The sequence below is a fragment of the Bos taurus genome, chromosome 20 (genome assembly GCF_002263795.3).
Source record: "Bos taurus isolate L1 Dominette 01449 registration number 42190680 breed Hereford chromosome 20, ARS-UCD2.0, whole genome shotgun sequence".
NCBI classification, from domain to species: domain Eukaryota; kingdom Metazoa; phylum Chordata; class Mammalia; order Artiodactyla; family Bovidae; genus Bos; species Bos taurus.
Window position 1 is genome coordinate 22,198,419 of NC_037347.1, and position 115,192 is coordinate 22,313,610.

Here is a 115,192-nt window from a genome sequence, read left to right on the forward strand (position 1 = left end):
TTGAAAGACTTACTTTTAGAAAATAGTCAGAGAAAGAATGGCCTCCAAGAGGGAGAGAGTTACAGTGAGAGTCAAGACTTGAAGAGCAAGCAGGGACCACATTAGAAAGGGCCTTATAAGCCATGTTAAGGTGTTTGAACTTTATCCCCCAAACAAAGGGTGTTACAGAGGTGTTGTCAGTAGGGGAGGTGGGGAAAGAATGATGATGAGATTTGCATTTTTAGCAAGATTCTCCTGGCTGACTTTGTGGAGGAGGGAGTTGGGAGAAGCCGGAGTGTTAGAGGCTGATGCAGTCTTCTAGGTGAGGGGTGATGAGAGCCTGAATTAGGGAGACTGGCAGTGGGGATAAAGAGGTGTGGGCCAATTCAAGAGATATTTAAGTGGGAGCTTTCAAGACTTGGTGATTTATAAGGTGTGAGGGATAGGGAGAGGAAAAGCTGAGAATGATAAGCTGGGAAGTTGGGTAGATGACAGTGCCACTCACCAAGATGGAAAACACAGCAGGAGAGAGTCTGTCAGGCAGGGCGGGCTTCAGGGGCACATGAACTGCAGGGTCAAACAGGGCTCTGCTCAGAGGGGACGCGCGACTGGCTCAATGATCTGCTGCTGCTGCTCTAAGTAATATTGAATAAGGAATTTGGCACTTTGGATTTGCGCTAGGCCCAGGGAAGAATCCAGTGAAAAAAGAGGCAAATTCACACGAGAGGCCATAATGGATGGGGCCAAGTTTGGAGGGCAAGAAACAATTCAAACCAAGGACACAATTGAAAGACTTACTTTTAGAAAATAGGCAGGGTGTTTCTTTGGGACAATAGAAAATAATAATTTATTACATAAAGACATTTGGAGGTGACAGAGAAAACTTGATGGAATCTTCAGATGGTTTCCACATTCACAGTAAATCATGAAGTGAGGTGATTCAAAGAGAGTGAAAACTTGACTATTTCGTTTAGCTCCGAATAATACTTTTTAATGAGTTCAGAAGTTTTAGTGGAATATCAGTTCAGTTCAGTTCAGTTCAATCGCTCAATCACGTCCGACTCTTTGCAACCCCATGAATCGCAGCACGCCAGGCCTCCCTGTCCATCACCAACTCTCGGAGTTCACTCAGACTCACATCCATCGAGTCAGTGATGCCATCCAGCCATCTCATCCTCTGTCGTCCCCTTCTCCTCCTGCCCCCAATCCCTCCCAGCATCAGAGTCTTTTCCAATGAGTCAACTCTTCACATCAGGTGGCCAAAGTACTGGAGTTTCAGCTTTAGCATCATTCCTTCCAAAGAAATCCCAGGGCTGATCTCCTTCAGAATGGACTGGTTGGATCTCCTTGCAGTCTATATGGAATTATTTTTTCACTTTTCTTTACAAGGAAAAAGTTATATAACCTCTTTATAGAAAAAGTTTTTCTATAAAGCAAAAAAAGAAATTAAAGAAGAAAAATTATACTTATGATCTTGTGACCCTATTATAACCAAGATCAACATTTTGATGAATTTCCTTCTGGCCTTTTAAATGCATTTTTAAAAATCTTAATATACTCAAAGTGTATGAATAATTAATATCTGGCATTTTTTTTAACCTTTTTTACACTTATGAGTCTTTTCACCCCTTCCTCCTGCCCTGTTACCCATGATGGCATATAAACTTAATATAGCAGCCATGGGAAGGGGGCAGCATAAAGTCGATAAATAAATTTATTATAATTAGACAATAAGTCTCCACTCATTCAACATTGGTTCCAGTTTTCCAATGATATAATAACTCCAGGAAAAAAGTACTTTCATACCTATCTTCTGCTTTAAGTATAGTTCTTCAGTTCTTCTGAGTATGGACCATTTGTCCAAAATAAATTTAATGAGTAGAATTGCTTGGTCATAAACTATAAATGGTTTCATGCTTTAGTAATATATAGCGTTAATTCAAATACAAATTATTTCTGTTCACCAATAATTAAAATAAAAACAACATATCTTTTTTGGCTTACCATCAGTTTGGCTTACCAAATTAGTCAAAAAATAATGATAATAAATGAAAATATTTACATTAGTCAGTTGTTATAAAGTTTCTTGTGAAGCAATGTGACAGAAAATAGCAGTGACCATAAACATTTTTCTATCCTGGTTGCAGTATATTTCAAAGTGAAAGTTAGTTGCTAAGGTAGTGTCTGATTCTTTGCGAGCCCAGGGACTATAGCCCCCCAGGCTCCTCTGTCCATGGAATTCTCCAGACAAGAATACTGGAGTAGGTAGCCATTCCCTTTTTCAGGGAATCTTCCCGACCAGGGATTTAATCTAGGTCTTCTGCATTGCAGGCAATTCTTTACAGTCTGAGCCACCAGGAACGCTCAATATATATTTCAAATATATTTCAAGGACATTGCCAAATCCAAGCATGTTTAGCACAGGTATTCAGGATTTTCCCTTCTGGAAAGAGGTGGTCTACGTAAATGTTCCAAACTTGAAAACAGTGGAAATGAGCAGCCTGCACCTGGCTATGATCATACTAAGTTAGCAAACAGGACATTATATTGGAAATTCTATGTTTAGAATTAACATAACAAAGATTTAGTTATTCATCAAATATAATGAAAAAGCAAGAAAATTTTTCTTTTCAGACATACAACTTGAGCAAATTAGATGAAATTTCTGCAACTTCAAAATTTTTTTTCCCCTGGGCTCTACGTTTGTCTTTTTCATTTCTAAATCAAACATAAAGTATTCAGGGTATACAAACATTAAATATATTTACAAAAATTTAAATAAATGTTATAAAATAAAAACATTTATGTATTTTACAGGTATTATATAAAATTATTTTATATTTTTCATATGTAGAAATGATGGTTTTATGTATCAGCTTGGCTCAGTTATTGTAGACAGTTATTCAACCACACTAATCTAGGTATTGCCATGGAGGTATTTTGTAGATGTGGTTAACACCTACAATTAGTTGGCTTTAAGATTACCTTCAACAGTGTAAGTGGGTCTCATTGAATTAATTGAAAGGCCTTAAGAGGAAAACCTGAGGTTTCACAGTTAAGAAGAAATTCTGCCTCAAGTCTGTAGCTTCATTTCTGCCCCCAGAGTTCTAGCCTTGGTGGCCGGCCCTTTGGATTTCAGACTTGACAGCCTTGACAATCACATGAATCCATTCCTTGAAATAAGTCTCTCTGTCACTTGGACCTTGACTAATACATCATGTTTTTAATGTAAGATATTTTTTCTTCTAAAGTATTCAAGATTACTTATTAAAAGTACAAAGCCCAGTACAAATAATTCTAAATATAAAAAATTTAAACTCAAAGTATTTACATAAGATTGTATTTTATTTGTTCAACATTTAATTAAGTCTTATTAAGTATATTTATAAAAATAAAGCCATTCACAATTCCAGAACTCAGTGTCTGTCTAATTGCACTGTGAAGAATTATTGTTATTCTTCATGCTTACTACATTCAGATCTATTGCATCAGTAAGGTTCAGTTAGGAAAACAGAAATTACAGCAAGAACTTAGGAATTGGTAAACAGGTATCCTCGCACTAAAATACTGAAAAAGAGTCATGAAAGTAACATCGGCGCTAGTGGTAAACACCCCGCTTGCCAGTGCAGGAGACGTAAAGAGACGGGGGTTCAATCCCTGGGTCAGGAAGATCTCCTTGAGAAGGGCATGGCAACCCACTCCAGTATTCTTGCCTGGAGAATTCCTTGGACAGAGGAGCCTGGTAGGCTATAGTCCATGGGGTCTCAAAGAGTTGGACACAACTGAAGCTACTCAGCACACACAAAATAACATGAAGATAGTAGCTGCAGAAGCCACCAGCCTGGGGCTCGGAGAACAGAGGAGAAGCTAAAGCTCGGAGGAGGCACTGGATAGCTGAAGTGCAGACTTGGAACAGGGAGTCTTGTCTGGCCGGTAGATGCTGCGATGCTTGGTCTGGGACTGCCACCACAAGCAGGACATGAACCAGCTGTCGCTGCCACACTGAAGGGCTGTCGTGGAGATGCTGCTGCTAGAAATACCCAACAGACACAAAAAGGAGCACGTCTCTGCCTTCTCTGGCCTTGCCGTCTAGCTGCAGTCTTGCCTATTGGCAGAAACTAGGAGTATCACTTGCAGAGTCCCAGGAAGGGCCTCACACGGCAAAAGCTAAGAGGTGGTTTGGGATCTGAGAGATGGCATAAATCAAAAAGTGAAACAAACTTGTTTAGTGTTACAAAAATTTCCTCTGCCATTATACGTGACTGTTGTGAATATAATATTGTTAGTTCTCCTAGCGCAATGAACTGGAACACAAAAACAGGAAGGTGTGGCACTATTGGGAAATACTTCACGGTGTGGCACTATTGGGAAATACTTCACGGTGGAAGAATTTATTGCCTTCAAGCTGAGACAGATTTGACAAGGTAACAAATTTGTCTTTTTTCTAACCTAAGAACTTGGGCTGCTCAGATCTGCCCTGAATTCCAGAGATACTGGCCTTCGGTGTCAGCAGTGGAGCAGCCCGCAAATCTTCATGGCATTTTGACACAGCTGCCTTTTGTTTTGAGGAGAGAGGGTTAGCCAGGGGAAGCAATATTCCTCTGGGGTCTGGACAGGAGCCCATGTTTAGGGTTAGAGGTTGTGCTGGGCCAGTGCTAACGGTCAGATGACAAGTGGCAGGCCTGTGCTCTGATATTCGCGTATGTGTTTATGGTATGCAGGGTTCGTGGTGCGCAGAGCAAGGCTAAAGCATGAAGCCCAGGGCAGAGGTACTTCTTGTCCAGATCTGAGAGTACTATTGCTCAAGTGTGCCCTGGACCTAGAGATGACCATACTAAGTGAAGTAAATCAGAGAAAGACGAATATCATATGATGTAACATATGTGGAAACTAAAATATAATGCAAATGAATTTATAAAACTGAAGTAGTCTCACAGATATAGAAAACAAATTTATAGTTGCAAAGGGGAGAATTGGTGGAGTTAAATTAGGAGTTTGGGATTAGCAGATACAAACTACTATATATAAAATAAAAAAGCAAGGTACTACTGTATAGAACAAGAAACTATATTCAATACCTGTAATATAAAAGAATATGAAAAAAATTAAAAATTATTAATGCTGTGTCCACCTTAATGTTGTGATATATCAATACCATAATTTATTTAAGTAATTCTCCATTGGTAGACACATTTTTGTATTATAAAAGCCCTAATTAACACCTGTACTTCCATCTTTGTAAATTTGTACTATTATTTCCTTGGATTAAATTTTTTAGAAATAGACCTGTTAAGTAAAAGACCATGTATGTATTTAAGAATATAAATACATGTTGCTGAGCTGCCCTTAAAAAAGGTGATGCCACATGGTCAATTCTGCTCTGTACTGTCTCATTTACGGGTTTTAATCCCATTGTCTCAGACTCATCTCAACTACCTTCATTTTTCTGAATCTGTTTTAAAGAGGCCAGTTACTCTGCATTCTTCTGAGGAGGCAAGCTTTCCAAAACTTTGTTTTCTGATTCCTGCAGGAAATCTTTTCAGGGGCCTGTGAGTTGTCTGAGTCTGACGCCCCTTCTCTTGTTTTGGTCTCTTTCCACAGGCTGGGCTTTATTATTTGTGACTTATTCTCCATATCCTCTGGAGAAGTGAGATCTATCAGAGATTACACTTGAGTATGCCTTTTGCCCCCAGCACTGCTCTCTCTCCTCTAGGGTGCTGGTAGAATCAACAGATCAAATCTACAAAGAGTGGCTGGTGGATGACCCTGCTCCTGGCCCAGTTCAATAGACTTCGATCACATGTCTCCTGGAATGGGAGGGAATCTGCTGTGCCAGTTCAGTGATGCTCTCACGCTCTGAACAGGTGTAGTTCATAAAAGGGTACACTCTCCAGCATGCACATCTCAAGGGCCCTTGCTTTCTCTATAGGACTCTACCTGAGGGGCAGTCACATCACAACGTAGCTGAGTGCTTGGTATCTTCTGGCTCTCTAGTTATTATTATGATCCAAATGTAAAGACATTTGCATTAACAAATGCCATAAATGGCATGTCTCTGTCGATATAAGGAAGGAGCTAGGGTTCACAATGTCCACTGTGACTTGGCATTCCATTTGTCTGAATTCTAGTATCTTCTGGAGTTCTCAACACTTGGCCAGCATTGCCTGCATTCCTCGGAACAAGCTCCCAAGGCAAGTAGGAGGTAGGTGGTGTTGTCCGTGAACTTCACAGGTTAACAAAGGCACCGAGGGACCCAGTGACTCATCTGCCCAGTTGGTGGGCATCTGTGGTTCCCTTGCTTCCTCTCCAGTGTGTTTCCCTGTGGCAGTTTGCTGCCAGCCCGCCCATCCCCTGAGGTTAGTTGGGCTGTGGTGGAAGGTCAGTTTGGATGAGTCATTCAAACATTTGAAGTGCCTTGCTGCTGCTTGGAAAGTACCCTTAAAGCAGGCTGCCCTGCTGAGCATTTGAGGTGTGGTGCTGAATAAAACTGCATGCCACCCAGCCCGCCCGAAAGCCCTGTGTCATGTGTTTATCACAAAGACTTCATAAGTCTTAATCCACTTCATCCTCAACAACAGCTTAGTATGAAGGGCTTCTAATAATAGCAGCAGCAGATGAGCAGACACAATACCTGTCGTCCTGAAGGTGCTTTGGGAGACTGTGCACAGCTATTTCTGTGTCTGTCTGGTCATCACTTTAACCATGTATCTGGAAGCAGATGCTCATGGTGCAGCAGACAGAAGCATTTGGTATCCGGGAAGTCTTGCAGCTATACCTAAGGGCTTCAGTAGAGAATATAACTAGGTTCAGCTGATCCCATTATGCATGTCACCTGTCATGAACTTGCATTCCTGGGAGAATGGAAACCAGCATTTACTAAGCAAGTTTTAAGAATCTTTTGGTTTCCATGGAATGTAGAACTATAATGGGTCCAGCAGGTGCAACGGAGAGCCAGCTGTGAAAGGGCAAATAGGTCAGGTAGCCTAAGGGCTAAGTTTAGTAACTCCCCAAACCGTCATTTGTTGAATCTATAGAAATGGAAGCTGGTGGGGGAGAGATAAAGAGGAAGGGAGGGAGGGAGAGAGAGAGAATCTCCTTATTTCTGTTTCAGAGAAGGGGGGATTTAAATTATTGATTGGAGAGATCATGAGGCTGGTGGGTTCACACAATTCACTGGCAAATAAAAATGAGGCTGAACTGACATGGAATCCAGGACAGTTGTGAGGTACATTAGTTCAGTTCAGTTCAGTCGCTCAGTCGTGTCCGACTCTTTGCGACCCCATGAATCGCAGCACGCCAGGCCTCCCTGTCCATCACCAACTCCTAGAGGTCACTCAGACTCACGTCCATCGAGTCAGTGATGCCATCCAGCCATCTCATCCTCTGTCGTCCCCTTCTCCTCCTGCCCCCAGTTCCTCCCAGCATCAGAGTCTTTTCCAGTGAGTCAACTTTTCACATGAGGTGGCCAAAGTACTGGAGATTCAGCTTTAGCATCATTCCTTCCAAAGAAATCCCAGGGCTGATCTCCTTCAGAATGGACTGGTTGGATCTCCTTGCAGTCCAAGGGACTCTCAAGAGTCTTCCCCAACACCACAGTTCAAAAGCATCAATTCTTCTGCGTTCAGCCTTCTTCATAGTCCAACTCTCACATCCATACATGACCACTGGAAAAACCATAGCCTTGACTAGATGAACCTTAGTTGGCAAAGTAATGTCTCTGCTTTTGAATATGCTATCTAGGTTGGTCATAACTTTCCTTCCAAGGAGTAAGCATCTTTTCATTTCATGGCTACAGTCACCATCTGTAGTGATTTGGAGCCCCCAAAAATAAAGTCTGACACTGTTTCCACTGTTTCCCCATCTATTTCCCATGAAGTGATGGGACCAGATGCCATGATCTTTGTTTTCTGAATGTTGAGCTTTAAGCCAACTTTGTCACTCTCCACTTTCACTTTCTTTTTTTTTTAATTATAATTTTTTTAATTTAATTTTATTTTTAAACTTTACAATATTGTATTACTTGTGCCAAATATCGAAATGAATCTGCCACAGGTATACATGTGTTCCCCATCCTGAACCCTCCTCCCTCCTCCCTCCCCATACCATCCCTCTGGGTCATCCCAGTGCACCAGCCCCAAGCATCCAGTGTTGTGCATCGAACCTAGACTGGCAACTCGTTTCATACATGATATTATACATGTTTCAATGCCATTCTCCCAAATCTTCCCACCCTCTCCCTCTCCCACAGAGTCCATAAGACTGTTCTATACATCAGTGTCTCTTTTGCTGTCTCGTACACAGGGTTATTGTTACCATCTTTCTAAATTCCATATTTATGCGTTAGTATACTGTATTGGTGTTTTTCTTTCTGGCTTACTTCACTCTGTATGATAGGCTCCAGTTTCATCCACCTCATTAGAACTGATTCAAATGTATTCTTTTTAATGGCTGAGTAATACTCCATTGTGTATATGTACCACAGCTTTCTTATCCATTCATCTGCTGATGGACATCTAGGTTGTTTCCATGTCCTGGCTATTATAAACAGTGCTGCGATGAACATTGGGGTACACGTGTCTCTTTCCCTTCTGGTTTCCTCAGTGTGTATGCCCAGCAGTGGGATTGCTGGATCATAAGGCAGCACAGAGGGCAACATAATAGGGAGGAAAAATAAATAAACAATTAAAACCCGCAGATTTCGAGCCCTACGGTAACTTCCACTTTCACTTTCATCAAGAGGCTTTTTAGTTCCTCTTCACTTTCTGCCATAAGGGTGGTGTCATATGCATATCTCAGGTTATTGATATTTCTCCCGGCAATCTTGATTCCAGCTTGTGCTTCTTCCAGTCCGGCGTTTCTCATGATGTACTCTGCATATAAGTTAAATAAGCAGGGTGACAATATACAGCCTTGACGTACTCCTTTTCCTATTTGGAACCAGTCTGTTGTTCCATGTCCAGTTCTAACTGTTACTTCCTGACCTGCATACAGATTTCTCAAGAAGCAGATCAGGTGGTCTGATATTCCCATCTCTTTCAGAATTTTCCACAGTTTATTGTGATCCACGCAGTCTAAGGTTTTGGCATAGTCAATAAAGCAGAAATAGATGTTTTTCTGGAACTCTCTTGCTTTTTCCATGATCCAGCGGATGTTGGCAATTTGATCTCTGGTTCCTCTGCCTTTTCTAAAACCAGCTTGAACATCAGGAAGTTCACGGTTCACATATTGCTGAAGCCTGGCTTGGAGAATTTTGAGCATTACTTTACTAGTGTGTGAGATGAGTGCAATTGTGCGGTAGTTTGAGCATTCATTGCCTTTCTTAGGGATTGGAATGAAAACTGACCTTTTCCAGTCCTGTGGCCACTGCTGAGTTTTCCAAATTTGCTGGCATATTGAGTTGGAGCACTTTCACAGCATCATCTTTCAGGATTTGAAATAGCTCAACTGGAATTCCATCACCTCCACTAGCTTTGTTTGTAGTGGTGCTTTCTAAGGCCCACTTGACTTCACATTCCAGGATGTCTGGCTCTAGGTCAGTGATCACACCATCGTGATTATCTGGGTCGTGAAGATCTTTTTTGTACAGTTCTTCTGTGTATTCTTGCCATCTCTTCCTAGTATCTTCTGCTTTTGTTAGGTCCATACCATTTATGTCCTTTATTGAGCCTTCTTATTCTGGGGATGAGATAGGGTCTTTTGCCCAGGACTGCACTTTAAGTAGAAGAGTCTGAGATTAAAGTAATGGGGGCCAGAGAAGAAAGATGATGACAAGGAAGAAGAAGAGAAAATGTGAGATGAACTAGTTGCTTCAAGTTTCTGAAATGGAAACATATATAACATATAGAAACAAATGTAAACATATATAACAGGAAAACATCTATGACTCTTCCAGGAAAAAATATTTTTTAAAAAAAATTTATTTATTTTGGGTGCATTGGGTCTTCCTTAGGGCTTCCTTGATGGCTCAGTGGTAAAGAATCCACCTGCAATGCAGGAGATGCGCGTTTGATCCCTGGGTCAGGAAGAAATCTTGGAGGAGGAAATTGGCAACCCACTCCGGTATCCTTGCCTGGCAGTTCCTTGGACAGGGGAGCTTCGTGGGCTACAGTCCATGGGGTTGCAGAGTTGGACACGACTGAGCAGGAGAAGCAGAGGCAGCAGGGTCTTTGCTGCTGCGAGCAGGCTTTCTCTAGTCATGATGAGTGAGGGACTACTCTGTAGTTGCGATACGTGGACTTCTCATTTCGACGACTGCTCTTGTTACTGAGCCTGGGCTCTAGGGCATATGGGCTTCAGTACTTGTGGCCCAGAAGAAAGTCTCAATTCCATGATTTCACGCCATGAATAAATCCACCTTGTCATTCATTTTGATACATGAAATTTCATTCATGGATCCAAGTCTATAAACCTTTTCCTGGTTTGAAACTATTTGGTTCGAAGATTTAATGTAAAACCTGTTCTTTGCAGAGACTCATTTTGATCTTTATACTATGACAACTCAGTTTTTAGTCAACCACAGAAAGAGGAATAATCTTTTAAGAATGGGCCTGAAGGTAGAAAACCGCTGTAGCATTTACTGTGCAAGTCATACTTCTGGCGGGAAATATACTCAATATCAAGAGAATTACAGTGGGTAGGGAAGTATTGAGTTTCACTTCCTTCTTCTTCAGTCATAATTTTAGAGGAGTACTATGCCAAGCCATAAAACCAGAATTACACATCAAATCATGCTCCCAGGCTTGGGTATGATTTCAGGGGTTTCTGGAGTGATAGTGAATATTTTCATTGACCTTAAGCAGCACTGTGCATTCCTTTTTTTCCCTCCAAATTTATACTGTGAAAAATCTCCCCCGTTCAGAAAAGTTGATGGAATAGTTGAGTGAACACGCATCTAACTCTCTTAGAGTCATCAGTGGTTAACACTTTACCATATTTGTTTTTTCTTTCTCTGAACATTTATTAAAAATAAGTTGTAGATATGGCATTTTACTCTAAAAATATAAACATTACACTTGTTATGCCATCAGAAAGTGAGAATACTTGAACAAATAAAGTCAAGTCTTATTTAGAAAAGGGTGGGCAAGATGAATCGTTAGTATAACTTCTTAGAATGGAGGTTTCTAGCCCTTAGCTAATTCTCACACTAATTCTCTGATACCTGGGGCCATTTTACTCAGCATGCATAATAAATTTCATCTTGGGAGTTCTTGTTTCAACAATTTTAAAACAGACAAAGCAAATCCATTTTAATTCTGTACTTTCATGTCCATTTCCTTCATTGTTTACTTCAAAAGCATCTCTTTGTTACAATGTCCTCTTACACACACTAGAAGATAGAACTTGCTTTTTCTCCTCTCTGCATGCTAAGTACTGGAGTTATTTTGCAATATGTATTCGGAGCTATTAAGGAGAAAGTTAAGATCTTTCATTATTTTACCTGTGACTTGAATCATAATAAAATACTCACTTTTCAAGGTGAAAGATGTTAAACATTACATTAACACTTGCTGATGATTACAAAGCACTACTGTATGGCACATTATAATAATGGCTATCTTCTCCATAAAAATAATTATATTCCTTTAATGCACTCATAATATCTCTGCAGTTTTTAGCTGGTATTTTGTTCCCAACCCATCTTGTACACAAATACAGGACTTAGTGCCTGTTCATCAGTGGCTAGATTATAGAAGAGAGAAATTATTCATTAGGAAGCTACAGATGTCCTGTCTTTGTTTCAGAACACACCAGAGAATTTAATTCAAAGTTCTAAAAAATTTGACAGACAGATGGGATATGAACTTAATGAACCACCTACAGAACAACACTCTCTTAATATGCCAGGCCCCTTTCTGGCACTTTCCTTTCTTTTTTTCAACCCCCAATTCCTCACACAGGTCAATGTGTTGTATCCATGGCATATCTCAACAATAATGGTCTAAAATTGGACGTAAGACATTGGAGTTGGATGGTAATGATATGAAACAGAATAAAAGCCAGCTGTTCTAGATAAAAGGTAGTTTGACTATATATTAAGCACCTGGGAACCTGGTTCTGCATTGTGTCTTGTTTAGCCAGGCATGCTAGTCCAGTGGTTCCCAAAGCTTAGGGTGTCTAAGGACCACTGAGTGTCAAAATGCTGATTCCTTAGTTCTTAGTCCTGGAGGTTCTGATTTGGCAGATCTGGAGTGAGGTCCAGGAATCTTCTTTCTATTCAATTTTCTGGGTGATTGTGATGCGGGAACATGCTTTGACCTATACTGTTTCCAGCACCTAAGATGACAAAAGAGTGGGTCATTGCTAACCTGAACCATTGTATGTAAACTGATTTAATGCTTGTCTTTGCTGGTGGCCATCCCCCCCAAGATTCAGAAAGTCAGAAGGAACAAGGGACCCATATCCTGCAACTAAGAACCACTGTCTAGATGGCCTCTGAAATGGATACTTTATTCTTCTGTCAACCCTGAAAAAAACTGACATGACAGGGCACCTGCCTGGTGGAATAGTTGACTCTTGAACAACACAGATTTGAACTGCATGGGTCCACTTATACACAGATTTTTTTCCAAGAGTAATACTACAGTGGTGGTTGAGTTGCTAAGTCGTGTCCGACTCTTGTGGCCCCATGGACTGTAGCCTGCCAGGCTCCTCTGTCCATGGGATTTTCCAGGCAAGAATACTGGAGTGGGTTGCCATTTCCTTCTCCAGGGGATCATCCTGATCCATAAATCGAACCCGGGTCTCCTGCATTGCAAGGGAGAGCTACAAGGGAAGCCCAGTACTACAGTATTAGTATTGACTGGTTGAATCCATGGATATAGAACAGTGGATATAGAGGAACTGCCAATAAGAGGGGCCAGCTATAAATTATACTTAGATTTTTTTTTAACTGTGCAGGTCAGCACCCCAACCCCTGCAATGTTCAACCCCTGCATTGTCAACTGTATTTAAACAAGCTTGTGTGTATAAATGTGTGTACCCAAAGCTCTTGTACCCAAGATTAGTCTTTTAAGGGTGTACCCCACACTCTTAATACACTTCTGCTATAATGTGATAATTGCTTTCATAAAAATCACCATGCTATGCACAGTAGTGCAATAAAGTCCATAGGGCTTATGGGGAAAGATGATCTTAGGGAGACAGCACTCCAAAACTTCACCAGTGACACATTAAAAAGATAAGAACCTAATAAAAATGCTAGCACAATTTTGTACATGTTAAATGGCTAAGAAATGTATGAGTAACCTCTTTTCTGGCTGAAATCATGGAGGATATAGAAGAGAAGACTGCAGCCATGAAGTTAAAAGATGCTTGCTCCTTGGAAGAAAAGCTATGACAAACCTAGCCAGCGATTAAAAAGCAGAGACAGTACTTTGCAGGCAAAGGTGTGTCTAGTCAAAGCTATGGTTCTTCCAGTAGTCATGTATGGATGTGAGAGTTGGATCATAGTGAAGGCTGAGCACCAAAGAATTGATGTTTTTGAACTGTGGTGCTGAAGAAGACTCTTGAAAGTTTCTTGGACAGCAAGGAGATCAAACCCATCAATCCTAAGGAAATCAACCCTGAATATTCATTGGAAGGACTGATGCTGAAGCTGAAACTCCAATACTTTGGCCACCTGATATGAAGCGCCAACTCGTTGGAAAAGACCCTGATGCTGGGAAAGATTGAAGGCAGGAGGAGAAGGGGATGACAGAGGATGAGATGGTTGGATGGCATCTCTGACTTGATGGACATAAGATTGAGCAATCTCTGGGAGATAGTGAAGGACAGGGAAGCTTGGAGTGCTGCAGTCCATAGGGTCACAAAGAGTCAGACATGACTGAGCGACTGAACAACAGCAATCAAAGAGAAGGGAAAAAGGGTTCCCACTATGCCAGGTACCATTAAGAAAAAGCAAAGGAATTTTGCAGAGCTGATAATCATGCACCTGAGAAATAAGTTTGCCCAAAAGATGCTTCAAAAGTCAAAGAGGAATCTTATCTATGAAAAAGCTAAACCTCATAATAAGGAAAATACGTAGATGTACAGAAGAAGATTTGACTGGCCAAGATGACAAGAAAAGTGGGCAACTTTTATGTATTAATAACTCTAGAACCTGAATGAGCATTTGTCTTTAGGATTAAGGTATCAACAGTGTGAGCCCAAAGATCTGAGAGGTGAACTTTGTCAGTTCATCAATGGCATTTTGTTAAGCTCAACAAGGCTCAATTTACATGCTGAGGATTGAAGAGCCATATACTGTATGGCAGGGGTCCCCAAGCTCCAGAATCTAATACCTGATGGTCTGAGGTGGAGCTGATGTAATAATAATAGAAATAAAGTACACAATAAATGTAATGCACTTGAATCATCCTGAAACTATCCCCTCACCTCCCCAGTCAGTGGAAAATTGTCTTCCAAGAAACCAGTCCCTAGTATCAAAAAAGGTTGGGGACCGCTGCTGTATGGAATACCTGAAATAGAAATTAGTAAAAGAATTGATCTATAAGCATGATATAGCAAGATCAACAAGAAGCTAACTGTCCCAATAGACAGCACTTTGATTGCTTGATCTCTTGGTAAATAGGGCATCATCTGCCATGGAGGATCTGATTTATGAGACCCATACTGTTGGAAAATGCAAACGTCTTCCTGTGGTTTTCCGGTTATCTTCTTCATAAGATAGAATGAAGAGAAAGCCCATGCATGGTGTAGGAGGTGGAGATGCTGGCAACAGGGGAGACTAGATCAACAGGCTTCTTTAGAAGGCTGAACTATGGTGTCTGTCATGATTATTTTTGTAATCTCGTCAGTTAGTAAACAATGACCACTTTCAAGTTGAAAAAAAAAGGAAATCCATAAATAATACAATAAATACAGCACTTTCTCTTAAAAAAAAAGATTTGAAATTTGTTTGAGGAAGCAGACACTGGAAGGGTTGCAGCTTGTAATTCATTGTACTGTGCTTGGAAGGTAAATTACCTGAAATCAGAGAAAGATTCTAACAGCAGATGCGGATGGGCATAACTCCACATACACAGTAACCCGAGGTAGCTGGTAGCTATCTGAGGGGTATGGGTGTGCGTTTTGTGTATTCCCAGGTGCCTCAGTTTAGCTGGATGGTTTTCTGCTTTCACCAAGTGTTTCTCGCTGGAAGATCTTGCATAGGCCAAGGCAGATTTGCATTATACTCATTCATATATTGTTTCCTAATATATCAATCACATTGGAACCAATCTGTGCTTTCAAGATAGCATTATAGCAGATCTGACTGTACCTGTAAGGAAGTCACATCAAAAGTAACAGTTTCAAGCTGCCTAGACCCTGAGGGTAACCAGGAAAGCATTAGTGCCTTACAAGGAGCGTTGTCTGTCTAAGAGGGTTTGGGGACTGCAAATGTGAAGGTAAAGGAAGTGGTATTCTCTGCCATCCATATGGCCATGAAGGAACTCAGCATCTCATAGGTGGTATCTTATTCGAATTATTATAGACTAACCTAGATTAATAATTACCCAGGGGTAATTAGGATAGCTAGATAAAGAAGGCAATGGCACCCCACTCCAGTACTCTTGCCTGGAGAATCCCATGGACGGAGGAGCCTGGTGGGCTGCTGTCCATGGGGTCACTAAAAGTCGGACACGACTGAGCGACTTCACTTTCACTTTTCACTTTCATGCATTGGAGAAGGAAATGGCAACCCACTGCAGTGTTCTTGCCTGGAGAATTCCAGGGACAGGGGAGCCTGGTGGGCTGCGGTCTATGGGGTCGCATAGAGTCGGACACTACTGAAGCGACTTAGCAGCAGCAGCAGATAAAGAAAAATCAGCATTAGAGTAATCTTCAGAGAACTCACATTTTATTTTTAGCTCTGTAAGTGTGTGCCCTAAGGCAAGTCCCTTTCTTTCTCCTGGATTCATTTCCTCATTTGTAAAATAAAGAAATTGGACTACATTTCATCTCTCTAAGATTTCTCTTGGATCCTTTATCATGTGACTCTGAGGCTTTCTATGTTGATTAAATGCAAAGAAAATGAACACTTTCTGACCTCTTCAAAACTCTCCTTGTGGCTCAGCAATTTTTTTTTTTCATCCCAGGTTGTCTTCTTTGGTTATTTCCCAAAGTGAAAATTCCAAATTGTTATTATTCTCAATCTCTGTTTCCACCAACAGATGGAATTTATTGAGGCAGATCAAGTCTGAGCTCATAAAGCTCTTTTATTTATTTTGTTAACAGCTTTATTGAAGTAAAATCGACATATACTAAGCTGTACATATTTAAATAATACAATTTGATAAGTTTTGACATGCGTATACAGTCATGACACCATCATCACCACCAGAATAATGAACATATCCGACACCCCCAAAGGTTTGCTTGTGCCCCTTGTAATCTGTACCTCCCTTCTCTTCCTCCCCATGCCCTCCCCATGCCCAAACAACCACTGACCTGCTGTCTTTCATTATGGGGTAGTCCATATTTTCTATAATGTTACATAAATGGAATCATCAGTATGTATTGTTTTGTCTGACTCCTTTCACTCATTATAATTATTCTGAGATCCATCCACATTCCTTTTGTTAATAGAAAGGAGTTAAAAAAAAGAAGAAGGAGCTGGGTGACCATCTATCATATGGATATGCCACAATTTGTTTATCTATTCACTTGTTAATGGGCATTTGGGTGTTTATAAGTTTTTAGCTATTATATATAAAACTGCTATAAATATTTTCTTAAAAGTCTTTGTATGGACATATGCTTTCATTTCTTTTGGGCAAATACTTAGGGGTTGAAAGGGTGGATCACATATGGTAATTGTATGTTTCACATTTTATAAACCACCCAACTGTTTTCCAAAGTGGTTATGCCACTTTACATTCTTATTCACATTATATGAAACTTCCAATTCTCCCATATCCGTGTCAAAGCTTAGTATGATCAGTCGCTCAGTCATGTCCAGCTCTTTGCAACCCCGTGTACTGTAGCCCACCGGGCTCCTCTGCCCACGGACCGGTTGCCATTTCCTACTTTAGGGGATCTTCCTGACCCAGGAATCAAACATGTGTCTCTTGTATCTCCTGCATTTCGAGGCAGATTCTTTACCACTGAATCTACCTGGGAAGCCCAAATATCCAATATTCACTATTAAATATAGTGTTAGTCATTAGTTGTTTGTAAAGGCACTTTCTCTTTACCTCCTAAAGACCCAGATCGCCAGATACAGTCACATTGGAGTTTAGGGCCACAGTATATGAATTTGGGGATGACAAAATTCAGTCAATTACAAAACTGATGAGCCTTGATACCCCACCAGCTCTGTCTTTGAATCAGGGTGTTTAAACTATTTACAGGTGTGATTATTAATATAGTTAGATTTAAATTTATCATCCTGCTATTTTCCATTTTCCCATGTGTTCTTTGTTTTATCTGAATAAGGCTTCTATTATCTAAATAAGTCTCCTTTCTCTGAATATGCCTTTATTTTATTTTCTGAGTTACAACCAACTCCTTTATTTTTACTTAATTTATTTTAAAATTTTTATAGGAGTATATAGTTGGTTTACAATGTTGTGGTAGTTTCTGCTGTATGGTTATATATATACATATATCTACTCTTTTTTAGACTCTTCCTTCCGCCCATATAGGTCATTACAGAGTATTGAGTAGAGTTCTCTGTGCTATACAGTAGGTCCTTATTATTTATTTTATATTTAGTTGTGTGTGTATGTCAGTCCCAGTCTCCCAAGTTATCCCTCCCCTTCCCCTTCTCCCAGGTAACCATAAGTTTTTTCTTTAAAATAACTCACTGGTTTTTGTCCTGCTTTCAGCTATTAGGCTGAGGCTGGATTATTACTCTCTGGCCACAACCCATTCTTCATCTCAATGACCTACTCATCTCCCACTAGGTCATGAGACTGATGGGCCAACATGCTTTACCTCTAAAACTGACAGAAATCAGACAAGGATAATACTCAAACATGTTGGAATATCATTTTAAGATTTTATAGAATTTGGTTATATTCGCTTATCCACCTGAATTTCCCACATCCTCCTTCAGACACTCTCCACATTTTCTCCTCAGCCATATACCTGCTGCTGCTGCTGCTAAGTCGCTTCAGTCGTGTCCGACTCTGTGCGACCCCATAGAGGGCAGCCCACCCAAGCTCCTCTGTCCCTGGAATCCTCCAAGCAAGAATACTGGAGTGGGTTGCCATTTCCTTCTCCAATGCATGAAAGCCAAAAGTGAAAATGAAGTCGCTCAGTCGTGTCCGACTCCTAGCGACCCCATGGACTGCAGCCCACCAGGCTCCTCTGTCCATGGGGTTTGCCAGGCAAGAGTACTGGAGTGGGGTGCCATTGCCTTCTCCCAGCCATATACCTAATTGTGCTCATATCCTTAATTACTTTATCCTCAGGATCTCTTCCCTCCTGCTTTACATTTGATCATGCTTTTCACTTTAAATACAGGTCTTCTTTCTCAGCTCTTTGTATGATGAAATCTTATGGACACTTAAAGACTCAGTTCTTGCTACTTTCTTATCAAATCTGACCTGGCCTTCTATCCCACTTCACCCACAAAGAAAAAGATTCCCTTCATTGGGTTCTCAGAATGCTTTGTAGGTGTGTCTGTTACAACAAAAACAAGCACTTTTCATATTATATATAGTAAGTTCTCGCTTGTCTGTTTTCCCCATGAAGTGTCAAAATCTTGAGGCTACAAAAGTCCATATATATATTTTTAAAGTCTCTTTCAGATTGTTCTTATATAAGTCAAAATTCTTAGTTGTGAGCAACAGAAATAGAATTTCAGTTTTGTTTCCTGTTTTTGCTTCCCCACTAGCTTTACTGAAGTGTAATTGATGAACAAAATTGTTGTTATGTTTAAGGTATACAATGTGATATTTTGATATATGTATACATTGTGAAATGAGTCCCACAATCAAATTATTTAACACATCCAGCACATCACATAGTTACCTTTTTTTGTGTGGGTGAGAATGCTTAAGGTCTTTTGTGGTTCCATTCTTCACACTTAGGTTTCAGGAGTGGCCCCACTAGTTTCAGAATTGATCAAAGTGGCTCGCTCTGCTTACATCGTACAAACAACTTGGCTTATGGTGAACACACTCTTTCCTATTGGGAGTCTGAGATTTGGGTATGAGCTAGGCAGAGGAAGCCTTATATTACCAAGCCCCCAATTAACATCCTAGGCGCTGAGTCTTTAATGAGCTTCTCTGGTGAACAACGTATCACATGTGCTGTAACGAATCCTTGCTGAGGGGATTAAGTGTGTCCTGTGTGACTTCACTGGGAAGGGACTCTTCGAAAATTTTAACTAGTTTCTGCCTAACTTCACCCATGTGCTTTTTTCTCTTTACTGATTATGCTTTGTATCCTTTCAGAGTAATAAATCCTAGCCATGAGGAAAACTATATGCAAAGTTCTGTGAGTCCTCCTAGCAAAACATTGAAACTCAATGTGGTCTTGGGGACCCTTGGCATGGGAGACATCTCTTCAAGATAGTTTTATAATGCCTTTGCTAGAGCCCTAAAGATTTCATTGGTTCTGGAAAGTTTCTAGGTTAATCTTTTGGTTTGGCGTTCCCTCTTCCACAGGATTGTATGAATTTGTAACCTTGCACGCTTGTGGCACAGATTTGGGGTTCTGATTTCTGATGGATGGCTCTTTCCCTTGGTAGAAAGGGAAGCTTCATTGACACTTCCCTGGATTGTGGGAAGCCCAAATCTCACCTCTCATCCCCACGAAACCACCAGTGCCCCAGCTGTTGGCCTCTGAGACTTATATTGATACACTAATCTTCTCTTGAGGGGTTTGGCTCAAAGTCCTGTTTTGTTTCTCTAGTACCTGGGAGTTACTGTTTGTTGCTTTCAGGCTTAGAATGTATTAATTTTTATTTTTTTGGCCACACCCATGGTATGTGGGATCTTAGTTCCCCAACCACAGATCAAACTTGGACCCCCTCCATTGGAATCATAGAGTCTTAACCACTGGGTCCTGTATTAAATTTTTTGTTAGACTTTTTTTTTTTACCAGCAATATTAATGCTTATGTGTTAGTTGCTTAGTCATGTACAACTCTTTGCAACCCCATAGACCATAGCCCACCAGGCCCCTCCATCCATGGGATTCTCCAGGCAAGAACACTGGAGTGGGTTGCCATTTCCTCCTCCAAAAGGAACTATAGAAAGAAAGAAAGTGAATTCCCTCAGTCGTGTCGAACATTTGCGACCCATGGACTGTAGCCTACTAGGCTCCTCCGTCCATGGAATTTTCCAGGCAAGAGTACTGGAGTGGGTTGCCATTTCCTTCTCCAATTAATGCTTAAGGGTGATCCTATTATATCAGTCTTGTGCAACTTATTGCCTAGAAATTGGAACTGTATCTTTCTCATCTTGAGTCCTCTGTAGCATGGAACCAGACAAGGTATGCAGAAGGGATGAATAGATTGAATGTATGAATATATGGGTCATATACAATGTTGCTGATCTTCCTCACCCCTAGATTTGTTTCTCTATAGATTTATATCCACAGAAATGAAGTCTTTGGTCATAGCAAGTATGCTTGTTTATGATCTAAAACAAAATGAGGAAACTAATGTGAAAAATCAAGAACTTTCCTAGTTTGTGCACATTGCCCTTCCCAGTCAAGATTATAAAAATTGACCTGAGTATGTAAGTCTAAGCAGTAGTAATGCTCCCAACCCTTGGAATACAGCAGAAATAAACTCTGGCTCTTGGCATTCCACTGAGGCATCACCTCAGAGGGACTATGGTGAGTCTCCCTATTTCACTTAAGGGAGCAGAGAAGGTTCTTGGACCCTTGGAGGGATGGGTCATGGAATTCTGTCATTTAATAGAGGTCTCTCACACTACATTATGTGGACAATGCAGAGTCACTTGTGGAATGATAGGAATCAGAAGAATCTTGTCTGGGATCATCCACAGTCATAATTCTTCTAATTAGCTCTATCCAGGCTACCCTAGACACTATGCAAAAACGGGTTCTTAGTTTTCCCAGTTCTGGATTCATGAAAGTGACACTGGCCTAATGACTTGCTGGGACTCTGGAGACAAGGGTGGGCTAGAATAGACAAGACTGATATAGTGGGTAAAGACACAAAGGGAAGAGCTAAACAAATTTGGGATAAATAGTAGAGGTAAATACTAAACTTCTGGAGCCCAAGAGGTGAGTGAGGGCTGGGACTTCTGTTATACAATCTCAGACCACACTATATACATGTCCATCATAGTAATTGTTGTCACCACAGCAGGATAATCATTTGTATAGTCATTTGTTAATTATGTCCTTCACATAACAGTAATTCCAATGAGGAGAAGGACTATGTCTGTCTTACTCATCCCAGGATCTATACTGTCAGACACGGACTAAATATTTGTTGAATAAATGGAGTCATGAAATCAACCTATGTTGGGCCTTTCCCCCCAGTCTTTTCCTGAATCAGATTGAATTTTGTATGGAACCTCCAAACTCACTGACCACCCACAGTCCCATTAATAAGCCCACTCCCCACGTCCCACCCCCAGTTTCACCACTATTTATACAGCTCTGATCAGCTGCCTGGTCAAAGCAAAGGAGTTAAGCTCTTTGTTTCGTTCCATTTCCTTTTTTATTTTCATTTTGGTTTCACTTGGTTTTATAACTTCCAAATAAAGTTAGTGAAAACATCCAAGATGCAGAAAAAATAAAAACAAACACCATTATACCTATAGTTCTGTAGTGGTATCTCTGACACGCAGTAACCACAGAAAAGAAATCCGAAACTTTCTTTCTCTCTCTCTCTTTTTAACCACGCACCATTGTGCCAGTCAGTCCCCTCAGGCCTTTAAAATTTGACCCAAGTGGCAAATGAACAACCTTTCCTTTGTGGTTAACCTCATTAAAAAATGGGGCTTTCCAGGTGGTGCTAGTGGTAAAGAACCCACCTGCTAATGCAGGAGACTTAACAGACATGGGTTTGATCCCTGGGTCGGGAAGATCCACTGGAAGAGGAAATAGCAACCCATCCATGGACAGAAGAAACCCGTAAATGGATTAAAGATCTAAACGTAAGACCAGAAACTATAAAACTCCTAGAGGAGAACATAGGCAAAACACTCTCTGACATACATCACAGCAGGATCTTCTATGACCCACCTCCCAGAATATTGGAAATAAAAGCAAAAATAAACAAATGGGACCTAATTAACCTTAAAAGCTTCTGCACATCAAAGGAAACTATTAGCAAGGTGAAAAGACAGCCTTCAGAATTGGAGAAAATAATAGCAAATGAAGCAACTGACAAACAACTAATCTCAAAAATATGCAAGCAACTTCTACAGCTCAACTCCAGAAAAATAAATGACCCAATCAAAAAATGGGCCAAAGAACTAAATAGACATTTCTCCAAAGAAGACATACAGGTGGCTAACAAACACATGAAAAGATGCTCAACATCACTCATTATCAGAGAAATGCAAATCAAAACCACTATGAGGTACCATTTCACACCAGTCAGAATGGCTGTGATCCAAAAGTCTACAAATAACAAATGCTGGAGAGGGTGTGGAGAAAAGGGAACCCTCTTACACTGTTGGTGGGAATGCAAACTAGTACAGCCACTATGGAGAACAGTGTGAAGATTCCTTAAAAAACTGGAAATAGAACTGCCTTATGATCCAGCAATCCCACTGCTGGGCATACACACTGAGGAAACCAGAAGGGAAAGAGACACGTGTACCCCAGTGTTCATCGCAGCACTGTTTATAATAGCCAGGACATGGAAGCAACCTAGATGCCCATCAGCAGATGAATGGATAAGAAAGCTGTGGTACATATACACAATGGAGTATTACTCAGCCATTAAAAAGAATACATTTGAATCAATTCTAATGAGGTGGATGAAACTGGAGCCTATTATACAGAGTGAAGTAAGCCAGAAAGAAAAACACCAATACAATATACTAACGCATATATATGGAATTTAGAAAGATGGTAACAATAACCCTGTGTATGAGACAGCAAAAGAGACACTGATGTATAGAACAGTCTTATGGACTCTGTGGGAGAGGGAGAGGGTGGGAAGATTTGGAAATATGGCATTGAAACATGTAAAATATCATGTATGAAACGAGATGCCAGTCCAGGTTCGATACACGATACTGGATGCTTGGGGCTAGTGCACTGGGATGACCCAGAGGGATGATATGGGGAGGGAGGAGGGAGGAGGGTTCAGGATGGGGAACATATGTATACCTGTGATGGATTCATTTTGATATTTGGCAAAACTAATACAATTATGTAAAGTTTAAAAATAAAATAAAATTAAAAAAAAAAGAAACCCGTGGGCTAAAAATCTTAAAAACATAAGTACTGAGGTATATGAGTTTTTGAATTTTCTATTTAAAATTCACTGCTACCTATTTACAATGAAGTATATAACTCCAGGCCACCACTGACAGAAGTCATATTTGAGTACAGGTGGTGCAGTGGTAAAGAATCCACCTGCTAATGCTGGAGACGTAGGTTTGATCCCTGGGTCAAGGAGATCCCCTGGAAGAGGGAAACAGCAACCCACTCCAGTATTCTTGCCTGGAAAATCCCATGAACAGAGGAGCCTGGCGGGGTATAGTCCATGGGGCTGCAAAGTGTCAGATACAACTGAGCACGCACACACAAGTAATATTTGCTGTAAGTTGATAGACATTCTTAATTTTAATGTTTGAGGGCAAGAGTGTGATTTAACTCTGTAAGACATAGTCATAGTGACAGGGTAAATAACATTTGTATTTAAGGGAATTTAGGAGAAGGCAATGGTACCCCACTCTTGCCTAGAAAATCCCATGACTGGAGGAGCCTGGTAGGCTGCAGTCCATGGGATCGTGAAGAGTCAGACACGACTGAGCAACTTCACTTTCACTTTTCACTTTCATGCATTGGAGAAGGAATGGCAACCCACTCCAGTGTTCTTGCCTGGAGAATCTCAGGGACGGCGGAGTCTGGTGGGCTGCCATCTATGGGGTCGAAGTGACTTAGCAGCAGCAGCAGCAGCAGTGCGACCATTCAATCCTGTTAAAGAATCACTGTCTATAACTTTGAAAAATGGTGTTGTTTGGAATACCAGAATTTGTGGCCACCTCTGCCTGTAATTGGGAACATTTATCAGGGCTGATGTACTTTATAAATCTGACTGGAGAAATTCGCAAGATGGCTTTTGTTTATACATTTATTGAATATCTACTGTGTGTCAGGTACTACTTTCTATACAATATGTGACTCAAAGATTCTTATCTATTGCTATAAATAATATATATATATATTTATATATATACACACACATACAAAATCTATAGCATAAGCCATAATATGATGTATCAAAAGAGAGGTAAAGTGCTAAAGAGAGTTCAGAGGAACCTGGGAAATAATTAAGGAGAGCTTGCAGTAAAGGTGGCCTGAAAAATGAAGAGTATTTCAGCAGATAAAGAGGAGCATCAGCATAGCCTGAGGAAGATGAAGAAGGTTCACTGGGGCTGGTGTGATAGGTCCACAGAGGGGAGAGGAGGATGTACATCTGGAAAAATGGGGTAGGGCCAGAACACGTAGGGTATTGAATACTAGTCTAAGGAATTTGAATGTAATTTCCCATTGATAGTAATAAGCCACCGAATAATTCTGAACAGAAAACAAACAGGAAGGCTTTGATTAGGGCAATAGCGTGATTGATATTCTACATTTAAGTTATTGCTTTTCAAATCAGGTGGATCTCTAAAATCACGTTAGGGAATTTACTTTTTGTTGTGTTTAATTTTTATTTTTATTGGAGTGCAGTTGATTAACAATGTTGTGTTATTTTAGTGGTGCCGTTATACATACATATATCTATTCTTTTTTGAAGTTCCTTTCTTGGGGATTTTATTTTAAAATGAAAATTTATAAGACATTTTGCAAGTCCTGATTCATTAGAGTCTCCTGGATATCCTGATTTTTCATTCAAAGTTAACTTGTTCCCAAGACAGGCAGCTCTTCTAGTGATGGTGACAACTGTGGAGTCCCTCAGCATCCAGGGACAGCAGAGCCTTTGGCCATGTTCAGTTTACAGCAGCTGCAGCAGTGGCCCCCATCCAGGACGATATGATCATAGAAGTGAGCCCACCTGTTTGACCCCCCTTGGTTCATATTCCTTTCCTGAGCTAGGTTCTTCAGATCTCCTGATAATGAATTCCTATTCTATTTAGTTACCCATGATCTTTGTCTACTGTTTGCTCTCAAGTCCTGTGGCCAGTACAAAAAACAACTGGAGTTTTCAGGAGTGTTCAGCCGCTGTTCATTCCCTCCCATTTCTCCTCTAAGAGAGAAGAAAATACATAGATGATGCCTTTGTCCTCTGGGAGGAAGCCTAAGTGCTTGGTAGCAGTCTGTCCTTGGCCATGAAGTACACTGGGAAAGGTCTTCAAGTGCTAGGATGGGAAAGTGAGATTTAGGTCAAGTATATCCATCACCCTTCCCAAACCCCATTGCATTGCTGCCCTACTTGAAATAGATTCATTTAGTGTGGATTACTTGCCTCAGATCAGATCAGATCAGTCGCTCAGTCATATCCGACTCTTTGCAACCCCATGAATCGCAGCATGCCAGGCCTCCCTGTCCATCACCAACTCCCGGAGTTCACTCAGACTCACGTCCAAGGAGTCAGTGATGCCATCCAGCCATCTCATCCTCTGTTGTCCCCTTCTCCTCCTGCCCCCAATCCCTCCCAGCATCAGAGTCTTTTCCAATGAGTCAACTCTTCGCATGAGGTGGCCAAAGGACTGGAGTTTCAGCTTCAGCATCATTCCTTCCAAGGAAATCCCAGGGCTGATCTCCTTCAGAATGGACTGGTTGGATCTCCTTGCAGTCCAAGGGACTCTCAAGAGTCTTCTCCAACACCACAGTTCAAAAGCATCAACTCTTCGGCACTCAGCCTTCTTCACAGTCCAACTCTCACATCCATACATGACCACTGGAAAAACCATAGCCTTGACTCAACGGACCTTTGTTGGCAAAGTAATGTCTCTGCTTTTGAATATGCTATGTAGGTTGGTCATAACTTTCCTTCCAAGGAGTAAGCGGCTTTTAATTTCATGGCTGCAGTCACCATCTGTAGTGATTTTGGAGCCCCCAAAAATAAAGTCTGACACTGTTTCCACTGTTTCCCCATCTATTTGCCATGAAGTGATGGGACCAGATGCCATGATCTTTGTTTTCTGAATGTTGAGCTTTAATTAAGCCAACTTTTTCACTGTCCTCTTTCACTTTCATCAAGAGCCTCTTTAGTTCTTTACTTTCTGCCATAAGGGTGGTGTCATCTGCATATCTGAGGTTATTGATATTTCTCCTGGCAATCTTGATTCCAGCTTGTGTTTCTTCCAGTCCAGCGTTTCTCATGATATACTCAGCATATAAGTTAAATAAACAGGGTGACAATATACAGCCTTGACGAGCTCCTTTTCCTATTTGGAACCAGTCTGTTGTTCCATGTCCAGTTCTAACTGCATGCTTCCTGACCTGCATACAAATTTCTCAAGAGGCAGATCAGGTGGTCTGGTATTCCCATCTCTTTCAGAGTTTTCCACAGTTTATTGTGAGATTACTTGCCTAGTCAATCAGTATTCCTCTCAACCTTCTAATGCTTTGGTATTCTAGTCTTGATGCTCTAGCCTACAACTTCTTCTCCTAAAGTTAATTCCTCAGGTTTCAGGAAAGTTGCAGCTGTGAGGCTGCCAAGACATTTCGGGAAGCAAGCAGCTGTCTACTACAGGTTTTAATTCTTTCTACTTGGTATCAAAGGTAACTTGTGTCTTTTTAAAATCTCTGTTCCCCTTAAATAGATTTTAGGAGGAGATGCCATCCCTTAGCTTAGCTGTGGACCTTCACTCCAAGACAAGAATGTGTGGTGTGAGTGTGTTGCAGAAGTCCGTCTGTCAAGAAACCAAGCCCCACACTTGGAGAGTTGGCAAACTCAGGTTTATTACACCAGCGGCACCTCAGGTCCCAGAGCAGTTAACACTTCCAGCTCTGAGCCCTGAACAAAGGAGTTACAGAGTTTTTATAGACAGTGCATAACACCAGACTTTAGTGGGCAGTGCTGACTGTTAATAGGTTAGTTCAAACGAGGGGTCTCCAAAGCGTGAACAGCCCTTAGGACACAGCAGTGGGGGATGCCTGACCTTTACACAAACATGGTTATGTAGGATTACAGGGGTTGGGTAATTGACAAGGGTGAGTGGCGTAAGTTTCAACTCCTAGCATTGTTGCAAGTTTCTGTCTTTCTGAAACTGTAAACCTATCTGACTTTGCAAGGAGCTAGCTGAGTAGCAGAAGCAGAATGACGCATGAGGTTATTTCTAGCTGGGTGCAAGTTTTTAAATGTTCCACTTCATGAGAACATGGAGTCCAGAGCTTTTGTTTTGAAAATGGGCTTTCTTCTCATTCTTACCATTTGCTAGATGTCAGGAACTCTCCGAATATACATTTTATTTTCAAATCAGCTCATTTATACTTTTTGGAAGATCTTCATTTTGACCCTAAAACTCTGTATGTTATGTTTTTCCTCCTGGTGAAACTAAATGGGTTACCAAGCACAGCCTGGAGAGGTAAGCAAAGAATGTGTTACACACACAGAAAGTGAGAGGCTATGGTCTATTTCAGTAGGAAGCATGTTCTACAGAACCACAGGAGTCAGATTTTATTGGAAGATGATTGTGTAGCAAAGTTCAAGGACTTCTGTATCCTACGCTTGACACCACATGGTCATGGCATTGGAACCTTATGTACAACGATGGGGAATGATACCAGATTTCACCTGAAGCAGTGTTTTCATGTTTCAAAATTATCTGATTGCTAGTAATGTAGATTTCTAGGCATCACACCAGGACAGCAGATGAGTAGTATCTAATTCTAGGTAAATTGTGTACACGTGTGTATGTGTGTGTGTGTTGGGGGTAAGGTACTTGGTCATTTTTTTAATCAGAAAAATGACTTTAATAAAGACATAACAGGTAAATCCAAAGCAACTAATAATTAGTATTGGTAAGTGGTATCAACATTAACATTTTTCTTTATTAAATTAAACTTTTAAGTTTTAGGTAATTATAGATTCTCATGTAGTTTTAAGAAATAATAGAGAGATCACATATTCCTTTTACTCAGTTACCTCTAAATGGTAAAATCTTACAAATCTATGGTGCAGTATCACAACCAGGATACAGATGAGATACAGAACCAAACATTTCCATTGCTACAAATATCTCCTGTTGGCCTTCTGTAGACACAGTTACACTCTACACCCCTACCGGGGCCCTTAACTCCTGGCTACCACTGTTTTCAATTTCTCTAAATTGACATCCCATAAACATTATAATAGAATCATAAAATATTTTTTAGGATTGGCTTTTTTCACTCAGCATAATTTTCTGGTGATTTTTCCAAGTTATATTAATAGTTCTTTTTTTTTTTTCCTTTTTGTTGCTGTAGAGTATTATATGATATGGATGAACCACAGCTCATTCAGCCATTCATCCATTATGGAATATCTGATTCTTTCCAGTTTTGGACTATTATGAATAATAACTACTATAAATAATTGTGCACAGGTTTTGTGTGAACATAGTTTTTCATTTCTCTGGGATAAATACCTAGGAATGCAACTGCTGAATGGTATGGTAATTGCAGGTTAGTTTCTAAAGAAATTACCAAACAAGTTTCCAGAATGGTTGTATCATTTTACATTCCCAGCAGCAATGTGTGAGTGATCAGATTTCTCCACGTCTTTGACAGCATTGAGTGTTGTTAGCATTTTGGATTTTAGCCATAGTGATATCTCACTGTGTTTTGATTTGCATTTCTCTAGTGGCTAATGGTTGTTGAACATCTTTTCATGTGTGTATCTGCCATCTGTGTATCTTCGTCAGTGAAATGTCTCTTCCTGTCTTTTGACTACTTTCTAGTTGGATTGTTTAGGGTTTTATTTTTTACTGTTGAGTTTTTAGAGTTCTCTGTATATTCTAAATACTAGTCATGTTACCAGAAGTGGGGTCTGATAGCTTGCCACTTAGAAGTCAATGAAGAGGCAAGGTTGGTGGAAAGGAAAGTTTAGTTTATTTCAGAGGTTGGCAGTGGCGTTGAGGGGAAGGGACTTGTGTCCAAAGGCCAACTCCCCCCACTAACAATCAGTGGGCAAGAGGCAGAGGGAGGTGGCAACATGCAGAAACAGCACAGTCAGCTCAGACAGTCATTTTGAAATCAGTCATTCGATGGTCTGATTAGCATCATCTTGATTAATTGGGGTACAGTTAGTCTTCAGTTTCCAGGATTGGTTTGTTCCCATTTTTTGAGGCCAATTCTCAGAATTGTGGCAGCTTTTTTCATGGTTCTGCTCTTGTTGTTATATAGATAACTTCTCCCACCTGGTGGGGGTTTGAGTATCTACAAAACAGTTCAAAGGATATGGTTCAGAATATTATCTATAGCCCTGGAAGAGGAACTAAAAGTCCTTGACTAAACTATTATTATTTGATCTCTTTTGACTGTTTTCCTTTGTTTCTGCATGTTATCACTTATCTGATTAAATTTATTCTTTGAGTAAAGTTTTTCTACAGATGAAAGGCAGGCAGAGGACATGAAGGGGAAAGACCATAGATGGGGTCCTGCTCTGTTTCGGTCATTGGTCAGGTATGCAAATGTTTTCTGCTGAGCTATTTCTTATCTTTCCATCACCTTAACAGGATCTTTCACAGAGCAAAAGTTTTTAATTTTGATGAGGTTTATCAATTTTCCTTTGATGGATCATGCTTTTGGTGTCAAATCTAAGAATTCTTTGCCTAGCCATAGATTGTGAAGATTGTCTCTTTTTCTTTCTAAAGGTCTTATGCTTCACATTTAAGTCAGTGACCCAATTTGAGTTAATTTTTTGTAAAAGATATGAGGTTGGAGTTGAGGTGGTTTCATCTATCGATGTCAGTTGGTCTAACACTGTTGAAAAATCTGTCCTCCTCCCTTGAATTGCTCCTGCACGTTTGCTGATCATGCTTGTGTGGGTTCTTTTCTGGATTCTCTATGCGGATCACACATTGATCTATGTATTTGTTCTCTCACCTGTACCATGCTGTTTTGATTACTGTTGCCATATAGTAAATCTGGAAATCAGATCAGATCAGATCAGTTGCTCAGTCGTTTCCGACTCTGTGACCACATGAATCTGGAAATAGAGTATACTGAATCCTCCTATACATTTGATTTTTCTGGCTGCACTACATGGCTTGTGGGATCTCAGTTCGCCAACCCGGCATTGAACCCAGGCCACAGCAGTAAAAGTCCCAATTCCTGGGGATCTCCCACTCCTATTATTCTTCTAAAAAAAGGTTTTAGCTATACTATTACCTCTATATATAAATTTTAGAATAATCTTTTCTGTATTTACAAAAATGTTGCTGGGCTTTTGAATGAAATTATGTTAAACATTCATATCAACTTGGAGATAATTGACATAGTAACTACGTTGAATCTTTCAATCCATGAACATAGTGTGTCTTTCCGTTAAATTAGATTTTCTTTGAATTCTTTAATCAGCCTTTTGTAGTTTTCAGCATGTGAACCCTATGCATGTTTTGTTAGATTTATATTTAAGTATTTCATTGGTTTTAGAAAAATTGTTCAGATCTGTTCAGTTCAGTCGCTCAGTCATGTCCGACTCTTTGAGACCCCATGAATTGCAGCATGCTGGGCCTCCCTGTACATCACCATCTCCCGGAGTTTGCCCAACTCACAACCATTGAGTCGGTGATGCCATCCAGCCATCTCATCCTCTGTTGTCCCCTTCTCCTCCTGCCCCCAATCCCTCCCAGCATCAGAGTCTTTTCCAATGAGTCAACTCTTTGCATGAGGTGGCCAAAGTACTGGAGTTTCAGCTTCAGCATCATTCCTTCCAAAGAACACCCAGGGCTGATCTCCTCTAGAATGGACTGGTTGGATCTCCTTGCAAATGACATTATATTTTTAATTTCAGTATCCATGTGTTTATTGTTACTGTATAGAAATACTATTGATTTTTGTGTGACTTTCTTCTATCCTGAGATCTTGATGACCTCACTTGTTAATTCTAGGAGGTTGATTCCCCCCTCTCTTGGGATTTTCTTTGTAGACAATCATGTAAATTGAGATAGTCTTATTTATTCCTTTCCAATTTGGATGCTTTTTATTTTCTTGCCTTGCCTTATTGCACTAGCTAAAATTTCCAGTTTTATGTTGAATAAGAGGGGTGAGAGCCAACATCTTTGCCTTATTCTCAATCTTAGTGTGAAGGCACTCAGTCTTTCACTATTCAGTATAATTTTAGCTATAGGTGTTTTTATAAATTCTTTTTATGAGGTTGAGAAATTGTCCTTTATTCCAAATATGCTGCTGCTGCTGCTAAGTTGCTTCAGTCATGTCCAACTCTGTGCGACCCCATAGACACCAGCATGAATCAGTTTAATTTCACCAAATTTTTTCTATGTCAATCGATATGATCATAATCATATTTTTTTTCCTTAGCATGTTGGTATGGTGGATTACATTGATTAATTTTTGAATCTTGAATCTACCTTACATAGCTTAAATAAATCCCACTTGGTCCTGGTGTATTATTATTTTAATACATTGATGGATATGATTTGCTAAATTTTTGTACCTAATATCTAGACATGTGTTTGTTAGGTGAGGGACGTGGTCATTCATAACACACATGCTAAGTGGCTCTGATGACTATGGCCTCCAGACCATACTTTGAGAGACACTGAGTTGAATTACAGACAGAACCAGCTGTAACAACCAGCTAATGATTTAGGTCAGACAAGAATAACAGGACTAAGAGAAATAGATCATTAAATAAGACAGGCCTAGATCATGAATTTAGGCCCACATAATGTCCAGAAGATGAAATCAAAAGAGACTGAGTAGAGTACAGTTCTCCTCCAGACAACAGAATGGGCTGGGAGCTCACACAGAGAAAGAAGATTAAAAGAATCTAAAAAAGATATATAAAACCACCCTGTATTAGCACAGTGGCACCCCCAAATTGTCCTAAGATCAAAGGTCTACCAGCCAAGTGAAATAGCACCAAAGAGAAAGGTCAGTGTCCTATACACTCTAGTTCAGTTCAGTTCAGTTCAGTTCAGTTACTCAGTCGAGTCCGACTCTTTGTGACCCCATGAATCGCAGCACACCAGGCTTCCCTGTCCATCACCAACTCCCGGAGTTCACCCAAACTCATGTCCATCAAGTCACTGATACCATCCAGCCATCTCATCCTCTGTCGTCCCCTTCTCCTCCTGCCCCCAATCCCTCCCAGCATCAGTGTCTTTACCAATGAGTCAACTTTTCGCATGAGGTGGCCAAAGTATTGGAGTTTCAGCCTCAGCATCAGTCCTTCAAATGAACACCCGGGACTGATCTCCTTTAGGATAGACTGGTTGGATCTCCTTGCAGTCCAAGGGACTCTCAAGAGTCTTCTCCAACACCATAGTTCAAAAGCATCAATTCTTCGGCACTCAGCTGTCTTCACAGACCAACTCTCACATCCATACATGACCACTGGAAAAACCATAGCCTTGACTCGACGGACCTTTGTTGGCAAAGTAATGTCTCTGCTTTTGAATATGCTATCTAGGTTGGTCATAGCTTTTCTTCCAAGGAGCAAGCATCTTTTAATTTCATGGCTTCAGTCACCATCTGCAGTAATTTTGGAGCACAAGAAAATAAAGTCTGTGTCTGTTTCCACTGTTTCCCCATCTATTTCCCATGAAGTGATGGGACCGGATACCATGATCTTCGTTTTTTGAATGCTGAGTTTTAACCCAGCTTTTTCACTCTCCTCTTTCTCTTTCATCAAGAGACTCTTTAGTTCCTCTTTGCTTTCTGCATATGTGTGGTGTCATCTGCATATCTTAGGTTATTGATATTTCTCCCTGCAATCTTGATTCCAGCTTGTGTTTCATCCAGTCCAGCATTTCACATGATGTACTCTGCATATAAGTTGAATAATCAAGATGATAATGTACCGCCTTAATGTACCCCTTTCCCAATCTGGAACCAGTCCCTTGTTCCATCAAGTTACCTTAGAGTCAATAACATGTTTTGTGTGGAAGGGCCCATTCCTATGATCTCTACCTGACCACTTCCAGCTCTGGTGACTAGAGAGACCAGAGTGCCCCTAGAGGTCAAGACTGGTAGTGCGGACAACTCTCACACCTGCAAATGTTTTCCTTCCCACTGGACCCGAGAGAGTGGTACAAATGAGAGCTTTGCAAGGCTGGAATCAGGGACAGCTGTGGTACCTGCGCCTTCCTACTTGAGATATGATTCCCAAAGCAGAGCAAAAGGGTATTGGGAAACAGAAAAGTCAACAGTTGTGCTTGTCATGTGATAACAGGACTGAGATAACTCTATCACAGTTCTACACAGAACACAGATGCAGGGTTAAAAACCATGAAAAAAAATGTCAAAAAGAAGAAAGGCTGGAGTTTGTTGGGCGTTTGGCGGGAGCGATTGTTAGTGGGTGTCGCTGTCATGTCTGGTCGTGGCAAGCAAGGCGGCAAGGCCCTCGCCAAGGCCAAGTAAAAAAAAAAAAAGAAGAAGAAGAAAGGCTATGCAAGTGGATCCGTAGTCACCTGGATACAATAGAAAGAGCTCTTCAGAATCACTGCCTAAGAATTAATAATAACCAAATCACTGCATCATCTCTAACTTACAAAATAATCATTGGTACTATATAGTAATCACTTACTTTCCCTGGTGGCTCAGATGGTAAAGAATCTGCCTGCAATGTGGGAGATCTGGATTTGATCCCTGGGCCAGAAAGACCCCCTGGAAAAGGGAACAGAAACCCACCCCAGTATTCTTGCCTTGAGAATTCCATGGACAGAGGAGTCTGGCGGGTTACAGACTATGGGGTTGCAAAGAGTCGGACACAATGGAGTGACTAACACTTTTATTTTTTCACTTTCACGTGTCCAAGAATTTGTAGTGTATTATATATGCAGATGACACCACCCTTATGACAGAAAGTGAAGAGGAACTAAAAAGCCTCTTGATGAAAGTGAAAGAGGAGAGTGAAAAAGTTGGCTTAAAGCTCAAGATTCAGAAAACTAAGATCATGGCATCTGGTCCCATCACTTCATGGGAAATAGATGGGGAAACAGTGGAAACAGACACAGACTTTATTTTCTTAGGCTCCGAAATCACTGCAGATGGTGACTGCAGCCATGAAATTAAAAGCCGCTTACTCCTTGGAAGGAAAGTTATGACCAACCTAGATAGCATATTCAAAAGCAGAGACATTACTTTGCCAACAAAGGTCCGTCGAGTCAAGGCTATGGTTTTTCCAGTGGTCATGTATGGATGTGAGAGTTGGACTGTGAAGACAGCTGAGCGCCAAAGAATTGATGCTTTTGAACTGTGGTGTTGGAGAAGACTCTTGAGAGTCCCTTGGACTGCAAGGAGATCCAACCAGTCCATCCTAAAGGAGATCAGTCCTGGGTGTTCTTTGGAAGGAATGATGCTAAAGCTGAAACTCCAGTACTTTGAGCACCTCATGTGAAGATTTGATTCATTGGAAAAGACTGATGCTGGGAGGGATTGGGGGCAGGAGGAGAAGGGGACGACAGAGGATGAGATGGCTGGATGGCATCACCGACTCGATGGTTGTGAGTTTGGGTGAACTCTGGGAGTTGGTGATGGACAAGGAGGCCTGGCGTGCTGCAATTCATGGGGTCACAAAGAGTCGGACACAACTGAGCACTGAACTGACTGACTGATATATACATTATTTCAAATCTTTGTGTAATAGATAAAATATCATGAGCACATTAAGCAGATATATTTTGGCCTTGGTAATCCCTGGAGCCAAGTCATCTTACTGTCTCATTTCCAGAAGTAGTCTTGACACATTGAGGATGTAGAGGTTGATATGGCATAAAGCAAATATTCCATCAAATGGTCAGACCATGCAGCCATCTGCCCCAACAAACAGGGAGGACATAACATAGAGAAAATGAAGAAATGATCCACAATGAGATATTATCTCATGCTTGTCTGAATGGTTATTATCAAAAAGATAAAAAAATAACTAGGGTTGCTGAGGATATAGAGAAAAGGGAACCTTCCCACATTGTTGATGGGAATGCAATTTGCTACAGCTACTGTGGAAAACAGTATAGAAGTTCCTCAAATAATTAAAAATAGAACTACCATGTGATCCAACTATTCCATATATGGGTATTTTTCTGAAGAAAATGAAAACACTAATTTGGAAAGATATATGCACCCCTATGTTCATTGCAGCATTATTTACAGTAGCCAAGACTTGGGAACAACTTAAGCATGTTCCCAAGCAACAGTCCATTGGTAGATGGATAGGTAAACAAGATGTGGTATACATACATAAAATAATACTATACAACCATCAAAAAGAAGGAAATCTTGCCATTTCCTTGTTAGGAAAGCTACGACAAACCTGGAAGTGAAAGTGTTAGTCACTCAGTTGTATCTGACTCTTTGCGACCCCATGGACTGTAGCCTGCCAGACTCCTCTGACTATGGAATTCTCTAGTCTAGAGTACTAGAGTGGGTAACCATTCCTTTCTCCAGGGGACCTTCCTGACTCAGGGATTGAGCCCAGGTCTCCTGTACTGCAGTCAGGTTCTTTCCCATCTGAGCCACTGAGAACAGTGTATTAAAAAACAGAGATATCACTTTGCCAACAAAGGTCTGTATAGTCAAAGTTGTGGTTTTTCCAGTAGTCATTACGGATGTGAGAGTTGGACCATAAAGAAGGCTGAGTGCTGAAGAATTGATGCTTTCGAACTGCGGTGCATGTATCCTTTTTGACATATCTTTCTCTGGATATATGCCTAGAAGTGGAATTGCTGGATCATATGATAGTTCTAAGTTTTTAAAGGAACACCCATACCGTTCTCCATAGTGGCTGTGCCAATTTACAGTCCCACCAACAAGGTCGGAAGGTTCTCTTTTCTCCTCACCCTTTCCAGCGTTTATTGTTTGTAGATTTTTAATGATGGCCATTCTGACTGATGTGATATTTCACTTAATTTTGATTTGCATGTCTCTAAAGATTAGTGATATTGAACATCTTTTCATGTACCTCTTGGCCATCTGTATGTCTTCTTTGAAAAAATGTCTATTTAGGTCTTCTGGTCATTTTTTGATAGGTTTTTTTTTTTTTTATTGAGTTGTATGAGCTGTTTGTATAGTTTGAAAATTAACACTTGTGGGTCACACCAATTTGCAAATATTTTCCCCCAGTTTGTAGGTTGTATTTTTGTTTTGTTTACTGAAATACACACTTTTTGACCCTAGGAGATTTTTATTTATTTATTTTTTTTCCTAGGAGATTTTTAAAAATAGAAGGGATGTACAGAGAATTTCCTGGCAGTCCAGCAGTTAGGACTCTACACTTCCACTGCAGGGGCACAGGTCGACTCCTGGTTGAGTAATTAAGACCCTGCAAGCAATGTGGCAAGACCAGGGAAAAAAAAAGAAGAAAGTGTACAAAGTGAAAGATAGAGACATTTCTTTTCTTTGCTCTCAGGTCTGACACTTGGAATAGGTTGGGAAATACCCAGTGGACGTTAGAAATATTTAGGAATCTAAAGACTAGTAGGCTCATGACCTCCTTCTCCAAGTGTTTCCTGGGCTGGGATTCTCTCCTCATGCTAGGGGGCAGTTGTTGGGTGACAAGGCTGGTTGAAAGAAGCTGTGGCTCACTGGGACCCTAGAGGAAGGGAGCCAAGGGAGTAACATCCCACCCTCACTCTCCTCTTTCTGTCCGATGGTCTTTCAGAGCTTCTCACTGGCCAAACACAACTGGAAACCAGTAAGCAGCAGAGCCACAGGGATGGTCCATAGAAATGAGCCTCAGGGCAAAAAGCAGGGTAGATAAGGGGACAATGTGAAGGGCATGTGGAAGACATGTGGCACCCCTGCTTATTTTATCATGTCTCTTTCTAGCCTCCTATTTCCAACACACACACACACAATAATCCAACAACTCTCAACTAATGCTCTTCTATCTTGTATCGTAGTCACTGGGGCTGACTGTTTTTGCTGTCTAAAGTACTCTTTCCTTCACCTCACACATCTTTCTAGTCTCAGATTAGGCATTATTTCCTCAAGGAAGCCCTTCTTGGTCTCCAAGCCTGGGGTGCATGCCCTCCTATGTATTTCCACGATAATTGTGGTAAATGTATTTAAGTACATTCTATGGCAAGCACTGTTCTAAGTAACACCTAACATGTATTAACTCGTTAATTCCTTATAAACTTATCAGGAAGGTACTACCATTGTCTTCAATTTACAGATAAGAAAATTGAGACCCAGAGCAGTTAAATGATCAGGGTCACACAAGTCATGAGTGATGGAGTCTACATTTGAGTTTGTGCAGACATGACCTGGAGCCAAGCTGTTAACTACTGTGCTAAACGGCTTCTAGTTCCAAACTGTACTTATGCCCAGACCTGGCACAGTGCTTGGTGCACACAAGACATTAAGTAAATACTGGAAAATTTAGTTAGCTAGTTAATTAATCTATGTAGGACAGGAGTCCTAAGTCAGCTTTTTCTTTTAGAACATCTGGGTGAGAAGGATTTATTACATAGCTTTTGTTTTGTCCCTATCAGATACTTACGTGAGATTGTATTTTAATGCCCATGTTCTAGCTAAGAACTTATGATACATAAGAATTTATTTTCCCGGTTGCTCTTGGGAATTTGAGTGTCCATATGATGAAGGATCTGACAGTACAGTTTCTGCAAAAACCATTAATGGCATCCACTTCAGCAATTATATTTATCATTTCCCACCTGGGAATTCAAGCCCTATCTTTTGTTCACATGGATGTGCAGTAACTTATGGATCTGCTGCTGTGTCTGACGCCACAGTTTCTGCAAAAACCATTAGTGGTGTCTGCCTCAGCAATGAGGTACAGGAATCAGCTCTTGGAAGAAATCAAAGAAAAGAGGAAAGTGGCAGCTATGCAGATGAGTTGTGGGAAGATGGTCTAATATACAGGAAGGAAGCAACTCTAAGGGGAAAAGAAAAAATAAGTTGGATTTGACTGGATGAAGAGTGAAACTGAGATATTGTAAAAGTGAGGAGAGTCAAGAAACTAGAATTTTCGAGTGTATCTTCCATATGACAGGCACCATGTTTTAAATAACAATTCATTTAATCATTATAGCAATCCAGAGGGAAAGTTTTCAGTTTACAGATGAGAAAACTGAAAGTCAAAGGGGTTAAGTAGTTGCCCAAGTTTATGCAGAAAGAGTCCATGGTGGAATTCAAAGCCTGTGCTCTTTCTACTGCTCATAGCCCTCATGGCACATTGCCTAGAACTTCAGTGTCTAGTAGAGAGGCCAAACATCACTCACTCACTCCTTAGTTTAAACATGAATATTTACTGAGTGTTGTGCTAATTGCTGGGGATATTATAGTGAAGAAAGCACATCATAGCTTCAAGGATCCCATCCATCATTGTGAACCATGCAATTATAGGATACTTTGGGGGGAGAGCAAGGACATCTAACCCAGTCTTGGTGGAGTTAGAAAGTGACATTGGTCTTAAGGAAGGCTTACAAAAAGAAGAGAATTCAAATGGAGCCTTCAGAGACTGGTTGAAAAACTAGGGATTATCAAGGTAAGGAGTGGGCAGTATATTCCAGGAAGAGGTTATAGCTGCTCCAAAGGCCTAGATATTCCCAGAACTGCAAGTAGCTCAACTGCAAGGAGTAGGATGACTGCAGGGGATAAAACAGGACAAATGTGTAGAGCCTTGTGTAATGTATAAAGGATCCTTGACCTTGTCTTGAGAGCCATGAGGAGACAACGGAGTGACATTATCAGATGTGTGTTGCGGAGGGGTAACCTGGCTGTGTGAAGAATGAGTTAGCAAGGATAAGAATGGAGGCAAGAGGAGAGCTTGAACTAATAGAGTGGCACTCGGGAATAGAGAGATTCAGAAAATATCAAGAAGGCAGAATCAACAGACTTGGTGGCTAAGTGGCTTTGAGAAATGAGGGAGAGGGAATTCCCTGAGGATGCCACAGTTTCTGGTTTGGACCACTAAGAGGTGAAAGGTGTTGGCAGTCACTGAAATAGGAACTATAGGAGAAGGAACAGAATTTGGGCAGATTATGTTAATCTTAATATGGGACATCTGAATGGAAAGACCCAGTAGGCAATTGATTGCATGTGTCTAGACCTCAGGATGGAGCTCTAGACTGAATAGAACAATTTGATTAATTGATGTTCCCAAACTTGGCTAGAAATTAGAATTCTAGAAGGCTTTTTACAAATAAAAAATACTAAAAAAATCAAATACTAAATCAAAATTTTCACAAGGTAGGATCTAAATGCATATGTTTTTAAGAGCTCCATCAGGATTCTCACACCCTGCCAAGGCTGAAATTTATTGATATGTATGCTAGTGCCTTGAAAGTGCATTATTCAGACCTTCTTCAAGAGAAACCACTATGAGAAGCATAGTTGAGTGACAGACCCAGCCAATCCTGCTTTGGATCCTGCACGGTGTTCACATCAAGGCCATACTTTACAGTCAGCTACAGGGCTTAACAGGCAACTTTGATTCCAGGATTCTCTGTAGAACTGGTTGGAACTTTCTTAGAACTTGTTGGCAGCCTGAGACTCTTCCTACCCAGTCTTCCCTCCTTCCTTCTCTTTTTTCCAAGGTATCAGAATGACATCATGATCTAAATATTTTCCAGCTTATTTCTGCTCCCTCCCCTGTATCCTTTACCTATGTTTACCCCAATAGATCATTTGAACATTTTATCACATCTTGGTCAATGGTTTTTGGAAAACCTGAACTGACACAATATGGATGATAATTGAAGGCACAGAAGTGATGAAGATCACCCAGCAGAGAAGCGAAGAGAGCCAAAACAGAACCTGAGGTTCAGCTGCATTCAAGGATGAGCAGAGGAAAAGCTGGCTAGAGAAGACTGAGAATTGGTCAAATAAGGAGGCTGGAAACCAAGAGAACATGACTTCATAGAAAAGAAGAGAAAGAGAGCTTCTAAAAGGGTGACACAGTTAAGATGGTTAGATGCTACAGAAGTCAAATATTTAACAATAGGGGTTGGAGATCTCAGTGAGAGTCACTTCAGTGGCATGAGATGCCAAGATTGCAGTCGCCATGGGATATCATTGGAAAAGACCCTGATGCTAGGAAAGATTGAGGCCATGAGGAGAAGGGGGTTACAGAGGACGAGATGGTTGGATGGCATCATAGACTCAATGGACATGAATTTGAGCAAACTCTAGAGAGCAAACTCTCCTAGAGTTTGTGATTGACAGGGGAGCCTGTGATTGACAGGGGAGCCTGGAGTGCATGGGGTTGCAAAGAGTCGGACATGACTGAGTGGCTGAACAACAAAAGGAGGAAGAAATATTGAGTACAGACATCTCTTTTGTAGAGTCTTGTCCATGAAAGGGAGAGAGTAAGTCTGGGTATATATGTAGTTGTAGTTCAGAATGGGTCCTTTTTTTTAAAGTTGGGAAACAATTTTTTTGGATTGTATCCCGCTAATGGTGCCCATGGATTAGATATGGCACACAGAAGGTAGGTGGTTGCGTTCTCCAGGTTTGGCATTTGCTGGGCATATGTGGTGGAAGGACAAAAGAAGAAGCCGATGGAGGAAACTGGATTAGACAGTGGTAGAAGTAATGGACTATGGGGTCTAGAGTGGAAAAGGAAATGGCAACCCACTCTAGTATTCTTGCCTGGAAAATCCTGCTGACAGAGGGCCTGGCAGGCTACAATCCATGGGGTGGCAAAGAGCTGGACATGACTTATCAACTGAGCATGCGGTCTAGATTAGATAGAAAAGGAAATGCAGAGAAGATGAAACAAGAAAGACGAGGACAGTGGGACAAAGTGGGAGAAATGTAAGGGTAGGAGATTATGATACAGTTAATAGGAATGTTTGAAAATTTTAGAGGTGGAATCGTTTTAAGGGGTGGTGAGGTCTAAGATGTATCAACTGAAGTAACTGAAGGTGATGGTACGTGGAATTGAGTAGGTAAAGAAACAAGACACCGAAGTGCTGAATGGGTCTTTCATGTGGAACATTGAAGCAACCATTGGTGGTGATAAATGGGGAAAGAGGGAGTGAAAAGTCAGGGGAGAGTAAAACCAGGTTATGGGCCTTAAAGGAAAAGAGGATGGAGAAATAATGGCCTGAATGCATCATTGTTTATGGAGGATGCTGGCAAGCTAACCTCTTGACCTCAGGGTACATCATGCATGGAAGAGTAAGAGCAAATATTCAGAGGGTGGCAGGGCAAGCAGTTTCCTTTGGGAAAGTCTGGGTTTCAGTTTAGGCAAGGAGATCTAGAGAATACTTTGTGATGTTGAGTACAGTCCATGTATAGGAAATAGGGTTTCCCAAGAGCATGATGGGTAGATTTAGGAGAGGAAGGAAAAGCAGTGGTTGAGGCAAGAGAAAGGGAAAACAAAATACTCTGGGGCAGAGAGTTTAAGAGTTGAGAGATGACAAAGCAGTTTCATCGGGAGTGGTGTCCAGTGTTGACATTATGCACTAAAAGTAGGGTATCTGGAAACCTTAGTTCCCACAGTAACTTTATGAATAGGAAAGACTTGGGTTTCTATAAAATGTCAGGCATGGTCCAGATAGATTACATATTTCCAAGGAAGCTCTGGTCTACATGAACCCATGAGCAATGATATTATCATGGCTTCTGTCTAAGACATTATGGACTGTGAGATTATGCATTAATAATAGCTTTTTTTCTTTAGGGAGGAGAAGGAAAGACTATATTAATCATACATCTTGATTTGAGAAACATGACAATAGGAACTGTATGCCTTCGAGTTAAGAAAGTTTGAAAGAAAGGTGGTTCTGAATAACTTCATCATATCCCTGGTTGGTAGAGGGAGAGATCAAGTCTCATCAGAACTTACTGTATTTCTTAAATGAATAAATGAGGAAGGTTTGAAAGATGACTATTCAAAGAGAATAAAAGGAAGTGAGATGGCAGTGCACTCTGAATGATGTCACTAAGAATTTCCTAACACTGATCATTCTAGTTTGGGCTAATTTTTGTTAATCATCAAGCTGGATTTATACAAAAATTTGGTGCCTGCTCCTGAAGGAATCTCATAAAACATTGTGGATTTTCATTCCTTTGAAATGGGTTTCCTGGCTGTAAGCCAAAGTCTTGCTAACCTCTCGAATTCTCTACCAGAGTGACTATTCTTTCATATTTCTCCTATAATTCTTGTTTTTTATTTACCCAAAGACCTTGTTTATGCTTAGAGCAAGTTTCATTTAGTCTCTATTTAGTCCCTCTCTGAGGCTTACTTTTTTAAATCCTCAAATAAGAAATTAACCTAAGAAATTTCCTAAGTTTTCCTCCATTCTATTTACATATCAGAATAAGCATAATCTTGAAGTGTTTTGTATGCTCTGAGAGGCAAAACCAAACCCCTAGTTGGTGTAATTTACTCAAATGCCAGATTCTCCTGGGGAAACCAAGCTCTCTTTATAACTTGATTCAAATAACTACTTTGATTCTCAATGGCTTTTTATGAAATTACCATGTGCAACCTAAATTGGTGCAGCTGAATTAAATAAATATCAGAGCTTAACATTCTTAATCGCAAACCTTCAATTTAACCAACCATTTATTATCATCAAAAAGCAATCAATATGTTGATTATGGTGACATGCAAATGGAAATAGAATTATTAGTAATTACCCTATATTTGTGGTTCAGTGTGATGGAGAAATAACTGGAAAGAAATTGTAAAGCACACTCCAGTTAAAGGACTGGTTGCTATGTTTTAGAGCAGCATGCTATATTGATTGTAGTCTTTAAATAAATTGAATAACATAGGTTGCTGTCAAACATGTGAATTATTCATGAAGCAGAGTTTGGGAACACTAAAACAGACCCTGTTTATGAATATTCAGATGTGTTAATGTCTAAATGACTGACCCAGCACTCACCAATTCTTACATGAAGAAAAGGTCTCAGAGACAAAAAAAAATCTATTAGGCAAACTCACTCACTTGGATCACTCACTTGAAACATACCAGTGTGACAGATGAGGAGTGAAGTCTGAACCCCACATTAGAGAGGCATTCAGTCAACGAGGGAGGCACTGGGGGTCTTCTTTAATTGAGAACACTTGGTGACCTCTAAGTTTTTTTCCGCAGATTCCAGAGACCTTCAGAGAAGGCAATGGCAGGCCACTCCAGTACTCTTGCCTGGAAAAATCCCATGGATGGAGGAGCCTGGTAGGCTGCAGTCCATGGGGTCGCTAGGAGTCGGACACGACTGAGCAACTTCCCTTTCACTTTTCACTTCATGCATTGGAGAAGGAAATGGCAACCCAAGCTCCAGTGTTCTTGCCTGGAGAATTTCAGGGACAGGGGAGCCTGGTGGGCTGCCATCTCTGGGGTCACACAGAGTCGGACACGACTGAAGCGACTTAGCAGCAGCAGCAGCAGCCAGATACCTTGGAGTTTCTGTGATCACATTACCTGGTGTGACCCTTTAAATTCTTCCCATTGATATTTGTGTCATTGCAACACACCTTTGTTTGCTTTTTCAATCCTGGTTATGAAAGAATGTGAAGAAATTACAGAACATTCCATCTTTGGAAAATCCTAAATGATGGTTTTCTTTTCTCTGAATAAGTTCCCAGTGTAGCCTCTCAGCTGTATGTTTTAACTTATGAGGCCTCCATAGGAATAAAATCTTCATTTCCTGAATACTTTAGAATCATTGAGTCCTTGGGGAATGGGATACTTTAGTAAGAGATAAAATAGAGAATTTGTGTGAGTTTATCAGAGTATGCATGGCTTCCCAGGTGGCTCAGTGATAAAGAATCTGCCTGCCAGTGCAGGAGATTCAGAAGACTCAGGTTCGATCCCCGAGTTGGGAAGATCTCCTGGAGGAGGAAATGGCAACCCACCCCAATATTCTTGCCTGGAAAATCCTATGGACGGAGAAGCCTGGCAGGCTACAGTCCCTGGGGTCACAAAGGGTCCGACATGACTTAGCACACAAAGCACAGTGGCGGGGGCAGAGGAATCAGACTATGCAGAGGGAGTCTTATAGGGAGGCACTGATTTGTGACTAAGTAGGGGTGACCAGCCAGTGCAGTTTGCCTGGGACTCAAGTGGTTTCCGGGACACGGGACCTTCAATTTTAAAGCATGGGGTGGTCGCAGGCAAAGTGGGATGCATTGGTCGCCCTACCAGTTGTACCAGTTTGACCAGAGAAATCTGCGAAGTGAGACTTTCAGTGTGAAAACTAGAAGCGCTCCGGGCAAACCAGGACTCTTTTTCACCCAACAGAACCACAGCATGAAATGAAGAGATTTGGGGTGGGGGTGGGGAGGGGGAGGAATCTAGTTGTGTTGATCAAGTTCCTAAAAGACTAAGCTACAAAACTGAAAACTGTGTGTGTTAGTTGCTCAGTCGTATCTGATTCTTTATGACCCCGTGGACTGTAGCCCACCAGGCTCCCCTGTCCATGGAATTCTCCAGGCAATAATACTGGAGTGGGTTGCCATGCCCTTCTCCAGGGGGTCTTTCCTACCCATGGATCGAACCCAGGTCTTCCTCATAGTAGTCAGGTTCTTTACCATTTAAGCTACTTGGGAAACCCAAGTAATTTACACAATAATATAAATGTTCCTGTAAGTGGAATTTTATGCATACCATCTAGGATACACTGTCCCATTGTCAACATGGCTGAATTTTTAAATAGAATCTTTCAGTTGTGTGAGTCAGAGGGAGGCGAGGGAAATTCTGGAGTACTAATTCCCAAATGTGATTGCATTCTCAATCACTTTAGGAGCTTTTTAAGAGTATGAGCCCTACTTAATAGAGATTTTCATTTTAGACATGGCTGGGATAGGGCTTGGGGACTGTATAAGTTCCCAGTGACACCAGCCAAGTTTAGAAGCAATTGGTTGGGGAAGTATTTCATCCAGGCCATGGTGGAACATGATGAATTACTCTTGCTCTGCCATAGGGTACACTTCTTAGATGAGCATGATTTTCATGTTCCATGTGATGTTATGAGTAAACTGCCTCTCAGCTCCTGGTATCAAAAACCTTCAGTTCACTCATGAATCTGACACAAACTGAAAACTTCAACAAGTCACTTAGACGTCCCGACCATCTGTTTCTTCCTCTGTTGAAAGAATATAATGACAGAAGGTATTTCATAAGACTTGTTACACAATTAGGTGATATAATGTGTGTGATAAATTTACAAGCCTCTGAGCCACAGAGTTCAATGAATATTTGCTAAAATTATGATTTAATGTCTCTCCCTGAATGGTGATGAATAAACTGCCAAATTCTTACTTTTAGCTCTTTCTTTTACTGAAGTCTCTGAAAGTAATATCTTTCTATTAATACATTCTTTCTTTATATGAGTGCTTAATATTGTTAGATTTTGGGTTAAAATATTTGACTCTGTTAATGTTTAAGAGACTTCCCAGGTGGCACAGTTTTAAAGAATCTGCCTGCCAATGCAGGAGATGCAGGTTCAATCCCTGGATTGGGAAAATCCCCTGGAGCAGGAAATGGCAAACCACTCCAGTATTCTTGCCTGGAAAATCCCATGGACAGAAGAGCCTGGAGGAATATAGTCCATGGGATCACAAAACGTCAGATATGACTGAGTTACTGAGCATATTAATATTTGTGCTAAAATTTAAGATCTTATGGTACAGTCATGTTTCTTAAGACCCAATGCATTCTTATGAGCCCAATGCATTCTGGGTGCTATCTTTAGCCTATCTGCCATGTACTGGATTGAAGTCATGGATAGCATTAAGCCATTCTGTTCTGGCAACATGGTCATGAGTTGGTGGTTGAAAAACTAAGTCCTAGAGTATAGAGCATAACTGAGAATGTCCTCTTTTGCAATATCCATTTGATTCTCTCCTGTTCATTGCTCAAAAGGTAGGAATTGGATATAATTTATTTACTGCGGTTGGCTTTGCGTGCATGCTCAATCGCTAAGTCGTGTCCAACCCTTTGCAACCCCATGGACTGTAGCCTGCCAGGCTCCTCTGTCCATGGACTTTTCCAGGCAAGACTACTGGAGTTGGTCACCATCTCCTTCTCCAGGGGATCTTCCTGACTCAGGGATTGAACCCTTGTCTCCTGCATTGGCAAGTGGATTCTTTTACCACAGCGCCACCTGGAAAGCCCTGCTGGGGCTTGGGCTTGACTTCAGCTAGGTTAGTTTCATTTCCTCATTTTCTAGTTCTTAGAAGAATACTTCACTCACACCTCTATATAACAAGTAGGTAATAATTTGATTACCAAATTATTTCCTTTTTCCCCTAGCCATGTAACTAAGGGCTTCCCTGGTAGCTCAGCTGGTAAAGAATCTGCCCGCAACGTGAGAGACCTGGGTTTGATCCCTGGGTAGGGAAGATCCCCTGGAGAAGGAATAGGCTACCCACTCCAGTATTCTGGTCTGGAGAATTCCACGGACTCTATAGTCCACGGGGTCACAAAGAGTCGGACACAACTGAGTGACTTTCACTTTCAGGTAACTAACTGTTTCTCAGTTTTTAGACCTGGCATTATGAATAAGATCTGGCCAGTAGCACTGTTGTGAGTTACATGGGGACTTGTTGAAGAAAACCTGTGCGACCCTACAAATTCTCTCTTCCTTCACCTGCTGACCTAATGCAAAGGATCTAGGAAGGCTGTAGATTGAAAGTGCCTTATCACTGCTCAGAGAAGAGCTGCCTAAGAAAGCTGCCAAGATGTAGGGTTTATCTGTTTCATCAGTTAGCCTGTTCTGACTTTTCAGGTAGAAAGGAGGGGCTGCAGATATTTATGACAAACATTTGGCAAGTAGCATTTTTGGTTTCTGATACTTTTATTCTTTTTAAAATGAAATGTTTTAAAAAATAAAGTTATGCAAGTCCTCATATATTTATCCTAGAAAATTTAGAAAGCAGGAAGAAAGTTAAAATAAGCCATAGTTATATTGCATATTCTCTTGGACTAGTTGTGTATATAGATAAATATTCCCATAAAAATAGCTTATCTGTCTTTAGTGTTTTATAACTTCCCTATTATTTAACATTTAAAGTAAATACTGTTACATTTGGATCATCATTTTTAATGACTGTACCATCATTTATTTAGTGCCCTCTTATTGAGCATTAAAATTGTTCTCAATTTTTCCTATAATACAAATACTGTTTTGAATATCTTTGTATGTTAATCTTTGCTCACATCTTTATTTTCTTAAGTTAATTGAAGTGGAATTGTTCTTATAACTAGTTCAGAATTGCCAAATTTCACTGGCCTTGATCAAAACCACACCCATATTTTAATTTCATAGATTGTAAGTATGATCAAGGACTTGCTGACTTTAAATCATCATACCATGGGCAACAGAAGAAGGAAATGCTGAGTCTCATTACTTAAAATTACCATCTCTTGTCATACAATAATTTGGGGGAAAATTTATTGCACCTGAAATTCCTTGGAAAGTTAAATGTAAGCCTATCCTAGGGTAGGTAGACTCTTTGCCATTCTTCCATACTTTCCTCTGTCAGAGGTCTGCCTGGAAAGATGCAGTTAAATACTGAGATATACATTAATGGAAGTGCTACATTTAACATTCTATAGAAATCATTCTGATAAAGGAGGCTTTTACTCTCAAATTTGTCTGGGAAATTACTTGGTTAGAAAAAAAATTGTTAAAATTTGATTATTTTAACTACTAACACCAGAGTTAGATGAAAATATGAGGGCTTGGGTATGATTTTTTTTATCTTAGGATAAGCTCATAGAATGTTGTATAAACTGCAAGTCATTCCATTGGAAGATTTTAAAATCTCATTTGACTGATGGATTTCACAAATCAGTTATCTCAGGGCAAGAAAGGCAATGGTATTCATTTTTTAACTTCAGAAAGGAGTGCTTGCTCTCCTGGTAACACCTCTCTCATCTCACTGACGTTGTGCAACCACTCAGGCCACACACAGTTGCAAAGGCTCTTATCTTCTACCTGCGGATGACTGTGTGCCATTGTCAAGTGATCCTCTTTGGAGGCTGAGTGACCTTGCAGTGAAAGCCCTTCAACAGCTGGCTTCAAAGACGAAGAACAGTGCAAGAGGTTGAAGGCACAGATAACATAGATTGTGTGCTCACTTGTTGGCATAGGCAAGAGATATTTTTGGAAATACAGTGGCCAAGAACGGGCTTCTCTAAACATTTTTTTTTTATCAGGACTAGGCATATTTTTAAAAACGTATTTCCTATGGCAGCACTAGATATCGGTTTAAATCATTTGGATGGATGGATAAAATCCTAAGACACAATGTATGTGCTTCACAGAGCCCAGTTTCATAAAGTGCCCTTACTGTCCAAAGGGTAACAAAAGGGACTGGGCCATTTGCTTGACAAAGTCACACAGCCTCCACATCCGTGTTCCCTGTGCTGCTCAGGCACCAAATCACAGTTGGTAAGATGACTGCACCTCATCAATATCTTCTCTAGGTGGAATGTTAATGGCCACGTAGAAAGTGTCACTCGTGGTGGTATGTTTGTTTAAATAACAACCTGCTTTTCAACAATTCAAAGACAAACAGATTTATGTTTTAAATCCTTGGAGTGTGAAATATTGAAAAGAAATTAACCTAAAAGCACAACCTAAAAAGCTGTGCTTTTTGTGTTGGCATTGGCCCATTGAAAAAGAAGTAACTGTTTCTGGTTTCTTGGCTCTTGACTGTAGAAGTAAGTAGCCTTCCCCATGAAGTTGATAGCCATGTTCATTTTGCTGTTGCTTCAGGAAAAGTTGTTTTAACTGTGGTGAGAGTTTTCATAATAGAGATTACGTGTCTTGAAATGGAAGTCATCTAAATTGTTCCTGATTAATGAATATCTCTCTCAGGATCTTCTTTGAAGCACTGAAATTGGCATTTGACACTGGTTCCTTTTCTCCTGCGGTCTGAGATAAACCATGCCCACATGCTCTACTTTGTAGGCTTAGGACTGTACAGCAAGGCTTGGTTGGCATTAGGATAGAGAAGCCAGGAACCTGAACATAGGGCAGACCCATGGCCCATACCCCCCACATTTGACATGGGCGCCTAGTATGTCTTTTCTTTCCTGCAGTCAGACCATCTGACTAATTTCCTAAAACTGGTGGTTTGCCCTTTGCAGAAAATAATTATGTTCACTGATTAATTTACATTTTTATATTAACTATTTTGAATTCTGGAATTTCAGTTACCATGCTGAGCCATAAGATGTATGATATTGGACAAGTCATATTGCCACTTGGGACCTAATTTCTGCCACTAAATAAGATCACTGGTTGAACTCTAAGGTCTTTTCAAGCAAAGAAGGGCCCAAATCCCTCCAAACTCTATGATCATAATCAAATTATCTGATTATAAAAATATATATTCAGCCTACACAGCAAGGTAGGTATTCTATTGGATGCAGGTAACTTCAGATTTAATTCCTTATCTTCTAGGAGCTTATGTCTCAGGCAGGAAATACCAGAATTGGGGCTAAGATATCTGGGGCATATGAGGCTTGACAGATCTTCCCAGGTGATCTTGGTACTCACTCCCTCTATCAATTGAGAACTTGATGTTCATTCTGCAAGGTCATCCATGACAGGCCACTGGGACACATTATTCTCCTATACTGGCTGGATAAAATCTCGTGGGAAGTCACCCCCTCTGCATAGCTGCAGTTGCATCACTTCTACAGACTGTGTAGTACACGCGTAGGTACTGTATTAGCCAGTGCTGGGGTCGCTGGTCTTTCAGGAGCACAGGATTTCATTTGCATCCAAGCATTAGTTATAAACTCTGTGAGTGATTCCATTTCTTTTGTAGTGTTTGGGAGTAAGCACGAGGGAGTTGTCAGAGAAAGGGCTGGCTGAATGAAGCATCTTTTTTTTTTTTAATTAATTTATCTTTTATTGAAGGATAATTACTTCATAGAATTTTGTTTTCTGTCAAACCTCAACATGAATCAGCCACAAGTATACATACATCCCTTCCCTTTTGAACCTCCCTCCCATCTCCCTCCCCATCCCACCCCTCTAGGTTGATACAGAGTCCCTGTTTGAGTTTCCTGAGCCATACAGCAAATTCCCATTGGCTATTTATTTTACATATGGTAATGTACATTTCCATGTTACTCTTTCCACACATCTCACCCTCTCCTCCCCTCTCCCCATGTCCATAAGTCTATTCTTATGTCTGTTTCTCCATTGGTGCCCTGTAAATAAATTCTTCAGTACCATTTTTCTAGATTCCATATATATGCATTAGAAAATTATATTTATCTTTCTCTTTCTGACTTCACTCTATATCATAGGTTCTAGGTTCATCCACCTCATTAGAACTGACTCAAATATGTTCCTTTTATGGCTAAGTAATATTCCATTGTGTATATGTGCCACAACTTCTTTATCCATTCATCTGTTGATGGACATGTAGGTTGCTTCCATGTTCTAGCTATTGTAAATAGTGCTGCAATGAACAGTGGGTACATGTGTCTTTTTCAGTTTTGGTTTCCTCAGGGTATATGCCTAGGAGTGGAATTTCTGGGTCATATGGTGGTTTTATTCTTAGTTTTTAAAGGAACCTCATACCATTTTCCATAGAGGCTGTATCAGCTTATATTCCCACCAACAGTGCAAGAGCATTCCCTTTTCTCCACACCCTCTCCAGCATTTATTGTTTGTAGACTTTTTGATGATGGCCATTCTGACCGGTGTGAGGTGGTATCTCATTGTAGTCTTGATTTGCATTTCTCTAGTGATGTTGAGCATCTTTTCATGTGTTCGTTAGCCATCTGTATGTCTTCTTTGGAGAAATGTCTGTTTAGGTCTTTTTCCCACTTTTTGATTGGGTTGTTTGTTTTTCTGGTATTGAGATGTGTGGGTTGCTTGTATATTTTGGAAATTAATCCTCTGTCAGTTGTTTCATTTGTTATCATTTTCTCCCATTCTGAGGGCTGTCTTTTCATCTTATAGTTTCCTTTGCTGTGCAAAAGCTTTTAAGTTTAATCAGGTCCCACTTGTTTACTTTTGTTTTTATTTCCATTACTCTAGGAGGTGGGTCATAGAGGATCTTGCTTTGATTTATGTCATCAAGTGTTCTGCCTATGTTTTCCTCTAAGTGTTTTGTAGTTTCTGGTCTTATATTTAGGTCTTTAATCCATTTTGAGTTTATTTTTGTGTATGGTGTTAGGAAGTGTTCTAATTTCATTCTTTTACATGTAGCTGTCCAGTTTTCCCAACACCATTTATTGAAGAGGCTGTCTTTTCCCCACTGTATATTCTTGCCTCCTTTTTCAAAAATAAGGTACCCATAGGTGCATGGGTTTATTTCTGGGCTTTCTATCTTGTTCCATTGGTCTGTATTTCTGTTTTTGTGCCAGTACCATACTGTCTTGATGACTCTAGCTTTGTAGTATAAGTCAGGAAGGTTGATTCCACCAGCTCCATTCTTCTTTCTCAAGACTGCTTTGGCTAGTCAGGGTCTTTTGTGTTTCCATACGAATTGTGAAATTTTTTGCCCTAGTTCTGTGAAAAACACCATTGGTGATTTGATAGGGATCACATTGAATCTGTAGGTTGTGTTTGGTAGTATAGTCATTTTAACAATATTGATTCTTCCTACCCCGGGAACATGGAATATCTCTCCATATGTTTATGTCATCTTTGATTTCTTTCATTAGTGTCTTATAATTTTCTGTGTACAGTTCTTTTGTCTCCCTAGGTAAGTTTATTCTTAGATATTTAATTCTTTTTGTTGCAATGGTGAATGAGATTGATTCCTTAATTTCTCTTTCTGATTTTTCATTGTTAGGATATAGAAATGCAAGTGATTCTGTATATTGGTTTTGTATCCTGCAACTTTGCTAAATTCACTGATTAGCTCTAGTAATTTTCTGATACTGTCTGTAGGGTTTTCTATGTACAGTATCATGTCATCTGCAAACAGTGAGAGCTTTACTACTTCTTTCCCAATCTGGATTCCTTTTATTTCTTTTTCTTCTCTGATTGCTGTAGCTAGGACTTCCAGAACTGTGTTGAATAATAGTAGATACAAAAACAAGACCCATATATATGCTGCCTACAAGAAATCCACTTCAGACCTAAAGACATAAATAGACTGAAAGTGAGAGGATGGAAAAACACATTCCATGCAAATGAGAAGCAAAAGAAAGCCGGAGTAGCAAACCTCATATCAGACAAAATAGATCTTAAAATAAAGAAGATTACAAAAGATAAGGAAGGACACTACATAATGATCAAGGGATCAATCCAACAGGAAGACATAACAATTGTAAATATCTATGCACCCAACATAGAAGCAGCTCAATACATAAGGCAAAGACTAACAGACATAAAAAGAGAAATTGACAGTAACACAATAATAGTAGGAGACTTTAACACCCCAATCACACCAATGGACAGATCATCAAAACAAAATCAATAAGGAAACACAAGTCTTAAATGATACATTAGATGAAATGGATCTCATTGATATCTTCAGGACATTCCATCCAAATGCAGAAGAATACACCTTCTTTTCAAGTGCACATGGAACATTCTTCAGGATAGACCACATCTTGGGTCACAAATCAAATCTCAGTAAATTTAATAAAATTGAAATCATATCAAGCATCTTCTCCGACCAGAATGCTATGAGACTAGATATCCATTACAAGGAAAAAAACTGTAAGAAACACAAATACATGGAGATTAAACAGCACATTTCTAAATGACCAACAGGTTACTGAAGAAATCAAAAGGGAAATAAAAAAATTTCTAGAAACAAATGACAATGAAAACACAATAACTCAAAACCTATGGGATGCAGCAAATGCGGTTCCAAGAGGGAATTTTATAGCAATACAATCCTACCTCAAGAAACAAGAAAAACATCGAATAAGACAACCTAACTTTACACCTAAAACAACTGGAAAAAGAAGAACAAAAAAAATTAGTAGAAGGAAAGATCTGAGCAGAAATAAATAAAAAAGAAATGAAAGAAACAGTAAAGATTAATAAAACTGAAAGCTGTTTCTTTGAGAAGATAAACAAAATTGACAAGCCTTTAGCCAGACTCATCAAGAAAAAAAGAGAGAAGAATCAAATCAATAAAATTAGAAATGAAAAAGGAGAGATTACAACAGATGATGAAGAAATACAAAGGATTATAAGAGACTATTATGAACAACGATATGGCAATAAAATAGATAAGATAACGTGTAAAAAATGGACAGATTCTTTAAAAAGTTCAATCTTTTAAGACTGAACCAGGAAGAAATAGAAATTATGAATGGAGCATCTTTTGACTTGGGCCCCTCTTTACTACACATCCCATGGGGGAAGGAAGAGTTGAAAATGACAACTGTTGGCTACCAGGATGCAGCTGCCTCACATATCTCTTGCCATTCATTGAGTGGGGAGCTTCTGGGCAATTTGGGGCTTGTTACTCTCCTTTACTTCTTTACCAGTCCCCCTCTAAGAGCCAGAGAGGGCCCCTGTGTACCTATTATACCCGTCAATGCTTTGAAATTGTCCTTCTTCATACATACAGACACATGTATACACACACACGTGTACACACACTCATATACACATACATACACATATAACACATATCTGTATGATGAATGCACACTGCCATTTTCTTAGCCTCATCAGTCTTTCATTTGTCAGTTCACTGATTCATTCACTGACTTATTCATTCATTTGTAGATCAGCATCAAAAAACTTTACACCCAAGGATGACTCAGTCCTAGCACAGAACGCTTTGGAGAGCATCCGGCAGCCTCTCTCAATACCACTTACTTTTCAGTGTCCTTCCAACTTTGACTTCAGTTAGAACTGGCCCTTTTCCCTCCTCTGTTCTTTTTGTCCAATTCTCTCTCCCATTTAGACACGTCTGATGGACTTTATTTAAAGAGAATGCTCCCAGGTTTAGGAAGTTGGGGCTGGCTGCCTAGAAGGAGCTCTAGTGGCAGGTGCAAGGCAACAGGGAGCAAAGAAGTCGACTGAGAATCAATTGCAGAGAAGACTAAATATTTAAAATCTCAGCCTAGAGGGTTTCGCAGGTTTTCCTTTATCGCTTTGGTAGTAGCTCTGTGGTGTGGCCTGTGGGGCTACTCTGAGGGCAGCGCATGCAAAGGGAAGGTTCTGCAGCCCAGAGACTCCAGCGATCAGGGTACTGAGCTCATAGTGGGGCAACAGAGGCTATCAAGGATCCCACTGCCGACTGACAGTTGACAGTCCCCCACCTCTTTCATCCAATCTGGAGCCTGGTTTCTTCCTTTTTCTCTTCCCAGAAAGCAGTCTTTCTACTACAGCTCAGCTACGGCCAACCCACACAGAGGTCCATAAGCAGTACCTAATTTGTTCCTGAATTCTCCGTCTTCTTTCACAGGCCCCCATCTCTTGAGTCTGGGCTTCTGTACTGGAGCCTGTTCTCAGTAACCTAGCCGTGTCCCCATCTCAGAACAGGAGCCACCCTTGGCCTTGCCAGTCCAGATCCCAGGATCAGAATCACAAATATCTTCCATGCTGACAGATTCCTGGCTGGGTGTCCCTGACTTCTAAGGGTGCTCCACCTCAAATGCCCCACTGCTGTGCTTGCTGGGCTCCTCTTCCTTCTCAGCTGCCTGCTCAGCTTTCTCCAGCCACACCCGCCCTGCAATGTGCACAGAGCTGAAATTCCCTGCAGCTGCTGGTTCCCTCTCCCTCCTTAGTGTTTGATCCTGAAGGACAGAGACAGTCCAAGTCTCGCTGTCTCCTTTCCTTCCATCCACACTTGAATATTTCCAGGCCTGGCTGAATCCCATAGAGTTACACAGAGGACAATTATGCATGAATTAAAGATTATGGCACTTACTATTCCGTAGATCCATGTCACAAAAAGAATGGCTAAAACTTGAATGAGCAGAGAAATTTCAGGGTCACATGCAAATCTTCTCTGAGTAAAACGTATCAAAGCAAAAAACAAACAAACAAACAAAAAAAAACAACTAGCTGTGTCATAGTTTCACTATTTCCCAATTTTACCTTCTGGGATGTGACTATAAAAGTATCCTTAGGGTCTACCCTATGCAGCTTCCTTTCATGCCAAACCCTCTTATAATGTGATAATGTGATTCTTATTACTCTATCAAAGTCATTACCATGTGTCTTCAGAGGACCTGCTTAGTAGCCTGGTACCTTAGTTGAAGGGCTTCCCGGGTGGCTCAGTGGTAAAAGCAGATAACAATGGAAACTCCCAAGCAGAGTCTACTAGAACAACCCATCAGATTCTCCAAAGCACTCCATTTCCTCCATGACCTACAAGGATGGATTCTAAGGATACGTGGAATATTTAAAGCCAAGGACTCTGGATGGCCTGTGCACTGCTGCTCCTGTGTGTGTGTGTGTGTGTGTGTGTTAGTCACTCAGTCGTGTCCGACTCTTTGTGACCCCATGAACTGTAGCCCTCCAGGCTTCTCTGTCCATGGAATTCTCCAGGCAAGAACATGGAGTGAATTGCCATTCCTTTCTCCAGCTGCTCCTATATGTTGAGTTATATGCTTGAAAAGAAATTATCTTTGTTCTCAAACCTGTTTGTGCCTATTGTGCTTGTTACAATGTCACAATTTGATTAGTTAGGACATAAATGTTAAATATGAGTATGAAGAGTTGTTTCTAAGAAAATTAAGTGGAATGCTCTGGAAAGATATCACAAAAAATTTCTGTCAATTAAATATGAGTAAAAACAATTGCTAAAGGAAGAAAAACACTGTAAAAATAAGAGATATAAATTATTGATATACCTTGCTGCTAAGTCGCTTCAGTTGTGTCCGACTCTGTGCGACCCCATAGACGGCAGTCCACCAGGCTCCCCTGTCCCTGGGATTCTCTAGGCAAGAACACTGGAGTGGGTTGCCATTTCCTTCTCCAATGCATGAAAGTGAAAAGTGAAAGTGAAGTCGCTCAGTTGTGTCTGACTCTTCTCGACCCCATGGACTGCAGCCCACCAGGCTCCTCCATCCATGGGATTTTCCAGGCAAGAGTACAATCCCAAACTGGAAATTATTGCCAATGTGTTATAGACTGGATTAGGTAATAAAAAAGATGTGAAGACTAGTCAAAGAAAAAGCCTATATTCTGTATGAAGATGTATACACAAATATTTGTATATTTTAAGTTAAAATAACATACATATGGAATTTTATGTTTCTTCACCTTAAGTTAATCTACTTATCCAAATTGCTTCAGATGGAGTTGGGTTCTCTTATATTACTCCCATTTTAGAGATAAAAAGTTGAAAGAAAGATAACTTGCCTAGATGTCCACAGCTTGGAGATGGTAAGCCTGGAATGAAGTCTGAGTGTTTTTGGCCATGGTTCAAGCTTTTGACCATGATATGAGATGTTAATAAATCTCCCCTTTTCTAGAGATGCTCTTGATATTAAAATGAATGATTTTGTTCCATTAAAGATATCATGGAAAAAGTTACTAGATGGTAAATTGGGAGATGTTTGCAAAGTCTAAAATCAACAGGGGCTCAGTATCTAGGATATACAAGGAATTCCTTAAACCACACCCCGCCCCCCCCCCGCAAAAAAAAAAAAAAAACATAAAAATGAGCCAAGAATGAAATGGGCAATTTATAGAAGAGGAATCCCTAAAGACTAAAAAACATGAAGAAATGACTGGTAACTTTAGTAATCAGATAAAAGAAATTTAAAACAATGAAGAGGTATTGTTCTACGCTTGTTAGATGGGCAGAAATGAGCAGATAATGCCGCTGAGAGAGAGATATGAGAAGATACAGGAATCTCATGTGTTGCTGTAGAGAATGTAGATGGGAGCAACCCCTCCAGGCAGATATTTGGCCCCAGCTTAGGACCCAACAATTTCCATCCTAGATGTACATCCCTAAGAAATCTTTACACAACTTTATTAGGGGACACGTATAAGGATGTTTGGTACAGCATTATGGATTAGTCTGGCTCTTCAAAAAAGAGGTGGCAAGATGCGGGTTAAATCATTTAAGTCTACAAAGATGTTATTGGGGGATATGCCTGTGAGAGAAAATGCGGAGTGTTGGGAGGACATAGCATAATGCAAGTCTGATCCCAAGTGAAGGAGAGAGGGAAGGTAGGCTGGTGGAAGTGTCCTAGATGATTGCCACACAGTCTAAAGAAGGTGCTTTGAGTCCACCAGGAAGTCCTCAAGCCAAAATCAGCTGTGAGAAGAATCCCATGTCTCCCAGGAATGGGCTTGTCTTAGTGTCCCTGATGTACTTAGTCACTGGCTGGGAGCAGCCAGGGAGCAGTGTGACCTCGGGTGAAACACAGAGCTGGATTTCAGAGTACAGCAGCTGGGGCCTCTGCTCAGTTACCCTTTCTGAGGTCTGAGGTCTGTGAGGAACATTCTCATGAATGCCACACATTACTGAGGGTAGCAGAGAGAGGAAGGCAGCCTGTAGGTCAATCATGGGTAAAGTAGTTAGGTAATATGTAGTGGACACACACCAGTGAGCAAAGATATGTACCTAACAGTGCGGATATGTGGATTGGTCTTAGAAACAATGTGCTTAATGAAAAGAAGAGGAAGAAGAACGAGAAAGAGATGTCCAATGCAATAATATTAAAATTAAGAATACTTGCATACAAAGCGATAACAATCTGCAAGTACACACACACAAATAAAAAAATGTTCATTATGTCCACTAGAATGGTGGTTTGAGTGAAATTTAGGAGTTAAAAGGAATAAATATAAAGGAATATATCCCTGCAAAAAGGTCTTAGATGGGTTCGATGAGGATAAAATATCTTGAACCGAGTATGGGTAATTCAGCTTCCTAACTCTGAGGACCTAAATAAACAAATAAGCAAGGTACTCACCACCTGCCCTCTAAAAAGACCTGAATACAGAAGCAGCCTTTTAGAGCCTTTTAATAGCAACTATAAAGGCAGTCTTCTGCTGTAAAAATGGCAGCTCACTGCACGGTTTAAATTCAGCTCATCTCATCTGTGCCCCCTGTTGTAGCAAATAGAGACCAACAGCAGCAGCACACAGCGGCGACTTCGAACTGCCTCAGGCCACCTGCCTGCTTGCTTTTTCTCTGTGGCTAATTTTTGGGTTTCCCATTTCTGCCCTGGCCCCCTGTTTTGTTTCATTTTTCTTGTAAGAGCTTTACTAAAACGTAATTCACATCCAATACAGTTCGCTCATTTAAAGTGTACAGTTAAATGACTTTTGGTAAATTCAGAGTTGTGCAACCATCACACAGTTAATTTTAGAATCTTTTCAACACCCCCAAAAGAAACACTGTACCTCTTAGGCAACAACCCACAACCCCCTTCCATGCACCACTTTCCCCTTCTCACTCGAGGCAATCACTAATTTTCTTTCTGTCTCGATAGATTTGCTTATTCCGGACATTGCATATAAATGGAATTAAACAATACATGGTTTTCTGTGACTGGCTTCTTTCACTCAGCATAATGTTTTCAAGATCTAGCCATATAGTATGAGTATCACTGCTTCATTCTTTTTTGTTGCCAGGTAATATTCCATTGTATGGATATATGACACTTTGTTTATCCTCTCTTCAATTGATGAACATTTGGGTTGTTTCCACTCTATGGTGGTTATGAATAATGCTGCTCTGACATTTCTGTATAAGTTATTGCATGGACACGTGTTTTACTTTCTCTTGGGTGTACACTTAGGAGTGGAATTGCTGGGTTACGTGGTAACTATGTTTAAGCTACTGAGAACTGTCAGAATGGCTTTCAAAGCAGCTACACCATTTTATTAATACATTCCCACCAGCAGTGTATGAAGGTTTTAATTTTTTCATATCTTCATCCACAGTTATCTGTCTTTTTTATTACAGTCCCCTAGTTCTTCCTATTGGCTCTTGGCTCCCTAACCTCAATTGTCTTGCTGCTCAGTGGTGAAAAAAAATTCACCTGTCAATACAGGAGCCTCAGGAGATGCAGGTTCTATCCCTGAGTCGGGAAGATCCCCTGGAGGAGGAAATGGGAACCCACTCCAGTATTCTTGCCAGGATAATCCCATGGACAGAGGAGCCTGGAGGGCTACAGTCCATGGGGTTGCAAAGAGTTGGACACAACTGAAGTGACTGAATATACACACATCCTTGATTTCAGGGCTCTTTAAGTTTTCTTACAAAAGGCATCTACCATCAGAGAGGTATAACCAGCTCTTGGCTTCCCCAGCTAAGGAAAAGGGATTGCAGATAATGAGGTTTTTAGATTCCACCCTCAAAGTAAAAGAGTAGAGAAAGAGGAAAGTTGAATGTGACTGACAGATTCCTTAGCTCTTTTCTTTCTTTTTTGTTCATGTTGCTGGAATGACAAGCTGAGGGTTGCAGGAGGGGCTGACTTGCAGGCAGCAGTTATTCTAGAATTCCAACCTGAGAGTGACAAGGATGAGAGTGTGGTCAGTGCAATTACCAATTTACAGGTAGACTCTCATTGCCTCCAGTCTTTTCATTTTCTGCAAATGCAAAGATAAGAGAGAGGAGGGTCAGCATTAGGCTTGGTTATAATAAATCAGTTTTTACTGACAAATACTTACAATTGATAATGTTAATTGTTCCTGTTATCAACAGCTTCTCTTTTATGGCTGGTTTATTTAGAAACAAGTGTTGACATTTGTGGATTCCCTGGTAGCTCAGCTGGTAAAGAATCCACCTGCAATGCAGGAGATCCCGGTTTGATTCCTGAGTCAGGAAGATCCACTGGAGAAGGGATGGGCTGCCCACTCCAGTATTCTTGGGCTTCCCTAGTAGCTGGTAAAGAATCCTACTACAATGCAGGAGACCTGGGTTCCATCGCTTGTACTACTGGCATTCGATCAGTTGGTGTTTGTACCAGGCTGTGTTCTAGGCTGAAGAGTCCTAGTTCAGGGTGATACAGATTTCAAGATTACCTCAACTAAATGCTGTCAGCACAATGAGAAAAACCATTAGAAAAGTCATGGATTGTGTTTCTGTTTAACCCTGTATTCTGAGGCTGGGGTCATTGAAGTAGAGGTTTTTTCCTTGGAAAACTGACTTGGGTTTGGATCTCCCAAATATATTTGAATTTCTCCATAGGAAAATAGGCCCAGTGAGTACACTTTGAAACAGTAATGCTTCTATATACAGCAGAAGCCTTACTTAACAACCATTTTGACTTGCAAAATAGATTAAAGCCATTAACTAGGGCAGTGTTTTCTTCCTTACTATAGTCATTAACCAAATTGCTAGCTTTAGTTGTAACACAGAAAACCATGCTTAAAGATACCTAGACCTACTGTTTTAGCATTTTTATTTTAATGGGCATGACATGGAAATACATTCTCAACTATTTCAATTTCATAGAATTCAGGTATAAATTTTTAAACATCAGTTCTTTTTAGGTGAAATTCACTTACATCTTAAGTGAATTTCATTTTAAGGCCCATTTTAAGGGCCTTGATTAATGTGCTATACATTTGTGGAAGCACTACCATAATCAAGATACAGAAAATTTCCATCACCCTTTCCTCCTGCCCTTTGCTGTCAATCTCCACCCACTTTCTGGTGCCAGGTAAACACTAATTTACTTTCTGTCTCTAGATTAGTTTGCCGTTTTGTGAAATTTATTTATTTATTTTTTCTTTTTTTTTTTTACTTTACAATATTGTATTGGTTTTGCCATACATCAACATAAATCCGCCACGGGTGTACACGTGTTCCCCATCCTGAACCCCCCTCCCACCTCCCTCCCCATCCCATCATATAAATGGAACCAGAGTGCTTTTGAGATTCATCCATGTTGTTGTATGTATCAGTTGTTCATTTATTTTTACTGCTCAACAAGATGAATGTATAAAGTAACATTTATCCTGGGAATGAAAATTTGGTCAAACATTGAAAATCACCATGTTACCAGAATAAAGGTGGAAAACCATATGATCATCTCAGTGTATGAAGAAAACGTACTTGACAGAATTCAACACTCATTTATGATAAATACTCTCAGCCAACTAGTAATAGAAGGGAATGTTGATAAAGAGCATATATTGGAAATATGATGAGACTTAATGGCTGTATTATTTATCTATTGTTGTATTAAAAAAATCCCTAAACTGAGCATATTAAACAGTAAATACTTATCATCTCACAATTTTTGAGGGTTAGGGATTTGGGAGCAGCTTACTAGGGTGGGTCTGCTTGAGGTTCTCTCATGAGGTTGCATTCAAGACATCAGTGAAGGCTGTAGCCATCTGAAGACCTGACTAGGGCTAGAGGATTTACTAACCTTAGGTTCTTGCTCACTGTTTGTAGAAAGCCTCAGGTCTTTACCGTATGGATCTCTTCACAAGGCTTCTTGAATGTTCTCATGTCTTGGCAAGTGGTTTCCCCTGGAATGAGTGATCCAGGAGAAAGAGAAAAGAAGGAGGAAGCCACAATGCCCTTTATGATCTGGTCTTTTGGAAGTCATATACCATCATTTCCACCAGAGTCTATTCATTACAAACAAGTCACTAACTACAGCTCACTCAAGGGGGAGAGGTATTAGGCTCAACTTTTTGAAGGGAGAAGTGTCAGAGAAATCATGACTATATTTCATAATTACCACAAGAGTAAAAGAACTAGATGCCTTACCCCAGGAATATCAAGAACAAGGAAGGTAAGTTATATAAACATATGTTTTTTTCACCATTGTCCTGGAGGTCCTAGCCATTGCACTACAACAAGAAAAAGAAAAAGATAATTTCGATTAGAAAGGCAGAAGTAAAACTGCCTTAATTATAGATGGCATGTTTGTGAACAGAATATTCTACAGATTCTATGAAAAAGCTACTAAAACAAGTTTAGCAAAGTTGTAGGATACAAGGTCAATATATAAAATTTAAGTTTTTATATACTCTCAACAATTGTAAAATGAAATTTTTTAAATGTCATTTAAAATAGTTTTGAAAATACATAAAATATTGATACTTAGGGATAAACTTTAATAAAGGATGTGCAAGACCTATAAACTGAGAACTATAAAATATTGCTGAAAGAAAGACAGACCTCAATGTATGGAGAGGTGTGTCATGTTCATGGATTTGAAAACTCACTGTTGTTGAGATGTCATTTCTTTCCAAATTGATCTACAGATTCAGTGTAATCTCACTGAAAACATTGGTAGGCATTTTGTAGAAACTGAGGAACTGATTCTAAAATTCATATGGAAATAACAAAAGATGTTGAATAACTAAAATGATTTTGAAAAAGCAAAGTTAAAGAGTTTACCTGATTTCAAGATTTATTATATATCTTATTACTATAAGTCATTGAGACTGTGGAATTGTCTTAAGGATAGACATACAGAACAATGAAACCAAATAGGAAGCCCAGAAATAGGCACTATATGTAATAGTGTTAGTAGCTCAGTTGTGTCCAACTCTGAGATCCCAGGAACTGTAGCCCATCAGGCTCCTCTGTTGATGGAATTCTCCAGGCAAGAATACTGGAGTGGGTAGCCATTACCTTCTAAAGGGTCTTCCCAACCCAGGGACCGAACCTAGGTCCCTTGCATTGCAGGCAGTTTCTTTACCATCTGAGCCACCAGGGAAGCTCTATATAATGTCTATATAATGTAATATAAACATCTCAGTTGATTCAGTTGAATATGTATATATTATATGTATCATATATGTAGTTGTTCCCAGGTATCTGAGAAAATGGTTCCAGGACTGTCTACAGATACCAAAATCCACAGATGCTCAAGTCTGTCATGTAAAATTGCATAGTACAGTCTGCCCTTTGTACTGATGTGTTCCACATTCATAAAGTCAACCAACCTCAGATTAAAAATACTTCTTTAAAATTCAAAAAATTTCCAAAAAGCAAAACTTAAATTTGCTGTACTTTGGTAACAATTTACATAGCATTTACATTGTATTTACAACTATTTACATAACATTTACATTGTATTAGGTATTATAAGTAACCTAGAGATGATTTACAGTATATGGGGAGGTTTAGTTTATATGCAAATGCCATACCATTTTCTATAAGGGATTTGAGCTTCTGTGGGTTTTGGTATCTAAGGGGGAAGTCTTGGAACCAACCCCCAATAGATACCAAAGGACCACTGTACTCGGCTGATTTTTGACAAAGCTGTCAAGTTATTTCCATGGGGAAAGCTTTTGTACAAATGGTGCCGAGACAACTGTATATCTATATAGGAAAAATTTATCTTTTATTCACATCAAATATAAAAATCAAATTAGATCATAGACCTAAATGTTAAAGTTAAAATTGTAACATATTTGGGAAAAAAAGATATGGGAGAAAATCTCTGAGAACTTGGAGTGGGCAAAAATTACATAGTGGTGCTAGTGTAAAAAACCTGCCTGCCAATGCAGGAGACATAAGAGACATAGGTTTGATCCCTGGGTTGGGAAGATCCTCTGGAGGACAGCATGGCAACCCACTCCAATAGTCTTGCCTAGAGAATCCCATGGATAAAGGAGCCTGGTAGGCTATAGTCCAAGGGGTCGCAAAGAGTCAGACATTACTGAAGCAACTTAGCACACACGCAGTCACAGAACCATTTAAAAAATGGTTATATTGAACTTTACCAAAACTAAAGTCATCTGTTCTTTAAGTATAAATATAACCAAGAGAAAAGCAGGGATCGAGGTAGAGAAGGCTGTGTGCTCACCAAATCCTCAGTGCGTGAAGGGCAGTGGCCAGGAAGTCAGTAAATGACATTGATGGGAGTGAAGGTTGTATGACTGAGTGCTAAGATTCTCAGAAGGTGGGGCATCTTGCTTATATCAGAAGAGCAAGGACACAGACTGCCCCTCGTGACTCTGAGGTATGTACAGTCTGAAAAGATGAGAAAGTCCTGTGGGGAGAGGGGAGGGGCAATCAAGGAGAGGGAGTAGATTTCAGGTATGGCAGTTGATAGAGGGACATGCATGGTGAGTGACTCAGGGTGTAGGGGTATGTTGATTACAGAATATAGCTTCTGGGGCCTTAGTGGAAGGATTTGGAAAGAAAATGAGATAGGTTAGAAAGAAGGAGTCTTGGGGAGAAAGGATAGAAGAGACGTGTTTTAGACTATGATTATAAAACAAGTGTTCTTGCCTGGAGAATCCCAGGGACGGGGGAGCCTGGTGTGCTGTCTATGGGGTCGCACAGAGTTGGACACGACTGAAGTGACTTAGCATAGCATAAGACAAGAAGGAAAAAGTCCAGGAAAATCTAGTCCTCTCATTCTCCCAAAGCAGTAGTCATTTTCTCCTTGAATACTCTCATAAAATATTTTTGAAAAACACTTTATTTTTTTTTACCTTTGTTAAAATATAACTTTTCTAAAGTGCACAGATTTTAAGTGTATGGTTCAGTGAATTTTTCCATAATTATACACTGACGTTACCACCACTGAGATCAAGATGTAGAAAGAACATTTTCAGCACCTTAGCAGTTTCCTCATGCTCCTTTTTTGTTGATACCTGCCCTCTCTTGGCACCCTACTCCAGTACTCTTGCCTGGAAAATCCCATGGACGGAGGAGCCTGTTAGGCTGCAATCCATGGGGTTGCTAAGAGTCGGACACGACTGAGTGACTTCACTTTCACTTTTCACTCTCATCCATTGGAGACGGAAATGGCAACCCACTCCAGTGATCTTGCCTGGAGAATCCCAGGGATGGGGAGCCTGGTGGGCTGCCGTCTATGGGGTCACATAGAGTTGGACACGACTGAAGTGACTTAGCAGCAGCAGCCCTCTCTTACTTATAGATAACCTCTATTCTGGCTTCTATCACTTTCCTCTCACATTTTTTTAAATTGAGGTATAGTTGATTAACAATGTTGTGTTAATTTCTGCTCTACAGCAAAGTGATTCAGTTATACATATATGTACATTCTTTTTATATTCTTTTCTGTTATGGTTTATCTCAGGATATTGAATATATTTCCCTGTGCTATACAGTAGGACCTTGTTGTTTATCCATTCTATCTACAATAGTTTGCATCTACTAACCCCAAACTCCAAGTTTATCCCTCCCCCACCGCCTTCCCCCTTGGCAACCACAATTCTGTTCTCTATGTCGGAGAGTCTGCTTCTGTTTCTGTGTCATTTGTGTCATATTTTGGATTCCACATAAATTACATCATATAGTGTTGGTTTTTCTCTTTCTGACTTACTTAGTGTGATAATCTCTACTTCTATCCATGTTACTGCAAATGGCATTATTTCATTCTTTCCTAAGGCTGAGTTGTATTCCATTATATATATGTGCCACATCTTCTTTATCCATTCTTCGGTCAATGGACATTTAGGTTGTTTTCCATGTTTTGTTGTTGTTGTCCAGTTACTCAGTCATGTCTGGCTCTTTGCGATGCCATGGACTATAGCACGTCAGGCTTCCCTGTTCTTCACCATCTCCCAGAGCTTGCTCAAACTATGTCCATTGAGTTGGTGATGCCATCCAGACGTCTCCATCCTCTGTCATCTCCTTCTCCTCTTGCCTTCAATCTTTCCCAGCGTCAGGGTCTTTTCCAATGAGTCAGTTCTTCGCATCAGGGGCCAGAGTATTGGAGTTTCGGCTTCAGCATCAGTCCTTCCAAAGAGTATTCAGAACTGATTTCTTTTAGGGTTGACTGGTTTTATCTCTTTGCTGTCCAAAGGACTCTCAAGAGTCTTCTTCAACACCACAATTCAAAAGCATCAGTTCTTCAGTGCTCCGCTTTCTTTATGGTCCAACTCTCATATCCATACTTGACTACTGGATGGACCTTTGTTGGCAAAGTAATGTCTCTGCTTTTTAATATGCTGTCTAGGTTGGTCATAACTTTTCTTCCAAGGAGCAAGCATCTTTTAATTTCACGGCTGCAGTCACCATCTGCAGTGATTTTGGAGCCCAAGAAAATAAAGTCTGTGACCATTTCCACTGTTTCCCCATCTATTTGCCATGAAGTGATGGAACCAGATGCCATGATCTTAGTTTTTTGAAAGTTGAGTTTGAAGCCAGCTTTTTTACTCTCCTCTTTCACATCCATCAAGAGACTCTTTAGTTCCTCTTCACTTTCTGCCATAAGGGTGGTATCATATGCATATCTGAGATTATTGATATTTCTCTCTGCAATCTTGATTCCAGCTTGTACTTCATCCAGTCCAACACTTCCCATGATGTACTCTGCATATAAGTAAATAAACAGTGTGATAGTATACAGCCTTGATGTACTCCTTTCCCAATTTGGAACCAGTCTGTTGTTCCACGTCTGGTTCTAACTATTGCTTCTTGACCTGTATACAGGTTTCTCAGGAGATAGGTAAGGTGGTCTGGTATTCCTCTCTTTAAGAATTTTCCACAGTTTATTGTGATCCACACAGTCAAAGGCTTTAGCATAGTCAATGAAGCAGAAGTAGATGTTTTTCTGGAATTCTCTTGGTTTTTCTATGATCCAGTGTTGGCAGCTTGATTTCTTGTTCCTCTGCCTTTTCTAAATCCAGCTTGAACATCTGGAAGTTATCTGTTCATGTACTGTTGAAGCCTAGCTTGGAGAATTTTGAGCATTACGTTGCTAGCATGTGAGATGAGTGAAATTGTGTGGTAGTTTGAGCATTCTTTGACATTGCTTTTCTTTGGGATTGGAATGAAAACTGACCTTTTCCAGCCCTATAGCCACTGCTGAGTTTTTCAAATTTGCTGGCATATTGAGTGCAGCACTTTCACAGCATCATCTTTTAGGATTTGGAATAACTCAGCTGGAATCCCATCACCTCCACTAGCTTTGTTCGTAGTGATGCTTCCTAAGGCCCACTTGACTTTGCACTTGAGGATGTCTGACTCTAGGTGAGTGATCATACCATTGTGGTTATCTGAGACATTAACATCTTTTTTGTATAGTTCTTCTGTGTATTCTTGCCACCTCTTCTTAATATCTTCTGCTTCTGTTAGGTCCATACTGTTTCTGTCCTTTATTGAGCCCATCTTTGCATGAAATGTCCCCTTGGTATCTCTAATTTTCTTGAAGAGATCTCTAGTCTTTCCCATTCTATTGTTTTCCTCTACTTCTTTGCATTGATTTCTTAGTAAGGCTTTCTTATCTCTCCTTGCTGTTCTGTGGAACTCTGCATTCAGATGGGTATACCTTTCCTTTTCTTCTTTGCCTTTCTCTTCTCTTCTTTTCTCACTTATTTGTAAGGCCTCCACAGACAGCCATTTTGTCCTTTTGCATTTCCTTTTCTTGGGGATGATTTTGATCACTGCCTCTTGTACAATGCTATGAACCTCCATCTGTAGTTCTTCAGACACTCTATCAGATCTAATTCTTTGAATCTATTTGTCACGTCCATTGTGTAATCATAAGGAATTTGATTTAGGTCATACCTGAGTGACCTAGTGGTTTTCCCTACTTTCTTCAATTTAAGTCTGAATTTTGCAATAAAGCGTTCATGATCTGAGCCACAGTCAGCTCCAGGTCTTGTTTCTGCTGACTGTATAGAGCTTCTCTATCTTTGGCTGCAAAGAATATAATCAATCTGATTTCAGTATTGACCATCTGGTGTTCATGTGTTGATTTTCTTTTGGTGTTGGAAGAGGGTGTTTGCTATGACCAGTGCATTCTCTCAGCACACTCTGTTAGCCTTTTTCCTGCTTCATTTTGTACTCCAATGCCAAATTTGCCTGTTACTCCAGGTATCCCTTGACTTCCTATTTTTGCATTCTAGTTTCCTATGATAAAAAGGACATATGTTTTTGGTGTTAGTTCTAGAAGGTCTTGTAGGTCTTCATAGGCCGTTCAACTTCAGCTTCCTTGCGTTAGTGGTTGGGCATAGACTTGAATTACTGTGAATATTATATGGTTTGCCTTGGAAACAAACAGAGATCATTCTGTTGTTTTTGAAATTGCATCCAAGTACTGCATTTTGGACTCTTGTTGACTCTTTCGTTGACCATGTTTTAACTATTGTGAGTAGTGCTGCTATGAACATTCGGATGCATATATCTTTTTGAATTAAAGCTTTGTCTGGATATATGCCCAGGAGTAGGATTGCTGGATCATACAGTAATTCTATTTTTATTTTTTTGAGGAACCTCCATACTGTTCTCCACTGTAGCTGTACCACCTTACATTTGCACCAACAGTGTCATTCTCCTCTAACATTTTTAAGTTAGCATGTACATTTTTCTATTATAAATCTAAATAATTGAAAAGGATGTCATTTCTGGCATGTCATATATTGTACCTTGACCTGCAGATTTAGCCGATTTAGTTTATGGAAACATCTGCTATATAGTTGAAATGAAGCCAGTCCTCATTGTCAGACCCATTAACCAGATTGAATTTTCAGTTAGAAAAAATCTAACTTCGTTTATCAGTTAATACAGACATATTCATATGTCTCCCTGTGATCAATTTATCTTACTTTGAGATGCTAACTCCAAGACATATAGTTGTATGCATAACTTTCAGAGATTTGTCAGGAGTTTCGCACCCTGAGAACTCTGAGCAGTGCACAAGACAAGGCACTGCGGCTTTTGTGTTTTTATGAAGCTCTTTTGCTTTGCGCCCAGGAAATTGTCTCACAGTTCTTCCTCACAGGAGAGAGCCGTAGACTCAAATTGTCCCTTATTGGGTGCCTCACAGGTTTTTATATCAGGGAATGTATATTTGGGACTTGGGAGAAAGGCCATTGTAAAAGGGAGGTTGGAAAGGAGAATTAGCAGACTGTGGAAGGCCAAATTTAGGAAACATTACAAATATAATTGAAGATAAGTAACAACTTAGCCATAAAGAATCCGCCTACAATGCAGGAGCCTCAGGAGACGTGGGTTCGATCCCTGGGTCGGGAAGATCCCCTGGAGAGGGGCATGACAACCCATTCCAGTATTTTTACCTGGAGAATCCCATGGCCAGAGCAGCCTGGCAGTCTACAGTCCATAGGGTCGCAAAGAGTCGTACACGACTGAAGTGACTTAGTACAGCAAGTCATGGCAAACAGTCGGCTAAGAGCAATCTACCTGCTGACCCCAGGAAGCCTGTGTGTACCCTTAGGGTGGGGTATTTTCAGTCTCAGCACTGATCTTTTTGATCATTTAATTATTTGTTGTGCAATTTGTCCTATGCATTGTATTCAACAACATCCTTGACCTTTGCTTACTAAAGTGCCAGTAGCAACCCCTTTGCCCCCACTGTGACAAGCAAAAATGTCTCAAGATATTACCAAGTGTCCAGGGATGGGGGCAAAATGGGTCCTGGCTGACACTCACTGCCCTAGCTTTCATCATTTTGAGGACTGCTGTCCTGGGAGGTAGTGGCTTCAGAGAACTAACCGGTAGCCTGGAGAAGGGTCCACGGTTGTGGTGTGGGACCCAATTTTCCTCCCCTTTTGACCCACAAAAGTGGAACTTGAATCTTATTTCCAAATAGGCTGGGTGCAGCAGAAAGGGAGCCAGGACCAACCAAGTGGTCCTTCTTGCAGGGGTAAGCAGACAGGGTTGACAGTGGTCTTTACTGTTGCTTCTAGTCTTTGGGACAAAGGAGAGGGTGGGGAACATCTGTAAATGTGGTTTGATGACAGCATCAGAGATGTCCCTTAGAAATTCCAAGAAATAACTGAATAAAATTTTGGAGGCATAGGGATCTTTTAACAGAGAAGGGTGAATGTTAGAAAAATTCTTTCTTTACACTTAAAATAAGCCATTTTTAAAACCCCATTCAAGTGTGGTCTAGGGCAATACTACCCAAAGTGTGAATCCATAAACTGTTACTGGTTTTTGACTAGACAAGGAGTTTGAGCCAAAATATGAATCAACACACTGCTTCCTTCATTGAGAATCTCTTGCTATGAAAGAAACGTCAGCTGAATTTAGTGCTTAATGACTTTAGTGCATAGTGACAAAGTTTATTTACCTTCTGGCTCCAGTTCCTTGTCACAGCAGCAGCCTACACTTAGAGCAGCAAGGAAAATGAATTAAGGTCTTCAGAGGATCATGGAATCAATTTTGGGACTTGCAACCTTTGTTTTTTTTTTAAAAAAAAAACAAAAAACTAAAGACTTGTAAAGATATCAGAGTCCATGCAACTTGGAAAAAGTTTTGTTTAACGAAACTTTTGTTTTAGTTAAACCTGTGGAAGTATACACACAGGTGTACTGTATTACGATGTAAAAACATGTTTCTTTTTTTATTTTTTAAATTATGAAAGTATGATAACACACAGGAGACTTGCAAAATCCAGAACAAAGTTACATATAATTCCACTATATAATACAATTTTAAGTAGATGAATTAAGATTTTTAGTTGAAGTTTCAGTATCAAACTCTCAAAAATTAATATAATGAATAAACAAACAAGTAGAAGGATATAGTAGACCTGAAAATCACTGTGAACCAATTCAACATAATTAAGATTTATACAGTTTTCACACAACAGTAGGATACAAAGTCTATTCAAGTTCCCAAAGAGTATAAACTAGGAGAGGCTGGAAAATATCCAAAGAGATAAAACAAGGGGCAAAAATTTCGTGGTCTAAAGGTATTGAAATCATACAGAGTTTGTTCTCTTGTCACTGTGGAATTATGTAAAAACATATTTCTAACTGTGGATATAGGCCAGGAAAGGTTGAAGAGCGCTGATCTAGGGGAACATGAAAGCACAACTGTGTTGATTTAAGGGAAGGATTATATCCTCCCTTGAACTGCTCTATGTGATAGGCTCCAGCTTCTATAGGCTGCATTTCCTAGGCTCCTGAGTCAGCTGGCTTTTTCCCTGAGTTCAGGTAAGGGGAAGCACTGGCAGGAAATTGGAGTGGAAGAGAAAAGCCAGGGTATTTGTCCTTCTCTCTTTGTTCCTGGTGGCATCTCCAGCATAGCTGTATCTTCATTATGATTCCCAGATCTTTTTCAGTTATGCATCAGCAACAGGTACTGCCACTGTTTGGTCCATATTCCTCAGTCTACCCTGGAGGCATCTTCAGAAGTACCTGTACACACCTGCTTTCTGCATCTCTCCACCTAAGGTTTGAGCAAGCTCGGGGAGTTGGTGATGGACATGGAGGCTGGCGTGCTCCAGGGTGGACTTGGCCCTCTTGAAGGAAGGGCAGGCCAAAAGTGCCCAGGAGTGACCTTTAAGGGAGGTGGGATAAAATTGGCAGATAAAATTCCAGCTTCCTCACCCCTCAGTGGGACAATTCTGATGTAATGCACATTGTTTCTAAGAGGGTTAGAGCACAGATTAAAAAGAGGAAATGAGGTTCAGATAAATTAAATGACTTCTCTAAAGTCACATGTGCTAATGACATTTGAATTCAGGGCTGTTTTTTTTCTACTGTCAACTATTCTATAGCTGTATTTTTTTTTTTTTTTCCTAAATTTCCTTCAAAGTAGAGTTCCCTGGCCTGTAAAATTATTGACTTTGTAACAATTTCTCCAAATTAACCTATTTTGTTTTCTAGGCCAGTCTTTGTTGTTGATTTAGTTGCTAAGTTGTGTCCAACTCTTTTGAGACCTCATGACTTTGGCCCTTCAGGCTCCTCTGTCCATGGCATTTGTCAGGCAAGAATACTGGAGTGGGTTGCCTTCTCCAATGGATCTTCCTGACCCAGTGATCAAACTCATGTCTCCTGCATTGGCAAGAAAATTCTTTACTAATGAGCCACCTGGGAAGTCCTGGCCAATCTTTACCCTGTGCTAGTCCGTTCAGTTCAGTTGCATCTGACTCTTTTAAACCCCATGGACTGCAGCACGCCAGGCTTCCCTGTCCATCACCAACTCCCAGAGTTTGCTCAAACTCATGTCCATCAAGTTGGTGATGCCATCCAATTATCTCATCCTCTGTCATCTCCTTCTCCTCCTGTCTTCAGTCTTTCCCAGTATCAGGTTCTTTTCCAATGAGTCAGTTCTTTGCAGCGGGTGACCAGAGTATATTAATTTCACTCTATATCCTTCCCTTGAACTGCTCCATATGATAACCTTCAACTTCTGTATGCTACAATTCCCGAGCTCCTGGGTCAGCTGGCTTTTCCCCATTACCTGAACTTTTTCCCAAGTTCAGGTAATGGGAGGCACTGGTTGGAAATTGGAAGGGGAAGAGAAAAGCCAGAGTGTTTGTCCTTCTCACTGCCCCTGGTGATGTCCTCAGCATAGCTGTATCTTCCACTGTAGCTGGTCAAGCATACAATAACGCCAGTTTCTCCCAGTGACTGGCCTCTGGGCTTTGGGAACATTGACTCTTCCTTTTGTCTCTCCAGCTCAGAAGTGGTAGCACTTTCTGCTTTTGAAAATTTATGGATTGCTTCACAGTCCTCTGTTTGGCATCTCAGTCAAATCATGACCTATATAACCAATTCATGGATTAATTTCCTTTGTTTTAAATCTTAGAATAATTCACAGTTGGAGCCACTTGGTATACTTTCTAATTTCATATTTCATAAAGAGTGATGATGAGTCCTCTGAACATGATGTGTATAATGAAGGAGCATGTTATTGATTAAATGATATTTAGCTCCAAATCAGCCCCAAGATTCCTCGTCAGTGTGTGTCTTTAATTAACAGGGTTAGGTTTTGTTGTTGCCGTTTGTTTGTTTTCAGTCTCATTTTCTATTAAGTGTACAATAGCATTATGTCTTTAGAATGTATATACCTTCATTGAATATTGTGCTGTGCTTGGTCGCTTCAGTCCTGTCCAACTCTTTGTGACCCTATGGACTGTAGCCCATCAGGCTTCTCTGTCTATGGGATTCTCCAGGCAAGAGTACTGTACTGGAGTGGGTTGCCATTTCCTACTCCAGGGGATCTTCCTGACCCAGAGATCGAACCCGCGTCTTTTGTATCTCCTGCATTGGCAGGCAGGTTCTTTACCACTAGCGCCCCCTATTGTAGTCATGAAATTAAAAGACGCTGTTTGGAAGGAAAGCTACGACAAACCTAGATAGCATATGAAAAAGCAGAGATTTCACTTTGCTGACAAAGGTCCCTATAGTCAAAGCTACGGTTTCCCAGTAGTCATGTACAGATGGAAAAGTTGGACCATAAAGAAGGCTGAGCACTGAAGAACTGATGCTTTCAAATTGTGATGCTGGAGAAGACTCTTGAGAGTCTCTTGGACTGCAAGGAGATCAAACCAGTCAATCCTAAAGAAAATTAACCCAGAATATTCATTAGAAGGACTGATGCTGAAGCTGAAACTCCAACACTTTGGCCACCTGATGCTAAAAGCCAACTCACTGGAAAAGACCCTGATGCTGGGAAAGATTGAAGGCAGGAAGAGAAGGGGGCAATAGAGGAAGAGATGGTTGGATGACATCATCAACACAATGGACATGAATTTGAGCAAACTCTGGGAGACAGCGATGGACAGGGAAATCTGGCATGCTGTAGTCCATGGGGTTGCAAAGAGCTGGACACAACTCAGTGACTGAACAACAACAGCAGAGTAAATAAGGTTTAAGAAGAAATCTGCATTAAATAAAGGAAACATAATAAACTTTTAGACCATTTTTAATACATATTAAATCTCCCTGTCTTATATAATTTCAGTAAAATATGAAGTGTGGCATGAGGAATGGAGTGCTTTGGCCCTTGTTGGAATTTTCTGACATCAGACTTATGTTGTGGAGTGTACGTAATGAGGGGGAAAACAATTTTTATGTAATGACTTTCTTTTCTCTCTTGACCACTGTCAAGGAATGCATTGCTCTTGAAGGAGAGTTCTGGAAAGAGCAAAATAAAGAATTAGCAGGAAATATTAAAAACTATTTAAGCAAGTATATTAAATTAATCTCAGTGCCTATCTGTAGGCCATGTTTTGAGAGGAACCAAATGTTTTCAGAGACCTCCACATTTCTATGAACACTAGATAAAAGCTACAGGTAAAAATCCTTGTATGGTTTCATCTTATAATGTTTTTCCATTTCCTATTAAAAACAAAATGAAAGGCTAACTTCTGGACTGATTATTTTTAGCAACATATACCTTTCTCTGTTATCAAATACATAAGAAATTTTGAACACAAATGAAATTAATGAAGTGTTTCTGATTTTTTTTACTGATAATTCTTTTTTATTCCCAAAGCAAATACTAAGGTTCAGTACATACATGTACACATGTTTGCCAAAGGAATATTGTGCCTTTTATCATATTCCTTGTAATAGAAATAACTTATCCATTTTAGCTACGCATTACATTGATGGCAACCCACTCCAGTATTCTTGCCTGGAGAATCCCATGGACTGTCGCCTGTCCAGCTCCTCTGTCCATGGGGAGGCAAGAGTTGGATACGACTTAGCAACTAAACCACCATACTGAATGATAACAACCTTAGTAATGAGGAACTGCTTATTGATTAGTCTTTTTTTAAACTTATAAACTGAATAAATTAACTCTATTAGATCTTACATCATTTTAATTTTGAATTGCCTCCTTTTGGTGGTACGATAATGTATCTTATCGTACATGGTTTATAATTTATTTCTTTGTGGTTTTGTAACATGCTTCAAGATAAGATTTAACATGCTCATTAGGATTGAAAAAGGAAGGCAGGCTTTTTCTGAAAGAAAGCAAGTCTGACCTGGAACTTTGTTTTGACAAAGAAGACAGTCTTTGCTAGTTGGGTATGTGGAAGATATATTCCACAAACTGAAAGGGCTAAGTTCACAGCTCTAAGGTTTTTAACAAAAATATATTTAAAACACATAACACAATAAAAATAAATAAGTTTTATTTAAAATACTGTATTCAGAAGAAAGTGTTAGAATTAAGAATATTTCCATTTTACCTCCCTTTTCTGAGTGTGTTAGGTTAAACAGATGCTCCTAAGTGGAAAAAAAATCAATAAAACTGTTACAATTAAGGGTCATTTGATAAATCTTGGCAAAGTCTTTTCTTGTGTTCATCAAAATTAAAGTGAGTATAGTGCAGGACTGTAAGGGCTAGGAAACAAATGCTTTTGTAAGTCAAGTAGCTTTTAATTCTTTGTTTTCATTAAAACTGGAGACAATCAAAATATCAGTGTAAGAGCATTACAAATGTTTGCTAGATCATTGCATGCTCTGTTACTAAAAAGTTCAAAGAACTGAGTGATGGCTTAATAATAAAACTCTTCCATTCTATCTTCTTATTGTATAAATATGGGTTCTCAGAGCTTGCTTCTACACAAATAAAAAGAATGCAATTGTTCTTAAATTTATTCTCATTCTAGCATTAAGAAATACTTATCCATAGGTACATGAACTAAATTTTTTTTAAGGTTCAACTCATTAAGATATTGATTTCCAAGATAATTTGTATTTTTGTTCAATAAAATTTAATCAAAATTTATAATACATTCATATTGTTTTGATCAATTGTGAATTAATAATAGTTGTATTGATAATCTAGAGGAAAGTTACTTAATTTTGAGTGTTGACTTATAGAGATATTTTTGTGGCAGAGAAGGATACTACAGATCACAACAGACTTTTAGGCATAAAGCATACTACACTGTAATAGAATTTTTGGAGGAAATAGAATGAGAATATGAGTTGAAGGAGAAAGAAAAATCATGTGAAATCTCCTATTGTTAAAGAAGAATTAGGTTCTTTTTTTACAGAATGATGGAGATATAAAATTACTATGGTGTTTAAATTCTACTGCATACATTTTATAGTGTTATATAATAGCTTTGTTTTTAAATGACTACCATTACAATACGTTGGAAAGAATATCCTTTGCAACTATTGAGATTTTTGAATAATTTTATTTATTAATAGCTGTGCTGTGTCTGTTTCTGTTCAGGCTTTTCTCTAGTTGCAGCGAGTGGGCTCGGAGAAGGCGATGGCACCCCAGTCCAGTACTCTTGCCTGGAAAATCCATGGACAGAGGAGCCTGGTGGGCTGCAGTCCATGGGGTCATGACTGAGCAACTTCACTTTCACTTTTCATTTTCATGCATTGGAGAAGGAAATGGTAACCCACTCCAGTGTTCTTGCCTGGAGAATCCCAGGGATGGCGGAGCCTGGTGGGCTGCTGTCCGTGGGGTCACACAGAGTCGGACACAACTGAAGCGACTTAGCAGCAGCAGCAGCAGCGACTGGGCTACTCTCTAGTTGCGGTATGTGGGCTTCTCATTCTGTGAACAAGAGGCTTCTCCTGTTGTGAAGCACGGACTCCAGGGCATGTGGGCTTCAGTAAGCTCAGCATGTGGACTCAGTAGGTGTGGCGCGGGCCCTGGAGTGTATGCTCAGGAGTGGTGCACAGGCTTAGCTGCTCCACGGCCTGTGGGCTTTTCCCACACCAGGGACGGAGCTCACGTCTCCTGCAATGGTAGGCAGATTCTTTACCACTGGATGACCAAGGAAGCCCGCAACTGTTTAAATTTATAATGAAAAAATTAGATGTCAACTTGGATATCTGGTTCGGTCCCTGGGTCAGAAAGGTGCCCCTGGAAAAGGGAATGGCAACCCGCTCCAGTGTTGTTGCCTAGCAAATCCCCATGGACAGAGGAGCTTGGTGGGCTACAGTCCATCAGGTGGCAAAGAGTTGGACATGACTGAGAGACTAACACTTTTGGATATGTGAAAAGGGATACAGTTCTTCAAAATTCTTTTGAGAATGTCCCTTAAGGGACAATACTGAGTTATAAGATCTCACAATTGGGTTGCCTTACAAAACGATGTTAGCCTGAAAACATCTTCTTGTTCTAAGCACAGCCTTGACTCATGGGTCCGGTAGATTCTCCTGTCAGTGGACCAGGTTCCTTTTGCTTTGTAGTGAACTGAGGATTCATTCTCTCTTTTTCATCTCTGTGAAAGCTGTTTTCTTTTTTTTAATTACTACATAGACCATCTCCCTTCTGTTCGCAATCTTTGTTTAGGCAAAGCTTACTACAATCAATTAGCTTTCTCAGAGAGTAGTCATTCATTCTATCTATCCATCAAAAAATATTTGAGTTTCACACATGATAAATGGATATATTTAGAAAAATGCAAGAAGTCTGATGTAATAGAGACCTGAATTGTTGGTATTAATCTTATCCAAAGCCATCTTAAGAGGTAAGGTTAAGAGATAGTCTAAAAGTCTGCAAACTGGAAGCTCACAGTTCACATGATTTATTTAACATTTATTTGTCCTACATTGTGTTGGACGGTTTTTAAATTAGTTGATAAAATTTAAAAATCAGAAGATTCACATAATCAGTTTTCCAGCTGTTTTAGAGCACCTGTGAACACTGGGCCCACATTCTCACAAGGCAGAAGCCAGTCTGCTGAGACTGAGTTAGCTGCTTGCTGCTCTGTTCGGGCAGGGTTACCTCCTCCGGGTTTGCTGCTGTCCCTACTTTAGTCTTCACAGTATTCAGCTTCACTCATTCATTGCGCCTGCCTGACTAGCATAGGCACTTGAGATTGAGACTTTAAGTTTGGATAGTCTATTATTTTCTCTTGGGTTATTAATAGATGGAGTCTGTGGAAAGCTAAATATTTGTATTGCATTACCGTGGCCCTATTAAAACTGCTTTCAGTAGGTCATACATTTATAGGGTCCCCTCAACTTTCACGGATGGTCACTACAAGAAACAGTGTTGTAAATCCCACTAGTACCCTTTGGGGATCTGGAAGAGGGTATTTCCCTTTACATTGCTATGTAGCTCAGGCAAGGCATTTCGTTAAAGGTTCTGAAAAGCTTTGTTTCCATGGAAGAATTTGTACATTTCTTCTCAAGGACAATAAGAATCTCAAGGACAAGCAACTTATTGTATTTATGTTTTTGCTTTGACTCCAGAAAGTTCTAAGCCAAATTCATGGCTTAACTCTCATGTTGCAAGTCACACCTCATTTCTTGCATATATTCTTGTTCTAACTTCTTCTCTGAATGTTCATCTAATCTAGGCTAATTATTTTCACTGGTCCTCATTTTTTATACAGTATTTACATTTTCTTATTTTATTGTATGTATTTATTGTAAGACATCTCAGACCACACATTTATAATCTTTTCTTGATTTATTTCATCTCTAAATATGGCTGGAGGCTCTATTACATTTTGGTTCTCCTTAGGAAATACCCTGGTTTCAGGTTTGAGTTTTCCTTGTTCTAGTTCCCATCTACCACATATAAAAATTACTCAGTTAAACTATAAGCTTTGCAAGGACTTTTGCGGTGATCCCATAGTTCCCAGCATCCAGTATAGGACTTACTTTCTATATGCTATCTGTTGTGTAGTGACAGTATAATAATGACAACAATAAAAAGTAATTTTTTATTTCAACTCTCTAGAACAAGGGGAATTTTTATCTGTACTGACTCCTGGAAGTCATGTCATCAAAAAGAATGAAAGATCCATGTACAAATAGACTTTACATACTTTATCATAAAAGGAATATGTTATGTAAGACTGGTGGTAAACTTTTTCTCTGGGGATTAGGAGTGGAAAGTGGCTCTGTTTCTTTAAACTTCAAATTAATTTAACTTCACTTATCTTTCTATGAATCCTTATTTAATACCTTGGACATAGGCTACATAAATTATGTACTAGTATAAAGAGAATATAAGCAGTCAAAATTACAAGTGTCTACCAAAAATCTTCACAATTTAATAAAAAGAGAATCTGCAGACACTACTAAGTTTATGCAAGTGTGTGAGTCTGTATATTTCACAGACATAGCAAAATGGAACCTAAGGCCAGATTTATAGTTTGGATGGGCCACATTTTGCTACGAAGAAAACGTTTCTTCTTATTGTTAAGTATGACAAGGCAGGCTGTTGGAGATACTTCATGACTCTATCTTAGCCCCATTCTATGGTGGCTCGGCCTGTGGTCAAAAGCTCAGGGCACTGTTTAATGGCTCTGTCCATGGGATGTGCTCATGGCCACATTTCTAAAGTTAATCACTTGCACTTAATTTCAAGCCATTTTTTACTTTGAAAACCCTGAACGCCTCATTGAGGACAGAACATACAATGTGTGCCAAGCCCTCTGGTTTCAAAGTTCAGATGTTTTTGAGTTATTTGACTGGACAAAAGGTCGAACCATATCTTTCACAGTAGGGAAAGTGTAATTTTCCATGTCTTTATGATGTTTTGAAATGGTTGAAGTGACTTTTCTCCTAAAACTTCTATAAGTAAATAACTTTTACCAGTGGAATAACTCTAATTTTGAGATGCCTTGCTTAAAAATGTTGGAAGTAACCCTCTCCACTCCTATCTGTAATCTATTTTCCAGCAATGGAAGGGAGAATCGAAGGCAACCCCAGATTACAACCTAGATCTTTCATGTTTGGACAAAAAAAAAAAATGGAAAGTTGAAGCTTCTAAAAAGTCTCTCAATTTGTGAGATTACAGCAGATAACCTCAACTCTATATTTTCATATTAGTGTTTCAGCAAAAGTTGATTAGAAAGGCCCTGATGTCAGAGATTACACTCTTGTCCAAGCCTTCATAGGGTCCTGCCATACTTCTCTGTGTTTGCATCTCACTTATCCAGGATCTTACAGTTGACTTCTCTTTTCCACATTATCATCTTTTTTTTACTTTGGTTTCCATACATATCATTATTTCTGTCTCCTGCGTCAAGACAACTGTGTGCCAAGTGAACTGTGTGCCAAGTGAACTGTGTGCCAAACCGACTAGGAATGTGGGCTCAAACTTCTTGCAAGATTTACCTTTGTGGGCTACCATCCAGTAGCTGGTGAGTATTTTTGCGTACTTTGCTCAAAGTTGTTCTGCGTGAAAACTGACCTGCCAGGAGTTACTTAGGCATCCCAATGAAGACCAAACTGCTATAAGGTATGCTTAGGAGAAGGCACACCTCTTAAACCTTGTCTTCCATCCTTAACCCACCCACGTGCCCACAGGTCTAGCTTCCCTTTTGACCCTAAGCAAGTGTTTGAACTTTTGGGACGGAAGTGGGAGGTCGAGTTCATAAGACTGGGCTCAGGACTCTTGATAGACTGACTATTTCTGCCCTTCCCCAGGTCTAGGGAGTGTGTACCTCTGGGTCATTCCTGTTGCGGGGGGGGCGGTCCGGGATTAACCCTATCCCCAAATCAACCTATTTGGTGATTAACAACCTCTAGTACTGTTCTGTTTTTTTCGCGCGTGCACAGTTTTTATTTTATAAGCCTCTTCTCTGAATCGTGGAAGTCTATTCACCATCACTTCTTTGCCCTATTGCCCTATCTTCCAGAGTCTGTTTGGCAAATGACCTCTTCCACCGTTTATTCCACTGATCACCGTGTACGCTGATCAGCTCTTCCCATTTCTGCAGGTCTCTTAGGGGAAACCGCAAAATGCCTGGTCGCTGTCCTCTCTTTCTGGGCTTATTCACGTCCATCAATCAATCCATTAATTTCAGTCCACCTTCCACAGGGCTTCCTCTCGGCCGTCGATCACCTCCTCTCTCCTTACTTAGGGAAGTCTGTCGAGTTGTCCCTGCAAGTCTCTTGCTCATCTCCCCCACGCCCACCCAGACCGGAGGGTCTGTCAGTCGGTCCGCAGACGCCCCGACCGGCTCTTGGGCCTCGACTGACTGGACGTGAGTCTGTCCCGCGCCAGCGTTTCCATCCGTCCCCCGTCTGCCTCCAATTCGGCAGGAACTTTACTCCAGCCGAGAGGGGAAGGGCGGGTGAGCGCTGGTGCGGGTCGAGGCGCCCGCAGCGGGCGCGGGGCGCGGCAAGGGGCGCCGGGCGGGGTGGGCTTGCGAGCGGGCTGGGGGTGTCGCGGGCCGCCCTGCCCTATAAGGGGCCGAGCCGCCTCCGCCGCCGGGCGGGTGCCGGGCGGACCGCGGCGGCGGCGGCGGCGGCGGCGGCGGCTGCTGCGATTGGCTCAGGCGCCCCATCCGGGGACTGGGCTCGGCGCTGCTCGTTCGCCCTAAAGGTACCAATATGGCGGAGGTGAGCAGGGAAACCGGGCAGGAGCGGCCGGGCTGGAACGGGCGCCCGGCGGTCTCCCGCGGTCCCCAAGCCAGCTTGGGGGATCCCAGGCCTTTCCCAGGGCCCTGCGGGGGGCGGCGTGGCGTTGTGGGGCCGCAAGGCGGCGACGGGCGGCGGCGGGGCCGGCCGGGGGGCGGGAGCGGGCGCGGGAGCGGTCTCCCTCCGGGACTAGGCCGCGGCGGCTCCGGCCCCGACCCGGCCGGCGACGGGGTCGGACCGGAGGCGGCGGCCGGCGGCAGCGAGCCCCGGTCGGGGGACGCCGCCGTGCCGTGCCGCCGAGCAGCTTGCGCGGGCCGCTGGAGCCTCCGCGCCGCCTCCCGGGGCCGGGGTGGGTGGAAACCGGCCGAGCCCCCCCCCCACCCCCCCTCCGCGGCCGGATCGCAAAGCGGGGAGCGGGCTGCGCCACTGCCCTGCGGGAGGAGTGTTTTGTGCCCCCGGCCCTTTGGGTCCGGGCTGCGGGCTGAAGGAGTCTCACGCTCCACTTTGCTCCGGCGCGGAGGCGAGCGGGATGCGCGGCCGCTGGGCTTCGGTAGAGGCAAGATTCCCCGCCCCGCAGCCCTGGAGGTGCGGGAGCCCCTGGGGGTAAACGGGGAGGACCAAGACCCTCGACGCTCTCTCCACGGGCTCTCGGTAGCCCCACTTTCCTTCCGTTTAAGGGGGTCGGCAGGGCGAGCGGAGCTGCCCTGGACGTGTCCCCCGGGACTAGTGAGCTGGGGCGGGAGGATGGGGGGCGGGTGGCGCAGCAGAAGCCCCTTGGCAGGAGCCCCCTAGGTCGAGGAGCTCGCTCTTGGGCTCGGGGAGCGACTAAATACTCCGGGAGGATACCACTGTCTCTGGGACTGCGGATCCGCATCTCTAGACGCGGGAGAGAGGATGGGGGGCTTACGCTCTTGGTTTGGGGGCCAGTGTCCGGTTTCGAGCTGGCCTACGCTCGGGGATAGAGGACAGCCCCGGAGTTGGGGCTACCGGGCCCCAAGGGGGTGGACTCGATGCAGGGGGCGAGTCCCTTCCAGGAAAGGGTGTTGCCTTGCGAGGTGTTGTTTGGGGGCCGTGGAGAGCCGGTGGGATTCGGGGGACTACTGAAATGCTAGGATATGGGGGACTGATGCTGCGAGCCGACTGTTCTGGGTTCTGCTTCTCTGCTTTGTAACTTGCTGAGCTCCAAGGGGCGGCTTGGAGTTGCCTGTTAGACACCGGGCTTCGTCCCGGGTCTGCGAGTTTGTACACTGGGGACTCGGGGAGGAAGGCGAGGCAGCCAAGAGGGGCCCGAAGGGGGCCAGGAGCTAGTGGAGCGAAGCTACGTCTTGCACTTTTGGCAGCTGCGGAGGAGCGCTGGGCTCCGCCTCCTCTGCGCCCTGTTGCCGGCGCTGCCTCTTCCCCTGGCTTCGCGATCTAACCGCACGTTTTCTTTTCTCTCCTAGGCTTCTTTTGGAAGTTCGAGCCCAGGTTTGTTCTGTTCTCTTACCTTTTCAGTGGGCCTCAGCGGGTGGTGATGGGGTCCCAAAGATCTATTGCTCAGTTCTTTCAACAAAAATTTGTTTTGCGAATTTTTCATCATTTGTTTTTAAGAGCTTTCGGTGTTCTTTTTGGTAATTAAGTTGTTTGAGGAAGGAACAACTATTCTGTCTCATAATTCCTCTCTCTTTTTCCTTGCATGTTGAAAAAAATACTTTGTTACAAAGCTGCTAACTGACATGTTCTTTTAAAGTAATATATCTAATTCTCACATACCCTGTTTTTAATTTTTCTCCAAGCCTGAAACAATTAATCCCACATCTATCCCAAACTTTCCTCCAACTTCAGCAGTTTAGATTTTAATTTCTTTGACAATTCGTCTCTCTAATTTGTCAGGACTTTGGGGTTGCTTATATTGATATTAATCACTTCTCCCCCATCTCCCCTTATTTTGTCTCATACATTTTTCAAAATTGAGAAATGCCTGTAGATTGTGTTAAATTGAAAACTGATAGGTAAAGCTGGCCTAATTAAAAGAAACACATACTTTCTGAGGTTGGTCATACAGAATTTTTGAGGTGAGACAACATCAGACCATCTAGGACTGTGTTTCTCAACTGTTTTGGTGTCAGAAGCCCCTGTCGGGATCTGATGAAAGCAAGGGACTCTGTTTACAGAACTCTGCATATAATTTGGGGTTTGTGGAACCCCTGAAACCTATCCCATGGTAGAGACCTTTCCTCATGTGCTAAAATGTAAGGAGCTTTGTTTCAGTTTTTCATTCCCTTTCCAGCCCCTTTTTGGCTGCCTCTTTTCCCTCATAGTCTCCAAGAAAAGTGCCTCTAAACTAGTTCAACCCCCTTATTTTACACTGGAGGAGACTTAAATAACTCTGCTGAGAGTTACTTAGTTAATAGCAGAGTCCGGATGGGCTCTCAAGTCTTCAGTTACCACATGTTGCCTTACAGTGAACAGACCATTTTCCTTGCATATTACTCTGTGTATTTAGTCAGTCTTCAAGGTCTCATTTGATTATCATTTAAGGTATAAAACAATTAACACCAAATAGAAGAAATTTGTGGCTATTTTGAAAATAGCTTTTGAAAATAGTCTTTACTTTTAAATTGTTTTTAAGTTTGTTTAATTTTGAGACAGACGTTTCTTTGTTAGAACTGATTTCAGGGAAAGAATATTTATGTACAAAATGCCAAACATCTGGATGATAATAGAAGTTTTCCATTTTGCATCACTGTGTTTAAGAAGTTGCAATCTAAATAAAAAGCAAGAGACGGTGTGATTTTTGGAGTTTAAACAAACTTATAACTTATTTTTAATCAATTAGCCAATTTTTAAGAGAATTTTAGAACCAGAAGAGACTAGAGGTCATCTAAGCCAACCCTATATATTTTACAAATGAAAAACTGGACCCAGGCCCAGAAAGTTTAAATGACTGACCTCAGGTCCCAGAAAGCCAGGGACAGGGCCAAGAGTAGACTCTGAGGCCCTTCCATTTCTGGCCCTTATTGAATGAATGCTTTCCTCAAGGGGAAACCTTGAAGTGAGCCAAGCGATGTGGATTAGGAAGAGAGTAGAGCTCAGCCGTCAAAGAGGTAGAAAAGAAGGAAATGGCAAACTACTCCAGTACCCTTGCCTGGAAAATCCCATGGATGGAGGAGCCTGGTAGGCCACAGTCCATGGGGTCTCAAAGAGTCAGACACAACTGAGTGACTTCACTTCACATTTCCTACCTTACACTTTGGCATACCCCAAAGGTATCCAGGAATTTCTCCAAAAAAGAAAATTCGTACTGGTTGATGTTCTGCTTTTCTGCTGTTTAAGAAGTATTCATCTTTCTCTAAAATTAACTTAAACCACCTATATGTCAATAGATTTTTTAAATCAGCAGGTTAAAATCTTTCAGTGTGTGAAAAATAACATCATAATGCACACCTCCTAAAAACATTTTAGAGAAATTATTATTTTCGGGACTAACGACTAGAGTTCTCTGAACTCAGAGCCAGAAACATTGAATTGTCACTGATTTTGAAAAATCTTTGGTCTAGTTCAGTGCTTTGGTAATGATCTCAATGTCCTTCAGTGTTTGAAGTTTTAACATATTAAAGGTTGAGTAAAAACACATCAAACTTTTTTGTGTTGAATATGCTTCCTTCCAATTCTCCCTTTCTCTACTCTTGAGATTCTGCTGCTGCTTTTCTTTCCCCTCTGAGAGTCATTGGTCTAGTTGAATTACATATTAGAGTAAAACAAATGAAGAAAACTCTGGTTTTCATAAATTTGAACTTATTCTCTTGGAATTATAGATAGTATTCATTTCTCCACTTGGTTTTCAGGGGTATCCTGTTGACTTCAGAATTGCCATTAAAAATCATTCATTGCCATCTCTTTTTGGCCACATCTCAAGGCTTTCAGGATCTTAGTTCCTGATCAGGAATCAAACCTATGCCCCTGGCTGTGGAAGTCCTAACTGCTGGACCGCTAGGGAATTTCCAGGCACTGCCATCTTATAAACAAGTTTGAATTGACCAAAACAGCTTGCAATGGGATGTATCTTCCAAAGCCCATAGATAGGATTTTCTGTATTCCCTTCACATAATCTTAAGTACTTAGTAGTAGTCCACAGAAAGGCATTCTCATACGGGTTAGTTTTGGGGAGCTTGAAATACTGTTACAGACATGAAACGTGAGGTGGTGCCTTTCAAGACTCAGTTGCTGTGTGGCTGCCTCATAGAAACTTGGGTTTGTTCTAAAAAACCAGGTTTCTGTTGTGATTTGAACTTTTATTTGAGAGTGAGAATTGAGTAAAATTAATATTCCCTTGTGAAGTTTTTAGCCTCAGTGTACAGCAGATTCTTGTGAAGTCTTCTATTCATAACCCCTTTGGCATTTTTCTACTGCTTTTAGACAAACGTATTAAACTAACTGATAAGCGACTTTTGTTAGAACATTTTTTTAAAGACCACTCCATTTAAATCACTTTGTTGCTATTAAAAGTCATGTTCTCTTGGATTGGACACCTTATAAAAGTGGTTATAAACTGGCTTTTTTCTTTTGCTGATTTAAATATCTTTTCAGAAACTGTATGGTCTTAACTTTATAGCTTGTGAAGTACATAATAAATGCATTTAATAAAGCTCATATATAAACATTAAAAGGAACTGGCAGTAGAACACAAATTATTTTCTTTTGTAAATAGCCTTATGAACTTGTAAAGTGATTGAGTGTGTTTCTTTCTAGTTGGGTCTTTGTCTTCTGAGGATCATGATTTTGACCCCACTGCTGAGATGTTGGTCCATGACTATGACGATGAAAGAACTCTCGAAGAGGAGGAAATGATGGATGAGGGTAAAAACTTCAATTCTGAAATCGAAGACTTAGAAAAGGTAAAGGTTTTTACTTCAGTACTGGTTGATGTTCTGCTTTTCTGCTGTTTAAGAAGTATTCATCTTTCTCTAAAATTAACTTAAACCACCTATATGTCAATAGATTTTTAAAATCAGGTTAAAATCTTTCAGTGTGTGAAAAATAACATCATAATGCACACCTCCTAAAAACGTTTTATAGAAATTATATATATATATATTATATATATATATTATATATATATATTATATATATAGTTCACAAACTTATAGTGAAGGTTTAATACAAACATAGTAAAAATTTTGAATTCTATTATAAATTATTTTACAACCTATCTTAAATAAAAATGGTATCAGAATGACCTACTGTATAGGTCAGGGAACTATATTCAGTATCTTGTAATAACATATAATGGAAAAGAATCTGAAAAAGAATATATATATTTGTATATAAGAGTATGTACACACACACACACACACACACGTATATATAAATAAGTGAATCACTTGAACGTACACCTGAAACACAACATTGTAAACCAACTATACTTCAATTAAAACAATAGTATCAGCATATTTACTTTTGTACAGAATGTTACTGATTTTCTTATTTTGAAGAATAGCCTAATAAGTACACTTTCATTTAATTTTTAAAAATTATTTTTTATCTCTTAATCTGTTTTTTTTTGGTGGGAGGTGGGGTTGTTCCTTGGTGGCTCAGACTGTAAAGAATCTGCCTGCAATGCAGAAGACTGGTGTTCAATCCCTGGATTGTGAAGGTCCCTTGGAGAAGGAAATGGCAACCCACTCCAGGATTCTTGCCTGGAGAATTCCATGGACAGAGGAGCCTGGCAGGCTACAGTCCATGGGGTAACAAAGAGTCAGACATGACTGAGTGACTAACGCTTCTGCTTTGCTTCCAACCATTTTTAAGTTTATACCAGCACAATGAAGTAGGTACATTTACAGATGAGATTATTGAGATCTAGAGAACTGTAGGAGAGTTCTAAATCCTAGCCCAGCCTCTTGGCATTGTATCACACTGTTTTACTGAATTAGTAATACCCTCTATCCTACCTTCCAGTTATCTTTTAAAAAGTTGGTAGGGTAAATGTAGTTTATAACTTTTAAAACCCCCAATCAGTTTAGGTTCAAATGAACTGATTTTTAAACATATACTTATAACCAGAAACTACAGAGAGAGGCCTCCATGAAAGAGGATTCCTTTTATTTATCTATAAATTAACCTTATTTGCAAATTTCTAATTAGCCCAGAATAACAAATTTTTCAGGAATACTACTGAATTTTTTGTGTTTCTTTTTCTTGAAGAAGGCAAAACACATTCTTGTATGATCTCTTCTGCTTTTGTGAGGCAAAGCTGGGCTGTTATTGCGTTTCTTCCTTCATCTTAACACACAGGCGTCTTCAGGGCCTAGACCCCAGGCTTGCTCCTGAAGAGTTGAAATTTTCTAAAGATGTTCATTTCTTTGACAAATTAATGCAACATGGTTGCAGTTAGATTTAATCATTTAAAAAATCGTATATCTCCTATAAAAGCTGAACAGATTTGGGAATATAGAGGTAAAATTGCTAGGAAATACTCAAGAAGAAAGGTTTTGCCTATTACTTCTTTCAGGGGTGATGACAGTATGTTGCCTGTTGATAAGAAAAGATGCCCAATATTCTCAAGGTCTGCCTTGATATTTTTCAGGCAATTCCTTTCTACTTCTCATGAATGGGTAGCCTAGAATAACTGAGAATTATAATCCAACTAGCATTATCAGTGAACCAGGGATTGTGGTGGGTCATGGGATTGCAAAAATTAGCAGTTTGACAGTGTTTTTGGACTCAAGCAGCTTATGGTCTAGTGTGGGGTGACAAATGGGAACTAAGATTTTTTTGATGTCCTCCGCTAAGAACCATAAAAGCAGTAAGCAGTGAGCGCTATGGGAGAAAGGATTTATGTGTAGTAAAAGATGTTTAGTCTCATGTGGAAGTTCGTGGAAGGCTTCTTCTTACTTCTCTCCTGTAGTTTTTTAAGTCAGGATACTGCTCTGGGCATGAGCAAAAGTCCTAGGTGGTCTCATGATGCACCTTCTTTAATTGTGTGTTTGCTGTTAAAGATAGGGAGACAGCAATCTAGTTACAGCATGATATAAGAAAATAATACAAATGCGCTTTAGCCATGCAAATAGATGTATTGTCACTAAACTAGTATGAATTTAAAATTTCTTTTAATGTGTTAAACATAGTTACTACTTGAGTATGGGTAATCTGGTAGAGATCTATGGACCAGTAAAATTTTGTTTTTCAGATTTGTAGGTTTTATTCTTCCAGAGATTATAGTAATATCTGCTTTAATCTGTGTTTAATGAGTTTTAAAAGAAAATTAGGGAAGATATAGAGAAATAATCAACAGCAAAGAGTTACTTACTTAGCTATTCATAGAAATACCTAGTTTCTATTCCTGTGATTTTCATTTTGTTTAGTAAACTCCAGTAATTAAATCTTTGCTTTGTAATGATACCTATCACTGAATTTGTAGATTCAGAAAAATTATAGGTCTTTAAATATTTCAGCTTCTCTTTAGGCAGTTTTTCTTCTTGGCATTTTGTCACATTCTTGGAAATTGGGACAGAAAAATACAGGTGATTTTTAAATAAATTCTAGTGAAGGCCCAAGTGCTGTGTCCCTGCTCAGAAGGCTCATCCTTCTCTCATTGAGCAAGGCACAAGAAGAACTGTTCTAAGAGTGGCTGACTGCTCGCTCCCTCTGAACTGTGATTATCTATAGTAGAGCATAACTGTAGTGCTCACGTGCATGTGTGCTCAGCTGTGTCTGACTCTTCGTGACCCCATGGACTGCAGCACTCCAGGCGCCTCTGTCCATGGGATTCTCCAGGTAAGAATGGAGTGGATTGCAATTTCCTACTCCAGGGGATCTTCCCAACCTAGGGCTCGAACCCATGTCTCTTGAGTCTCCTGCTTTGGCAGGTGGATTCTTTACTACTGAGCCACCTGGGAAGCCCATAATTGTAAATGTGATCTCTATTCTTTATTGATGTTTAATGAAACGTGAAAATAAAAGAAATAATAGTTAGAGACACATATTTAAAGAGTAAGGATCATTTTACTTTTAAAGAAATTTAAAATTATTTGTGTACAATTTAAAATAATGTATTAATCTTATATTATGCAACAGTGATTCAAATGTTGGTACATGGTAACAGTCCTAGGGATTTGATGTTCATGTTTTAAAAAATTAGAAGTTTTTATGCTTATAGTAAATACATTTGATAGTTTATAATCTATATATGCCCTTTATTTTGGTTCTTAAAAATTTTTAGTATGTTGTATGTTATGGAAAATAAAAGAGGTACAAAGTTAGTTTTCTTATAGTGGCACTTTGGTAAGTATAGAGAATAGATTGTATGACAAGATTTTAGTTACCAAAAATACTAAAATAAGGTTTGTGTTATATTGTACTATTTTTTAATTTATTCATGTTATTGTTTCCTGATAGGTTTTAATTAATAATCCTAGAATTAGACCTAAAACTTTTTCAAAAGTAATTTACATTCCTGCTTTCATTAATATAGAGATTTCTACTCTGATTTTCATTGTAAATTGAGAGAAGTAGAAAAACGTCTTTTCTACCATTTAGCCTTGGGTTTAAGTCCTTATTTATTTGTTTTTAAAGCATTTTAGAAAGTTACATGTATTCTGTTTTGCAGCCTGTATTTTAAGGTATCAGACTGGTGTTATATTAAAATTAGTTTCTCCCTCACTTAGACAATGTCATCGGCCCTATCTAGCAACGCTGTCAGGTGTGTCAGAGAAATACTAGCATTATTTCCTTGCTTAGAGGCCTTGTTGATGGTAAGATGTACTGTAGATTCAAAAAATAGCATAGATGGGAGCAGAGAGGAGCCTTGCTATGAGAAATCTGTACATTGGTAATAGGATGCATCCTGATTTCTGGTATGTGAGGCTGTGCATCAGAGGATTAAGGAAATAATGTGTTTTTCTGTTTACAGATAAGGAGATAGAGATGAGAGGGGTTAGGTGATTTGCCCACAGTAGTAGTTAACAATTAGGGAGTCCTCTGTCTCTAAATCGGAGAAGGCAATGGCACCCCACTCCAGTACTTTTGCCTGGAAAATCCCATGGACGGAGGAGCCTGGTAGGCTGCAGTCCATGGGGTTGCTAAGAGTCGGACACGACTGAGCAACTTCCCTTTCACTTTTCACATTCATGCATTGGAGAAGGAAATGGCAACCCACTCCAACCCACTCCAGTGTTCTTGCCTGGAGAATCCCAGGGACGGGGGAGCCTGGTGGGCTGTCATCTCTGGGGTCACACAGAGTTGGACATGACTGAAGCAACTTAGCAGCAGCTGTCTCTAAATCATGTGCTCTTCCTGTTAGAAATCCTTCAATTTATAAAACAGTTCATTTATAATAAGTATGACTGCACTTAAATGGTACCCTTGAAATTTAAATAGATTCAACAAAATGCCGTAGAAATAAAGTCCTCATCCCTAGAATATGGTGCTAGATCAAACTTCTGAGTTGATCTCAACACCATGGATCCTTAGAGACTTGGAGATTTGCTAATGCAATTTTGAAAACATTGCTTCTGTGCTTCAAAGGACTAAGTGATTTATTAATAGGCTCTAATAAAAAGCTCATTTGTAAAGTACTTCAGAGACTGGATTAATCTTTTCCAGTTTTGCTTTAGTACAAAGTCTTAGTACAGATAATTTCTGTGTTTTAGCACCAGCCCCTTCTCAGGGTCATTGTAGTGTCATCCCTTGACTGTTATAATGAGCTTTCCACTAAGATGGCCACTTCCTCCTTCAACAGATGATCATACTTGTATCTTTATAGAGAAAGTAGAATTTTCATGAATAACTGCTCAGATCTTCTGTTTGCCCCACACATGCAAACTTAGCTTTTATGCTTTTTCTTTGTCCCCTCTCATTCCAAAAGTATCATCCACATTCCAGGCTCTTCCTGAATTTTCATTCTTTTAGTCCTCAGTTTATTCTTCTGCCCACCCCACCCCCCCACCCCCACCCCCACCCCCCGCTTTTTTTAATTTCAATGTGGAATCCTACTGATACATTTCTCACATTTGGAAATTCTCCTTTGACCCTGTGTTGCCTTCTTCATTCACCTTTTATAATATATGTATTGTCTCTCCACTCATTCAGTCCTCAGCTTTGCTTCTCCCAACAGATTGTAAGGTCATCAGTAATTCCTGATTGACAAATACAAAGAATTCACGTCTCTCTCTGTCTAGCTTTATCTCTCTTTGATATTTGACCTGAGTGACCATCTGTGGTTTCTCCATTTTTGCTTCTTCCTTAACTTAATAATCCTGCATTTTCTCTTAGTTCTACTTCTACCCTCTGACATCTCTCTCCATTGTATTTATGGGCTTTACTTTATTTACCCCTATTTTAATTGATGAATATCATCAATTAAACCCTGTACCCCAGGGTTCTAATTTTTGTCTTTCTCACTCTCTCTGCCTTTTCTGGATGACTCATTCAAGCCCATTGCTTCAACTTCACCTTAAACCATCATCTACCATCCCACTTGTTTGTCTTTTGTTTTGGTCTCATAATTGCACTGTAGCTATTTAACCTTCTCAGGCCAGAAATGGGCAATCAACTTAGACTACTGTGTTATCTACATTCCCTCTATCAAGTAAGTCAAGAAACAGATTCTTATTTCTTAATTTTGCTTGGATAATTCCCTTCTTTAATTTGGGCTCTTATTCTTCTACTCCCCCAGGACATTATTTTCAGAATGAAAATCATGTCCAAAATTTTCCAGATGTGTCCCATTGCCTATAGGGTAGTATATCTGAAAACTTCTTCTAATAAAACATAGATCCCCTTCTCTTTACTCTCCCTGAGTGAGCTCATCTACTCCTGTGGCTTTAAATATCATCTAGATGTTAATGAATGCCAGATTTATATCTTTAGCCCAGCCTGATCCTCCGAGCTCCAGGCTCTCATCCAGCTTGACTTTTCCACTTGGATGTTTCATAGTCCTCTCAAACTTAACTTGTGACAACTGCAGAACTCCTTAATTCCTTCGTCAGCCTTCCTGTCCTTTAGTCTTTTCTGTCTCAATAAAAGTCACCACCACCACCTAATTGCTCAGATAGAAATCAGGGGAGTTGTCCTTCTTTCTCCCTTTTACTCCATAGTCCGTTTGATTCCCACCTCAGAATGTATCTCACCTATTTGCTTGTTTCCAAGTCTGTATCACTAACCCAGCATGAGTCTCCCAAGTGATCTCCCTGCTTTTCTCTTATCTCTCCACCTTCCGCAATTTTTCTTCATACAGCTGCTCAGGATTTAAGAAGAAGTAAAGTCATGTCACTCTAGTTTTATAAGTCTCCAGTGGCTTCCCATTGCCTTGGGAGTAAATTCCAAGTTTCTTTGCCGAGAAGCCTTTCGCGATCTGCCTCTGTTTCTCTTTCTAATCTCCTCTTGAACCCTGCTTCACTCTCCTCTTCGTGTTCTGGCCATTGGCTTAGTGGAAAACCACAGTCAGGCCTCAAGTGTGTTGTTTCCTTTGCCTGGAATGCTCTTCACAGGATTGATTGGTCACTTCTCAGATTTCGGCCCTCAGCTGAAGGTCACTTGTCTTCCTCTGCAACCCCACGACAATGGGCTCTCCACGTAATTCTGTATCTCAGGACTGTTTCTTTTGCACTCATGATAATTGGCAGTTCTGCATTTGAGTATTTTCAGTATCCTCCCTCGTCTGTAAGTTGTAGAAGACCTGTGTTTCATAGCACCACCTGCCTCCGGGCAGTCACTACTCAGTCAGTGTTTCTGATGACAAGCCACAGGTCCCTAGTATACAAGCCTCATCTGTTAAAAGCTTTTTCGTCTTTCAAGACTTCTCTCAGTCATTATCCTCTGTGTGACACTTCCCTATCGTATGCTATTAAATCCTGGAGTGTAGGTCTTCCTTCCCACCATTTCATAGCACCAGTTCCAGAATTGATTATTGCAGCTGTCATGGTGTTTTATAATTGTTAACTTATCAGTTCCTTCCACCAAGACTGAATTCCTTGAGAGCAGGAATTTTTTTGGAAATTTTCTTTTTCTATAGCTGGTAGTCTTCCACACAGTTCCTAGAACCCATTAAGTGCTATATTGATGGTAAGGTGGACTATCAGTGCATGATGAGTGAAAATTGCCATCTCCCCAGTACATGGAGGGAATCTGAAACTTTAAAGTTTTAGAGAAATACCGCTAACAGGTGGTTGGCAAAGGCTGCAACCCAGTCTCATAAGTAGTGTGAATGAAAGGGAATGGGCTGTGTGGACTTTATAAGGAGCAGGACCAGAGAAATTCTCATCGTGGTTCTGGCACCTTCAAGGCATTCTTCGGAGAAATAATTCATGGTTTTCCCATGGCATGGGTTAACTTCTGTTCATCCTGACCATACAGCTTAATTTGTGCTGAATTTGTCCATGCTTCCGAAGCAGTTTTGACTGATTTCAGTTCCAAGCTGAAAAGATTTCATGGATGGCATGGTCATTGGAAAGGTGCTTGTCTCCTATTGCAAATTTACAAGTTAGCCTTTTGTCATATACCTTATTCTAAGCTCATAACATGAACCTGTTTCATTCAGGCATAGTGCAGAATGTAAGTTCTAGACTGCAAAAGTGTGTTAGTCACTCAGTTGTGTCTGACTGTTTGCGACCCCATGGACTGTAGCCCACCCAGTTCCTCTGTGCCTGGAATTCTCTGAGCAAGAATACTGGAGTGGGTTGCCATTTCCTTCTCCAGGGAATCTTCCTGACCAGGAATCAAATCCAGGTCTCCTGCTTTGTGAGCAGATTCTTCACTGTCTGAGCCACCAGGGAAGCCCAGCTATAAAAGTGAGGGCCAGTTCTTGGGGTCTCCAGAACCTGTGTCCCCTGTGGGCTGTGGGCAGCGTCACTGGTCCTCCATAGCTCGCTGTTGTGGTCAACTGGGCGTATTTTGCATACTCTGCTTCACATTTTCATGCTGTTTGCTTCATAAGTTAGATGTGTTTTTTTAAGGGGAAAACTGAACCGTGAGCAAGTTTTAAAAGCAAATCTCTTTATAGATGGACATAAACATCTTCAAAATATTTAAGAAATTAGCTAGTTCATCGATGTATGGGTTCATAAAATTTTTTTTTATTGGAGTATAGTTTCTTTACCATGTTACATTAGTTTCTACTGTACAGCAAAGTGAATCAGCCAGACATATACATGTCTCCCCGCTCTTTTGGATTTCCTTCCCATTTAGGTCACCACAGAGCACTGAGTAAAGTTCTCTGTGCTGTACAGTAGGGGTGTATCATTTTGAAGTTATTTAAATGATAGTTATAAATGGTTCTATGCACTTTGTGGTTGAATTAAAATATTTTTAAAAAGGAAATACAGCACTTATTTTCAGATTAGTGGAGGGGAAAAACAGTGACTGCCTCTATATGGCTTCGCATAAGCATTCAGAACACAGGCAGCACTGCAGCGAGTATGTAATTTTATCAAAGCAGCATCGCCAGTAAGAGAGCTAGAGTGCCTGGAACTCAGATGCAGAACTAAGCCCCAGCTTTCTCATCTGTAAGCTGGTGGTAATGCAAACTTCATCAGAAAGTTGTGGGGGAAAAGATAGCTAGTAGAGAATGTAGATACAAGTAGTAGGAATATCAAAGGATAACTGTGTTTTGAACATTGATATATAAACAGTAGTGTTCATAAATGTTCAGCCAAGGTGCCTTATTAGGTATCTTCCTATTAATACAAAGAATAAATCAAGTGGTCAACTGTTAATTGCAGGGAAACAAGCTAAAAATTATATGAAGTCATTCTTCAAGGTGAATATAGTAATGAAAAGTGGAAGAAAAAGTATGCCCTAAAGCAAATATTTGACAAAGTCTTTAAAAAGTAAAATGATGCTGGAAAATGAAAACTAAGGTGTTAATTGCTAGATTTTTGTTCATATATTGATTACAGCTCTTAGCATTTGATCCTGTTTTCTGTATATTGTACAAAAAACAAAACTAAAACTTGGTTTTTGATTTGGTGCTGCTCTTTTGATATATGTGCTTTGTGAACATTAATGGCATCGTGGTTTATCTGCCGTTCAGCATTGTGGCATCTACTGAGTTCATGTTTGTTCTCTGGCTTGAATAGGAAGGAAACATGCCTCTAGAAGATTTATTGGCATTCTATGGCTATGAACCTACAATTCCAGCTGTTGCAAATTCCAGTGCAAATAGCTCCCCAAGTGAACTTGCAGATGAACTACCAGATATGACACTAGACAAAGTAAGTACAAGCATGTAGAAGAATTCCAGATCTATTACCATTGACTGCTTTTATTAGTTTCTTTAAAGTACTTTGTAATTCTGAATTGTAAACTTCTTGTGGACTGTTGCTCTTGTCATTTTGGTGACTGATTTGAATATTGTTTGGCTTTGATCTCACTACTTTAAAACTAGTAATAACTTCATAATAATTTGAATGTTAGAGTTTTCTTCCATAACTTTTTATCTTTCCTGTGTAGCTGTATTATATCTACACTTAGATTTTGCCCTAACTTCTTTTGATCCTGTGGACACATGAATGCATTGATTAATAGATCCCCAGAAGTTTTCAAACAAGCTGGCTTAGGCATGGAGAGGTTGGAGAGAAGTTCTGTTTTCTTGGGCTCTGGGAGTGACAGCGGCCATAGCAGCCAAGACCTCAGTGGTACGTCTTTAACATAGGCTGGTTGTAGGGGTGGCCAGTCCCTGGTGAGAAAAATTCATAGTCATGGTCTCTGCTGATGGATCCCTGGGAAGCTTTCCTCGACTTTCAGGTCTTAAGCAGGGAGAGGAATCCACATCTTGGAACCTCTTCCTGTGAGTTGTGTTGTCTCCACTTTTCAAAAGTGATGTTAATGTACCAAAGACCTTAATGGCCATAGGCATTCAGCAAATATTGAGTGCCTACTGTGTGCCAGGCACAAGGATGACTATATACTTACATAAAATTAATTCAGAACTGTTTCTTTCAAAATTATATCGCTAGTCTGAGTGGTACATTAGTTGAACTTTTTAAAGTTATTGAAAGAGTGGAGTTTGGAGACTTTTGTTTTAGTTATTTAAGTTGGCAGAAAGTTAATTTTAACTTTTAACTGCTTAGAAGTAAGATTATTTTTGTTGTAAGTTCACTAAAAATTTGTCACTTCAGATAAATTCTCTGTATACCCACAAATTGGGTAGATTGTTTGTTATATCATAAATATGTAATAGTATGGATCATTAGATATTATATATACTTAAGTAGTAAATGTTATTAAATAATTATATACATGAAGTAAATTATAGAATTTCAAATTTACTTTTCTCAAACCTGAGGCTTCAACTATTAATAGTTCTTAACTGTATTATAATACCATCATGTTTATGAATAATGTTATCAAGATTTTTTTTCAATATTGATGGGATATAATTATTTCTAACCCTAGTGTTGCATTCCTCTTCTTATAGGAGGAAATAGCAAAAGACCTATTGTCAGGTGATGATGAGGAAACTCAGTCTTCCGCAGATGATCTGACTCCATCTGTGACTTCCCATGAAACTTCTGACTTCTTCCCTAGACCTTTACGATGTAAGAAATCCAATCATTACTGAGTAGTAGTAGTAGCACTGATACTCTGGCTTGAGTACATTTTGTTACGTAATATAGTTTTCATAAGAATATTTTAAGTGTTTTACTTAATTGAAATAAAATACTATTATAATCTGAATAAGATTATAACTTTTTTTTTATTGGGAGAGATGTAAACTAATATGCTGTTTAAAAATGAAAGCATTTGTTTGGTTTTGCAAAGCTGTTTTCTTTCTCAAGACTCATCTGTTGCTAAGGCAACCAGTCTTGGTTCAGCCATGAAATTTTATAGACATTTTTTAGGTTTCTGTTAAAAAGCTCCTACTTTCCTGGTTTTGAAAATTGCTATCAGTTGCCAACAGTATTTTTGTAGTTTTAGTGATTGATTTAATGCTTTCCTTTTAATTCCTTGGTGTTGTCTTTTAATGTATATCAGCAATATTTAAAAGGTCTTTGGACTGAAATAATTTCTTACATGCAGTTTTGCTTATTTCTCAGGTATTTTTATGGTTGAAGAACTGTTCAGTTAACAAGTTCCAATACAATACACTTACGTGTGCAAAAAGACTATTTTTATGAACTCATTGTGCTGCTCTGTGATTGTCTCTCTCTGGATTAATGTAATCAGTGTAGTCCAGGGCTCTGCTTTCTCCTCTTGCCTTTCCAAACTGTATGATCGTACACCAAATAATTATAATGATAACAAGCATTTTCTTCATGTTTTCAATGTCTTAACTTGTGTAAAAATGAGACTAGTACAAGAAGTTTAGTGTATTTGTGCCGATCTCATTTACTCTGCAAATTTTTATCACAAAATATCAGCCACTCTTTCAGGTGCTGCAAAGAAAGGCAACAAAACCCTTTTTAAAGATTTAATTTTCTTCTTTTAAGCAAATACTACGTGTGATGGAGATAAAGACTCAGAGGTTGAAGATGTTGAAACAGACAGTGGTAACTCACCTGAAGATCTGAGGAAGGTATGTTAAGTTACCATTGCAGCTTTACATCATTTGGCTTAAAGTAGCTTTTAAAAACATTTCTGAAATAATTTAAGGTAATTTTGCAAGATAACTTTAGACTTGTAGTAACTGATGAATGAATTGGAACTTTTTTCCCAGTATTTATTTTTATAATAAGTTGTTTCTACTTCTAAATTTTTCTGAAGGAAATAATGATTGGTTTACAATATCAAGCAGAGATTCCACCTTATCTCGGAGAATATGCTGGTAATGAGAAAGGTAAGAAAGGCTTTTAATTTTGATAATATTTGGTAAGCCAAGTTATCTCTCAATATGTTTATTTCAGTACCTGATTATATACTCATCTTGTGAATGTAAAGATAGATTTGGAGTAGGGGAAGAGTTAGCCTGACTTAGGAATAATGTATCAGAATTAACCATGAGACTCAGAGAACCGCTGCCCACCTCCTCCGTCCCCCCGCCTCTTGTGGTGCGGCTTAGTGTGCTACGCACCTGTTAAAATAGTGGAGCTGCTCTTAATGTACAGCTCTTTGGCCTGCACCCAACTCCAGTGGGAGCTGGTAGCACTGTATCACCCGAGATAATGAAAACAGAGGGATAAAATCTTTTGGGGAAGAAATGCTTAAGAAAAATGAAGCTGGAAGAAGTTCCCTTGCCCCAGCCCTGGAAGGATAGAATGTAAGGATTCAGGGCTTCCCTGATAGCTCAATTGGTAAAGAATCTACCTGGAATGCAGGAGACCCCGTTTGATTCCTGGGTCAGGAAGATCTGCTGGAGAACGGACAGGCTACCCACACCAATATTCTCAGGCTTCCCTTGTGGCTCAGCTGGTAGAAAATCCGGCTGCAATGGGGGAGACCTGGGCTTGATCCCTGCGTTGGTAAGATCCCCTGGAGAAAGGAAAGGCTACCCACTCCAGTATTCTGGCCTAGAGAATTCCATGGACTGTATAGTCCATGGGGTCACGAAGAGTCAGACGTGACTGAGCGACTTTGACTTCACTTCAAGGATTCTGCTGCTTTTGTTACACACCCCTATTTAAGTGTAATCAGTTTTCCTCACATTTTTGATAGATTCTAACTATAGCTAGTTCTGAAAATGTGGATGGATGAGGTGGTGGGAAGTAAAAATCCAGGTACACTTTCCTAGCACAACTTGGAAACCACATAGATTTGGCCCTGGGCAGAGTACATGTTCAGCAGCAGCCAGTCCTCAGATGAGACATGATGGAGGTGATATTTGCTCAGTTCTGCACCTTCAGAAAGGAGCATATACCTTCTCTCTCTTAAGAGGAGATAAACTCAAACTATTTTACCTATTTAAATTTTGACCAAAGAATAAAGAAACTGGTTCCAGAAGCTTACCTCAAAAGTTCAGTCTGATTCCTTCATAGGCACACTTTATTTTTAATTTCCAGCTCATTGGGAGTAGTAGTGCCTGCCTTACACAGTTGTGAGTGTAAAGCACTTATTATGGTCTCCGCTATATAGTGAGCTCTCAGTAAATTACTTTCATTAGCTATATTTAGTAATTATTATACACTTAAAGAATGGATTGAAGTTGGAGCAATGGGATAAATACTTGGGCCATCTGTGTGACTTTATAGTGTGGAGTGGAAGCTTTGAGAATGGCAGCAGTGTTTACATTAATAAAATATACAGTTTGTTTTAGTGATGTTTGCCTATTAAGTATGAGCTTATTTAAAAGGTGGAAACTTTGCTTCTCTTACTGTTTACCATTCTTTTCCATTTTTCATCAGTATATTAAAGGGAAAATAGATCTTTCCTAGTTATTTCATTACTGGCTGATATTTTTATTTCTGTTGGTTTATTTTCATTTTTTTGCAATTTTTAACCTCTAGACATTTCATAGAGTCATTTAGGGAGTTGAAGAGAAATTTTCGGTAAAGTTATTACTGAATTTACACAGGTTACTTTTACCCGCTCATTAGAAGAATGTAAGATACCACTGCTGGGTTTTATATTAGACTACTTAGAAAAGTCTCCATTAGACTACAGAGAAAGCCTCTAATTTGGTAAATCCAACCACCAAAAAAACTTGCTTGCTTTAGTCACTGGAATACTTGATCCTTAATAAATTTAAAAAAAAAATTGTTTTAAACCTTTATTGATGAAAGACTCAGCTTGCCAGATGATCAGATGACCAGGGTCTTCAAAGTTAGTTAACTTGTATAGGAAGAGGGAGAACAGTTTGTGTACATCTTGTAGCGTGTTGATGCATTTAACATGTTAATGGGATGTTCTCTATCAGTGTATGAAAATGAAGACCAGTTGCTTTGGCGTCCTGGTGTGGTTTTGGAGAGCAAAGTTAAGGAGTACCTTGTTGAGACCTCATTAAGAACTGGAAATGAAAAAATAATGGATCGGATTTCTGCAGGAACACATACAAGGGACAATGAACAGGTATACATCAATTTTTGTTGAAGTAGCAGCTAACTAATGTAGTATCTTCTTAATATTCTTACATTTGATTAAAACGTTTTTAATGTATGAACTGGCTGTCTCTTTCTGATTCTAAAACTTGGAAGATACTGGTTTAAAAAAACCCCAGGACCTAATGATAACCGTTCTGTGTTATTTCATGTCTTCTGGCTTTTTTTCCTTTATACACACATATATTGTACTTTAGATACCATTTTGTATCCTTTTAATCCCTTAATCTCATTTTATTTGCTATTTAGATTTCTTTAATAGTTCATTCTTGGTGACTGTATATTCCATCGTATATTTAGACATTCTCTATGCTTGGACTTTGAGATTTTACAATGAAGTTACTTCTTGGATTATTCTTGAACTTTATTAAGGAAGTGGTTAAAGTTAATGTCTATTAAGTGTGTATAAATTTGCTTTAGGGTATCTGTTAAGTACTGTGTACTTGTAGGTGCAGAGCAGTCTCCTGAGGGTATGTGGGATAAGCGTAGGAGTATGGCTTATCAGGGTTTTTTCTCTCTGGCATTGTTTTACCCCTCTCATATACCTTTTCACTTGTTATTGCTAGTCTAGTTAATCTTGATTAATGGGTGCCCAGAGATAGGTGGACTCAAACTTGAATTTCCAAATAACATAGAGAAGCCATACTAGCTGAACTTAAGAGCAGTTTTGTCAGCTGTCAAAAGGAAATCCTGTTGGATTTTTCTACTGATATTTTGTTAAAACTGTAAGTTAATTTTGGAAGAATTAGTACCTTTAAAACATTAAACCTTCTATTTGAAGAGCATGATCTGATTCTCTGTTTATTTGATTTTTTTTAATCACTTGAATGTTTTTGTTTAAATATCACATGTGTCTAATTGATTCCTCATTGTCTTGAAATGTGTGTGTGTATTTAGCTTTGTAAATGGGATCTCTAGTATATTTGTATTTGTATATTACTGATTTAGAGAAATATATAGATTAACATTTTTTTTCTCAAGCTATTGAAACTAATTTAGTATAATGATTTTTCAGTTGTTTCTCTTAGGTTTTCTAGTCTTAAAATTATTATTAAATTAGACTTTTATTCCTTCCTCACCGTTATTATATCTCTTATTCTTATTATATGTCCTACTACATTAGCCATAACTCTGAGAGACTTTTGGTAGTAATGGTGGTTTGAGGCCTGCTTTTGTTGAAAGAGCTTCCTAGGTGGCCCAGTGGTAAAGAATCCTCCTGCCAATGCAGGAGACACAAGAGGTTTTTACATTAAGCATAATACCAGCCATGGTTTGATGCCGGCTGTTTTCTTAGAATAAGATAATATCTAGCTACTTATAACTATTACACTTTTTGTCTTTTTAAAAATAAAAATAGGTACTGATTTATTTGAAGCTTTTTTAGCAACTGTTGAGATTGTTTTTAATGGTTGATTATTGATGTATTGATTATTAACCTATTAATGTGTTAATAGGTTTAGTCATATACTTGCCTTTCTTGACACGTACTTGACAAAGTAGATTATTAGTTAACTTTCAATTGAGTTCTGTCTGCTGCTATTTAGTATATTCATAATTCGAAACAGATTTAATGGGAGGAAATTCTAATTTTTAAAAAATGGTATCTTCCATAGTAGATGGAAATAACTAAGACCGTTATCAACTCCAGTCATTAAAATATCTATCCTTCTACTCTAGGCCTGCTGCTGTTGTCTTTTAGTAAAACTCTAAAAGTCAGGGAGTAGGTGGTAACAAGAGACAAGACCATGAGTCTTAACATAAACATTTAAAATAGGAGAATTCTACCAGCTCAGAAGATCTAGCAATTAAAAAAAATAAAAAAAGCGAGGAATGATACTGGTAGATGACTTCTGAGCAGTAGAGTGAGAATGAAAAAACTCCTGGGATACCAGAGTCAGTGTATACTGCTGCTAAGTCACGTCAGTCGTGTCTGACTCCGCGTGACCCTATAGACGGCAGCCCACCAGGCTCCCCCGTCCCTGGGATTCTCCAGGCAAGAACACTGGAGTGGGTTGCCATTTCCCTCTCCAATGCATCAAAGTGAAAAGCGAAAGTGAAGTCGCTCAGTCGTGTCCGACTCCCAGCGACCCCATGGACTGCAGCGCACCAGGCTCCCCTGTCCATGGGATTTTCCAGGCAAGAGTACTGGAGTGGAGTGCCATTGCCTTCTCCTGAGTCAGTGTATAGGATAAATAAAATGTCTAAGCAAACATACGCTTCAGATGTCCTAAAATTAGCATTTCAGCTGGTATTTGTCAGGATTCTTAAAATGCACATGTTTTTGTTTGTGTGTGTGTTTGTTTTGAATGCTGCTAAGTATGAACTTCTGGTTAATTTTGTTGAATATTTTTTTTTCTCTTTCCCCTAGGCATTATATGAACTTCTCAAGTGTAACCATAATATAAAGGAAGCAATCGAAAGATACTGTTGCAATGGCAAGGCATCTCAAGGTAAGAAGCACTTGCGATCAAGAGAGGGAAAGGACAGGGGCTGGTCTTTGGGACCAGAGTAAGCAAAGTATCACAAAGGATGGCGTAGTCTTGCCACACTTTTGTGTAAGATCCGTGTGCATCTTCATGGCAAGTAATTTTTCCTTTTCTTGCCTTCTATTTTTAGACTGGCCAGAGATTGTTCAAATATAAATTAGTTACCCCCCTGTCACCTCCAGAACAAAGCAGACCCCAGAGATGACAGTATATCCAAAGTAATTAATAAGAATGATTTTATGGTTTCATTGGGGGAAAAAGTTGTTTTTTCTTTCTCAAACCAGACAGGAAATGAAAAGGAGATTAAAAAATTTAAAAAGAAACATATAATATATTCCAAACATGTATAGTAAACATGCAAGAAGTATATTTTTAGTAATCATGTAACTATTATTATAGTGCTTAGGTTTTGATTTGTGTATGTCAAGGAAAATGGTTAACTTTAATTTCAATATTTTTGTCATATAAATGGATTGCATGCACCACAGCTTTCATTAAGTATGTAGAGTGAAATAATGCTTAATAATATAATATAAATAAACTTGGAAAAATATAAAAGCTGAAAACAATGCATCGAAACTTGTGGATGAAATAGTCTATTGAAAGGTTTCCTTGTAGTAGCTGCTTTTCTGAAAAAATTATTTTAAGCTCTCAAAACTCTGAAATGCTAAGTGCATTTAATTTTTCTTTAGTTCAAGGTTTCTAAGATTTTCTTTTTCAGTCAAACTGTTTTTCACCTTTGTGGTGGACTGCTGTGAATGGCTTTGGGGACCAGGCCTCCACTGTGAGTGGGGCACTTCAAGTCTCCTCTGCTTCAAGTAGATTTAATGCATCAGTATTAATATCTGCTGGGAAGTTGAATGGGACTTAGTCTTTTGAGAGCATAAGCTGTTTTTTATTCCTTTTATATTTCTGCAGTATAGCACTCTGCAAATTGACTTTAAATAAATATGTGTTGATTATTTATGGTCTGTAATTAAAAGAGACCATAAATGATTTTGATGTAAGACTGAAGTAAGGCTTTTCTTTCCATAGAGGAAATAGCATTTTATTTTTTTCTAATTAAAAATGCTCATTGTTTTTAAAAAAAAAATCAGAAAAACAATGAACATAAATTGTAGGGAAAAAAATAAATTCTTGTCTCATTATACAGAGAAAAAAACCCAATGTTTATATTTTGGTAGTCTAAATTTTTTTAGTTAGGATTAAGGACTTGTATGTGTGTGTGTGTAGAAGTTTATAGTTTTTTATTAGGAAACCATACTGTAAGTAAATTAGTGATTTGTATATATGAGTTTTGAGGCCAATTTATTTTGTTTTAAATTTTCTTTAGAAGGAATGACTGCATGGACAGAAGAAGAATGCCGGAGCTTTGAACATGCACTCATGCTTTTTGGAAAAGATTTTCATCTTATACAGAAGAATAAGGTAAGTTAGACAAATTAGACATAAACAAACAGAAAAATTGCTTAGTGATTACAATGAATATAAGCAACTAATTTATAAGTCACTTGGGTCGGGGGGGGAAGCTATAACTTGTTAATGCTCCCATGCTATTAACATATTGGTTACTTTCTGATCAGTCTTTCTGTAAATTCAATGTCATGTCATCTAGTCGCTCAGTTGTGTCCGACTGTTTGTGACCCCATGGTCTGCCAGGCTCTTCTGTCTATGGGATTCTCCAGGCAAGAATACTGGAGTGGGTTGCCAGTTCCCTCTCCAGGGGATCTTTTCGACACAGGAATTGAACCCATGTCTCCTACATTGCAGGCAGATTCTTTACCATCTGAGCCACAAACCCAATACTGCTCTCTGAAATATAAAATCTTTAAAAAGCAGTAGGCCTAGAATATTGAATAGCAATAGACATTGAATATCCAGTTAAATATTTCAGAATTCTAGTTTCCTTAGGACAAAAAGAAAGTATAAACAAATCATATTTTAATGAGAGATAATTATCTCAAGCTTTTTAGAATATATACACACTTTTAAAAAAATTGACTTTATTTTTTAGAGCAGTTTTAAGTTCATAGCCAAATTGAGAAAGTAGAAGTCCCATGTATTTCCTGCTCCTGCACATACATGGCTTCTTCCTCCATCAGCATCCCACACCAGAGTGGTATATTTGTTACAGCTGATAAATCTACATTGTCATATTTTTATCCCCTAAAGTTTATAGTTTACATTGGGATTCACTCTTTGTGTTATATATTCTATGGATTTTGAAAAATATATGACAATACCTATCAACCACTGTAGTATCCTACAGAATAGTTTCAGTGACCTAAAAATTGTGTCATATACTTGGAATCATACAGTATGTAGCCTTTGCAGATTGGCTTCTTGACTTAAATAATATGCATTTAAAGTTCTTCCATGTTTTTTTGTGGCTCATTTCTTTTTATCACTGAATAATATCCCATTGTATGGATGTATCAGTTTGTTTATCCATTTACCATTTGAAGGACATCTTGATTGCTTTCAAGTTTTGGAGACTTATAGTTAATGTGTTTATTGAAAGGTATACTTTATTTCTTGGTTTAAAATGCTTGTTCATATATTATGATCTTATAACAAAGCCACTAATCACAATAGAGGTTCTAAAACTTCCTTATTGTGTAATTAAGCAGGGGAGAAAGTGTTTATTGGGTAAAGATACGGAATTTTTTTCTGTACATCTGAATTCCTACCTTTAGCTGTGTATAGTTAGAGAAACCCTAGTCTGGATGTGGAGCCAAGTTGAATGAGGCTCAAATTTTATTATCATTTTTTATTTTTTACCAGACTTTGTTGCAGCTAAGAGATGCATGATAGAGGAAAACTCTTGCCTTTAGCTGGCAGTCATCTTAAATTCCAGATGCGGTTGAGTACTGATCCCTTTACAAACGGAGTCTCTTTTGGGTCATGGAGCCCTTTGATAATCTGATGAAGCTGCACCCTTCTCCCTAGAAAAGTGTACTTGAATGACATTTTGGGAATTACTATATCCCATTGAGGCTCATTCATGGATCACTCAGGGTTAACAAGTACCCTTGGTACAGTCAGAATCATGGTGAAAGTTCAGTGAAGAAAAGTAAAGTATGTCAGTGTTTTAAGATTGTCAGTAAAGGTGTAAGATAATTTCTGGATGCACATTTATTATTATTATTACATTCTGATTTAAATAAAAAGCCTTGTGCTTTTAAAGGTAGCCTCATTATTAAATAGTGTGAAAATAAAAACAGTTTACTAGTAACATATTCAGAATTTCATAATTAGAAAGATAGAAAATAAGACCCATGGGTGTTAAAAAAAAAAAAAGTTACTAAAAATGTGTAGAATTTTTTGCTTTTTAAAAAAAATTCAACTTTTTTTATTAGGTGAGAACTAGAACAGTTGCTGAATGTGTAGCATTCTACTATATGTGGAAGAAGTCTGAGCGTTATGATTACTTTGCTCAACAGACAAAATTTGGAAAGAAACGATATAACCATCACCCTGGAGTTACGTAAGTACCCTGGGCTTGACTTCAGGGATTTTTGTTTTTAACTGTGATAAGCAGTCATAGCATTATTTGGGTGTGTTTTTTAGGGACTATATGGATCGTTTGGTGGATGAAACAGAAGCTCTGGGTGGGACAGTAAATTCTTCAGCCTTAACTTCTAACCGACCTGAGCCTGTACCTGATCAACAGCTAAACATTCTCAACTCTTTCACTGCCAGTGATTTGACAGGTAAGAACATTTTTTAGTGTAATGTGGGACAGAATTATATCCTCTTTGTCACATGATGTAGGACCACTTACTGAAACCATTTCTCATTTCTTTTTAGCTTTGACCAACAGCGTAGCGACCGTCTGCAATCCAACGGATGTGAATTGTTTGGATGATAGCTTTCCTCCACTGGGCAACACGCCCCGTGGACAAGTCAATCATGTGCCTGTTGTAACGGAGGAGTTACTCACCCTGCCCAGCAATGGGGAAAGTGATTGTTTTAATTTATTTGAGACTGGATTTTATCACTCAGAGCTGAACCCCATGAACATGTGCAGTGAAGAGTCAGAAAGACCAGCAAAGAGATTGAAAATGGGCATTGCTGTTCCTGAATCCTTTATGAATGAGGTTTCTGTAAATAATTTGGGTGTAGACTTTGAAAATCACACACATCATATCACCAGTGCCAAAATGGCCGTGTCTGTGGCTGACTTTGGCAGTCTGTCTGCCAACGAGACCAATGGTTTCATCAGTGCCCACGCTTTGCATCAGCATGCCGCCCTGCATTCTGAATGAAGCGAGTGAAGGGCCCAGAAACAGTGGGTGTGCAGTACCAGTACCAGGAAAGTATCAGGTTTGCTTAGTCTTTCACTGGAAGTTTGAACTTTTTTCACTATGACATCAGTGATGTCAGTATGTATAGAACTATATCTTGATTTATCAAGAGTATTTTCATTTTCAATCCATAAATGTGGAAATGAACTATGATCAGCAGAGTTGGGAACTAAGATTGAACTCTGTGGTGCAGCTTTAAGCTCTGCTTATCTCTTCCTCATCCCCAATACCTCTTCCCCACTCCCTTCTTTTTCTATTCTTTTCTGTTCCCCACTGCCCTCACTCCCATTTTTAAAACCTGTAGACAGAGGCCACCAGCTCAAAACCAGCACAGATGTTCTGAACTGAATGGAGTGGCTTCTATTTGTGTAAATTCCTTTTGCCGTAATGGATGCAGTGGAATAACAATGTTTACAGGTACCGATCCTGATCCCTGCTCAATGTAGCATTTTTTGGTTTTATTTTCTTAATTAAATAAAAGCAGGGGTAGGTTTCTTTAAACTGCACAAACATGCAAGGATTTTTTAAAAAATGGAAACTTCTCTCATGTTATTCAACTAGAGCACTTCAGTTTACAAAACAGCAAGTCCATCTTTATAGAAGCCAGCACGAGGAACTGCGTGCAAATTATGAAGACGCTTGCTTGGATCCTGTTTCAAAATTCTAGACCAGGGCTACCTTACACAGAATTGGTCATTTTACTGCCGGAAGACTTCTGTGTAACTTCATTTATTGGCTAAAAAATTGGCATTTGAAAATACGGAATTTAGATGGGGTTTTGTCCACCATTATCAAGATTGTAATCATAAAAACCATACCGGTCGTTGCTAACTTCGTTTTTCCTGAGGCAGTTGACTTGCAGGGCACAGTCGACAAAGCCAAGGACGTTGCCACTTAGACTGGTTTACATTTGGGACACTTTTTCAGTTGTTGTGTAGTGCTGCAGTTCAAATGTTAATATTTAGGTGGGATTTCTAGATCCTACACATAATGCAGTAGAACCTTGAAGTACATTTAAACTTTTCTGTTTAGCTTGGACCAGTTGGCAAGAAAAAATGTGAGTTTCTATCTGAAATACAATGGTACGTTACCACTTTTAAGTTCTAAAAAGTGATTGACGTTCAGATGCGTCTCAAAACTCACTTTTATTTTTATTCTAAACATTGTGAATGAGAAACCATTGTCATAAACTCTGGCCATTTTTGCTCTGTAGACATGCATCTTTAAGTTATAAGGTGAATTCATGCAATATGTAATGCAGTGTTAGGATGTGATAAGCTTTGCTTTTATAGTTCAGTTAAAACACAGAATTTTCCTTTTTTTTTGCACCGTCTTAATTAAAATTTTCAACTTCTACTAGTTGTCTTGCTTTGCCAAAACTTAAATATTTGGCTACATTGCTGATATTTTTAAGTATAAGTCGCTTCAAGGTTGTGCTGATGAATAGATAGAATGTAGTGACCTTAGTGATGGAAAGGGAGGGTATTTATTATACAAACTGTGAACTGCAATGACATCCTTTGTTTTGGATGATTTGTATTCTTGTTTTTCTTTGCAGCATTTTAATGAAGATTGCTTTGAAGTGTTTACGCATTAGCACATTTACTTAAAAAGTTAGTTTAGCACAGTGGACGAAAGTAGTTAAATTAATAACTTAAAGTCAGTCTCTAATTTATACATCTAAAGTCAGCATTCCTGTATGCACACAGTAAATAATGGGTAGCCTGGGCTTTTTGTTGCTTTCAGATATTTTTATCCAAGTTATCAGCTTCATATTGCTGTGGTGTTGTGCTAAACTTTGAACCTAATTTCTTCTGTTAAAAATGAATACATCTATAATTTAGTAAGATACTGGCCATAATCTTCCATTGTTATAACTTTAATTTTTACTCTGGGTTTACAGTGGCTGGTCTGTATAAAATAATTTACACAAAGATGACTGAATGCTAATACCAGTTGCACTTAATGAACATGCCCATTCTCAGTAGCTGATGCAGTAATATATTCAGTTTATCTATGCATTGCTGGGATCTTGATATAAGATGGAAACAGTGTTTCTTATCTAAAGTTTTGATTATCAGCAAGTTGAATGGACACTTTAGTTATTTAAATAAAGATTTTTGACCAAAATCCAGAAATGATATGAGAGAAAAATAAATTCCAGCTAGTTTAATAGATTTTTAAACACCAATCTGATTTTAGCCTCTTAGAGAGTGCTAACTAGCTGGTAACGTTTACTTTTAATTCCTTGTTAAAATGAGGCAATAATTTGCAAGATTTTTGTATATATATGTAAATTCTTCATATCTTTTTAGATCTAATTCAGTATTTTCTGACTGCTTCCTCCATGTATGATACCATTTTTGTGCATGCTTGATGTGACATTCATAAACTGTACCCCTCTGGCTTTATTCATGTAAAATAACTATTTATTGAATTTCCTTTTAAATCTGGGTTTATTGGGTTTTTTTTCCTCTCCGTTTAAGCATCTTAACAGAGAATTTGTTACTGTTTCTTAGAAGAATTGCGTTTGAGAGCGTGAAAATAACTGATTTGCAGTCTTATGAAGAAACAATAATGCCTTTATTATTAAGTGTTAAGCACAATTCTTATAACAAACTGTGATAAATTCTTTTTTTTCTTTGCCATATTATTTTCATATGAACAAACCAAAAATCCACGGTGAGCAGTTGCAGTGTTGGCTGATGTGTCTTTTTATGTACAGGGGGTTTGAAGAGGACAGCGGATTCATTTAGAAGTGAAACTGGTGCTGTGATTATAGCAATACTTTACTTTTGTTAGTTGTACTCCACTTTTTCATGCTAGCTTTTTCAGTGTTTAGTTTTCCTCTTGTTATGGTCAACTGCTGAATTTACTTGAAGGATGTAGAATACTGTTTAAACAATACTAAAGTCTGTACAATTAGGTCAAAGAACTGTGCAATTGTTTCCTTTTTAATTTTTACAATTGAGGGTCATAATATTTGAGAACATCAAATCTAATAGAGCATAGTGAAACTATTTAATTTAACCAAAGTCTCTAGTAAATATTTCAACTTTGAATGTAAACTAATGAATCAACCTGACCACCAAGGAGATTGTTTGCCCAGAGTTTCAAAGCACATTGTCTACAAATGGAAATTGAAATAATTTATAAAAATATTGACAGTACTATGTTTTTTAAAAAGTTCTTAATTTTTTCACTGAAAGGAGGAAACTGTTAGTTTTATTGTTAAATGTGGTAGATATTAAAACTCCTCTTAGATGACCAGTGATTCCAGTTGTCCCGGTTTGAAATAAGTACGCCGTGAGTATGAGATTGATTAGTGACAATCAGAACAAGTTTTAGTATCAGATGTTCAAGAGGAAGTTGCTATTGTTGCATTGATTTTAATATTTGTACATAAACACTGATTTTTTTGAGCATTATTTTGTATTTGTTGTACTTTAATACCTGGTGTACAGTTCCAGAAATAAAAATCTGGAAATCTTTTTTTTTCTTGGTTCGTGTGAGTATTTGCCACAAATAGATTTTTATCTAATGACTCTTAAGCTATAACACATGGGCAGATATTTAACACTGTTAAGTAGGTTTTAGATGTAGTAAATTATTTGATAGGTAAATACAATTGATGGGTGAAATAGTTTTCTTTAAATCCTCTAAAATAAATGTCCATCTATCAATACAATAAAATTCTAGCTATCTAAAAGTGAGGATTATATGTACTTTTAGTTTCATTCAGGAAATACTTACTGAATGTCTCTTACGTTTCAAACACTGTTCTCAGTAACTGTTGTCATTTAGGGAGACCTGAAATCTGAAATTTGATTAGATGTTATTATTTCATAGAATATTTGTAGTAAACTAGTCTTCCTTATTATAATGTTCATAGTTTGGTTCAGTTCAGTTCAGTCACTCAGTCGTGTCTGACTCCTTGCGACCCCATGGACTGCAGCATGCCAGGCCTCTCTGTCCATCACCAACTCCCAGAGTCCACTCAAACTCGTGTCCCTTGAGTCAGTGATGCCATCCAACCATCTCATCCTCTGTCATCCCCTTCTCCTCCCTGTCTTTAATCTTTCCCAGCGTCAGGGTCTTTTCAAATGAGTCAGCTCTTCACATCAGGTGGCCAAAGTATTGGAGTTTCAGCTTCAAAATCAGTCCTTCCAATGAATATTCAGGACTGATTTCCTTTAGGATGGACTGGTTGGATCTCCTTGCAGTCCAAGGGACTCTCAAGAGTCTTCTCCAACACCACAGTTCAAAAGCATCAATTCTGCACTCAGCTTTCTTTATAGTCCAACTCTTATATCCATATATGACTACTGGAAAAACCATAGTCTTGACTAGACGGACCTTTGTTGGCAAAGTAATGACTGCTTTTGAATATGCTGTCTGGGTTGGTCATAACTTTTCTTCCAAGGAGCAAGCATCTTTTAATTTCATGGCTGCAGTCACCATCTGCAGTGATTTTGGAGCCCAAGAAAATAAAGTCTGTGACTATTTGCATTGTTTCCCCATCTATTTCCCATGAAGTGATGGGACCGGATGCCATGATCTTAGTTTTCTGAATGTTGAGCTTTAAGCCAACTTTTTCACTCCTCTTTCACTTTCATCAAGAGGCTTTTTAGTTCCTCTTCACTTTCTGCCATAAGGGTGGTGTCATATGCATATCTCAGGTTATTGGTATTTTTCCCGGCAATCTTGATTATAGCTTGTGCTTCATCCAGTCCAGTATTTCTCATGATGTACTCTGCATATAAGTTAAATAAGCAGGATGACAATATACAGCCTTGATGTACTCCTTTCCCGATTTGGAACCAGTCTGTTGTTCCATGTTCAGTTCTAACTGTTGCTTCCTGACCTGCATACAGATTTCTCAAGAGGCAGGTCAGGTGGTCTGGTATTCCCATCTCTTTCAGAATTTTCCACAGTTTATTGAGATCCACACAGTCAAAGGCTTTGGCATAGTCAATAAAGCAGAAATAGATGTTTTTCTGCAACTCTCTTGCTTTTTCAATGATCCAGTGGATGTTGGCAATTTGATCTCTGGTTCCTCTGCCTTTTCTAAAACCAGCTTGAACATCAGGAAGTTCACAGTTCACGTATTGCTGAATCCTGGCTTGGAGACTTTTGAGCATTACTTTACTAGCGTGTGAGATGAGTGCAGTTGTGTGGCAGTTTGAGCATTCTTTGGGATTGGAATGAAAACTGACCTTTTCCAGTCCTGTGGCTACTGCGGAGTTTTCCAAATTTGCTGGCATATTGAGTGTAGCACTTTAACAGCATCATCTTTTAGGATTTGAAATAGCTCCACTGGAATTCCATCACCTCCACTAGCTTTGTTCGTAGTGATGCTTTCTAAGGCCGACTCGACTTCACATTCCAGGATGTCTGGCTCTAGGTGAGTGATCACACCATCGTGATTATCTGGGTTGTGAAGATCTTTTTTGTACAATTCTTCTGTGTGTTCTTGCCACCTCTTCTTAGTATCTCCTGCTTCTGTTAGGTCCATACCATTTCTGTCCTTTATTGAACCCATCTTTGCATGAAATGTTCCCTTGGTATCTCTAATTTTCTTGAAGAGATCTCCAGTCCTTCCCATTCTGTTGTTTTCCTCTTTCTTTGCATTGATCACTGAGGAAGGCTTTCTTATGTCTCCTCGCTATCTGGAACTCTGCATTCAAATGGGTATATCTTTCCTTTTCTCCTTGGCATTTCGCTTTTCTTCTTTTCACAGTTATTTATAAGGCCTCCTTAGCCAGCCATTTTGCTTTTTTGCATTTCTTTTTCTTGGGGATGGTCTTGATCCGTCTCCTGTTTGGTAGACTCCAGAAATAACTTCCCCAAGTCTTCATCTTCCCAAGCTAAATATCTCACTTTGGCCTAATTTCACAAGTTTGGTCCCCGTATTTCACTTGTTCTGACCAGAGCTTTTTCTGTCTAGTTCCTTTCTTAATATGCAGTGATCAGATGGCACGTAATGTCGGTTTTGTACAAGGACAAGAGGACATCTTTGCTTCAGTTGCTCATCGAAAATCACATTTCTTCATTCACAGATACCAAAGAGCCTTGATGAGCAGGCCTCCCTGGTGTACACATACACAGAAGTGCCTTCAAAGTGGGGAGAAACACCAGTGTTTCTTGGCTGAATACAGTGAAGTGTGCAGCCGAGTGCCATATGTGAGCACAGCCCTTTAGGCTTTTAGGGGAGGGAGGAGAGCCTAGTGAGAGCAGAGTAATCTAGACACTTGTAGACCTTAACCCATTCCATCCATCCATGGTTTGCTTTTCCAGCATGCTGCTTCTCTTCCTTTTTCAAAGGTTGCATGGTATCTGTAAATTGGGTAGTTTGTTATACGCACGTCCATTTTTAATTTAAAATAGTCTTGGGGTATAGCACTGTTTAGGATTTCCCACCCAGGTAAGTGATCTCTATTCCGTGTTCTCTTTTCTGTGGCTGGCTGGGTTCTCTGAACAAAACTGCACAGGGTCACTGAAGTCCTAGTCCTAGATCAGAAATGCTCACATTTTTCAAGGCTTAATATACTATAGCTGGCATTCGCTTCAGTGAGAGACAAGCTTCATAGTATACCTAGATTTTGATGAGATTGTTTTTATACAAGTAAAGCTAACACTGCCATGAAGTTGTAAACAGGTGTAGAAATAATAAAAGCATTTCATAAACATGTCAGAAATGAAATAAGTCATTTATAAATCTTGAAAAGTTATTCCAGTAAGGAAAAAATGATTTTTTTTTTTTTAATAGCAGTGTTTTCTTTTTAAAAAATAACTTTATCCCTCTAGTCCAGACCAAGTCATCATACTGGGCATTTTATCAGCAGGAACTGTTTGAATCTTCCAGGACCCTTCACATAGTAGGCATTCAGTAAACGTTTGATGAATTTGATGTTTGTTTCACTATATTACACTTAAGCTGATGGTAACTTTCCCCCCAACTTAAGATAGAAAAACTTTTAAGACAAAAGTTAAGAGTATAAAGAACAATCCTGATCGAACAATTAATGTTGTACCATATTTGTACTCTGTTATATGCATTTTTTTAAACTTTATTTTATTTTTAAACTTTACATAATTGTTAGTTTTGCCAAATATCAAAATGAATCCGCCACAGGTATACATGTGTTCCCCATCCTGAACCCTCCTCCCTCCTCCCTCCCCATACCATCCCTCTGGGTCGTCCCAGTGCACTAGCCCCAAGCATCCAGTATCGTGCATCGAACCTGGACTGGCATCTCGTTTCATACATGATATTTTACATGTTTCAATGCCATTCTCCCAAATCTTCCCACCCTCTCCCTCTCCCACAGAGTCCATAAGACTGTTTTATACATCAGTGTCTCTTTTGCTGTCTCGTACACAGGGTTATTGTTACCATCTTTCTAAATTCCATATATATGTATATGCATTTTTTAATGAATTATTTTTAAAAAGTCTGACACTTCACTCCTAAATACCTAACACTACCGCAGGAGTTAAATTTCTGTATTTAACATAAAGTTCTGGATAATAGGATCTTCTTGATCAACTAGCTTGGCTTATATATATATAGAATGTATAATTTTATTTTTGGCTGTACTGGGTCTTTGTTGCTGCACGAGGGCTTTTCTCTAGTTGCAGCAGGTGGGGACTACTCTCTGGTTGCTGTTCTTGGGCTTTTCATTGCGGTGGCTTCTTGTGTGGAGCACAGGCTCTAGGATGCTCAGGCTTCAGTAGCTGAGGCTCCTGGGCTCTGGAGCACGGGTTCAATAGCCTGTGTGTTGCACAGGCTTAGCTGCTCTGAGGCACGTGGGATCCTCCTGGACCAGGGATTGAACCCGTGTCTGTTGCACTGGCAGGTGGATTCTTTACCGAGCCACCAGGGAAGCCCTTGGCTTTTTAACAAAGTGAGTTCCCCTTGTGGCACAAATAAAAGACAAATGAGGCTGAGAAAAAGATGCTCCCATGGACTTAGGTGCATAGACATCATAAACGCTACATAAATGAATGGGGAGCATTAGGGGTTGGCAGTTGAGGATTGTAAATTTCAGTAGCTTAGTTAGGCAAGGTGACGGAAAGAGCTATATGGCTATTGCGGGGGAGGTTTTTGGAGGCAGAACTAGTACAAAAACCCTGAGGTGGGAGTGTACCCTGCAGTCTCAGGAGTGGCAAGGAGACAGCTGAGGCTGTGTGGAGAGAGCAGGATGTGAGATCAGAGGTAGTGAAGGACTCGGCATATATTCTAAAGTAGGAGTAATCAGAGTTCTGAGCAGATGCCAGCAGGATCTGATTTGTGCTTAAAAGAAATCACTCTTGGCTGTCTATTCTGAAAAGGGGGCAGGAATGGAAACATGGAAAGCAATCGGGAGGCTACTGAAATTACAGTAAACTTAAGTGAGAAGAGCTGTTGGTGTAGCAGTAAAGAGGGTCAGAATCTGGTGGTACAGGTGCCATAGAGAGGC

General features: G+C 39.7%; 1 protein-coding gene across 2 annotated transcripts; it reads left to right on the forward strand.

Moving 5' to 3' along the window:
* The first annotated feature begins 6,051 nt into the window (after positions 1-6,051).
* On the forward strand, positions 6,052-110,224 carry MIER3 (MIER family member 3). 2 transcript variants are annotated; one of them, NM_001304755.1, is made up of 13 exons: positions 80,928-80,969; positions 82,430-82,454; positions 85,719-85,864; positions 95,045-95,179; positions 96,385-96,505; positions 97,397-97,482; positions 97,671-97,743; positions 99,757-99,908; positions 102,306-102,387; positions 103,757-103,851; positions 105,783-105,910; positions 105,994-106,136; positions 106,234-110,224. In NM_001304755.1, exons 1-13 carry the CDS (start codon positions 80,961-80,963, stop codon positions 106,689-106,691), a joined length of 1,653 nt encoding a protein of 550 aa, NP_001291684.1. In that variant the 5' UTR covers positions 80,928-80,960; the 3' UTR covers positions 106,692-110,224. The 2 variants fall into 2 exon arrangements, with proteins under 2 accessions (XP_059734672.1, NP_001291684.1); XM_059878689.1 differs by lacking the exons at positions 80,928-80,969; positions 82,430-82,454 and adding an exon at positions 6,052-6,181 and having other exon boundaries at positions 106,234-110,223.
* Positions 110,225-115,192: the final 4,968 nt, after the last annotated feature.

What these genes read in the sequence shown, in the direction of transcription:
- MIER3 (XM_059878689.1), top strand. Translation starts at nt 6,067, where the DNA reads ATGTCCACTGTGACTTGGCATTCCATTTGTCTGAATTCTAGTATCTTC. An exon ending in CAGATATGACACTAGACAAA is followed by an intron (nt 95,180 to 96,384) that starts GTAAGTACAAGC and finishes CTCTTCTTATAG; the next exon opens with GAGGAAATAGCAAAAGACCT. An exon ending in CTTCCCTAGACCTTTACGAT is followed by an intron (nt 96,506 to 97,396) that starts GTAAGAAATCCA and finishes TCTTCTTTTAAG; the next exon opens with CAAATACTACGTGTGATGGA.